The sequence below is a fragment of the Rousettus aegyptiacus genome, unplaced genomic scaffold (genome assembly GCF_014176215.1).
Source record: "Rousettus aegyptiacus isolate mRouAeg1 unplaced genomic scaffold, mRouAeg1.p scaffold_m13_p_6, whole genome shotgun sequence".
NCBI lineage: Eukaryota > Metazoa > Chordata > Mammalia > Chiroptera > Pteropodidae > Rousettus > Rousettus aegyptiacus.
The window spans coordinates 16,260,692-16,371,771 of record NW_023416309.1 but is presented as its reverse complement, the minus strand read 5'-3'; the positions used below and the strand labels follow the sequence as shown (position 1 = coordinate 16,371,771).

The 111,080-nt window shown below is 43.7% G+C and overlaps 4 protein-coding genes and 1 pseudogene across 15 annotated transcripts; 2 read left to right on the top strand and 3 right to left on the bottom strand.

Annotated features, from left to right (window-relative positions):
• The first annotated feature begins 20,180 nt into the window (after positions 1-20,180).
• On the top strand, positions 20,181-65,021 carry LOC107498212 (core histone macro-H2A.2). The gene is made up of 9 exons (XM_016121033.2): positions 20,181-20,471; positions 39,555-39,784; positions 50,232-50,338; positions 51,528-51,725; positions 52,830-52,940; positions 54,390-54,489; positions 58,640-58,729; positions 62,515-62,689; positions 64,308-65,021. Exons 2-9 carry the CDS (start codon positions 39,613-39,615, stop codon positions 64,471-64,473), a joined length of 1,119 nt encoding a protein of 372 aa, XP_015976519.2. The 5' UTR covers positions 20,181-20,471; positions 39,555-39,612; the 3' UTR covers positions 64,474-65,021.
• On the top strand, positions 31,717-31,835 carry LOC118604585 (annotated as a pseudogene).
• A 70-nt stretch (positions 65,022-65,091) lies between the features above and the next one.
• On the bottom strand, positions 65,092-80,593 carry AIFM2 (apoptosis inducing factor mitochondria associated 2). 11 transcript variants are annotated; one of them, XM_036222211.1, is made up of 10 exons: positions 80,276-80,593; positions 73,862-74,055; positions 73,429-73,544; positions 71,955-72,074; positions 71,120-71,212; positions 69,465-69,573; positions 68,359-68,511; positions 67,029-67,229; positions 66,630-66,805; positions 65,092-65,351 (listed from the first exon to the last, which is right to left on the bottom strand). In XM_036222211.1, exons 2-9 carry the CDS (start codon positions 74,037-74,039, stop codon positions 66,654-66,656), a joined length of 1,122 nt encoding a protein of 373 aa, XP_036078104.1. In that variant the 5' UTR covers positions 74,040-74,055; positions 80,276-80,593; the 3' UTR covers positions 65,092-65,351; positions 66,630-66,653. The 11 variants fall into 11 exon arrangements, with proteins under 11 accessions (XP_036078104.1, XP_015976505.1, XP_015976508.1 ...); XM_016121019.2 differs by lacking the exon at positions 65,092-65,351 and adding an exon at positions 76,075-76,161 and having other exon boundaries at positions 65,830-66,805; XM_016121022.2 differs by lacking the exon at positions 65,092-65,351 and adding an exon at positions 76,075-76,161 and having other exon boundaries at positions 65,830-66,805; positions 73,862-74,052.
• Positions 80,594-82,663: 2,070 nt separating this feature from the next.
• On the bottom strand, positions 82,664-92,388 carry TYSND1 (trypsin like peroxisomal matrix peptidase 1). The gene is made up of 4 exons (XM_016121017.2): positions 91,087-92,388; positions 89,268-89,398; positions 88,034-88,216; positions 82,664-85,544 (listed from the first exon to the last, which is right to left on the bottom strand). Exons 1-4 carry the CDS (start codon positions 92,256-92,258, stop codon positions 85,327-85,329), a joined length of 1,704 nt encoding a protein of 567 aa, XP_015976503.2. The 5' UTR covers positions 92,259-92,388; the 3' UTR covers positions 82,664-85,326.
• A 2,167-nt stretch (positions 92,389-94,555) lies between these two features.
• SAR1A (secretion associated Ras related GTPase 1A) lies at positions 94,556-109,397 on the bottom strand. Of its 2 annotated transcripts, XM_016121034.2 has the most exons (8): positions 109,270-109,397; positions 105,665-105,803; positions 105,323-105,396; positions 105,075-105,194; positions 104,587-104,652; positions 101,914-102,017; positions 98,166-98,297; positions 94,556-96,936 (listed from the first exon to the last, which is right to left on the bottom strand). In XM_016121034.2, exons 3-8 carry the CDS (start codon positions 105,378-105,380, stop codon positions 96,820-96,822), a joined length of 597 nt encoding a protein of 198 aa, XP_015976520.1. In that variant the 5' UTR covers positions 105,381-105,396; positions 105,665-105,803; positions 109,270-109,397; the 3' UTR covers positions 94,556-96,819. The 2 variants fall into 2 exon arrangements, with proteins under 2 accessions (XP_015976520.1, XP_015976521.1); XM_016121035.2 differs by lacking the exon at positions 105,665-105,803 and having other exon boundaries at positions 109,270-109,391.
• Positions 109,398-111,080: the final 1,683 nt, after the last annotated feature.

Below are 111,080 nucleotides of genomic sequence, written 5' to 3'. Positions count from 1 at the left end.
AACTGATATTAAGCCATACATTTGTGTCATTTTCTATATGTAAGTATTATGTTCTAACATAAAGTTTTTAAAAACAATAGAAAGTGATTTTTGTGTATGAACTACATAGAAATGCTTTGAATAAAGGCAGGAAAGATATAAAACAAAGTGTTAACAGTGGTTATTTTATGGATGTTGAGATTAAGAGTGATGTCTACTTTTCTATTTTTTCCAAAATACCTACAATGAATATTATTTACTTCTGTAATTAGAAAATAAATAAATAAATAAAACCAATAAATACTTAAAATGGAACTACTTCATCCACAAACTGTGTATATGGTCCTTGGAAGCAAAATCCATACCTAGACTCATTTCACTATCCTTATTTCTTTAATTTGATTGTTACTCTTGCCCATTCCTATATCAATTGATTTGTGGTATGTGCTAACAACTATAAGCTAGTAAAGAGCAGGCATATAAAAATTTGTATGTACAGATCTGAATTAAAGACAGCTAAAATCACATTTTTATTAATCCATTGTTCTAATTAATAATAATATTTGGCTGAGAGTTGGAGGATAAGGAACAGTTATCCCAAAGCCAGGGCTGATAATCAGCTATGCTGGAAGTTTCTCTGGAGACTCTGGCATTGTCCAAAAGATTTCATGATCATTTTGTAAACCGGAAGACTGAGGTATTGCATTTACAAATTCTATAGAAAGACCCGTGTTTTCAGTATTCTCAAAAGAAATATCAAGTGCCTCTAAATTTCATCTGACACAAACCTTATGCCTGAATTAGCAGTACTGAAGAGAAATTTTCATTCATAAGGCTAATCAGCTCTCGGTTCTGTTTCTGTAAATATGCTTGCTTCCTTTTTGTTTGATCTGCCTAAGCTACAAATGTAACTGTTTGTACCCCCTAGCAACTCCCAAGCTTTGCAACACTTTGTAACTGCCGGTAGCCCATAGCAACTCCTCCCCTTGTCACACAATGTAACTACCTGCAACCATAGCAACTCCCGCCTGCTTTGTAGCAGCCTAAGTTCAAATTACCCAATCAAGCGTGCCAAAAAGGATCTATATAAGGAATGTTGCAACTGAACTCCAGGTCCAGATCTTCAGAGCACTAGCTCCTCTAGGACCGCCAGCATAATAAACCTGAGTTCTCCAACTCTCCGGGTGCTGCTTGGTTTCTCACCAGTCTGATTTTGAATCTTTTCTGTAACATTTCTGGAGGCCCCAGCGAGATTCCAACCATGCCGGCTTTTCAAGCCACTGGACCGGTGGCTCACCTGGCTGGGGTGGAGGGGCTCTGAGATGAACGAGGAGTCACGCCATCTGATGAGTATTCTGGGTTCTCTTTTGGACCAGTGCCCTGACTCTCGGGGTGGCTGAGCCCCCAACTGGACTCATAGAAGGGACAAATCAACTCACCAGGAATGGCCACAGGATAAGGTAAGGTCCTAGGATCAGCCCCCAGTCAGGTCCCATCTCTGGATGGAAGAGGAGCTTGATCACCATCTAGTCCTCAGTTAGAAGACATTGGTCAGGGTCTTCCCAGTGGGGGAAGACATCAGGGTCTCCAAAAAGGTGGGAGGAGACATCAGGTTAGGGCCTTTCAAAAGGGAGGAGGCAATGTTTTAGCCTGATGTACAAATGAGTGAATGAATGAGCGGCTTGGCAGGCTTAATCAGTCAGGTACCCTTAAGGTCCACGGCTGGGCACCCTTAAGATCTCCTAAAGGCTACAGAGTTTGTGTGGGCTCATTCTGTAGTTCCGTGGTGTACAGCATATGCTCCAGGGCGGCATTGGACTAGTGTTGGATCATAAGTCACAAAGCTGAGTCCGCTACAGCTAAGCATCACCTAAGTCCCTTCGGTACACAGCCAGATGAGTATCTGAATGGTCTCCTCTTTGGAGAGGGCATGCACTCTTGTTTGTCTTTACGTCACTGTCACAGGGTGGAATGTGTTTGGTTATCACTGAGAAAAAGGAGGCCCAACCACCCTCCAGAGAGTAACCAACCATCCTCCACAGGTTAAGAGGAGTGGCTGCTTACTCTCCACAGAACAGGTTAAGGAATAGTGGGAAGTTGCATGAAAGAGAGTGAGCACTGAATGACTGAGGCGTGGCCTTGCCACAAAGGGAGAGTTGAGCCCCAATCCGCAGTTCCCTGGCAAATCTCATATGGCTAAAGGTGGTGTCACTGGATCTCCTCGAGGAGTCTACTCCAATGATCTGGTTTGGGGGTTTATACTGACCTACCAATTCTAAGAAGCGCCTAGAAAATCCTCACAAGGGGTGCAGCCGGAGATGGCCGAAACTAGTGACGTCTTCTCCAAAGCTTCCCCAACCCTATCCACCAACCCTCTGTGTGGCGTGATTGTTGTCTGTCGTGGGAGGCATGGGGGCGGGAGGGGTTCCTCTAAGTCGACTGTCTTAAATTATAAAAATGTTTAAGAAATGTTTCTCAGAGGATTACGGGGTCAAGCTAACCCCAGGAAAGCTTAGTATTCTTTGTGAGCTTAAATGGACTACCTTTGGGGTAGGATGGCCCCCGAAAGGGACCCTAGACCTCCCCACTGTGAGAGCTGTGTACCGGGTAGGGGCATGGTCCCCTGGACATCCAGACCAGTTTCTGTACATAGATTCATGATTGCAAATCACCACTATGGTGCCCCCTTGGGTCCAGTTCTGTGCAAATAGGCAGGGACAGAGTAAAGTACTTGTGGCCCAACTGACTCAGGGAAGGAACAAGGAGGAGCCAGCAAAAATAATCCACCAAGAGGATCCCGAAGGAGAACCTATCTTCCCACTGCCGTACATCCCAGCAGCTCCACCAGTACCTGCACAGCCACTCTACACACAATTGCCAGACAGCTCTCTGTCATCAGTGCCTTCACAGCCCCAACAACCCAAGTGACCACCAAGCCTGAACCCACGGCACCTTCACTCGGCCATGCAACCAGTTCAGCAATTTGCAGCCCTTCAGATGCCCCTCTGAGAGGCGCAAGGTCCCTTCGAGATTGGAGAGGATGGCACACTCCAGCAAGGCCGCCCTGTCCTCTACTATCAGCCATTCGGCACAACCGGCCTCCTCGACTGGAAGCAGCACACTCCATACTATTCAGAGAAACCCCAGGCAATGACTGACCTGCTCAAGTCCATATTCCTAACTCATCAGCCTACCTAGGATGACTGCCATCAACTCCTCCTAACCCTCTTCGACACCAAAGAATGATGCCTGATTCTGTCAGAAGCATGAGAATGGCTTCAAGGACAAGCACCAGATGGTGTACTGGACCCTGTATCATGGGCCTCAGAGGCTGCACCAGACGCCAAGCCCAATTGGAACTTCAATGTCCCACATGGAAGAGAGTCTCTTGACGAGTACCAGCAGGCCATACTGCAGAGGGTAATAATAGCTGGGGCTTGGAAGCCAACAAACATGTCAAAAATGGCAGAGGAACTCCAGAAGCCAGATGAGTCACCCACAGAGTTCTATGAGAGACCGTGGAGGCGTTCCGGGTATATACCCCTTTTGACCCTGAAGCACAAGAGAACCAGTGCATAGTCAATGCAGCATTTATGGCACAGTCCTTCACTGACATCCACTGCAAGCTTCAAAAATTAAAGGGCTTTGCTGGGACGAACACCACCCAGCTACTGGAGGTCGCAAACAAGGTGTTTGTAAACCACAACCAGGAGGCCCAAAAAGTAGCTGACAAACGGATGAAACAAAAGGTGTCCCTGCTGGCAGCTGCATTAGGGAACCTGGGTCCAATACAATAGACTGCTGCTCCCCCACGGAAGAGAGAAACCAAAAGAAGACCCCCACTTCGCTGCGACCAATGCACCTACTGCAAAGAGACTAACCATTGAAGAAACGAGTGCCCTCATTGTAGAAAAATGCCTGAAAGGCCGAAGAAGTTCAGTCAACTTCGTAAAGGAAAGTACCAGCCTGAGCCAGTCGTCCAAGAAGGCCAGGCTGAAAAACAATCAGACTAGGAATGACCGAGATCCCTGATCCTAGGCCCCCAGGAGCCTACTGTCATAATAGATGCTGGAGGCTGAACAATGACTTTTATGGTGGACACTGGGGCTGAACACTCTGTGGTAACCACATCTGTGGCTCCTCCCTTGGATCGAACAGCAACTATCATTGGGGCCACAGGGGACCAAGTCGCCCGCTCATTCTGTAAAGCCTACTCATGTCAGTTAGGGAGCCACCTAGTGACTCATGAGTTCTTGTACCTACCAGAGTGCCCCATTCCCCTTTTGGGTAGAGATTTATTAACAAAGCTTGGAGCACAAATCACCTTTACCCTAGGGAAGCCCACACGTCTTACACTGAGGAGCCAGCCTACTCTAATGATGCCTGTGACTGTGTCCAGGGAGGATGAATGGCATCTTTATTCTCCAGAAGGAAAACAAATAAATCCAAACAGTCTGCTAGAAGAGTTCCCTGCTGTCTGGGCAGAAAGGGGGCCTCAGGTCTAGCCAAAAAGCATGCACCCATTGTGGGAGACCTGAGACCAGGAGCCTCCCCTGTCACACAAAGGCAATATCCAGTGCTGCGGGAAACACACCTAGGAATTCAGGACCACATACAGTGTTTACGTGATACCAGAATCCTAGTCGAGTGTCAGTCACCTCGGAACACTCTGCTTTTGCTGGTCAAGAAACCTTGAGGGAATGACTATCGTCCCGTCCAGGACCTCTGCATTATCAGCAATGCAGTGGTCACCATCCATCTGGTGGTCCCAAACCTGTACACCCTCCTGAGTCTCTTACCTGCTCAATCAAGCTGGTTCACATGCCTCAACTTTAAAGATGCTTTCTTCAGTCTCCAGTTATTACCAGCTGACCAGCCTTTGTTCACTTTCGAGTGGGAAGACCCACACACCAGGAGAAAAACGCAACTGACCTGGACTCAACTGCCTCAGAGCTTCAAGAACTGAACCACACTATTTGGCAAAGCCCTGGCTGCAGATCTGGCTGCCTTCCCTGGAGAGACTTTGAACTGCACTTTACTCCACTATGTAGATGACCTGCTGCTGGCTAGCCCCACCCAAGGAAACTGTTGGAAAGATACTAGAGCCTTACTGGCCCTACTCTCTACCACGAGATACAAAGCATCATGGAAGAAGGCTCAAATCTGCAAACAGGAAGTCAGATACCCTGGGTTCATCATCTTGGAAAGACGTTGGCACTTGAACACGAAAGGAAACTGGCCATCTGCTCAATACCTCAGCCAAACATCAAGCAAGGGGTTCATGAATTTCTAGGGGTTGCCGGATTCTGTTGGATCTGGATACCAGGTTTCTCTGAGATTGCCAAGCCACCATATGAGGCCACAGTAGGGTCTGGTAAAGACCCTCTAGAATGGGACTCCAACAAGAAAAAGCTTTCAGAGAAATAAAGAGACTCTAAACCAGCACCCCAGCATTAGGACTACTGGATGTGACATGGGACTTTAACCTCTTCATGCATGAGAAGAATCACACTGCACTGGGAGTCCTCACACAAATAGTTGGGCCATGGCGACGCCCGATTGTATATTTGTCCAAAGGGCTAGATCTGGTGGCTGTGGGATGGCCCCTGTATCTCCAGGACTTAGCTGCCATGGTAGTCCTGGTCAGAGAAGCAGACAAGCTTATGCTGGGACTAAATATAAATGTAAAGGTCCCCCATGCTGTAACTGCATTAATGAATAATCAAGGACATAAGTGGCTGACCAATGCCAGAAAAACTCATTATCGGGGACGGCTTTGCAAAAATCCAAGAGTCTATATGTACTGTATGTACACTGAAACTGTACGTACATTGAACCCTGCTACATTTCTGCCCACTGAGGAGGGGCGTCCTGACCACGATTGTGAGGAGATCACGGATGAAGTTTACTCAAGCAGGCTAGATCTGACAGATGTTCCTCTTCAGGACCCAGAACTGTAATTGTTCACAGATGGGAGCAGCTTCATCCATGAAGGACAGCGCAAAGCCAGCTACGCAATAACAACTACCGATGAAGAAATCAGAGCTGAGGCTCTGCCACTGGGCTAGTTGTCACAGTGGGCCGAACCGTAGGTACTGATCCAGGCACTGCGACAAGCTGAAGGGGAATGGGCCAATATCTACACCAACTCAAGGTATGCCTTTGCTACCTTGCACATACATGGGGCCATTTATAAGGAGAGGGGATTACTGACAGCGAGAGGAAAAGAAATCAAGAACAAAAAAGAAACCCTCCAACTGTTAGAGGCAGTTTGGAAGCCTTTTAAAGTGGCAGTCATTCACTGCAAGGGCCATCAGAGAAGAGTCAACTCTGTCAGTAGGGGAAACCAACTAGCAGACCAAGCAGCTAAGGAGGCTGCCCACTAACCCAGGGCCACAACAGGTCCCCAGCCAATCTCTAAGGTTCAACTAGCATCACAATTGCCTCTATCCCCAAAATACACTAAGGGAGAAGAACAATGGGCTTCAAATGAAGGGGGAACCAGGAGGAAGGAGGGCTGGTGGGAGCTTCCAGATCAGAGACTCTTTATTCCCGCTGCATTGGCAGTTCAGCTAGTGAAACAACACCATGAATTAACCCATCTAGGAAAGGCTTCTTTAGAAAGCCTATTAGGCCGCTACTATTTCATACTCAAACTCCTAATCCTGTACACCCAGATCAGTGCTAAATGTGTGATTTGTGCAAGAAACAACGCTGGCCAAAGACCAAGGTACAATCCAAGGGTGCAGACAGTTGGAACTATGCCATTCAAAGACCCAGAAGTTGACTTTACTGAGGTCAAGCCCTGCAGGGGCCACTGATACTTGATTGTATTGGTTTGCACCTACTCCAGATGAGTCGAAGCTTTTCCTACATGCACTAAATAGGCACAAGAAGTAGCTAGAGCATTATTAAGAGAAATCGTTCCAAGATACAGGCTACCCCTCTTTATAGGATCAGACAATGGACCTGCCTTTGTGTCTGAGACAGTTCGGACCTTGTCCAAAGCTATAGGAATCAAATGGAAGCTCCACAGGCAGCAGAGTTCAGGGAAAGTTGAACGCATGAACTGGACCCTCAAAACCATGCTAGCTAAGCTTTGTCAGGAAACCCAATTACCTCGGATTGAATTGCTGCCTTTGGCTCTACTCCGAATGGATGCATCCTGAGGCCTTCAGGCTACTCCTCTTTTGAAATCCTTTACGGGAGACCTCCTCCAGTGATAAGGCAGTTAAAAGGAGACCCTCCATTAAAGGCTGACCTGGAAGTGTCCCAACACCTTCAGGCCTTGGGGAAGATCCTCGCCACATCGCTCAGGAAACTTTAAAAAGGGCCCCTATCCCTTTAGGCAATTGGGCCCACTCCTTTCAGCCAAGAGATGAAGTATGGGTTAAGGGCTGGAAGAAGGAGCCGCTCCAGCCAAGCTGGACAGGCCCTCACACTGTTATATTAGCAACTCCCACTGCTTTATCCGGGTGTGAATTCTACCACACCCGGATAAAGAGAGCAGCAGCATCTCCGAAAAACCGGGAGACTTGGACTGCAGAGCCTCTTTCTGGATCACTCTGAATCATGTTCCAGAGGCAGCAGAAATCCACCTGAGATCTCTGGCCGTGCTCTGGCCACCCCCAGAAGCTGGCCAGTCTATGCATGACAGAAGCTTGAGGATCAACCATCCAGACTGTTCAGATGTTCAACATGGTGGCTCCTGTAGAAACCCCTTTCTTGGATGGCACAGATGAATCCCACCAACCCTTGTAAGTTGACCCTGAGAAAGACAACATGCCCTGTTCCAGCCACCAAACGCAAGCTGGCTGGTTCACCCAGGGCCAATGCCTGAGGAATCTCATCATGGGGCTCCTTATAATAGGGCCCTGGGGATAGAGGGAAATTAGGGCAGAGAACTGTGAACCGTGTACCCATGTCACCAAAGAAGGTCAAAGAATTTCCACTGCCTTACTTTTCTATAGCTATTATGAATGCCAAGGAACTCAGAAAGGGACTCGTACCTATAACCAGACTCAATATTCAGTATGTGACCCAGGAAATAACCATCCTTATGTATGTTATAGCCCAAATGACCCTCCCACTAAAACAGTTTTGAAATAAGAGTAGCTTTAGGGGACTGGGGAAAATGGACAGATGGACCTGCGTTGGCCCAGGCTAGAGTACAAGGAAACCCCAGTCAGATTACCCTAAAGTTTGATGCTTGTGCTGCTGTGAGTGAGGGCCAATTGGAGGAAGGGAGATCCTGAAGATCGTTCAACAGAAAAAAAAGCTACAGGACAGAAGAGAGGTATATATGTCCTCACAGCTTCACGTGTGGAAGAAGCTGTGCCTATTGGTCATGTGTCTTATGGGCTGCTTGGGAAAAAGACAGCACCACCAACAAGAAAGAGATGTATGTAAAAAGGGGGTAGCTCTATCAAACTGTGCCACAATAAGTGCAATCCATTAGAACTAATCATAACCAACCCCCTGAACCCCCGTTGGAAGTCTGGAGAAGTATTAAGACTTGGCATTGACGAGATGGGGCTAAATCCCTATGTTGAAATCCATATCAAAGGTTAAATACTAGATTGTTCAGCTTGGGCCTTTCAGGTTTATGAGTCCTTCTATAAGGAAGTAACTGAACTGCTACCCTCACCACTACAATCAACTAAAAACTTATTTCTCAAAATGGCTGAAGGAATAGCTCACTCCCTAAATGTCACTTCTTGCTATGTATGTGGGGGAACTCTAATGGAGGTATATGGCCGTGGGAAGCTACAGAATTAGGTCCCGCCAAGGCAATACCAAATATAATGGCCCCACACACCTCTGATGATGGTCAATGGATTTTAAAATATACTATTACAAGACAATACTGCCTGGCTAGAGGTGAGAGAAATCTCTCAGAGTCAGTCAGAAACTTAATTTGCCTAGGCCAACGATATCGTAATGCCACCTCCAAACAAAGTGTGTGGTGGGGAAACAGGACAGAAAGAAATCCATACGCCAGATTCCAGAGCTAATTAGAGCCTGGCAGGACCCAGGCAGGGTCCAAGACAGGATAACCCTATGTGGGCTTTACTGGATTTGTGGAAACAAGGCCTACATCTGCCTCCCCAAAAATTGGGAAGGGAGCTGTGTAATTGGCATGATAAAGCCTTCTTTTTTCTCTTACCTCTGAAAACGGGGAACTGCTTGGTTATCCAGTCCCACAATACTTATAATGGGTGAAAAGAGAACTCCAAATAGGGGATTGGGAGGATGATCAATGGCCCCCAGAGCAAATAATCCATTACTATGGGCCTGCCACTTGGGCAGAAGATGGATTTTGGGGATACTGTACCCCCATTTACATGTGAAACCAGATCATCCAACTGTAGGCAGTCTAAGAAATCATTACTCATGAGACTGGGAGAGCCCTGACCCTCCTTGCATATCAACAGACTCAGATGAGAAATGCCACCTACCAATACATGTTAGTACTAGACTATCTATTAGCAGCAGAAGGAGGCATGTGTGGAAAGTTCAATCTCACCAACTGTTGCCTGCAATAGATGACCAGGACCAGGCAGTTGAGAGCCTTGTTGAAAAAATGACGAAGCTGGCACATGTGCCCGTGCAAATATGGCATGGATGGAACCCCAATAGCCTTTTGGGGGGATGGTTCTCTACCTTTGGGGGCTTTAAGACCTTAGGTGGAATAGTACCACCCCCTCCTCGGGGCCTGTCTCCTTCTCCCTTGTCGCCTCTTGTCGTCCAGTCGATTACTTCCATCATAGAGGCTATAGTAGAGAGAAAGACTGCAGCAAAGGTCCTTATGCTGTAGAATTACCAGCCCCTGGCCCAGGGAGATCAAAAGGTTGATGCCCTATGAGAATTTAAATGGGCATCAAAAGGGGGGAATGAAGAGGTATTTTCATTCAAAAGGCTAATCAGCTCTCTGTTCTGTTTCTGTAAATGTGCTTGCTGCTCAGACTGTACTGGAAACTGACTAAAGACTCACCCTCCCTTTTGTTTGATCTGTCTAAACTACAAATGTAACTGTTTGTACCCCCTAGCAACTCCCAAGTTTTGTAACACTTTGTAACTGCTGGTAACCCATAGCAACTCCCGCCAGCAGCCTCAGTTCAAATTACCCAATCAGGCCATGCCAAAAAGGGTCTATATAAAGAATGTTGCAACTGAGTTCCGGGCCCAGATCTTCAGAGCACTAGCTCCTCTGGGACAGCGGGCCTAATAAACCTGAGTTCTCCAATTCTCCAGGTGTTGCTTGGTTTCTTGTTAGTCTGATTTTGGATCTTTTCCGCAACATTTCCCCCCAAACAAGAATAAGCCTAAGTTAAGACTGCCACAAGCCTCTAAGCTCACCAAGAGGCTGTATTCTAAAGGAAGAAAAGTCAACACATGAAAAATACCCGGTTTGACTAGAAATCTGAGGACCTGACAAAGACACGGCGTACTATAAACTTAATTGCTCGCAGAGCAAGCAGGAAAGTGAAAAATATACACAGAACATCTGTTGTTTGTGAATGACTAAGGTCGGGTCAAGTAAGATTAACTACAAAGAATATCAGCATTATAGCATTTCCCAAGAAAACATCTTATGCATTCAAAAGATTAGCAAAGAAACTATAGTGCACTTACAAAGGGGAAAGAAAGCAAATAATGCCTACTTTGATTCTTGATTTTTTTTTTTTAGATTTACAAACGTGAAAAAGAATGTGGAATGACACATTGGATGTCATGTGCTCTAAGTATAATGTGGAGTTTATTTCATGATAACAGAATTCAAAAATTGGGATTTTATCTAACTTTGAGCAATATAAGAAAATTTTAAATAGTTCCAATTGAATTCATTTGAATTGTTAACACACATATCCATTTTAAGGATATGTAAGTACAAGATAAAGGTAATCTGAGCACTCAGATTTCTATTTTCTGCTTTGAAAATAGAAATATATACATGTGAGGGTTAGTCTACAGAGTTTATTCTAGAAAATATGAGAGCCTCTGATGGGTGAACACTTGCTTCTTTGGATTATGTACTATAATGTCCTGAACATAATTTTCATTACAAATGACCATATGGGTTACCAAAGCAAACATATATATCATTGCAACACTCCGTAGTAATACATACAGTCCCTTAAGCCAGCTCAAAGATGGATAATGTAGAGCTAAAATAATTTCCTATAAAGAGGACCACTAGCAACCCTTAATAGCCCAGGGTCCCCAGTGGCACATATAAAGCAGGATTCCTAGAGCCTGAATTTCAGCAGCCACCGTGGAAAGAAAGAAACGTTTTGGAGCAGTGCAGGAAACCATGCTGTTCAGAACTGGCTGTTTCTGAACCAATGGTTTCTCATCTCAATGAGCAGCAGCTGTCATAGCCAATCTGCAGGGACATCTTGTTGAAAGTTCCTAAAGATCTTAATTGTAACCATCCCCTCTGGCTCCAAGTAAGCTTCTTCTTTCTCACTTGTCATATTATTTAGGAACACTCAATTTTATTATCATCAGCACAGAATGAAGTGGAGAATATCCTCATCGAACAAGCTGGATGAAAGGAACAACCAGAAAGAGAGGCAGCATGGTGCACTAGAAAGAGAACTGGGCTTCCTGACAAAACTGGACTCAAGGACAGGCTGCTGCAACCTTGTACAGATATAATCACTTCACCAGTAAATGCGTAATAACACAATCTGTCAGTCATAAATCTATGAGTATAATGTAAGAGTCTAGGTAAATCTGTTTAATATAATTCTTTGAAAAGTATCTTTTTGTGAAAATAATTGCATATAAGTAAAGAGATTGGACCATTTTCATTTCTCTGCATAAAACCCAACTGCAAAATATTTTGTTTGTATTTAGGAGTCTATTCTAGCCTATGATATATGATATATGATATGATACGATACAATACAATATGATATATATACACACTGTACACATACACAAACACACACACACACACACAATGATGGTGACATAAACTGGGGCAGTGAGGTGAAATGGAAGGAACCTTAGGATCTATCAGAAAGCCCCAGTTCTGATGCCTGCTGGGCCATTAACTGGCTGTGTGACTTTGAGCCACAAGACAAGGTTAGAAGACAAGTCTCTCTGAGGCTGTGAAGTAAGTGTGCCTCTTGCCAGAGAAATTCTCAGAGAAGGCTGGAAGAGGAAGGGAAGAAGGTTCTCCAGGTAAATGTCAATGATTTGTTGGGAAAGGCTGTTGTTCATGCTTTCTCATTCAAAAGTCTTGTTTTTATGTACATCCTTGGTTTTAAAAGTCTAACCAGCTGTCCTGTTACACAGTAGGGGAAATAAAAATGCTGCTGTGTAAAGTGGTTGTGTTGATGAGTGGAGCCAAGGGGGTCCTGCTCCAGAAGATCGGGAAGAATGAGTCTTTCTGCTCTAGGGTCTCCCCCAACAAATTATCAATTGTACATGCACAGTTATCAAGGGAATCCTCCAAAAACATGACTCTAAGACCATCCACACTCCCAACCATATAGAAACTCCCAGATCTCACTACTTAACACAGTAAGTACCAAGCCCTTATGCTTATTTCAAGGCTCCACATATCAGGTCCTCAACTTGCCATTCCAAAGACACCTTCCTGTTAAGTTGCTCTCTGAACATGCAATGACACACCTGGCTGGCACATCGGCCACACTCACAACTGGCCCATCTCCAGCCTCTGCCTCTAAACCTCTTCTTCTCATCTCTACCCACTGATACCCCAACATCCTTCCACATTCAGCTCACGTGCTATCTCCTTCATGAAACTCTCTATCAAGATGTTTGGAGGAAAGGGGGTGGGAGCCAGAGAGATCTGTCACCACTTGATAGTTTCAGCACTGCAAAGGCAGTATACATACATATTGCAAAGGCAAGCAAGCATATATAGGGTCTGAAAACCAGCATTATTGAGCTTCTTCAATAGTGGCACAGGCGGTCTAATAAAACAGTGAAACTTCAGCCACTGGGGTGCTAAAACAGAGGTTAGGTGACCATCTGTCCAGGCTATCACAGAGGGAATTCCCACACTGGGCAGGATATTAGACTGGATGACCACATGTCCCCTGTCTTTCTGGTGGTGTCATGGCCATGGGTTGTAAACAATGTTTCAAGATAGAGGTAATTCTTGCTTAAAGTCCAGTTGTGTTTCTCTAATCTCACCTGCCTGTTTTAATTTTTTCATTAAAAAAAAAATCAGATAAAACATTTTATGAAGAAGTAGAGAGAAATAAAGGAAAAAGCAAAGATTTAGGAGTTGGCCTAAACATGGATTTGAATCTTTGCTTTGACAAGTTGTATAACCTTTAGAACAAACATTTTAAGACAATTACAAAAACAGAAGTTGGTACCTGCCCATTCTTAACCACTATTACCATTTTATAGATGAGGAAACTAAGACTCAAAAGAGATTCTATCACTTGTCCAAGGTGTCACACAGTGTCCATGAACCATCTGAATAAAAATAAGTTGGAGATATGGCGGTGTGCCAATAGTTCATCTATTCACCCGAAAAAGAGATGTATTTATTCCTCTACTGCTTACCCTTTATGAACCTTTTATTTCCATTACGTGAAAAAGAGAAGAAACTTTAATTCTACATATAATGAAGGGTCTCCTCCAGTTAAACATGGCAGATAGAACACATGCAATGGAATAGTCAGGATGCAAATGCTAACAATGACTTAACAAGATAGAGGTGTAATTCTCTTTCACACAACAGGGAGCATCAGCCACAGCTGATAAAGTGCCCACTATGTTGGGTACTCATATGCTTTTTTGTTGCTCAGCCTTCCCAGTGTCATTCTCTTCTAGATAGTTCACCACTATGGCCATGTTCCAGGCAACAGGGTGGAACATAAGTAATACTTGACCAGGATATATAAATCAAAAGTCAAAAAAGGTAGATGGTCCAAGGGATCCTTTCCCCCTGTGTTTCAGAGAAAAGGGAGAAAGAAAGAAGGGAGGGAAGGGAGAGAGGGAGAATAGAAAGAAGGGAAGTGGAAACCTATGTGAATAGTAAAGGTATGGCTGAGTTCTTTTTGGTGTGAACTCTCTCCCCTCTCACTCTGAGGACTCTTTCCCAACCCAAATGAAAAGGAAGGAATAAGTAGGTGAGGCAGGGAATGGTATGTTGAAGTCCAGTAGTGGACATAGGAATTCTTCTATAAAGGGCGGGGGCAGAGAACAAGCACAACGGTTGTTGAGAACCAGACCTGAGGAGGCCATAGCTGACAAGTTGCAGGAAGCCATGAGCTGCCCCACCCACACTATTCCCAAAGCCCATGCTCCTCGGCGCCTTGGCTGTATCAACTTCCTGCCCATGCAGTCCTTGCGGCAGTGCCACACTCTATCCCAGCACCCTTAGATCCCTCAAGAGCTGAGCTGAGGCCCAGCTTCCTGATGGAAAGGTTGGTAGCCCAAACCAGAGAGCAGAAGCCCTAGGTGAAGGCAACTTGCCCATGGGCCCTAGGATGCAGAGCTCCCAAGCAGACATGCCCTTAGAGGCAAACAAGATCAGGCTAACCGTGCTGAAACTTGTCTACTAATGGGAGTCTAGGACAGTGGCCACTTCAACACTACCAGGAGGTGTTTGTGGAAAGTGAAGTGGAGTGGCATCTGGGTATCTTCAAGGATTCAACAAGAGGTAAAGATGAATTTTAAAAACTAATTTTAAAGAGGGTTCTCTTCTCTTCAGGGCCAGGATCCTAGACTGTCAGCCTAAGACATACAACATATATTTCAGTGTCAGCCTTGTTCCTGGACCTTGGCTTATCAGGTGAGGACTTTCCTAGACCTGGAGATGGGCCCTTTCACTTTACCACACCAGCAGGAGATCCTGCATGGATACCTTCGCCAACATCTTTCCTCTGAGCCTGTGTGTCCACTCACTGCCTGAGACCTCAGCAGGCAGAAGTACATGTGCTGTCTTACAAACTGTTCCCTTTGGGGTTTGAAAATTAAGACTCCTCCAGAGTACCCTGGAAGCCAAATATGATTTCTGCCCACGAAGAAAAACATAGGAGAAAAGTAATCACTCCTAAGGACACAGAAGAAACTTGATCCTGCCTACCTTGGAGAGGGTAATTGGTAGCCTGAAACACGGGGGAAAGGATCTTTTGGACCATATACCTTTTTTGCCTTTTTATTTGTGTATCCTGGTCAAGTATTACTTATTTTTTTAAATGTTTGAAAAGTAAAAATAAAAGTAAATAAAATAAAAATTGGAAGGGGGTGGGGGGAGGGCAACCTCATTTAGCTAATTTTAAGAATGCTTTGGAAAACCAAAATGTAAGAATTGGTATTAACTTAAGAAATGTGCTCAGTGATAACTCCTAACTCTTGTTTACTATTTTTCATTGATAATTTCAAGGTGATTTCTGTACCTATCACCATGACCTGAGTTACCAGGTAGATCGCAAGCTTCGTAGGGGAAGAGAACATATCCCTTTGTACTTTTCATGTGACCTAACCCAGTTTCTTGAAGAGTACATATTTAAAAATATTAGATTCCATCCTGAGATAAATATCAAAAAATAAATAAACATTCACTCATACATCTCCTTTTTGTGTAGGGAGGATGGGAATGGGAGGCCTTTTCTTCCATTTCTGTTTCTTCAAGCCTAGAGTCCTTTTTTCTTTTAGTATTAACGGTAAGATCTAATTTTCAGTAAGGGTCATCAATGATGCCAAGAAAGCAAGTGGCCATGGTCATTCAATAGTTATCTATCCTCTTGTCCCCTAAAAACAAATCCAGAGCTTGAGTTCAAGCCCACAGTTCTAAGCCCACCCATCAGAGCAGTGAGCTATCATGTGGCCAAAGTTTTCTGAATGCTTTTATTTGGATATTTTTCCAGAAGAAACATGTTTCTCATGCAGCAATCTTAATAAATGCAACTGGGCTCCATTTCTTGGCTTTGAGGTAATGAAAAATTAATTACCATACTTTACAAGTAATAGTTTCCACTCACAGCACTCCCTTAGAAGTAAATATATCATAAATAGTTACTATTATACCAATGGCTGGTGGATTGGGCAGCCTGTCGTCCATAAATCTTTTTTCAACAGACATGTTATTTTTTCTGGGGAACAAACAGATTTGTTTTAGATCAGAGAGTCAACTGACAGATGGCCTTTGTGAAAACACACCATTTGTATAAATAAATTATAGTTTTACTATGGTATTCTGCTTTTGTGGATTTGGAAAAAAATCAATGCCCCCATTCTCTAGAATGGGTCTAAATTGTAAAGAAAAATTTTGTTTAGGTGTGAGACCACAATGCACAAATCTCCCGACACAGATGCTGAGGTCCAAACTCTAGATGCACGCTGCCACTTCCCATCACAATTGTCGTAAAGTGCTCTGCCTGGAGGTAACGGGATAATCTCTCAGAAAGCTCTGGCACCAAACTGAGCAAGATACCAACTGGCACACTCCCCTTAGCTCTGGATTCTGTTTTCATTAAATTTAATGACACCATGTGCCTTATTTTCCTAACCACAACTTTGCATAATTGGGGCTGACAATATATTTCTCTTAAAAACCCAAAACATTTCATTTTCTTTTTCAATATAGTTCATTGGTTAAACATTTGGTAGATTCCTTTAAAATCCAAATCAGCCTTAACTCTCAGCCTGCTGTAATCTCAGTCACTACACATCTTATACACACATAATACACAAGTCAAATATTTATTCATATAGGCATATATGCACAGATATGCATCTATGCACACATTACCCATCCATGTAAAGCCTGTTTTTCCAGAACCAAAGGGTCAGAACTTAGTATCAAAAGGGACATATTTTGTTGTTGTTTTTAAGAATGAGAACTAGTAAAATATTTCTTTTGCTAGGAGAGGAAGATGTTTAGCCAGAGATACTAAGAATGGGCTTTGTTGGTACAATGATTGCCTATGTGTCTTTTCTCTAAAGGCATTCATTATTCTTTTCCACAAATGATTAAGATCCTAAAACCACCAGTTCTGATCAAGGAAATAAATGTTTAACATAAATCATGTTCACTATTCAAAATACACCAACAGGAAAAACTTTGCATATTTTTAGCTAACAAAAAAAATTTAAGTCAGATTGCTTAGTATTTTCCAGGCTATAAGGTACATTTAGAAGCTGTACTTATTTCTTAGCATAGCCAGGTAATGTTTAGCTTGGTGCTTTTATAACCTCTGCATTTATAACCTCAGGCCCCCAACTTGCTATTTAGAGTTATGCCAGTTGGTGTCTTGATGGAATTAATATGGCATCTAGAATTGCCTTATGTACATTCAAAGGATTTAAACCAATGATTTCTACCTGGTTTTATAACATTCCCAAGGAATCTCAGGTTACCTCAAAGATCAGAAATCTCAAATAAAATTAATCTGGATATATAAATCTTATACACATATACTTACGTATGCCAGATATAAATATATACCTACATGATACAGTCCTCTGGAAGAGGCAAGGGTCAGGAAATCAACAGAGTAATTGCACACCAAGATGTTAGAAGGGCAAAATGATCACAAATTAAAATAGGTGTCATAAACTAAATTAGAACTGGTCATGGAAAATAAAAGCCCACTCAATTCATATAACATCATAGATTTGGATCATAAGAAAATAAAAAGGTTTGGGGGGATGAAATTATGGAGCTATTTTTAAAAGATGATTTTGTTGATTTACCATTAGACTTAATAGAATGTGAATCTAGGTGCATAGCTGATTAAATTTTTTCATCTCCTAATCACGCTACATGCCTTTCTCTAAGTGGAGAAGCAGTATCTCAATAAAATGTTCACTAGATATCCTTGTCACTAATGGAATCAACTCACAATCAATACATTTAATCATAATGCCCACTGTACAGTGTTGTTGCAAATATTAAATGTGTTAGTAGTAAAGGGAAAAGCACAATGCACATACTAAGCATTTAATAAGTGTAAACTCTTACTATCACTATTTATTATCCACATTGTCAGAGACTCCGAGCTAGAGGCCACTGCAGAACTTAAGATTACTGATGAATTCAAAGTCATGTTGACTACTTTAGATGTATTTTAAATACACGATATTGCGTTAAATTTTTGTTCATGTGTTAAATGTTCAATATTAAATATATATAACTTAATGACGTCTGCATATTAGGTTGCGTATTTGTCTCCCATGCATCCTGAGAAGTTTAAAATTGGTAGAAACTGCGTTAGGCTGGGTATCTGAAAATGCACTAGAGTCTGCCACGAATTACCTGCGTGGCCTTGGCTGAGTAACATCACCTCCTGTAAATGTAAATACCAGATTTCTTCCTATAACATAAACAGTTTGACCAGGTGAACTCTGATCTCTTCTATTCTAAGAACAAGAGTATTATGAAGCTGACACGCCTACTGATTCTCTGAGTTGAGACTGCATTATCTATTTGAAGAAACCAACCTGTAGAAAATGAGAGAATCCTGACTGTTAAGTTTCTTAGACCCAGCTTTCTCTGGATAGCATGTAACAAAATGCTAGCACATAAATGAAACAAATTACATAAAATGCACATGAAAATGACACCTATCATTTTTATTGGAAAGTTACGGGGGAAATGTGGATTTAATATATATTGATGAATTATTATTAAACTATATCTCAGTCAGCCTGGCTGATTGAGTCACAGGGTAGGAGTATTTTTCAAGCACTCCCAGAAGGCTCCTGAACCCTCCTGAATGTTGGCCTGGAGGTTAATGCTGATCAAAAATGGACACCAGAAATCTCTCTAAGTAGGGAGACAGGCACTTCCTCTAGGAAAAGGAAAATTGAAACCATTATGAGATGCCTCAGGGGTTCATTTGAAACCCTTTAAATATATGTCTTCGGAAAAGAGGACTTTATCCAACCTGGAGAGTACCTTCAAAGACAAAGAACAGCGAGGTCATACAGAGAGAGGGTAAAAAGAATTGGAAGACGAGTGAAGGAAGTCCCAATAAACTAAGACCACTGGGTTCAGAAGAGTTTGAGAAGCCCTATGAGATTTAAACAGAGCAAGTTTTATTTATATCTTAATGATACATGCATGATCTTTTGAGAAGTTGACTGATTTCAGAGCAAAATATTTAAAATGCACATGGTCTAAAGTGCTACCTACCAAATACATCAACAGCCCTGGTTAACTAGTATAATAAATCCAGAAGGCAGTGGACATCTGGGTTCTACCCCCTCAAGCAATTGGAGACTCTCAGTCGCCCCCAAGTTCCCCATTGCTAACATATTTATAAGTTTATAGGGGCAAATATACACAATACTACCAAATGGGGAGGCTTTGAAACACATCCATTTGGCCAATGCTAGGGAAATTGTGAGTTTCTCTTTTGTGAAAAGATCACAATATTGCCTCTCACAATCCTTTGACTCATCAGGGAGAAAGCAGGGGAAGCATGGCTGGCTCATAGCAAGTTAGCATTTCCCACTGAAATTAAACAAATTCCTTTGACTCACCCCCTGAGCCAGCCATGGAGCCCAGGCCAACATCTCGCGTTACAAAGGGCAGCGCCGGCTTTCAGTAGGAACAGAGTAACTACTAATCCCATTATTAACACCTAATATTATCCACCACACCATGGTAAAAATCTGTTTTCTCGAAACTAATAAGAATTAGTTCTTAAGACAGTAGCCTTGTACTAATCTTAATACATGCTGTTATTATAAATTAACACACTGTAAAGCAACCAAATTAAAAATCATGTCCATGCACATGATCTAACCCACCAAAACATACATCTGCTACTCCAAATATTACGCAACGCTGGATTCTAAATTGGTCTTAATTTATAAAAAAAAATCCCACAGGCATGGACATAAATTCTCAGTTCGTGGCTGTGGCCACCCTATGCTATCGTCCCAGTGATGGACACAAATGTTAATGTATTTATTATTATTTAAGAACACGAAAACGTATTAGGTGACATTTTTCTCTTTCACCTTCTAAGGCTTTCTCCAGAACTGCCCGATGAGCGCCCACGCCTTCTTCCACCAAAGGTGGATCCTGCTAACAGGAGATTCTGGATCGCGACCATAGCGCCTCTGTCTCCAGCTCTAGGGTAAGCCTCATCTTAGCAAGTGGCCCTCAGCTCATCCCACAGGTCCGCCAGCGACGCGGTGGCCACACGGTTTCATCATTAATGCTCCTGAAGGACAATAGCTCATCAAGCCCTACCGAAAGCCCCGGACCCGTCGCGGAGCCTGGGCTGGCGGTGGATGAGGCTGAGCGACTCCTCCTAGAGGTGGTTATGTGGAGAAGGAGCAATCCCTTCTCCCTCCTCCTCCTCCCCCCGCTACTATCCGCGGCCCGGAGAACTGCCGCTTGCCGCCATTGACACGCACAGATAGAACCTAAAGAAAGGCAAAGAGTCCTGCCCGGCACCGGCGCCGTGCGGGCCGAACCTGCGCCCGGGGAGCGGCGCGCAGAGTGCACCGGGCGCCGGGAGCAGGCGGCGCAGCACCAGGTGAGCCCGCCATGGCGACTGCATTATTGTTCGGGGGGCTTGAGGGTCTGGAAACAAAACCCACCGGGGGGGCAGTGCAGGGGCCAGGGAACCCCTGCCTCTCCCCGCTAAGTCCTTGCGGGCGCACCCCGGAAAATCGACCCTCCCCGCAAAAAAAAAAAGAAAAAAGAAAAGAAAAGAAAAAAAAAGAAAAATAATAATCAAGCTGCCCAACTTGCTTCCTCGGGAAATAAAGGGAGGGACTGCTAAAGAAGCGGTAAAATTCCTGCGGCCGGCGAGGAGCTGGGGCATCTTGGGCGGAGAGGGAGGGAGGAGGAGGGATGCGGGGTCCAGTGGCGGGCCCCGGACAAGGCTGGACCTGGAGGGAGTCGAGGGCTTCTGGGGATGCGGAGTTTGCGGCGCAGAACAGGGAAGAGGGAAGCGCCCGGTCGCCGGGGGAACCGGTCCGGAGACAGTGGGCTGCGCAGGGGACGAGGGAGTCCGGCAGGGCCGCTCGGGGGCCTCCGAGGGTCCCCAGGCTGGGCGCTGGCTGCCCCGGGCTGACAATGGAAGTGAGGCGGAGGGAAGGGACCCGGGCCCGGGGGCGGGCCGCGCCGGGGAAGGTCAAGCCGGGGACGCGGGGCGGCGGGGGCGAGGACGCGTGGACCCGAGCGCCGCAGGCGGCCGCGAGCCCCGGGCCGGCGCGAAGGAGGCTCGGGCCGGGCACTCCCCTCCGCTTCTCTTTCCGGGGCGCCCGGTGCCGACGCGCGCCGCGCTTTCCCCGGGAAATGGCGGCCCCTGCACGGCTTGCTTGGGGCAGTCCCGGGTTCCCGCTTTGCGCGGGAAAAAAAAATAATAAGGAAAGGGGGAATAAAAGTAAAGTGGTTGCGACGCAAGTTAAGGCTGCGCCGGGCGCCAGTCGTGGTGCTAATCGTGTGTGGGGCGCGGCGGGCGGGGACCGGCCCAGCCTCCCGGGGCTCTCAGCCCGCTCTCGAGGAGCACCCTAGTTACAGCCTCGCCCTCTTCCTAAATCGCGCCCGCGAGTGTCTTTCCCCACCTTTCCTCGTGGGGGCGCCCTCCGATCCTGCCCTCTTTGTTCCACACAACAATGGCTAAAAAGGAATTGAGCCCGCAAAGGGCCAAATGCGCCTCCTCTCCGGGTTTCCAGTCTCTGAAATGGGCTACCGCAGCCTTGGCTTAGGCCCGGTTACTCCTAATAAAAGGGGAGAGAAGAAATGGGTTGAGAAACCAAAGCACGGATCCATGTGTGTTTAAGGGGGTGCAGCGAGAACCACGGCCCTTTCTGTATTTCAGCAGCGCTGGTGAACCGAGATATCAGTCCAGCCTCGGCCAACCCAGGGGAATTCAAAACAGGGCCCAGGTCTACGAGTCCCAGACCTCAGGAGCCCATCCCCCTAAAGTCAGTCAATCTACCATTGCAAATGGTTTCCTCGCTTTTCTCATTTGTGTTTGTGTCGAAATAAAATTGTACCCTCGCTGGGCTGCACAGTTGCTACTGAAACAGTTCAATCCGTTAAAGAAAAAGAAACATTCTTAAGAGCGGAAATGTGCCTTCGTTTATGTTGTTTCTTATCTAGGACCAGGTCCTTTGTGAAACACACTAAGCTACACATAATTCTCAATGCGTTCATTTTTAACTGGGAGTTATCTCTTACCCCTTTGCAAAACTTATTTTCAAGTAAATGTTCAAAGTACCAAGATTTGGAATGCCAAAATTATCATCCAAATAAAAAGTTTCTCTTGAATCGTGTAATTCACACCTTTAAAACCTCTTTCCTGTATCTAAATTTCTTTTAAAAATATGCCCAGTTCTCCACTCGAGTTTTCCCTACCCTGTCACAATTCCTCCTCACCTGGTTCCATTTATTGCCATGCTTCAGACATTATTAATGGTTTCCTCTATTTCAAAACTCTACAAAAGAATTTGCCTCCGTGGATCCAGAATGTTCCAAAGATCCTGACCTTACTCCCTCACCATTCTATCTTCTGTCTAGTTCCCAGGGATTCTGAGGCGCCTATAGTCTGCTCTTTCCCAGTGGGTGGTACACCCTGCTAGCTATTGTCTGAGACAACCAGGTCTGTTTTCACCACCTCCTGCCAGCAAAGCAGGAGGGAATCTTGTCTTAGGCAACTTTAAATGAAAGATATCTAACTTCGTCAGGGGGAGTGATGTGCAAAAATTCAACCAACTTTCTTAAGAATGTTTTTCATTCTTAAGAAATCACCTCAAAGTTAGATGCAATCTTGGTAAATGCTTTTGAAGTGTGTTTTGCAGAGATTAGCAAAGAACTTATGGTTAGAGATCATTCAACAAGCCTTTCTTGGACACCAATTATTAAATATCTCTGAATGAGGGGATATATGCAAATATGAGGTTATCATGAACCTGCTCCCAGAGAGCTTTCATCTCCAAGCCTAGGAGATAAACTATATATACAGGTTAAAACAAGGTAAAAAGTGATTGATATGGCAAGCTGGTGGGAAAATGGGTACTTGCACATACTGCCGACAGGTGTGTAAATTGATAGAGCCAATTTGGAGGGCAGTCTGGCACTATTCAAATTAATAATATGCATCTTCTATGACCCAGCAATTCATTTTTTGGTATGGGTCCTAGAGATGCAGGCACATTTTGCACAGATTGTGTAATTCGCTGATATTACAGAGTTTTGGTAGCTCTGAAATTGAAAACACCTCATGGCCATCAACAGGGAAAGGCTAAGTAAACTCTGGTATAGCTATATTCTGGAAAATGAGGCAGCAATTAAAAAGAATGAAATAAGTCTATCTATACTGAGACAGAAAGGTCACCAAGACATAGTATTAATGAAAAAAGCAAATTGCAAAAGCATACATACTGTATGGTACCATTTATGTGAAAACAAAATAAAATTAAATTTGTAACTAACAAAACTTACATAAATGGACAAGGAGGGTATGGAATAAGAAATCCACTAAAAGAGACAAGAATTGGAGGAACTCTTGAGTTGTCATATTATTTATACCCATTTATAACCATGGTTATAATATTTGAAATTTTAAATATATTGCTTGGATAATTAAATACAATTAACAATTTAAAAATGATTGATAATGTGTAATAAAAGTCAAAATGTCACAACAGTTTTTAAAGGGAGAATAGAATTTAAAGGGAGGGATTGTGCTAGGGGAAAAGAGACAAGACAGGCAGAAGAAGGAAGCCTGATGCAAGCACAGAGCTCCAGCTGGTTCGTCCTCTTTCAACAGAATTATGTAAATTCCCTTGCAAGGCTGAGTCTTGGCCTGCCCTGCCAAGGTTCAGATTGAGGAGTGAACTAAATGAACAACTCACAATTTCTTTCGTCACTATAATTCTATAAATGTCTTAAATTAGATTTAGAAGAAAAAAAAACGAACCAGTAGAGGATGAGAAGCCTAACAACGGTATTAGAAGATGATGTTTTTAAAAGGATGGGGACTTTTTTTTTCTCCTGGATGCACACTGGGATGTATGTTGGGAATTAGATTGGAGGGAGAGAGAAGTATTGAGAAAATAACTCATTTCCTAAAATATATCACAAAAAGAACCCCAAACTGCTTGTGGAAGAAATATTTAAGGCTGATATCATTTATTCATTCACTCACTTAAGGAATATTTATTTAATGTAGATTGTGTATGTAACACTATGCTAGGTGCCATGGGAGATTAAACCTGCAACAGACTGTAGGAAAACAGTCCCAGACTGGGGTTCCAGAAGTGGGTGTAAGGGCGCTGGTTCTAGATCTGGTCTCAAGCAGACTGTGTAGCCATTGACAAGTTGTTTAATGACCACTGCCCCTCCCATGCCACACCTTTTACTGTGGCTGAAATTAGGGGGGACTAAATGATTGATTTGTCAGGTCCCTCTCAATCTTAGATTATGATTTTGTGAAATCCTATGATTCTAACATTGTGATGATTGTAAATTCTCAGGCAATTGGAATTTGGGAAATATAGGATTAGATGAGGAGGACCCCAAAAGTGCCCAGCCTTGGGAAAAACGAAAGTATTCCCTCTCAGGGAGGTTCTTAGTATGTTATGAGTTTTTCCAGGGTTAAAATTTAATTATCACCCTGTTACACCAGTTCCTAAAATCAGTAAGGGAAGTAAAAGATGTTGATGAATTTTAAGCCTCATGTTATCATACACAGAATGTGAAGCACTATAGTTTTCCAGTACAGCTGACCCTTGAACAACATGGGTTTAAATTGCACATGTCTACTTATATGTGGAATTTTTAAAATAAATACTGTAAATGTATTCTCTGTCAACGTAAGAATGTCTGAATATGTAAAGAACTTTTTTTGAGTTTATTTGAGCCAAACAGGGAACACACCTGGAAGCAAGATCTCAACAGACTGAGAAAATGCTCCAGTCACACTTCCTTGATTTTCTTAATAATCTTTTCTCTAACTTACTTTATTGTAAGAATATAGCATATTATACACACACACACACATATCATAAAAGACGTGTTAATCAACTTTGTGTTATAGGTAAGGCTTCTGGTCAACAGCAGACTATTAGTAGTTAAATTTGGGGGAGTAAAAGTCATAGGCAGATTTTTGACTGCCCGGGAGTTTGGAGCCCCTAACGCCAGCATTGCCCAAAGGTCAACTGTAGTGTTTTTTACGTGGAGGGACAATGTTATCCTGTATTCCCTGAAAATAATTCTCTCAAACTTTTGTGGAAATGTCAATATAAATAATAGCCAATGTTTATTAAATGCCTACTACCTGCCAGGTACTGTTCTAAGTACTTTATATGTGTTAACCTATTTAATTCTTATCAAGTGCATTAAATAAGATACTTTCATACACATTTTACAGAAAAGAAAAGAGGTTAAGAACATGTTCAAAGTCACCTACCACACAACTGATGGATGGTGAAGGTAGGACTCCAGCCCAAACAACTTCACTTCTCAGCGCTATATCCTTAAGTCCATGTGATAAGAACAAGGAGCTGCCAGCATTCCACTGACTCTCAGATTATTTTAACATTAGTGTATGCCAACTTTTATTTTAAAACTCCTTATTTGCATCACTGTTTTACCTGACTATGTCCAATGAAAGATAAAAGAGCATCAGATTGAGCCACATACTTAAAAACCATCTTGTCGCAGTGTCTTAAATGAGATAAATTTGGTGGTTTCTCTGAAGCCTTTAATGTTCTCTTATCCATCTCACCATCCATCATACTTTGCCCGATTTATTTGACTGGCATTGGCAATTTGGACTTGGAATGGAGTAAGTAATTCAAGTCAGAATTCTTATGCTTTGACAGAAATGTGTGTGCAAATATGTGTGGGACCACCAGCCTGGGTACAGGGACATTGACTCAAGCTGATTCTGTGATATCAGAAGAATTAGCTACGGCAACCATATTGTTTGGCCCAAAATTGGGGTACATGGTCTGACCAAAGATTTGGGGGTTGTTTCTGGATGAGAGGCAGTCCTGATGATATAGTTTAGATGCCTAAATATGAGGTGTTCCCATGACTACAGGACAAAATGTAACAAAATAAAATCAAACTTACCCTAGAAAACCCAGGCCCTATGTTTACTGTCCTGGCACTGCTAATAGTATAGACACAGAATTACATGCTGCCTTCATTGTTCAATAAAGACATCAAAATTAAATAGTAGTATAGACTACAAAAAAATGAATTCTAAGAGCTTATACAACACACAACATAAACTTTTAGATCAGATGATAATTAACTGGGTTCCCCACCACGGTGCTAAACTTCAAAATTGATTAGTCTTCCAGAAATTCAATGAACTCAGGTGTTGCACTCTGGCTACTAAACTGGATTTTCACCTCAGCTGTTCTGTAGAGAACAATTCGATTACGGTCTTGGGGTGAAGAGGCAGTCCCATAAACAAATAAAGCAGAGTTTCCAGGCCCAGTTTTTCTTTTCTGTGGTTATAATAGGTGATGAAATAGTGACTTCAAAGGAAAGATGTGACTTGATTCTATTCTGGATGTGACTTAATTCTACCCAGTTGTTCCATCTCTATGAATGTAACAGATGGGAGGAGGGATCAGAAAGAGTGACATTTTGAGCATCTTTGTAGAATAGCAACATCTTTCATGTTGGAGGGGACCTCAGAAGTCGGCTGGTGCGCTGGTTCTCAGGTAGAGCTCTCCAGAGTCCAGAGTTCCTCAGAGGTCCAAGGCAGGAAAGGAAGGTACCAAGCTATTGAGGTTCCCAGGCACCTCCCCTCTCCAACCAGCACAGTTCCCCTTCTTTCCATCCATTTTATATATTACAGCTCCTGAAAGGTTTTATTTGAGCAAAAGAGAGGTTCTGAACAACCAGCTGATTTGCCTAAGGGTCACAGCTGGTCAATGCAGAACTGGGCTCCCCCTTCCCCAGATTCACACACCCTCTGGTCCACTGCACCTTCCATTCTACCACCATGATCCCTTCTAGAGGTCTAGCTGGTTCCACCCACAGATGTAATGACACTGTATGGCTGGTGTTTGCCCTTACTTGGTGCAGCTAATACAATGTGCCAGGGCCCAGGGGCTGTAGGAGACCCACAGAGATGACCAGGGAGCAATACAGCATTGAACACTGCAACTAAAGCCACAGCTTCGCACTGCCTGAGGACTGACGGTAAAGAAAACAGGGTAGGGAGGAGCAGGCAGGGGGAGGGATGGAGAAATCATGGTCCTGGGGCAGCTGTCTCTGCTTAGAGCACAGAATATTCTACCTTTGAGAGTTCATAACGTCCCCAGTTTCCCAGCAGTCATGGACGTCTCTGGGGCTGCAGCCCACCTGCTCTCTGGTACTGGTACACTCACTCCCAGTCCCAAAGGGAGCTCCCAGATCCCCTCACTTCCACCTGAAAAGCTCCTCTTGGCTCAGACAGAGCCAGTGCCCAGCTCAGAAAAGCAAGACAGACCACTGTTTATAGCAATAAACCTCACTACTAACTTGAAACTCTTAGATTTTGAGGAAACAGAATAGCTTGCCCACTAATCCTATTTGTCAGTTCCCAAAAAGCAAAATGACAAGAGACCAGGCTGGCTCCAGTGAGGGGTTTTGTTTTTATTTTGTTTTCCATAAATAAATGGATTCAAGAAGGCAAACTGGTTCATTTTCTCCTGGGATGCATTATTGTAATTCCGATTCGAGGAGAACTAAAGTTATTTTTATTCATTCATCTATGTTCATTTCTCATCCACTAGTACCCACAGGTGGCCAAATATATTTAAAATAAAAAATTCTATAAGGCTAATAAAAAAGAAACACAATCTATATCAACAACCTGTACTTTTCTCTTTTTAAAAAGTAGCTCAGATTCAACAAAGATAAAACGTGTTAAAAGTCATTGTATACTCCAGCAGCAGCAGATAGCCTAATCTACTCTATATCTGCTCTCATCTTTAGTTCTGCTCCCTTCTAGAATGCCCAAGATGGGCACACAGTCTCTGCCTCTGAATTATAAAGAATGTACTGGCAGTTCAGCTTCCCGCTAGATCATTTCAAGACATGACTTGAAATACTTTTTTAAAAGGGAATGATTTGTAATCCAATGGTATAATTTAAATAAATCGGGTTAATGCTTGGTTCTAATGTTCATGGATGGTTAATTTGGTTAATTTGATCCACGTGTCATTTTGATGAAATTGCATTTGATAGAGCTCTTTACATTATAAATAGTTAATGTGCTTTAACAGATATGATGATAAAATTATTGACTGTTCTCATTCACTTAAAGGTGGCCTTGGAAGAAAATGGTTTGGAAAGTATTACTTGTATAATAATGATTTGCCCTTGGAGTTCATAAATGGAAGTGTAATAGAGCAAGTGATTTAGCTAGTATTACTGAAAATGGTTTTTTACAGCTACAAAATAATACTAACAAACTATTACTATTTTAATACAGTACTTAGGGTAACACATCAAAATATATTAGAATTCTACCAGTTGTAAGCCTAAGAGATTTTTTCATACCCTTTAAAAATATATTTCTATACATAGTTAATATATTTATATTGAATTCTCATGTCCTACCTAGTTTTATTTAATTTCATTTTATTCTCTCAAAGGATAATTTTCATCTGACAGAGTAAAGATGCTTCATTGCAGTGTCTGCTCTGTTTTTTCATAAATATTTACAATATAAAGTATTCTGAAGCACAATACTACAGATTAGGGAAATAGCATAGGGACTAAAAATGAATAAGTTGAATACATTTTGACAAATTTAAAATGGTAAACGAATCCATTAGAGGATGACACTGAATTTTATGTTCATGTACACTTCAAAGTTCTTTTTAAATTCATTCCATCATTAAAAAGCTATAAGACCTCTTGTTTCTAGATTTAAAATAATATACATATGAAAGCATTTTGATTTGTATACTTCTACAGAAAATAATCTCAAAGAGAACTTTATTTTTTTATTAAAAATGATTGGAGTGACATAGATTAATAAAATTAAATAAGTTTCAAGTGTACAACACTATGTCATAATATATATTGCATTTTGTGTTCGCCACCCAAAGTTAGATTTCCTTCCATCACCAAATATTTGACCCCTTTATCTTCCCTCTTACCCTTTCTCTCTGGTAACCACTAACCCACTGTTTGTGTCCATGAGTCTCAAAGAGAACTTTAAAATAAGCTGTCTTATAATTCCAAATCTTTTGTCAAGGTGGATCATCAGGCCAACCAAACCTCACCTGTGATAGGCTGGCCTATAATCATTGCTCTCTGTCTCGACTGACTGACTGACTACTCTCTCTTTTTTAAAAGCCACTTTGCAGAAGCTTGACAACAGAAAAAAAAAAATGGTTAGACAACAGGAAAAAAAAATAGCTATTTAAATCAGGATTGCTGGCAGCTTCTAATGGACCACCTTGTTCATTGTCTAGAGTTTGTTAAGCTCCTCATCAGTTTACATACAATAAAAATTTCAGGGAGTGGCGTGATGCCTGAAAAAGATGGTGTACTCTTCATCAGCTCTTTATGCTTGGGAAAGAACTGATTTAAATTAAAAGAAAATATTGGTCTAAAGAAACCAGACTATTTTGTCTTTGTGAAAGCAGTCAATGTATTAAGTAAAGTTTGCTGCTCCCACTAACAGTAGTTCATTCAATCAGGACAAATACTTAAGATTTTTTCTTTCTTTTCTCTCCTCCTGGAATTGCAGTATAATTTTAAATATTGTTTATAGGAACTCCATGTGCTACAATCATACAAATACACGCCGAATTTGAGTCTATTATATTAATGAGTCTTATACAATCTCTTGATACAAAATTTTATATACCTCAGTTATCTCAAGACCAATTAGTTTCCAGTGATGAAATTCGTGATCTAAATTTTTCAATATGACATTATTATTCAATTATAAAACAGTTGAGCTTTTTCCATTTGTCAGGATATACATTTCTAAGCTAATTCCCAAATGATGTTTGTTAAGATGTTAAATTACAATGACACTGAGTTTCCAGTTCAAAATGAGGGACTGAACATATGTGTTTTTTAGCTCTGGAGCCCCCCAAAAATAATGGTAAAGAAATACAAAGAAAATAAACACTTAATAACAAAGGGGCAGGGGCTGGTATTGGTCATCAACAGATAGGAGATTTCAGCAAATTTCTGGAAGACTAAAAGTGCATGAAACTATGTGGACAACATCACAGGGAAAGCCACAACTAAGAATTAAAGCACAAGGGAGCTGTGCTGAAGGTGGGCAGGATGGGAAGTGGGGAGTCAGTGACGGTCTGTCTCCAAAACAGCTAGATGAGTCCACCTCTCTCCCTACCCTATTCCTAGTAGAGTTTCTGGAAATCTGGCATTTATCCCTCAAACTAACAATCCAGGTGTTTTTTCTAATGAAATTGAACAACTACATATCAGGTTTAGAACTTCTAGGATAAATATGGCTCCAAAAAGTAAAGCTCCTTCATTCTGGCATTCAGCGGTTCTCAGTTGCCAATGGCGCCCTCTACAGTGATGCCTGCTAATTGGCATGCCCTGCACAAGCATGCAGAGCTCTCAAACAGGAACTATGCCTGCCAAACAATAGTTGAGGAAAGCTGCTCTATTTGTGTATAATAATCAACTTTGTCTTTCATTCTTAAATATCAGTGCATAACCAAAGATCACCAGACATTTAAGGAAAGCCAACATGAAAGAGAAAGATGAAAACATATACATAGGACAACTGATTGGGTAAAATAATAGAATAGAAGGTAACATAAACACATCCTAACTAGTTTCAGAGAGATTTGAATATACAGTACATTCATAAAAGAACAGGATGCTATGAAAAAGGAACAAAGAACAAGAAAGAACTCTTGGAAATTAATAATATAATTGCCAAGATTACAAATTAAAAGTACTGAAAAAAAAAGAAGGAAAGATGTGAGACTTGGAGGAGCAATCCAGAAGATCAAATATTTAGTTTACAGGCATCCCAGTAAGCGACAAGTAAAGAGAAAAGTGAGAGAAATAGAGGTGAGGAAAAACATATAAAGCAGAAAATTTCAAGAATTATGAAAGACACAAATCTTGTGATTGAACAAGTTTATGGCCAAGTGCTGAGCAGGACGAATGCAATGGGAGAAGACCCACACCTGGACACATCCTTGTTACATTTTAGAATATAAAGAGAAAATCTGAAAGCTTGTGAGATGGAGCACCAAACTTATCTGTAACACTGGATGCTAAAAACAATGGCTCAGTGGCTTCAACATGTTGAAGCAAAATGATTTTGATGCTAAAAATTATGTATCCCACTAAATGATCATCCAAAGATCATTCAGTGAAGACAGTTCTATTTCCGTAAGAAAACAAAGTTCACTTCTTTGTAGAGTTACATGAGATGGATCACCAGTAAAACAAGGGAGAAAGCCAAGAAAGAGGAAGCCATGGGATCAGGGATGAACCGAGAAGACAGTCCAGGATGACCACAGGGTAAAACAACCATTCCACACTGGAGCTCAAGGTCAGAGGGCTTCAGGATAAATGTCTCTGGGAAGGAAGTGGCCCCTACAAAGAACTACATTATTGAGAAGCTGAGTGATATTTAGGATATAATAAAGACACATTTTTCTTGTAAACAGAACAAGAAAAAATATGGTTGATTCTCATTATTCGTGGATTCTGTATATAAATTTTCCTACTTGCTAAAATTTATTTGTAACCCCCAAGTCAATACATTACTTATGGTGCTTTTGCTGTCATTCAAGGATATGCAGAGAGTCTACAATCACGCCACCCTGAACAAGCCTGACCCTGTCTGATCTCGGAAGCTAAGCAGGGTTGGGCCTGGTTAGTACTTGGATGGAAGACCACCTAGGAAGACCAGGTGCTGTAGGCATAAAAAATAAGGGATTATAAACTGACATGGTCCTTGCAATTTGTGAGGTCAACCAAAGGTTGCCTCGCCTAAAAAAAAAAAAAAAAATGATGCACAGAGCAGCAAAAATTTGAGCCACCCTTTGCACACCTTTCCAGCTAAGGTCAAACAAGGCCACACTCTGCCTTCTTGTTTCATCTCTCACACAGTAAACCAGAGTCCTTTTCATGGTCTACTTAGTGCAGCGTTTTTCACATTTTTGTACTTTCTCTTGGCGTCTTCACTTTTTAAAATGCACCCCCACCTCTACCCCAAGCATAGTCCTGAAGTGCTATCTAGTGTTGTTCCTAAGCACAAAAAGGCTGTGATGCACCTTATAGAGAAAATACATGTGTTAGATAAGACTTGTTCGGTTATAAGTTGTAGTGCTATTTGCCATGAGTGCAATATAAATGAATCAACAATACGTATTAAATAAGACGTCTTTGAACATACATAATCCTGTGTTCCTGGCTACTTAATAAGACCCCCCCCACACACACACACACACTTATCCCCAGTGGGTGCCTGAGACCATGGATAGAACCAAATCCTATATAAACAGTAAGTTGTCACTTAACATCTTTGACAGATTCTTGGAAACTGTGACTTTAAGTGAAATGATGTATAATTTCACCACACACTAAATGATACAAATTAGAATTTACTTCCTCGGGCATCATTCTGTTCACAAATATATCACCAAACTTCTAAGTAAAGACCCAAAACACTTCTAATATTAAACATTGAAATAAATGTGACCTATACATACATTTAAGAAAAATTCATATAACAGGTAAGATAATGATTTTCCAACCTGCTTATTCTAGTTCAAAGTTGCGGGTGCCTGGGAGCCTCTTTCCTGGCAGCTCACGGTCGCAAGACAGGCACCCACCCTGGACAGGATGCCCTTCCATCACAAAGGGACATCACATCCACAGCTCACTCTGACTGGGACAACTTAGACACACCAGCTCACCCTGCGTGCACAGCTTTGAGATGCGGGAGGGAACTGAAACCCCGGAGAAAACCCACACAAGTGGGGGAGAACATGCAAACTCTACAGGAATGGTGGTCCCAGACAGGAATTGATTTTTTTCCTCATCAACATTATAATAAAATGATTATCTGAGGACCTGCCGTACTGTGTTTTTTCCTGTATATACAATACCTTTTCTTCGTATAGGCTCAATGCTTTCTGGTGTAACATGTTGCTGTCAGTCATAACATGTTTTCTGATCACGTCTTCCACCCACAAATTTAATGCCTTTTCCATCTTCACTAAGCACTTACACACTGTGGCTGTAACTTTTGCAGTTTGAGATGTGACAGCAAAACTGGCATAAATTTATTTTTTCCTTCTTCACAATTTCACTAATAGAAGATTCATTCTACCATAGATCTTAGCAAGCTTTGCATACAATTTTTTTTCTTTCCCTAAGTCAAGAACTTTCATCTTTTCACTTGAAAGAAGCAGTTTATGGCTTCTCTTTGGCATATGTGAATTACCAGCGTCTCTACTTTTGCACTTTGGAGCGATTATCAACTAAAATTATAGCTACTTAGCCACAAGCACCGTGATACTGCGACAGTCGATCTGATAACCAAGATGGCAGCTACTGCATGACTAGTGATGCAGGGATCATATTCAGTGTGGAGACACTGGACAAAGGGAAGAAAACCTGTTTGAGCAGGAAAGCGAGAAATGGTGTGAGACATCATCACGCTACTGAGATCGGCACACAGTTTAAAACCTATGAATTGTTTATTTCTGGAATATTTTATTGAATATGTTTGGATCCAGGTTGTCCATGGGTAACTGGAACCACAGAAAGAGAAACCTCAGATAAGGGGGTATAACGACTGTACTGTACATAATGTGAATCAACTGTAATTAGTAACTTGGAGCGGGGCAGTTATACAAGAGGGACATGAAGCCAAGTAAAATGTGGATGGTTTTGAACATGTTTTCAGAACAAAGAATCAAATCCACTTCCTGATACTAAGACACGAGGGTCCTAGTGTTGGACCACAGAAGGAACCGTGATGCTAGCACCCCTCTCAATTCTGAAGGGAACAGTATTTACAAAGTCTTAATCACATAAATGCTGCATTTAATTTCCAAAATAAACCTAGAGACAAAATGAAGATCCCATTGTAATTACAGAACAAAATATAAATGTTATGAATTGGGACAATGGACAGTATAGAAGACAGAGGTAGAAATCCAGAGGTAAAGCAGGGAGGAGAAGACCAGGGAGAGATTAGGGCATGAAAAAAATCCTTGTGTTATGTAACAGTAAATCAAGAGCTGATACCTAAAGTTGGTGGAGTCAGAGAGAGAGATTGAAGTGTATTGTCTAACATTTCCAAGATAATCAGTGAAGGAAATAAAAATGAAAATATACTGTTAACAACTAGAAAAAGGAGGAGGAAAAAAGTGATTAAGTTTTCATCATTCTTCGATAGAGACTGTCTAAAAGTGAAAATCGTGATGTAGAGGTATAAACAGAGTTTTAGAAGTGACCAGTAGAACTCGAATTAAAAGTTATTATGTGGAATGACCTCTGGAAGTGAGATTAGTGGTAAAAAGAGTGGAATTGGAGTCTGTTGCTTTTCATTTTATGCATTTCTTTACCTTTCTGATTCATTTTACTATATGCAAATATTAGATATTAGTTAGAAAATAGTCAAAATTTTAAATAACTCATTTAACTTCCGTGTTTTTCTTGCTTCAGGGTGACCTTGAGCAAGTCATAATTACACATTTTAGCTTGTTGGTGGGCCCTAGAGTGGGCCGTAGCACTGAAGTTCCCAAATTTTCTCCGATCGCAGAGAACTTAGTGTCTCAGTCATTTTTTCTCGGAGCCCCTTGGCCAGAAGAAATGGCTGTCCACTCCATTAATAAGTAGTTAAATTCACACAACTTAATAAATGCTTATGTCGTAACAATTTAACAGATGTTTGAAAAATAATTAGCACAGGACTTAGAAAAAAAATTTATCCCATTGTTAAATAACCACAATGAATTACATTGCGTGTGTACCTGTTGGGGCACTGTACAATTTATCAAACCTTAGGTTCAGATTAGACATTGGCACTCTCATTTTCTGTTCCACATTGATTTTCACCCAGCACTTGCTTTGAATTGAAGCAACAGCCAAAACCTCAGCTTTGCAAAGATATGGAATCATCAAAATTAAGATAGTGCAAACTACTATGAACCACTGGTAGAACTACTATGAGATGGTAGTTGGGGGGTCCAACAGAGTTTGAGTATCGTATTTTTTTGAAAGCGTAAACATTCACTGATGTGTCCCAGGGTGCCTTGAATCACTGGAAGCCCATGTCTCTAACGTCTATTTGAAATTTTATTATGGTTTGTCATGAAACTTTATTGAGGACAATGGCCATACTATCTAATGTAGTTTCTTGTTCAATAATAAATGCTCCATTAATACTGTCTTTCATTGAATCTATGATGTCAAAGATTGCAAGATGCATACTGATTTCTAAAGTTAATAAAATGTTCTTTAAAAAGTATCATAAAATCAATGAATCCGCAGTTACTTGAATAGGCTGGTGTGAATTTATTGTCTATGTCTGAGTCAGTGCTGCAATTTAATATTTACCCTTGTGATATCTGTAAAATCAAACTTTATGGGCTTAAAACCCAGCCATAGAATAAATACTAAAACAGTGGGGTTCGGATACACCCTTTTCCCCAGCACACACAAAGCCAGTTTTGTTCTTCCGTTTGCTGTGCTCCTGGAGGTAAAAGGGAGTCAGCGGGCAACACCTCCTTCCCCCTCCCCTGAGTTTTGAGTTTTATTTTCCTGTCCCTTACTGTTAACATGATTAAAACTCGCATTCACTTTGCAAGTAATTACAAGACTTTATACCTTGGTCTTTATACCTTTATACCTATAGTATATACCTTGGTTATTTTTGGTCCTTCAGATATGAAAGGACAGGTATGTTGCAGATCTAGGTTGTATCTGATCTGGTTTCCAATTCCTCTTAAGAACCCTAGAGACTCCTGAAGGATGGGGGCACATGAGCATGGCCATGTGACCTCCACAGAGTGCCTATAACCACTGGAAGCCCATATTATTTCTTCAAACGTTTAAACAGACATAATGCACTAGAATCCTTAAGCTTTGCTTAATTAGAGCAAAATTTGTTTTATAACAGAAGGTAAATAAATGTAAACATTTAAATGTTAATCTGATGGAAACACATTTCACATTGCAGTATTTCTTTTCTCTTTATATGAGTAGCCCTACACAGATTCATATTCACAGGAAGCAGATAAAAACTTCAAGTTTTTATCTCCTGACTTCCCAAGAATGGATAGTCAGGGGAAAAGGTGGCCTGGAAAAGAGGGAAACCAGGAGTTATAATTCTTATAACTCTGCAGGCAGAGCTTGGCACAGGCTCAGGGGCAGGGGCGGCCTTTAGAAAGCAGGATCTTCTCTCATGTGGTTCCAGGAGGTGAGGAGGCACAGCTCTTCCCGCCATCTATGAGTTACAGTAGGTGGGATATGTGAGGGCCATCAGCCTTCTCTCTGCTTCCCTAGGACTGGTTCTTACAATATACAGGGGTGTCCCAACCCTCGAGGCCAAGAGTTAGGTACCTAGATGCTTAAATGCAGCACGGTGTTTGAAAAGATGAGCTCCCCAGATACAAAGAGCTGTCCAGCCCTGTTAAAGTACATACAATAGTCAGTGTCACACTCAGACGTCAAATGGAGCTCCATCTTCAGTTCTGTATAAAGCCCTAACCTAGAGGGAAGTCTGGAAGCCAAAGAAAGTCTTGTTACAGAATGCTATTTGGGGCGATTTTACATTTTATAATATTTAGCTGGCATGTTTCTCTATTTGATCTAACCCCGGTTTTCCTTACTTGACTATTTTATCTTCATGAGTGTTTTAGGCATTGATCTCCTGAAGCCACCAGCTTTTCTTCTACTGCTGGTCCTAATTTCCAATTTTTAGAGAAATTTGTGACTTCCTTTGGCTGACTTTGGGAAAGTCTCTAGGTAGCTTTGTCTTGCACACCTACTCATTCTCTGGCTATTTTCGTTTGAGAAAAATGGGGGAGAGGGATGAGCTGTGTGCATGGTTCTCTCTGTTGGTAAGAGAGATTGTGACCATCCAGCATGCATCGTATCCACCGGGCATGTCCACCCTGCGATGGGCTTTTTAGGTGGTTTCCTTGGCAACCAGATCTACTAATCCTCCCTCCTCCCTCCACTTACCAGTAACTGAAAAAAGCACATAATTGGCTTAGTGGAGTCACTAATACTAACACATCTTTATGAACCTGCATAGGCTGTTAATGCTTTAAACTCATTTCTTAAAGGGACTAAACTTCTTTTCCAGAACCACTTGAAAGTTCAAAAAATTGGAATGTTTATGACCAGAAAGGTCTTCAAGATCAATTAGTCGCTTCCCTGTTTTACAAATGAGCCCCACACCAGTGATACCCAGAGCTCACATAGCTAGTTATGTAGAAGTGAGGCCACACCCAGGGCTTCCTATTCTCTGTCCTGGACTCTTTCTGCTAAACCAGGGGCCACTTGCATTTTGAACGCTACCACCAGCTAGCAAACATGTGCCATGTAGCTCTCACTGAGGATAAGGACCATTTCGCATTGTGTTATGTATCCCCTGTTCCTGGGACAGTGATGACCAACAACAGGTACTGAGGACATTGACTGATGATTAGCCTAAATTTCTTTACTATAATGATGGTTATAATCCTAATATGAAGTTGCGTGTGTCCCCCAAGAGAGGACCTCTGTAAGTGGATTTATGAGAGTTAGCAGCCTCAGACAGCGGAAACACAGAAAATACAAAGGTCTAAAAATGGTGATATTGTTTTATCCTCATGCCTCACTGCGAAATGGGTAATAGTCTAAGGCTATTTGCTCGTCTTTACTTGTACTTAACTTTGATGAATACCTACATCTGTTGGTGGCAAAATGATACATAAAATGGAAGCATAGTAGATATGTGTAAGCATTTAAAATTATGTTATAAAATGCTTCAAACCCACATCCTTCACCTAGGGGATAGAAGGGCCTTGAGAATGGAGTTTGTTGCTAATTCCATAGGTTCATATTAAACTCAGTCACTACAGAGTAATCAGATACTTTAGAAAATTGAACTCTATGTTCATTTTCCCCTCCAAATTAAATTAATCCCAGTTTCGTGTCTTTCATATTAGCCAAGCATTTATTTCTCACTTTCTTTCATCATATTTTTAGCCACTTTCTTAGGCCTTTTCATTGCCATCTTAACTGTTGGTAAGTTGACCTAGCCAAAATTTGAGATGACTACCTCAACAGAGAGAACCAATTTCAGTTTATTTTCCATCTCCAAAATGGCCACTGAGAATCATGCTGCTTGTGGGGCAGAGAGCCTTCATTCACTAACACATTTCCTAGAAATTTTCTGGTTCCTATATTTGTTCCTACTGCTTGTTTGTCCTTTGTACTTTGCTTTTATTTATTCTGAATTGTATTCCATTTTTTGGTCACAATACTCCCTCAACCAGTAGGTTAAGCTCCATTACAATTCTCTGAGAAGCCTTGCAGAGCCTTTACAGAGACTTTTTCAGAAGTATATAATTATGTGATCTTCATGCAGAATATAGCTTCCCGAAATAACAATGACATATACATGTGTCTCGGTGCATTGTGTTGAAATCACCTCCTTGGGCTGATTCTGAAGTTTTCCCCCCACATCAACCTGAATTCCTTATTCCAAGGAGCAGAAGCTTGGGTCATATCCTAGCTTTTGATTGGATATGTTTGGTTACTCTGCATGTTAGTGTGTGTTCAATAAAATTGTCTCTTCTGGCATGTTTCTGTTTTTAAGAATGCCGCATTATTGGAAATTTAGAAAAGTGTCCCTACATAAGACGTGCACATCAGTTGTGAGCTGTTGGGCAAAGCTAACGTTATAATAAGTGTGGCCATAGTAACTGAGCACTATGTATTAAAATAAGCAGAAGCAAATCAGAGAAAAGAGGAATCGTGTTAGTTTTCTTATTGCTGCTGTAACAAATTATCCCCCAATTTATTCTGTTTTACAGTCTGGAGGTCAGAAGTCCAAAATCAGCTTCACTGGGCTAAAATGAAGGTGTCAGCAGGACTAGTTCCTTCTGGAGGCTCTGAGGGAAGAATTCACTTCCTTCAGTCATATCACTTACTCACTCTCATCTCCTGCCTCCCTCTCAAAAGGACCTTTTGCAATTACATTAGGCCCACTCTGATAATCCTGGATAATCTCCCCATCTTAGGATCCCAAACTTAATCACATCTGCAGAGTCCCCTTTGCCATATAAGGCAACACATTCACAAATGGCTCTGGGGATAATAAAGTGGACATCTTTGGAAGCCGTTATTCAGCTGACCACAAACATGACTTCTCCCTCTAGTCACAATTTATTTGGCTTCTGCTGTTGAGGTTGGGCTGGCTTGATGGGGTAAGGACATATTTGTGGGTGGGCCTGACGGTTGGTCTGCAAAGATCCATGCCCAGCTCCCTGCCTGCTGTTCCCTGCGGTGGCAACCAGGTCTCAGCTGCTTCCATGGGGCTATCAGGCATGTCGCATGGTGCTCTGGGGCCACACCACTCTTCCTAAAATGTGTGCCAGCCACTGTTTCTCAACCTGCCTTCTTTCCTTTTCAGCACTGTGTAGTGTTGGGAGGTCACCGTGTAAGCAAGCTGAGAGGGAAACTGAGGCAAGATGTCGGGCCGGAGTGGGAAGAAGAAAATGTCCAAGCTGTCCCGTTCAGCCAGGGCTGGGGTCATCTTCCCAGTGGGGAGACTGATGCGTTACCTGAAGAAAGGGACATTCAAGTACCGGATCAGCGTGGGTGCTCCCGTGTACATGGCAGCGGTGATCGAGTACCTAGCAGGTAATGTGAACACAGAGCAGGTAACCCACCCCATATCCCACCCTCCCCTCAGCTTCTCTCACACCGGCCGGGAGGGGTGCTGTCTCAAGGCTGCTGTCAGTGGTAACGGGATTTCGGCTTGCCCGCTTGGCTAAAATCAATTTCTGTGGGCTTTGGGGAGAGAAGAGGGCATAAGTACAGATGAGCAACACAGGAGGAAGAGAACCTTCAGTAAAGAGGCTTTTCCAGACCAGCCCTGAAAAAGGTGTGTCTTACTTTAGGCAAATGCAATATGTAAAAATCTAGGTACCCGAAGAAGAGAAACTACAGGGAGGATGGGGGTTTACTATTTTGTAAAAAGGTGTCTGCACTTCACATCAAAGTCCTCTTTAAATGTCGATTCTCCTGGTGTATAAAACCAGGACTCTGTCCATAAGTAAAATTGACCTGAGCATCAAAAGCATCTTCAGTTGGTTCCATGAAGCCGATAATGTTCCAATTCTGCTCTCCTTTACAGAAGTGGTTCTCTGTCTGTAGTGGGTATGTAGGAAATAGTTTCTCATATTGATTGTTAAAATTATTTTTTACCAAGAGATGAGATTTTTGCTCTGTGTGTACTTTATATATTTGAGTAAATTTCTATTTAGTTTTGTTGTTGTTCTTGTTCTTTTATGTCAGATAAATAGAAACCATACTTCACAACTTCAAGAATGCTTTTCTATAAAAAAAATATAAAAGTAAAAATTTATGTAAATAAGTGTGATTGGTTCATTAAAGGAGTCATTTTAGCCATGAGCATTAATGTCTCTGACTTTGCCCAGCGTTAACAAAACCCCAGGCACCAGAGTTAAATCCTTTGGGAAGTCCACTGGGAAAAAAGCAAACCTCCCCAAACTGTCTACCCAGAAGCTGAGTACCCTGCAGCCACATAGCATGAAAAGCCCCAGGTGTGGCAGGGCTGGACCCAGTTTCTGTCCCAGGTCCCTACTCCCTTCCTGCTTCTCCCTCAAGAGCAATCTCTTCTTTAAATGCTCCATCCTGTTGTGCCTCTTGGCCCCTGTTGCTCACCAAGCAATGTTACTGGTGAAAGGTTTGCCTTGATTCACCCATGGAAACCTTCTCACCCGCCCCCCGACCTTCTGTCAGACAGACCTCGATACCTTGAGCCTGTCCCTTACTGTGAAATGAAAAGCTTGTTCCTAGACCAAAAGTTTTTTAGGAGGATCGTTTAGGAGCTTGGAGAGGTCTGAAAGTCCCTGAAAGTTGATTGCGACTGAATCAAGTGTGATAGAGCAGTGCTTTACAAAGTAGGGGTCACTCTGGGGTCTTGTTGACAAGCTTTGAGGTGGGGCCTGAGACTCTGCATTTCTAATGAGTTCCCAGGTGAAGCTGATGATGCTGGTCCAGGGACCACTCAGAGGAGCAAGATGGTAGCCAGTCTTTTAGCAGCAAGCCTAAAAGTTTGGGGAATGCATGTTTGAAATTCAGGCTCCTGGCTATATCCCTCCCCAGATAGTCTGACTCACTGGGTCTAGGGTAGAACCAAAGAATCTGATGGAAAAATCTGCTGGTTCTAGTATGGAGAGGAGGCACTTTGAGAAAGATGAATGAAGCTTTAAAACAACCTCTTAGGTTCCTTTCTTTCTTTCTTTCTTTCTTTCTTTCTTTCTTTCTTTCTTCCTTTCTTTCCTTCTTTCTTTGAGATAACCCTTGGTTGACCTCATAGATTGCAAGGACCTTGTCAGTTTACAATCCCTAATTTGTTGTGCCTACAGCATCTGGTCTTCCTAGGTGGTCTCCCATCCAAGAACTAACCAGGCCTGACCCTGCTTAGCTTCTGAGACCTCTAAGATTTCTATCACCCACTGAGACTGGAAAACACTAGGTAGTTCCGACATCCCACAGCCTCCAAGTGGGGATCTGAGGTTCCCTAAGGTCCTTTGACCCCACACTGTGCACTTTCTGCTACACTACACTGCCCCATTGTAATGTTTATATAATCAAGTAATTAAGTACCTCTTGTGCCTCTACTTGGCAAAAGTCTAAACTTCATGCACTATAGAACAAAATATGGCCTTTTTAATCACTGGCATCTCTGTTTGTCTTTAGTTCAGATAAAAGCCTGACATTTTCTTATTCATTCATTCAGCAAATATTTGTTAAGCATCTATATGTCAGTGCACAAACTAAGTCCTCAGATACTCCCCAGTAATAGGATTGCACTGTTGGTATGATCCGTAATTTGTCCTGGATTAGAGCTCCCAGCTCCCATAGCAATGTCTACTATAGCCTGAATACACACTCTGACTTTGAGCCAGCAGGTCTTTAAAGAATTACAGTGTCTCCCAAAGAAGAGCATCACCCTATTTCCCAAACCGATTTCTCATAATTCTCCATTCATTCAACAAACAATTATTGAACACCTACCATATGCCAGGTATTGTTCTAGATGCTGGGGTACAGCAGAGCCCGAGATAGACATGAGTCCCTGCCCTCAAGCAGAAAACATTCTGGAGAGGAGGAACGGCAAGCAAATAAGTGGAGTGTATGTGATGCATCAGGTGGAGCTAAGTGCTAAGGGACAATAAAGCAGGAGGAGACAGATAGGGTACTCCAGGAAGCGAGGAGGGGAGTTGTACATAGAGCCAGTCCAGGAAGGCCCTGCTAAGGGGGTGGCATCTGCAGAAGGCCAGGCAGTTGGCCCACAGATGTATGGGGGCTGGATCTCCAGGTCAAGAGAAGGGAGTTGCTGGGAGTTTGTGGGGAACAGCAGTGGAGCCAGAAGGCTGGGACTGAGGAGGGGGCATGGGCTATACATAGCCCAAGGGACAACAGGCTGGTGGGAGGACAAGAGTTAGCGATAGGAGCTCTGGAGGGTTTTGAGCAGAGGCAGAAGCGATCTGACCCTGGGGAGGAGAGTACAAGGGCAGAAGCAGAGAAAGCAGCTGGAAGGCTATTGCAGAGATCCAGCGAGAGACATGGTTGGGGAGTGGGCAGTGAAGGCACCACGAAGTACTGATAGATTTGGTAGGCCAACAGGATTTGCTAATGAGTCGGACGTGAAATGGAAAAGAAGATGAGCACCTAGAAGGATGCCATCGCTAATAATATGCCCTCCCAACACCCCGATTCCAGCATCCGCGCTGGGTCAGATGGAGAAGGTGAAGTTCGGTGTTCTGAGGCCCAAGCCTGTCTTCTCTGTGTCCCTTCCCTTCCTGTTGTGCTTTTCCTCCCCTCCAAACTCAGGCAGGAGTTGAGTGAGTACAGGCTTGATCAGATGTCAGTTAAAATCTGGTTTATCAATTCACCAGCTCTGCTACCTTGGGCTAATGCCTGAATCTCTCTGAGCTTCCGGTGTTTCTCAAGCTTCAGGTATGTCAAATGCCTGAGGCATAGGATGCATTCCGTAAATGCTAATTCTTCTCTCCCTTCTATTAAGAGCCGATGAAATCATTCAGGGCAAAGTGTAATGACTAATGCTGTTAAGGTGTTATATTTTGGGGCTGTATTTCCATTTTAATGAGATGGGACGTTTTAAGCCAAAGGACTGAATCATTATTAGTGGAACTGCAGGCCATTGTTGAACAAGTAAAGGGTGATTTTTTTAGTTTTTAATTTTTGTCTTTAGGTGGAGGCATCAATTGATATTATTTAGGAAAGGGTGTTCGAAGTGTGAAAGGTGTGAAAGCCTCCTGTCACCCTTGAAATGACCTCTAGCATTCATGACACAAATCTTGACTGAATTTCTTCTTGGGTTCAGGCCTGAAGATACAATGGAAAACAGGCAGACGTGGTCCTGCCTTCGCTGGGCTTACCTTCTAGCAGGGAGACAAGCATTAAGCACATCACAATAAGAGAACTTGTATGTTGGTCAGGGAAGCTAAAGAAGCTTTGGGAAGTTGGGGGTGGTGGGGCACAGGGGAGTCTTCCTAATATAAAGCAAGGGTTTTTAAGTTCTAAACCAGGGTATCAACCCTGGTTTTTCTCAAATTTATTGATTTAAAATCCTGATGCCTGGGACTGCATTCTGGGGTATGTTCAGGGTTTTTAAAAGCTCCCCTAAATGATTCTGATGGGCAGCCAGAGTAGGGAATTAGTAGGAATTAACTAGATGAAGATGGAAGGATTGAGCTGAGGGAGATTGTCATGTTGGGGAGGAACAAAGGTGAAGACTTGAAGTTTAGAAGAAGTGTGTAGCCCCTTCCAGAAACTAGAGGAAGTTCTGTGTACCCAGAACAAGCTGAGAAATGATGGGACAGGAGGGTGGGAGTGTGAGTGACATGGGGAGGGGGGCGGGTCCTTGAGGGCCCATTTTGCACATTTTGCATCACAGCAGGGGAGAGGGGATGGCATTCTAGGGGCATCACTGGGGCTTTTTAGGTGGAGAAGGGTAGCAGGAAGCAAGATAAGATCGGTGTCCAGGAAACCAGTGGTCTGCTTTAGTGTCACTTTTGAGAAATGACAGTAGCCAGGACTAGGGGTGTGCAGTGAGAAGAAGTGGACAGTGTGGGAGATATCTGGAGGGCAGAATCAGCTCTGCTCGATAATGGATTGGCTAACGGGGAGGGACATCAAGGACAGCATGACTCTTTCGGCTTTGAGCTGGCTGCTTTCTTTCAAGCCAAGCAGCATGGGTTGAGGAGTAGAGATGTGGACTTGGAGACAGGAAGATGGAGAATTTGTATAAGGAGTCTGGCCAAGAGGAAGGGAAGAGGAAAGTAGCTGTCGTGTGGCAAATGGTACCTGTAGCTGAAGTAGGAAATGGTGGGGGAGAAACGGGATACAGGGTGAGGGGGTCGGTTTCAGACCTATAGGATTTTGGTGTCTACAAGATACCCAGGAGGGCAGAGTGGTTAGGGACGCTGGATTCTGCCTCTGACACTTATCAGCTTGAAACATTAGATATGTCACTTTACTCTCATAGTGTCGTTGTGAGGATTACTTAAGATAATGCCTGAAAAGTGCTTAGCACTACTCCAGGCACATGGTAGCAATTCAGTCCACGTGACTGTTGCTGTAATTGAGTGAAGACCTGCTGGGCATGTGTAGAATCCAGGATGGAGCTGTAAGCTAGAGCTACAGATGTACATATCTTAAGTGGACTGCAGTAAAGGCTATGGCAGTAAGTAGCATCACCCAGAGAGAGAACAGCAACAGGACTAGGGAGCCCAGGCCCAGCCTGAGCACTCCTGGGTTTATGAGCCAGGTAGGAGGGTCTGGGTGTCGAAGGAGGCTGAGGAGTGCAGCCAGAAGAAAGGTGGAAGAGTCTGTGCCCTAGAGACCAAGGGAAAGAGAGAGAGTCAGTAACCTTCAGGGATCGCATCATTGAACCAGACAAGGACAGCAGATCTAGCCACTTCTAGGTCATGGCAGCCTTATTGAGGATGGTGCGAGTGGTCAAAGCTAAACTGCAGTGAGCTGAGAAGTGGGAAGTGTGGACGGGAAACAAAGTGAGTAGAGACCCTTCTAGGGAGTTTGGCCCAGAAGAGGGAAATGAGGGGGGACGGCAGCTGGTGGCATGGGAGGCGGGTGAGTGTGTGACACAGGAGAGGCTCAAGCCTGTGGTCTTCAGATTCTATCTTTGATTTCACTAACCATGCCTGAAATTTAGCATTTCCTTCCTTTATGAATGTGGGCAAAAAACCACAGTAGTGCCAGCAACACCTGAGACTTTTTCAGCAATTGAAACCACTGACATTTTCTTACTATATTTGCATTGTTATAGCTATCTAGAATATCATTTACACTTATCATTACTTCAGAATCACAGTAGTTTAATAGACCTGCCACTAAATCTTACTATTTGATGTGTTAATAAAGAAGCACATAGCCTCCTATAGCCCAGATATTTTAACACTTTGAAAACTATATTTCGGTGTCATCGGTTTTGTCATACTATGTATTTTTTGCGTTTAAAACCTTATCCTGACACTCATTAGAATGACTGTCATTTAAAAACAAAAAACAAATAACAGAATAACAAGCTTTGGTAAGGATGTAGAGAAATTAGAACCGTTATGCATTGCTCACAGGAATGTGAAATGGTATACTTGCTGTAGAAAATTGTTTGGTGGTTCCTCAAAAAGTTAAAAGAATTATCATGTGATCCAGTAATTCCACTCCTCGGTATATACCCAAAAAGATTGAAATTAGAGACTGAAACAGATAACTTATACAGAGTTATTCGTACAACATTATACGCAATGGTCAGAAAGTGGAAACACCCCAAGTATGTAGCCTAGTGCACATTGCCGATGTAAATAAGGAAACATGGACTGAAAAAGCAAGCCACAAATTCTGGAAGAGAATTTTGTGTATATCAGCAATAGATATGCTGTAAATGTCAGATACTGAGAATGAATAGTTTACCATTTTATGGTGAGAAAATATTTTGTAATATATTATTAACTGACAGGACAAATAGGGTTGAATTTCAGGGCATCTTATGAAATTATTGTGTAATGTAGAAACCCATCATTTCTAGACAATTGAGCCTATCCATTTAACACCAAGCATTTTTTAATCTAATGATATTTATTACACTTGTATTTTGAAAAGCTCACTTTTGCAGCTTGGGCCACACGTATGGTTGTGCAGGTTGTACAATGCACAAGGACGCACATTTAAGGGAGTATCATTCACACCATGGACCTAAAGAACTGTATATTTATTATGAGCATTTCCAGCAGATGGCGGTAAAGGGTCTTCTTTTAACGAAATTAGGGAAGTAAAGTATCTTGAGGAAAGTGCATCTTTTTCTAATCTGCGCAAAGGTGCCTATGGGCTAGCAGTGGCCTTGTTGGCATGGATCTGGAGGAGGACAAAGCTGGGAGCAAGGAAACCATTTAGACAGCCATTACAGTTATCTGGGCTGGAAGAGAAGAAAGTCTTAATTGAGGTCATGGCAACGAGCTTGGAGAAAAGGGGCAAAGGTATGTGAGATTGATGAAGCTGGGGGGAGGGGTAGGGAATGACTCCTGGGATTGCATGTAGATGGAGCTGCCAGTCCTAAGGTTGAAGGTCGGAGCAGGTTTGGGGTGGGGGTGAATTGGATTTGGTGGTGTGGTGAGTTTGATTTACCTGGGGAACACCCAGGTGAGGCATTCCAGGTGACATCACAGCAGAGCAGAAGGCGAAGACCTGACCACATGGGCAGGTGGATGGAAACGAGGCATAAATAGTCCAGGTTCCCACAGAATGCATAACCTAAGCAGAGCAGAGAGCCCAGACAGAGCCCCATGGGCACTGTTACCCAGTGGGCAAGTGGGCAAGCAAGAAGGGGTTGGAGAAGGAGACAGTCTTGAAGGAGTGGCCACTCACTCCATGCCCTCTGTTCCACTCCTCCCTTTAATGTGGTATTTCTCATCTGCTGGGGGCTGGGACTTCCGGTGTTGATTTGGAGTGTGTACGAAATGAGAGGACACTGGCTCTTCCAAAATAATTTGCATGGTGAGCCTTCCGACATCCTTTTTGGTTACAGTAATCACTCTTTTTACTACCAGGTACTCAGCTGCATTCCAAATGGTTACTATTGCAGGAAGTGAGACTTCCAAGAATTGAGGTGTTTGCTATGGAAGTTTATAAAGTTCCGTAGATGTCTCCACCACTTAATAGAATACAGATCCTCCCACAAAATTTTCAGTGAAATAAGTGTGTGTTATAAAAATCCAGTTTTTCTGTTGATTGCCAGTGGAAGAATACTTATGTTCTCAAGATCAATAAAATCACTCAAGAATGTAGCAACTATAACCTGGAAAAGTTGGTGTGAGAATTAATTTGCAGTGATTTAACACTTTTCATTATGGAAATGCCATATAAATATTTAACCCTAATGCTTATTTTATAGTTCATGTGCATATATTTGTCAGAACAGCATTTGAAAATATTAATGACTAATGTTATTTCAAACATTTGAATGGTGACATCTCTGTCCCAAGGACTGTTCAGACTAAATATCCAACAGAGAAAAGAACTCCTTGGTCTAGATTTTCTGCTGTGTATTAAGAAGTTTCTTTTATTTGTTTTGTTTTGTTAAGAAAATAAAGCTCTACCTCTGCTTTTACACTAGAGCACATGATCGTGGTTTTTTTTCTTATAACTGATTTTGGAAGGGCTCGTCCGGGAGCCCAGCTGCACCCGAGCCTCACCTTGTGCCCAACTTCGTGCCACTTGCTGAATCGCTGCCTTTAGTCTCCTGTGCTGTGTTTGATTCTGGCAGATATTCTGTCTCTGAATCTCATGTCTGTGCATCTGTCTGTCAAGCTGAAAATATCCTGACCTTCAGGGACTTCCTGGAGGTTCCAAGGATGATGGGCTTCCCATTAGCCCTGTCTCTCATGCGGACGGCTAATTTAATGAACTTGGGACATGCAGGTGAGAGAGGCTGGAGAGTGGTGGTCCAAGATGCTAAATTAAATTCGATTGCTCAGAAGCTTAAAATTTGAAGGCTCCTTGGTCCCCCCACCTTCCTCTCAAGTGTGGGTCCCCTGAGATGAGCGAGTGCAGGAAACTCCTTTTTATTTCGAACAATGGGGAAATGCAAATTTTAACCTAGAGTCATAAAGCGACCCTGTTATTGAAAGCTTTATAACTGCATTTCTTTCGATGGGTACACTTTTTAAGAGAAAGAATGGGTTGAGCAGCAGTCTGAATGCAGCAAACCAGTTTATCTAATATGGCATTGATTTCAAATATTCTATCCCATTGTCCTGACAAGTATGTTAACACTTTTCACAATGCAGTGTCCCAATCTTTGATTCAGATAACACAACCACTCTATAAATAAATTGTTGGTAAACACAATATTCATCACTTAATAACCTGAAAAGGATGTGTGAGGTGAATTAGCAGTGATTTAGCACGTTTAATTATGGAAATGCCATATAAATATTTAACTGTAATGCTTATTTTATTCTAATTTTTTGTTAATTATATTTGCTTAGTTAATGTGGTATACTTCTGCCAAGTTTTTATTTTATGAATGATGGCAATTTCATGTACTATTTTGTTTGAAATTAGGTTGATTGTAAAGACTCATACAGAATTACCTGTTAATTTTAGGGTTTAGTGTTTGTGCTATTGAACCAGCAAATCCCCCAAGACGCACACATGCATGCCTGTCCACATACATCACACACAACAAATTTATGCACACATGCATATACACACACTTCCTCCCATATATTAGTGAGACAGCTCATTGTCACAGTGTCGCCAGCTTTCTAAAGGAAAGAATTTTTCTTTATAGACTCATTTATACTTTTGAAGGAAGACAAAATCGATTTAGCAGAGCATCTTTCCTAAATTGAAGAAGAAAGAAAAATAAAGACAGAGAATGAAAGAGAAAGCATACAGATAAAATAAACCAATTCTATAGATTTAAAATTTTTTCGACTCAAAAATTTTGATAGCTCACAAAGTAGTTTTAGGAAAATTCCTTTCTATCAATTTTTTCACATTTACAAAATGACATATTTGTTAAACTCAGAGCCATGAATAGGTCCTGAGGGATATGTGGAAAACCCCAGAGCCCCAACATACCTTTCTTCTTAGGTCTCATAGGTATCCCCACTAGGAATTCACTTCTCAGGTTAAGCATTTCTTTGTCCCATAGTATCAGTCAGTTCTTTCCTTGAGGACAAGAGAGTCCTGGGACATCAAGTGAAGAGGAAAAGGAGATTCTGAAAGAGGTCCCAGTGGGTATGAAAGACGGACTACCTACATGACTGTTCCCTTCCAGGATGGCCTTTCTGTCTGTACACCGAAAGAAGCTCAGGTCCTATTTAGGGTTCTGTTTTGGTCAGGATTAACTTCTCCCGACAGTGGCTTAAACAAGAGAGTTTATTTTTCTTTCATACAAAAGAAGTCTATAGTTGACAGTCCAGGTGGTAAGGAGGCTCCACTGTCATAAGAGACTCTAATTCCTTCTAACTTGTTGCTCTATTATTCACAACTTCTTCCTCTTGGTCAAAGATGGCTGCTCAGATTTCAGCTATCATGTCCTTAGTTGGCTAGTAGAAAGAAAAGAAGGTCACAGTCCCTTCCTTCATGGGCGGGCACTTCCCAGAAATACCATACAACACAACTGCTTGCCTTCCATTGGCCAGAACTTGGTCACATGACCACAGTTATAAACAATGGAGATTGGGAAATACTGTCTCCATTACTTCCTGTGGTTATGGGCTCAGTAAAAAAATCAGAAGTCCACAAACTAAGGAAGATGGAGGACAATTAATGTCAAGAGACAACTAGAAGACTTTGTCACAGGATCACATATCAGGTCTTGCTAAATATCTTACTTGTCTGTAACCTGAGTTCTTTTCAGCTTTCTGGATGTCTTTCCAGACTCAAACATAAAAATCACAAAGAATATTTTTGATCAAACTCAAGGACCATTTCCAAAGAAAAGTTTTAGACAATTCAGACCCTGTTCTGTGATTGCCTATTAACTCTCCGCCTATAATTTCAGCGGAAATTCTAGAATTGGCTGGGAATGCCGCAAGGGACAACAAGAAGGCTCGCATAGCCCCAAGACACATCCTGCTGGCAGTTGCCAATGATGAGGAGCTCAATCAGGTATGTCTGAAGCACATATGCCACCACGTGGATTTGCCGAACACTACTGCATGTGGACCTGGTTGGCTACAAATCATTCCTGCTATCGTTCCCCGTCATATTTATACCAAAAAGTTCAGATCATATAAAAGAAGAACCAAGTCTGCAGTCATATCATTCAGAGTCAAATTAAAATGCCTCTGGAATAGATCTTGTTATATATTCTGGGTCTGGCCAGACCACCTTTTTCTCTTTAAATCAGCAAGCTCATGTGATGCCAGGGAAGGTGAAGTGCACACATGTTATTCTTCAGTTTCTTCACCCAAATTTTGTTGATGATTTATTTCAATGAGGACCATAGTTCTTCTTTATGTGTTAAAACTGAGCCTATATATTTTAGAACTGACTGCAAAGTGAAGTGAATGTCCCCCGACCCCCAAGGATGCACAAGGTGGCAGGTCAATAGTATAAAAATTTTTATTTGTACTTATTTTCTAATCTCGTTTTCTCAAACTGTGGTGAAGTGATTCTTATTTCCAATCTATCATGGACTGATAATTTCCAAAAATACAATTAAAAAATTACTAGAAAAATAAAAAGCAAAATGCAAACTACAAGCCACAATTTTTTTTATTAGATCCAATAGATATACAATACCTCTGTCAATTTTCCATGTAAATCTCTATTCCATGTGGACCAGCCCTGGTTGCAACCACACTTGGAGTGATGCTGCTTTAGGATGTGCAGAATGCTTTAGTAGAGTAGTCCATGTCGATTAGCTAAAGTAAACAGACATCAGTTGGGAGGTGCCTGGTCAAACATATTTTACTGATGGAATGAGTGATCAAAAGAGTGTGGAGACCTGGTTTGTCGTTAACTGGGTTTAGCCCTAGCATTGACCTTTGAACCTCATTTTGTCAAGCTGTGCTCCCCACATGTGAAGCTCTTCATCCTCTGTTATGTCTGGAATTCCAGAGCCTGGGGCAACATCACTGGTTTCAACTTCTATACCCTTTCATTTTGCTTTGCTTGTTTTGCTTTCTGTGCAAGGTCATGGGAGGCCTTGATACTTGCAGGGACAGCTCTGCAAGTGAAAGGGAAAATCAGTTAAACCCTGTATTATGCAAGTTCTTTGGGAAAGCAAAGACCAGATTTAACCCTTGTTTTGGCCACAGTTAGAACTGTTAAGTCCATGCATTTCTCTCTTCAGCTGCTAAAAGGAGTGACCATCGCCAGTGGAGGTGTCCTGCCCAGAATTCACCCTGAACTGCTGGCCAAAAAGCGAGGGACCAAAGGCAAGTCGGAAACCATCCTCTCGCCGCCCCCAGAGAAAAGGGGAAGAAAGGCCACGTCAGGAAAGAAGGGGGGCAAGAAATCCAAGGCTGCCAAACCACGGACGTCCAAAAAGGTGAGCCAGATTATATCTGTGAGCCAAGGACTCTGAGAAGGAGGAAAGTTGAATGATCAAAAGATGAGGGTGTAGCCAGCATCTCTGAAGGACTGGGGACTCTCCGCAGCTTGGCGCTGGGGGAAAATGACAAGAATGTCTGTGGAGAAGAATATGGGGCCCTTGAGACTAGAGCTCTAATCATCAGGCAGCATCTACTAGAAATCTCCAAACCAAAGCGCAGTGGTTTTCAGGTCTCCAGATCCCTTCCACTGCCCCTGCTAAAATCTTAAATGAGAGGCGATAACTTAGAACTCTGCTCTTCAGAGCTCCATGTTGCACACTAAAATATTTCTAGTCTCCCCTAGATAGTCGCCCAAGTCCAGTCAATGGGATTTCAGGTGTTTTGGGTAACCTGGTATGCTAAGTAGTTAGAGCTCAGAGATGCCCTTTGTGGAATAATACTTTCATATGCTGCCCAGCATGGTAACCACTGGCTATTTCAATTTGAATTTAAATCAATTTATTTAATTTATTAAATCAATTTACTTAATTATTAAATTAATTAAAACCAAATCAAATTTAAAATGTGTTCCTTGGTCGCACCAGCCAAGTGCTCAGTCACACTAAGCAGCACAGTTGGACATTTCCATGATCGCGGGACATCCCATTGGACAGCACTGCTTCAGGTGTTGTCAAAGTTTCATTCCACAGACCTCTGCGACAACATGAAAGATTATATAAGGGCTCTGTGCACTGCCACGGTGCCCCAGGAAAATCCTAGGGAGAAGAGGGGCTGAGCAGTGTGCTCGGATGACCCCATTTGGTTCTGGTGCTTGTCATCAGAAGCCGTAGGTGTTGCAAAGAGCAAGAATAACACCTGTGTCCAGGTTTGAGTGAGGACTACAGGTACATTATTCTTTAGCACACTTTATTTTTGGCAGGACTCTTTTCTGTCCCTCATATTGCTGCCCTTGGCTTCCTTCCATTGAGAACAACAGAACATCACACCAAACCACTTCCTTTCATATGCAAGTTTGTGGTAGCCATGTGAAAAGCTTAATCAAGCCACTCTGGGCTTTTTCCGGATGATTTCCCATCTGTCCTTCTGATTTCTCCCCACAGTCCAAAGCAAAGGACAGCGATAAAGAAGGAACTTCAAATTCCACCTCTGAAGATGGGCCAGGGGATGGGTTCACCATCCTGTCTTCCAAGAGCCTTGTTCTAGGGCAGAAGGTAATAAAAAGAATTGTACCATGCTGTAGTAAAGCACAATTGCATTTTTATAACCTACTATTTACAAGCAATGCTGCCTCCTTCATTTCTGGCTCCCATAATCCGACTTTCACTCTGGTCTTGAATTATGCATTTTTAAACTAAAGAGCTATGGTATTGTCTGTATTGTGAGAGAGAACAAGCTCTTTAGTGCTGAGACTTGTTCATGCTGATGTTGGTCAGCCAAAGGTGAGCATAGAGTCTTTCTGGTCAATAGATAGGATGGCATTACTGGTTTTACTCAAAATTTTCCATGCCCAAGTTATTTCTGTGCCCACCAAAATACTCATAGCTGACTTTGTCAAACAGCTCGGGGAGGTCCACCTTACATGGCTCAATTTAATTTGTCAAAGAAAGGAAATAGAAATATGTTTCTTGAATATCCCTGGGGTTAGAAATGAATTATTTGCCAGTAATTTAGTCTGCTTGCCTTTCTCAGCTGCAGAAAGAAAACGAACAGGGCTATACATTTGAATGGTCTTCAGCGGCACAGCAGCAAGCCAGCCAGAAGCGCAGACAATTCATTCCCACAGCATAAAGTTTACAGAACAGACTATTTATCTATTAAGTCAACTGGGGCTGAAATAAGATACACGAGGAAACAGTTAATCATATTTCTGGTAGCTGAATGTTTGCAGCCTGACAGTGGAACAGTGGTAACCTCTGTTGAAGCAATTGGGAAGAGTGTGTTTTAAGAAGAACGTATATGTGGCAGGGTCTTAATTCATTACAAGCAGGGAAGCAAAGAGGTAGAATTTATGTCCCCTCTAGGAGCCATCCATAGTTACCTGGGCTTTCTCTCACTTATCTAGGTGAACATTAAGTTCTTGTTCACATAAGGTGACAATGGAGAATGCTTCCGGTCCATTTAGCTATGAGCACACAGGGCATCATTTCACAAGTGTAACCCTAGGAATGTAGTCTACAAAAGGCGAAGTGGCCAATGATAGGCAGGTCAGGATCCTGGAGACCATCACTTCTTTCAAGCAAGGTCATCTGTTCTGTATCCCTCCACCAAAAGTCTGTACTGTTCTGGGAGGAGAGGTCAAGCCCTGGGCTTCCCTTGCAGGAGCTACTCGAAGAATATGTCACCACACTCAAGGGCCACGCAGAATGAGAAACTAAGGCATAGGCTATGGGGAAAGGAAGAGAAGGGGAGATTCCATTTCTGCTCCTGGAAAAGATCTGTCGTATGCTGCCAACCTCAGAGTGAAAATAAATCCACTGAGCTTAAAAAAGCCTACTGTAAACCAAACACCTAGAACTTTAAAATGGTTGCTCCACATACAGTCCTTTGTGTTGACATTCAGTATAAATAATTGAGAGAATTATCAGATATGATGTAAAATATGAAGATTTTTAATAGGAGTTAATCTTTCCCACACTCTTTGTCCTTCCCTCCTAATGCAGCTGTCCCTGACCCAGAGTGACATCAGCCATATTGGCTCTATGAGAGTGGAGGGCATTGTCCACCCAACCACAGCCGAAATTGACCTCAAAGAAGATATAGGTAAGGTCTTGAGACTTCGGTAGGGGTGCCATAGTAGAGCCCACTTTTTGTGCAAGTTCTTGTGAAGTTTGTCATTGTCAACTGGATATCCCATGCTTGGGGTCCCATGTCAAATCCTGCCTTTTCTATGTAGTTCAACAGCATTATGTGAGAGTAACTAATTTTGTTTTAAATCTGCAAATGTTTTGGAAATTTTTATTGAAGTGTTATATACAAACAGATCATTAGTATACAGCTTGGTGAATTTTTCTCAAAGTGAACAAACGCATCTTTGTAACCACCAGCACCTTGATCATGAAGCAGAACCTTACCAACACCCTAAAAGTCTCCCTTCTCCCCATTTCTAGTCACCGTTCTGTCCATGAGTAACCACTATCCTGCCTTCTGTTTGGGATTTTATGTAAATGAAATCATGCAATATGTCTTCTTTTGTGTCTGGCTCTTTTTGCTAAACTTTATATTTGTGAAAACTATCAATATTGTTGAGTGTGACTACATTTGTTCATTTTCTTTACTGTATTGTATTCCACCGTAGGAACATACCACAATTTGTTAATCCATCCTACCGCTGGTGGCATTTGGCTAGTTTCCAGTTCAGACTATATAATGCTTTAAACATTGTTGTACATGTTTTGGGTAAAACTCTACACTTATTTTAAGCTTAAATATTAAGAACGCCATTGGTGAAAGGGAAATAGGCCTCTGGGAAAAGTAAGGTCGTCTTTAAGGCAGGAGCTATTACCAGGCTAGGTGGAGGGGCTTGGGAAGGTAAGCTATCAAGGGTACTAGAAATAATATCATACTAAATGGTCACCATCTTATCCATTTTCACAACACGGAAGTGGCATGACCTCTTCATTTAAAGAGTGAAGTGAGCAAAGAAGGGCTTTGTCCCTGGGATGCAGGGTTTGCTTCAGACAGGTGGTTTGAAGCAATTGCTAGTAGTTCAGCCCTAGATGGCAGCACCAATGCCAGGTTCGCTTATGTTTCCCACTTGGCATCAGAAGCTACTTGCTTTGCTGGAAAGAAGATAGGACAGCACTGGGGAGAGGGGGGGATTCATTACAGAGATACAGAACTTCTCTTGCACAGAAACAGTGGTGGTGAAAATTCCTTCTTTACTCTTCAAATCCAGCTCAGGTCCTACCAGCTCCACACCTCTGTGGAAAGACTCCCTTGGTGGCCTTAATCTTGAGCTCTGTTTTTTCCTAGCTTCTCACAAGGAAAACAAGCGGTACTGTCCTACTTTATCATTTCTGTAGTTTGCATTTTTATATAGGAAAACAATAATGATTTTTCTTTTCCTTTTTTTTAGGTAGCAAGGTGGTGGTAGAATAGAAAGAATTCTGGTATTAGAGGAAAAACTCAAGCTCAGATCCCAGCAGGGAGGTTCGGGAGTCAGCCTGGGTCTGTGCCCTGGATTTTATAAATCACTTCTTAGCTGTGTGATTTGGGGCAGCTTTCTTAGCTCTCTGGACCTCAGTTTCCTCACCTGTCAGTGCTGGGCTCATTAGCATTTGATAAATGATAATCTTGATTGTTGCTGTATTGTTAGAAAGGGTCCCTCCCGTGATGATTCCACTATCATCTCCACTACCATTGCCTAAACCAATAACCCCATGCAAATAAGGCCCTGACTTATTCTTTTTAGAACATTGTATGTTATTACCGGAAAGTTCAAGCCTATACAAAAATAGCAGAGGAGTATAATGAAACCCAAGGCACCCAGTTGCAATAATCATCAACCCATGACCAAGTCTTTTTCAGCTCTGCCCCCACACACATCTCCCCAGATGTCCTATCATTTTATCTGTGAATATTTCAGAATAATGAGGGTTATTTTTTTTTCCTTTTTTTTGGCGAGGCAACCCTTGGTTGACCTCACAGATTGCAAGGACCTTGTCACCTTACAATCCCTTATTTTTTATTTTTTACGCCTGGTCTTACTAGGTGGTCTCCCATCCAAGTACTAACCAGGCCTGATGCTGCTTGAGGGCTATTTTTTTTTAACAATGTAACCATAATACCATTATCACAACTAAAAAATTTAATATCATTAAATATCGGTCACTATTCAAATTCTAGTCATGTCATAAATGTCCATTAATTTTTTTTAATTCGCTTATTTGATTCAGGATCCAAATAAGTCCACATATTGCAATTGGTTGATAAGCCTCTAAAGTTTTTTATAACCCATACCTTCCAATCTCTCTCTCTCTCTCTCTCTCTCTCTCTCTCTCTCTCTCTCTCTTTTTGGTGATTTATTTGTTGAGGAAGCTGGGCCATTCATTTTTCACGTAGGGTTTCCCACAGTCTGGATTTTATTGATTGCATCCTTCTGATGTCGTTAAAATATGTTTTCTCTTTGTCTTATAAGTTGATAGTTGATCTAGAGGCTTAATAAGATTCAGGCTCAAAAATTTTTGGCAAGTCAACCTGATCAAATGGGATGTTCTTTCATCAGGAGGCACATAAGGCTTGGTTGGTTGTCTCCTATGGATGCTTCTTCTCTAGGTTTCTACGTTCAATAAAGCCTGCAAAGTGGGGATGTTCTCATTCTAGCATTCCTTCTTCATTTCTTCACTGGAATGCTTCCATAAGGAATAAATCTCCTCATCAACTCTCTGGGCTGCTTTATTCTTAGAAGTCCTCAAGGAAGAGGGTGTACTCACCTTGCCTTTTACATGTTCCCATCTGACCCCTGACCTGAGTGAAACAGCTTAAACCTATTTCCCCTACTCTTCAGCATGGATTTGGCTACCAGCTTTGATTACCTGGCCTTCTCCAGGCTTCTGTGATCACACAGATCGACACTGGCCAGGAGTCTGAGAGCCAGAAAGGAGACTTCAAGGCACTCGACATAGACCACGATCATCGTTTCCAAATTCTGTCATTGAAACCCAAGCACATTGATGAAGAAGCCCCCTCCCCAACTCCATTCCAGGGGAGAGTGACTGCTGGAATTGACATTTTTTCTAATTGGTCTGCACAATGCACTGTGGCTCTCCAAATAAACTTGAGTGTCTGAGTGTGGCGTGAGGAGGCTCTATCACCTGGCCTCTAAGAAAGCCTCTCAACTGAATAATAACACTAATAACTATAAAGAGAGAAAGCTGAAACTTGCCCCAGACATCAGATCACCAAATTCAACAGAAGATGGAAATATATGAGAGGAAATACCTCACCTTCCACCTGACATCAGCAGTCATCCTGGTCTGGACAAAATACCATTTTGTCATCTCAGAGGCATGTGGATCCCCTGGGGCACTTAGATGTGGTTCATGCTGGGCCAGAGGTAGAGTCCTGCCATCTCCTGGGGGTTCCTTGAAATATTGAGTGGGGAATTACCTTAACATCAAATACTCAAGGACTCTCCCAGCAGGAAGGTCCTCAGTGATTAGCGTCTCAAATCTCTGCATTTTTCCATTGAAAATTGAGGCCCAGGTTGGGGGACAACATTCCAGGCTGCTGTGGACCTGTGTCTGTCCTTCGATCTCAAGGATTTACAACACATTGGTGGTGGTGAGATGGGAACAGGACCCCAGAGCTCTCCACCAAGGGATTCCTGCCAAGCCACTGGTCATCTCGAGTTTGGGCTCCCCATTGAGACTGCACTGGATCCTCAATTAAAAAAAAAAAAATTAATCTTCAGGATTCATGTTATGAGACCACTTTATGGCCAAATCATCCCTTCGAAGGTCCTTTAAAAGAGTTTGCTAGAATCTGAGTCCTACTACAGCAGTTCCCAATCTTTTTGGCACCAGGGACCAGTGCGCCTATGAGAGTCTAATGTCTGATGATCTGAGGTGGAGCTGAGGCGATGATGCTAGCGCTGGAGAGCGACTCTAAACACGAGTGAAGCTTCGCTTGCTCTTCTGCTGCTCACCTCTTGCTATGTGGCCCAGTTCCTAATAGGTCACGGACTAGGACTGGTACCAGTCTGTGGCCCAGGTGTTGAGGACCCCTGGCAGAGGCCAGAGACCCCTGCCACCAGTGACCACTGGCAAACCAAGATTTCAGTTGCAAAGTTTGATTCCTACTTTCCAAATGTGATTTATTTGTTTCTGGCTTAGTAAAAGTATGTCAAACGGTGTAATTAATGATATTGAAAAGAGCAACCACAGTGGCTTCCCCTTATTCTCCTTCACAGGTAAGGCCTTGGAAAAGGCTGGGGGAAAAGAGTTCTTGGAAACAGTAAAAGAGCTCCGCAAATCCCAGGGCCCTTTGGAAGTTGCTGAAGGTAAGTGCGAACTGGGCCTATATTCCCTGCACAGCCTCACCACCTCCCTCTCTAGCTTCACACACAATCAGTTTGTAAAGCAAAATATGCCAGAACTAGTCAGAAAGCTATCTTTTTAAATTTCAGTAAGTCTTTGTAGATCGTTTCATACACTTTGGAGACTATAAAGTGTATGGATAGTTCAAGTCAGTTTGCATCAGGTCTCCCCAAAATAGTCTGTTGCTATTGGGTAACCTCACATTAAGCAGTCATTCTGCCTCCCCAGCCCTGGCAGCCACCACTCTGTCTCTGTCGCATGGATTCACCTGTTCTGGACATGTCACATAAATCGAGTCATACAACATGTGACCTTTTGTGTCTGACTTCTTTCACATAACAATTTTTTCAATGTTCATGCATATTGTAGCACATATCAGAACTTCATTCCTCGTTAGGGCTAAATAATATTCCATTTTGTTTATCCATTCACCACTTGGGTTGTTTCCTCCTTTAGCTATTGTAAATAGAGCCACTATGAATATTTGCGTACAAGTTTTTATCTGAACACCTGTTTTCAAGCCTATAAGGTAACTTTTTGACAAGCGGGTCCAACTTCAATCTGTGTCCCCACCCATGCCACCCCCAGTGACCAGGTAGTCAGTGCCAGCTACTGCCCTCATGCTGGGGCTCCAAAGATAATAAATCCCACTCCTGCTCTCAAGCACTGAGCAGTCTAAGAGGAAAGACAGACACACCAGTGGCACACAGAGGGATGGGAACAGGACTGCGGTGCTCGCCCTCTACTTGGAGGAGTTGGGGAGGCTCCATGAGGGTGTAAGACCCACTTGGGGGCAGAGATATCATGGCCATGGGGGTGTTGTGTGTGAAAAGGCTCAGGTCATGATCCAAGAGGGCGCAGCAGCTGGAAGAAGACCCTATATAGATGAAAGGAACACCTTTGAAAGCTTACACTGGGGACTGTCGTGATCAGATTTGATGGCTGGAAAAGTAATGGAGGTTCTAGTCAGGAAAGACCATGAGTCTGTGCTCTACAATCTGCACACATCACTCTCCATACATATAGCAATGAGAGTTTCTTTTTTACAATTTTAAGACAGAGCCACATTGAAATGTGATAAATGTACATGCGGGCAGGGACAGGAATGCTACATGTGGCAGCAATGAGGGAGGTCTAAACTGCGGGCACTGGGCTCCAAGTCTGGTAATATGTAGAACCATCAGGAGGTCAGCTCTTACATAGTGATGGGACTGGAGTCACCTCACCCTTGGAGGGGACCGGAGCCAGGCTCAGTGTTGAAAGCAAATGCAGGATAAAACTCCCATGGCCTAAAGCTATGACCACCATCCAGGGCTGGCTTGTGTGAAATCTGTTTTCTAGGGTAGCCGAAGGGAGCAGGGGGCCCCTCATCCAGGCCTGGGGCCATGTTGCCTCCCGGCTCAATGTCTGGATCTGCCACACCCCTACATGACCATGAGACAGAGCCCTGAACTGGCCATATAAGATTGGATCTGGGGCTTCTGGGAGAAACACCCAGAAAACTGCCTGACAGAGTGGGAAGGAAAGAAAAAAGAGCTGCTCTACATAGAACGAGGGGCTCCAGCATCCTTCCAAACAGAGTTCCAGAGGCAGAGAATACAAGGTAGAAAAGCAGTATTGAGGCTAAAAATTTTCCAGAATGAAATGCACGAGTCCTCAGGTTGAAAATATTGAGTGTAATAAATGAAAATCAATCCAAAACCTGGTCCATTGTGGTAACACTTTAGAAATTTAGAAATAAAGAGAAACTTGGAAAGCAACCCAAAAGGAAAGACAGATAGTTTGTAAAGACCGTTATCCTGACAGTGGTCTTCTCGTAAGCAACACAGGGTGCTTGGAGACAGGAAAGAAAAATCTTCAAAGTACAGAAGGGAAAACCTGTCAGCTAAGAATCCCACGTGGTGCTTTGTTGTTATTCAAGACGAAAGGTGGGAAGTGCACAATTCGGACATGGAAAAGTTGAGGGTTAGAAATCCACAGATGCTCACTGAAAGGACTACAGAAGGCCTCTCTGGGAGAAACAAGTGAATCCAGAAGGAAGGAAAGGGCTGCAGGGAACAATCACGAGCTAAGAAACCAGTATGAATCTGTTAGATCTAAATCTCTGTGGCCTGGCGCTGGTAGCCACTTGGGAAGAAGGGATTGGTGAGGGTTAATCTGGAAAAGGATATAATTCATCACGTTCTAGCATCATATTTCATTTAGTTTCAAATCACCATCACTTGTAAAATATGCCCTATTGTACATACCATTTAAAAAGAATAGATTTCCACATGGGGTTTCGAGTAGGAGACCCCACATAAAGCCAGGACACGTTCAGTTTAACAGCAAGCAAGACATGAACTCACCATGCAGAAAGGGCAATAGTATATATCTTGACCTTGGTATCGGGTGGACCGAGCAGGGGAAAGGCCTCACTGGAGAATCTGAACCATAAGCCAGTACTCTTCCAGATTTGGAGCAGAATCCAGGGTGGCCCAAAAACCTCAGGCAGGGAAATCAGTGGGACGTGACCTTGGTTTGGTAGTGTCCCCAGGTGACGTAGAAGGAAACACAACTTTCCTCTGGAAGAACACAGCTCAGTCCAGGCTGACTAGCCAGAAAGCTGGATGGGACAGGGTAAGAGGTTGTGGTGGAAATGAAGTGGATGGTCCTGGAATAAGACAAGTCTGAGGAAACCAACTGCTGTTCCAGTGACAGAATGGGAGAAAGAGGAATTGGGTTTCAGGAGTGAGTGATGAATTTGTTGGCACATGGTGGACCTGGGGCACAAGTCGCAACCTGTGTGAATGCCTGCTCCCTGTAGGTTTCTCAGGTATGTAGAAGTAATCAAAAGACAATCCCTGTCTGAGGGCATGTGTGGCCTAGAGCTGTGGCTCCTAACTTACGGAGGGTCCTAAGTCACTAGCACAAGACCTTCACCAGACCTGCTATGTCAGGATCTTGGGGTAGGGAGTGGGGAGTGTACATGTCTATTTGTTAAATGTCTAAAAGCCATTAGTTTCCTATCACTGTAACAAATCACCATAAATTTAGTGGCTTCGAACAATACACATGTATTCTCATAAAAGTTCTAGAGGTCAGAAGTCTGAAGTCTACAAGCAGTGTTCGAAAACTAGAATCAAGGTCCTGGCAGGGCTGTTTCCTTCTCAGAGAAGCTGTTCCTTGCTTTTTTTAGCTTCTAGGTTGCTACTTTTCCATGGCTCTTGGTAGCATCTCTGATCTCTGCTCCATAATCACATCACCTTCTCCTACCCTGACCTTCCTGCCTCTTTCTTATAAGGATAATATCCCCATCTCAGAATCCCTCACAGAATCACATCTGCAAAGTCCCTTTTGCCATGAAGGTAACATTCACAGGTGCCAGGGATTAGGGTGTGGACTTTTTGGAGAGGCCACTCTTCCGCCTACCACAGCCACCAGAGATGATTCTGATGTGTACCTTCGATTAGAAACCATCATGAGTAGGTAGCCTAAACTAGATGGCAGACCACTTGAAAGTCATGTGCTGTCACATCATCTATAAATGCACCTATGTGAAGCTTGTGCCGACTGTCCGTAACAATTCCGACATAGCTCCTGCTCTCTGTATGTAGTTGGAGGCATGGGACCTTCGCTGTCCTGTCAACCTCCCTATCACCTCTGTGTGCCCCCCACACCTATCAGGTGCATGTGAGGTTCATCCTATCCCCCTGACTTAAGGCAAAGACTAGGAAATAACCTGCAGCATTTCTTTCTTATGTCCCAGCCGCCATCAGCCAGTCCAGCGGACTTGCAGCTAAATTTGTCATCCACTGTCACATCCCTCAGTGGGGCTCTGACAAATGTGAAGAGCAGCTTGAAGAGACCATCAAAAACTGCCTGTCGGCGGCAGAAGACAAGAAGCTAAAGTCTGTTGCCTTCCCACCCTTCCCCAGTGGCAGGTAAGAGGCACTTCTCCAAGCAGGCAGCAGAGGTTCTGAGTTTATCCTTCCAGTCTTCTCCCTGGGAACCAGCAGCTCTCCCACTTATTCACATCCATTCTGGCCATTCCAGATGACATGACCAACGGCTGCAGGCTCAGCCAAGCATGCTAACCGGGTGATAGGGCAAGACACCCAGACTCCATCCTTCAAACAACATGAAGAGAAGCAGCTTTGGGGAGGAGCGGGAAGCAGAATACTTTTTTGATAGTTGAAAACCCACATTCCCACCAGCTGTTTCTGTTTAGAACACATGATCAGAAAACATCAGGCTTGAAGGCCGTGGTATTCAAAACTTTGGTCCATGGCCCAGCAGCAGCGACCCCACCAGGGTAAAATGCAGAATCTGACTCACCCCGGACCTACTGCCTCAGAATCCGCAGGGGATTCCTGTGCTGCTCTGGAGCAGGACGGCAGGAGGCTGAGGCTCTGACATGCATGCCGAGAGAGATGAAAGGCTCTCACCTAGGGTTTGCTTTGGAGTTTAGGAGAAATGACTGTTCTAACTGGGCACAAGAGCAGTATTTCTGGTAAATAACAAGGATATCTGTCTTCACGTGCAGCATATCCTCTCATTACCTCTCACATCTGCTCATAGCCAAAGCAAGTTATTGCTTGAATTTTGAATGCCCTCTCGACAGAGATTGATGCCCCTGTAACATAGATATGATTTATAAGCTGAAGACATGTTATAGTCGAGTCTTGGGAAGGCCAAGAGGGATATAAGAGACCTACCCTCCTGCTATAATCCTATCCCAACCTAAGCAAGTAGCACTGGGTCTCCGCAGCCCAGCCCAGAGGCTGTGGGCTGAATTCTTTGCATAGCTGGGATCATGCGCCATGATGTTCTGGACTGGGACACTACAAACAAGTGAGAATTCATATTATGCAGGCCCATCCTGTATTCTCTCAAGCAGGCTTGATGGCTGACCCCAAATGACCATGATAGATATGTCCACCCTGACTGGTGCCATGTCCCACCCTGGAAGACAGCTTTATCATGGCTTCCTGATGCTTGGGGCCTTGTCCGGAGTCACTGCTGCTGAAATGACATTTGTGCATCTCTTTGGGTTGGTGAGAAGATTAAGAGCATAAGAGAATTAGGAAATTACACTTTTGAGCATACGTTTTTGCCTTTTAATACAGTCCATTTATGACATAAACCAGTTTTGAGGGAGCTAATAAAAAACTTAAGGTGCTTTTTTCAAAGACCAAGTATTTGAAATGCTGAATTGGTAGTATTGTTAAAGCTGAGCCCGACCTGAGTCAGGCTATGTAGATTCAAGCACAGGGTACTGCCAACGAGCCAGCCCTATGCCTCGGCTAAAACCACTGCATCTCTGAGTCAGTGTGTCACCTGTATAGTATAGACACATCCTCTGCTTGTCCCCCAAATCTGTCCTTTGACTAGCGTCAAAGATCATGAGTGGAGCAGCCTACACACAGTGAGACCCCATGCAATAGAAACCATGGTCCAGTGCCAAGATAAAAGGACCCACATTCCACCCACCCAAGGCTGAGTTACTCCATGCATCCAGGGGACCAAAGTGATGTGGGCCCTTATTTTATTTCGACACAGAAATTGCTTCCCCAAACAGACGGCCGCCCAGGTAACCCTCAAAGCCATCTCAGCCCATTTCGACGACTCAAGCGCCTCCTCGCTGAAGAACGTCTACTTCCTGCTCTTCGACAGCGAGAGCATCGGCATCTACGTGCAGGAGATGGCCAAGCTCGACACCAAGTAGCCGCCTCAGCCCGGGCTGCACTTTGCAGCAGGAGTTGGAGGAAAATCAAAGTCAGAGGAGTTGGTTTTGTTTTTTAAAAGGAAAGAGGAAGGGTGCTGCAGAAGAGTGGAGGGCAGCTGAAGGGAAGCGGTGGCAAAGGCTGCAGGAGCACGTCCTGCCCACAGAAGGAGCCCTTTGCATTTTATATTGTTAAAAAGATCCTCAATCCTAAAAACCAGGTCTCCACGAGGGGTCTTTCCATGTGTTTTCCCCCTGTTGTTTTAGAACTTTTTAAAAAAACAGACTTCGTTTTAGATTTATAGCACTGACTTTTACACACACACACACACGCACGCACGCACACACAGAGTCTTTCAAAATTCTTGTCTTCTGTTTCTCCTTTTACAGGGGAGGAGGGCATAAACGTGACTCGGGCTTTGTCGGCTGTCTGTATTGAGTGATGGGGAGAAGAAAATCAGAGAGGCATCTCACTGGTGCTTTTCTTTTGTTTTAGTGCCCCCGCCCCACCCCTTTAATACCTATAACTACTCTTTAAACGTTTTACTTCAGGCTTTTTTCTGTTTTGTTTTTTTTTTAAGAAAAAGAAAATGCAAGGAAAAAAATAAAAGATCCAGTGTCTTTCTTACAACATATTCTTTTATTGCGACATTTTCCTCAGTTTGGAAAACTGTGTCCTCATGAGTGGACACGTCTAGGATGTTATAAATAGAACAAGGCCTGTCTCCAATGGCTGGGACTCCTGCCATGCTAGGTCCCAGGACAGAGAGCACAACATGGCCTGTTTCTCAGGTGGCAGGTCCTGCTTCCAGAAGCGAAGCCTGGTTGGCCGTGGTCCACAGGAACGCAGCCTTGGGCGGAGCTCCGACGGGACAGTCATCCTTGAAGGCACACATCTCACTCAGGCCTGGGCCATGGCCCAGATGGGATGGACTGAGAACCCCAGTTCTTGCCCAAGGACTCTGGCCAAGTACTCAGAGGCCACCATCAAAAATGGGCAGAGAGGAGGAGGGTTGGCAGGGTCAGGGCCTGACTTTATTCAGATGAATTCATCAACCACTTCTGCTGTAGAGAGTTAACTTAACATGGTCCAAAATGGACTCTTCCAGATTAAAAGTTCCCCCATGAATAGAGGAGTCATTTATATACCTTAACACTGCTGGTGGCAGGCATTACTGCCACATGGCTGGGCCTCCAGATAGTGACATTAGGGTTGGCCAGGAAACCAGAGGCACAAACTGCAAAGGTTCCCACGGGGTCCCCCAACATCAGCTGGAGCTTTGTCACATAAATTTGCCCCATGACAACAGCCTGGAAGCATAGAGGGGTTCACCTGCTGACCCCCCACCCCCACCCCTCAGCTAACCCCCCACCTCAGCTGCTCCATGAATATCAATCAGATGGCAACCCACCTAAAGGTGACATTAGCTCAGCTGCCTTTTCTTAAACACTTCTAGAGGCTGGCAGGCCAAGCTCCAGTCTTAACTTCTGATAGCTTTGTAAAAACTCACTCTGTTAGGACGCACTAACCAGAAGGGAAATTTTTCTCTCTTCATAAATATAACATATGATATAATCAGAATCTAAAAATAGAAATATAGAAAGTTTCATGAAGATTAAAGACTAGGGATTAACAGTTTAAAATCAGGCTCCTATTAACAACCTGGTGTTACAGGATGTATTGGCTTCCCTAGCCACCTGCACAAAGGGAGAGTTTGGGGTGCGGGCCACCTCTACCCCAGCTTCCCTTCCTTAGCTGGTCTCACTTTGTAGGCCCTCCTTCCTGCCCTTACAGACAGGATTCCATGCCAGAGGACCCCATTCTCCACTCTACTCTGAAAGTTCTGAATGCCGCACCCCATGTGCACAGGCATACGCACATCCTGGGGTAGAGGAGGCCCACTGTGCCCTCCCCAGGACCAAGTGAAGCATTCAGCCAGGATGCAGCAAGCAGACCTTTCGAAATCCAGAAAGAATCCTCTAGGGGGCGTCTTTTGAAAAATTTCTATCTCTGGCTCTCCATTTTTGGTTTTCTATAAGTTGTGTTTCTAGTCAGGACATCACTGGCATCTTACCCCAGAAAAAGAGCTTTTGCCCTTTGGCACATGTCAGAGGAGTACCGTTTGTCAAGCAATCCATTAACCTGGCAGTGGCAGTACCTCATCTCCTGCCCAGCCTCTCCATCAGGGCGGAGACTGCCGCATGGTTTTCCAGCTTGTGGAGACAAACAGGTCCCGGCTCTTGGCCAGCCGGACCATTAACCGCCCCACATAGAAGCCAGCAATCTGGCCCACACCATCATTTCTCCCCATGGCCAGGAGGAAGGTCAGTGCACCTGTGGAGCAGAAGCACAAACTATAATCCTGCTTACCATTCGTGGGCCTGCAATTCCAAGATTTATTTATTCATTCTGAAAATATTGTTAAAGTGCTCTACGGGGGTGTTTTGTCACCAGCTTTGAAAGTTTGTCCTGGCAGTCAGTTACCTCAAAGCCCACAAAGGCTTCGCCATGTCTAACCCCAACTCTCTAAACGATGAAGCATGTGGGGCTCCCTTACCTGGCTTGTAGGCCTTGAGGGGCCTCTGTTTGATGGAGTTGACGATGTTGGCCACAGCGACGTTGGCATGGAGACCAGCATGATAGGCCATCTTGGGCTCCTTCACATCGGCACAATCGCCGATAGCGTAGATGTGGTTGCAGCCCTCCACCTGGAGGTACTCATTCACCCTCAGGGAGCCATTGCTGGCCAGCTGGCTATCTGCCAGGAAAAACCAACATGAAACCAAGATCCTGAGTTGCTGTGCCAAGTGGCCCCAGAACGCAGTGAAAAGAAACTCCAGTGCTGCTCAAAGCACCTTCCAAAGGCTGCCCTCCACAAGCGAGTCTCCCATCTACCTCCTCTCTGCCCAAAGTCCCTACCTCAGAACTCTTCCTGCAAAGGCAGGGTTACTGTTCCAGGGCGGAAACTGGTCAGAAACACAGCAAGTGTCATTTTACATAATATGCGTAACTCTATAAGTTTAACCTATGGTGATTAAGTTTACAATTTAGCCAAGTCTTGAATTGTCTTTTGAACGTGGATCAGATTTTTTAAATGAATGCGGGGCTTTGATAAATAATGAACTTTTCATTTTAAGGTACTTTAAAAATATGACATTAGGACAATTAGGTGTCAAATTCTGAGATCTCTCCATTTTAAGCCCCCAGTCCCACCCCCACGCCTGGCCTGGACTAACTTCCTTCCTCTGGGATTAGAGAAGTCTTTCCTGCAGGGCACAAAGCATAAGCAACTTGTGAAGGAAGGGAACTCGGGAAAAAACCAAGGAGCCTGACAAGGAGCCACTGAGTCTCAGCTCACACATGGAGGCCATCAGTCCACCTGCTCTCCAGTTAGCTAGATAGTTCAATATCGAGCTTTAAGAGCATGAGGCCGCACTGCTGCCCCCATTCCCCAGTGGTTGTTCCAAGCTCAAGTGTCCAAACGCCTGGATCAGGGGTTGAGGAGAGCAGCACACCTGTGAACGGAAAAATGTCTGACCCTGAATTTCCTCTGAATGAAACAGAAAATGGATCTTTTTCATCTCTCTGAAACCTGTTCTCACCTCTCACCACTAGGGAGCGGGCCCCAATTTTGGAAAATTCTGGTCACTTTGGGCATTTTGGGCTAAGTCATCATCGTCACAGCTGAGAAGAGCACGACAAGAGTGGGCCAGAATCTGAATTTAAAATTTGGATGTCACCATTCAGAAGAGACATGAGCTGCTGGGATAGAAGTGGAAGGTAGGGTGGTACCAATTCCTTGGGGAGAGGCCTGTGGGGCCTTCTTGGGAGGCTGGAGAATGAGGTGACAGTCTGGGGAGTGGGCAACGGCTCAGCCTCCTGCTTACCAAACGTACTGTGGTAGGCAAAGCTGTTGATCCTGATACCGTTGCAGATAATCACCAGGTTGGTGGCCATCTCTGTGCCTTTGTCCGTCCGCACTTTGATGCACTCTCGATACTCATTGAGAGGCAGCTCCTCCAGGTTGTTCACCCGCTCACCTGTTGAGGGAGGTCTGTGACCAGGAGGATGGCAGAGGATAGCCTCTTATGCAAGGCTGGGGTACAAGCCAAGGCTGACCTGGGGAAGGCTAGAGACCCACAGGAAAGGCCTGGACATTGTGGCCCAACTAGGCAATGACTCTCATTCCCTCCTTCCCTCCCTGCCCCTCTTCCAGTCCACTCTGATGCCCCAAGAAGCATAATCTGGACAACTGGCTCCAAGGGATCCAATGGGAAGATAGTTCCAAGAAGCAATTTGAGGCTGAGTTTCCCAAGTTCTAGGGAAAGCTATTTGAGGAAGACTTCCGACACTCCCCCTTGACTGTCAGATATCCCATCCTGACCAGGCAGGATGAGCCAGGCACACCAACAAAGGCAAAGCAAGGAAAGTCAAGAAGCCAGTCTCATCTCCTCCCTGCCTGGTCACAGTACTACAGAGCGAGGTGTAAGGAGACCAAGAGCCAGGATGGGCTTCCTGCAAAAATCAAGGAGGCTGAGCCCCGAGAGTGTGGCGGTCACACCACTGGGGTTAGAGCCCTACTCTCTAACAGGCTGGGTGGTTCTCTTCCCTTCTGCCCTGGACAAAAGCCACATTCCTCATCACCCACAAAATTAACCAAAAAAAACCTATTCTCCCCACTGCAGAGGCATCATAATTCAGGTCAAATCCTTTAGATGATTTTTAAATCATTCAACATATAGGTACCTCCTGCATAGTGTCTAAAGCAATTTCCTCTGCAGACAGCGCCACCTCCGCAGCATGGAAATCCTATAAGTATCAGAGCCTCTACCCTGCCCAAGGACAGACACAACCTCTAGCTGGACAACAGGGCTCAAATGGGCTTTGATGCTCAACCTCAGGACACAGAGCGAGCCGGGGACAGCGACCAAGCCTGTGAGCCCAGTCTCACCAGACCAAGGAGAGGGGCGGCACAGGGAGGACTTGCACGTACTCAGCAGCAACTGCACGCCTTTCCGGAGCAGGATCTCCTTCACTTCCTGCCGGACACAGGGCAGAAGCTCCTTGTCAGCGAGGGCCACTTGGGAGTGAATGAGAATAACCTGGGGACAAACAACCACAGGACAGAGAAGGAGCCACTGGGTCTCCTGCTCACATGAAAAGGCTTAAAAACACATCGGTCCATCTTCCCCACCTCCTCCTCTACCTCTAGTTTATAGGATAGGGGACAGAGGCCCAAGTGAAGTAATCTGCCCCACACCAGAGACAGGACACTGACAGGAAGCTGGGCTGGAGCCTCATCTCCTGGTCTAGGACGCTCAGAATGCACCAGTGCTCCACAACCCACCCCAAGTGCCACGCGCAAAGCTATCTTCAAGCATCCTTGGGCACTTACAACTATACAGTCTATATATAAGCCATTGGCATTCTAACTGTATATCAGACTGACATTTACATTAAAGCTGGTTCTAAAATTGGCATTTTCAGGCACATCTACTTGCTTTTGGGTCAGCACAGGGAAGTAGGAGGCAGCCTAGAATGGTATTCAAAACTCGGACTTTGAAATCAGACTGCCTGAGTTGATATCCCATCAAGGATACTTATTCAGAAACTGCCTGACAACTCAGTAAGACGAGATCACAGTCCCGCTCATGGGAATTTTTTAATGATGAAAGGAGAAAATATATATAAAGCACATAACAACACATACTGAGTCCTTATGAAAGGGTGACTACCACTGCCCTTTTTTGTCTAATTATGAACACATGGAAGTTATACTGAGTTACTTCCCTCTTCAGACTGGTCTTTACCCCATAAATCAAAATTAATAAAGTTTCACATCAATCAGTCATAATTTCCAACAATTCATCAGAAAACAACTGTATAATTAAATTAGCCGTATAGGTCTTACTCTTCAACACCAACCTGCCTTTCCCTAGGGAAAAAGATCCAGTCACAGGCTCCATGTTACACTCTGAAGCTCATCTGGCATCAGCTGCCAGCAGGCTCTTGTCCCCAGGACCCATAACTATTAATCATCACTAGCCCTCAGCTGAGCCTTTACAGCCTGCCAGGATGTTCTCTTTCTCTCCAGGGTACCAGGCAGGTGCTTCACCCCTCCATTATTAAAAGGAAACAGGGACACTCTTCCATGGGCAGGAGGCAGTGCTGGCCAGTCCTTCCCCAGTACGCACAGTGAGGGGCTATCCTGCAGGCTTTCCCCATGTGGCTGTCGAGGTCAAAGGCTACCGTCTCTTAAGGACCAAAGAAGCTGCTGCTTGCCCCAGACAAAAAAACAACTAAAGGTGCCTTTGACCAAGCTAGTTGTCAGCAAAAGAGGTAATCAAAGTCTACATCTAGACCACAAAGGCCAGAGCACTGCAGGGGACACAGGAGTTAACCTTTTATAAGGTGTCTTTCCTGAGCTTTGTCCTCCTGGCTGGACCAGAAGGCAGGACCCCTGCATCTCCAGGAAAAATTCCCAGGAGAAGGGACTTTAGGGGATTCCCCAATACAGAAAGTGGGAGATGAGAAACATGCACTCCCACTTTATATCAAGGGAGTTCTGCCTCCCAGGACCTGATTTTCCTTAGACAACACGGAAAGAAGCTGACTACTAAGAGGTCAAAGTCAAGGCCGCTTGCCCACCTCTTTCTCAGGATACTCTGTTTTAATCTCTGCTGCCATCTCCACTCCTGCAGAGCCTCCTCCCACCACCACGATGGACTGTGAGCACTGGACCTAGAGCAGAAGGAAATGTAAGGCACCCTCAAACCCAGCCTGCCTCATGGGTCAGCCTAGGGTGAGGGTTCCTTGGCCAAAGAAGAGAGTGGAGAACCCATTTCAAATTCAGGGTCTAAATGTACTTTTTCAGGGCCAGGCATTTGCTGAGTGTCTCCCATATTTTCTTACTCAATTCTCACAACTGCCCCAAGAGGCTCTCCTTCCCCAGGACCATGGATGGCCCAGGTCTGAGTTCAAAGCCTGTTTCCTACCCTCCATCCTGTCTGCTCTCCCCAGGCTTCTCGGATGTTTTGCAGAGAGGAAAAGACCTGGCCTTACTCATGTGGCAGCACTCGCCTTCGGATCCCTCTCAGGGTCTCAACTCCGCATTGTTCAATATAGATAGACTCATCCTGCCCACTTCTCAGGATCACTGGGAAAGCTGACTCAGGGCATAGATCCAAGCCTGCTCTATAAGTCACAAGGCCTATGCAACTGGAAGCTCCAAGAGAGGAGTCAGGGACACGCCGAGAGATATGTGAGCAGGTCTCAGTGCTCACGTACAGGCTTTGATCACAGATCCAAAGGTCTCCTCCTAGGACTCTCTTTCTATTAACTCTCCATCTTTACAACCACTGTCACAGCCCCGAATACCTCCTGGGGTCTCCCTGCTGCAGCCCTAAACCCCCACGGCTGTTCTGCTCTTCCAGAGGCCACCCTCTTCCCTCACTGCTCTGCCCCTGGTCAGAGGGCAGCTTACCTGCCTCACCATGTCCTCGTAGGCCTGAATGGCTTCCTGCTGGCTGCAAACTTTATTCAACTTGCCAGGGAAGAGTCCAGTGCTGCCTGTGGCCAGGATAAGATGTGAGAAGGGCAGGGCCTGTGAGAGGCAAGGAAAAGGAAGGTGAGGGTAGGCCTGGGCTTCTGCATTCAATCCCAGGCCCACAGGGCAAGGAGCACTGAGTGGTGAGGCCCCTCTGGGCACTCAGAGGCAGCCCTCCATGGAGGGGAGAAAAACTATCACTCTAGGCCACGGAATGGCACTAGAACCTGGAAATACCTAAGAAAGCAGATTTTACCTCCTGCCAGAGCCACCAACATGGAAATGGGAGGAGTGACCTCACCACTGCAGGGGGCAGGTGAGTAGGAGACAGAAAACTATTTATAGGGAATAAGCAGGTTTCGAGCTTCCAATATGGAATTAGTTTAGAATCTCCTAGGTATTTTAGAAGAAACTACTCTCTGTCCCTGACCCTGCCCCCCAAAATAAAAAGGAAGAAAAGAAGGGAGTGAGGAATAAAAGTCCTGTTTGGAGCCTAAATATATAAAGTTGACAAAACTGCATGCTCTGATGGGTAAGAGATCAGAGGGCCTGTATCCCTCTCAGCCTCCACTTTCCCCATGGAGGCCTGAGATGCCCACACAGCTTTGAAAAGCTTGGCCCAAAACCACAGGACAAAGAGACTCTCAGTAATCTTTCCAACTGGGGATTCTCCAGCCTTAAAATTAATTTAAGGAAGACTGATTCACACTAAATTGTATAACTCACTGAGAAAAGGAATTGTGCCCACTTTTTAAATCCACCCCCCAAAACCTTTAGCTTTGAGCTGGTGGCAGCTCGCTGATGGAGCTCACCTCGCTGTAGTTATAAACCAGGCACCGTGCTACACATTGGGGCTGAGGAATCCAGGAGTAAAGAAAACCTCTGCCCCCCATGACTTCCCATTCCAGGGATATAGATCACGTTTGTGCCTGCCCTTTGATTCTAGCCAGCAAGGAGGGCTCCCTGTACTGGCCAGGCCTGGGGCTGGTCCAAAACACTGGCTTTCAGAATGTGGGCTCAGTGAAACTGCCTGGGTTGAAATCCTAGCTGAGTCTCTTCCCAGCTATGGGACCCTACACAAGCCACTTACCCCCTTGGTAAAGTAAGGCCATACCGCCTCCCTCACAGTCATAGTGGGCATTAAATGAAATTATGTCAGGTTTAAGACAGTGCCTATAGCATACAGGAAAAGCTCAAGAAATATCTGCCACCACACTTGTGGCTGCTGTGGTCAGGCCTTTGCTTAAGAGGAAGCTGCTCTTTGACCAGCATCGGGTAGGGGGGATACTTGGGGACCACGGAGGACTTTCTAAATCCTTGAAGAGACCCACCCAGGTCTCCTCCCACCAGTAGCCATGTGCTCCAGGGGCCTCCTGAAGCAGCTGATGGACAGGTCAGCCCCTGTGCTCACCTCACCATTCTCCAGCAGCACCACCTGTTTCTTCAGGTCAATCTCAACCACCAGGCCCTGTCGGAAGCTTTCCTTGAAGCTCACAGAGTAGGAAATGAAAGTCTTTTTGGCAAACCCTGGGGAGTGGGTGGACACAACAGAGGTCACAGTGTAAAACTGGGCTGTCCACAGGAGGCCGGATGACTCAGAACCTTTCCTGAGCTACATACCAACAGGGGGGCCCTTGGCCAAAGAGCTGAGCCAGCGCCATACCCGAGGTATCCACCACCCCTCAAGATGCCAGTCTGGGCCTCAGGTCCTCAAGGAAGCTCAAGCTCTTGTTTCTGGGGCCTTGAGATAGTAGCTGTTTAAGGCCAGTGACCTTAACCACCCCCAGACCCACAGCATGACAAGATCACCCTCGCCAAGAAAGCCCTAGAAATAACTCCATTACCATTCTCCACGGAGGCCCGGAGGGCTGCCACGTTGTGGTGAAAGGAGTCCTTCATGTCCACCAGCATGAAGGAGATGTCCAGTGCCTGCAGCCGGCTGGCAGCAGCAATCCCACCAAAGCCCCCGCCCACGATCACCACGTGCACGCCTTTCGTGTCCATCGAGACCTGGGACCCCATCTCAAACCAGGCACTGCTGGGATAGGAGAGACCACACTGGAGTCAAAGGGGACTTGAGGCTGAGAGGGCAGGGGCGAGCACACAGCAAGAAAGGCCTCAAATGCCAAGACTTGATCTTTTTAATTATGTAATCATTCATTAACAAAATTCCAATTTTGTAAAATTTTAATTAAATTCCAAAGTAATGACGGGTATCATAATTCCATCCCACCCCCTAACCACCCAGTTCCCTCCTCCAAGGTATCCCCTGTTACCAAGTTTATATGAATCCTTCCAGACATATTCTGTGCACCTACAATCAATTATATTTAGCACACATTAAACTATTCTGCACCATTTTTTCACTCAATATATTTGCTCACTCAACAACATACATTAATTGAGCTCCTGTTCTTTGACATGCGATCCTATGGTCAGAGAGATAGACAGTTAGGGTCCCTGACCCTGTAAAGGTGGGGCTTACAAACTCAAAGAGCCAGGTGATGTGGGAAGCTGGTCAGGTGCATAGTAATAGAAATAGTAGGCACACCTGTGGGGAACTGCAAGCAAGGCCACGTCAAAGAACTAAGCAAAATTGATTAAGTCCTGCACTAAACAAACACTGTGACCAGATTCTGTTGACTCGCAGGTCACCAGCTTGAGCCCAGGACTAAAGAGATCAACTAGCAGGTTATGACAATCAACTTGCAAACTAGGATGTGGTGTGACCAAGGTCATGACAGTGGGGTGGGGAAGAGTGGCCTGCGATGGGCAGATCATTCCCCTGAGTATTTCTGAGACAGCGGACGTACACCAGGACTGCTGGGCAACATCCCCCAAGGACGGGGTGGAGGGCAAAAAGAAATATTTGCTGGGGAAGAAATAGTGCTGATTAATGACCAAGAAGGAATGTCTGCTGGCAGGAAAGAGGGTGGGGGAGAAGTTCTGATCATACAGGCTCCAATGAGAGGGGGAAAACATGGTCCTGCCTGATGCCCAGACAGGGGAGCTGCCATCAGTGATAGTGCCTGCAGAGGGTGGGGGGCCTGGTCTGTAGGCCGAGTGCACCTCAGGCTCACCCTCGCACATGGACTGCAGCAGCCTGATCAGCTCCCAGCAAATTAAGAACAAACCTTGGTTGAGTCCCTAAGGAGCTAAATTTCAAGAAACTCTTGGCCAAGAGCTAGACAATGGAGGACATCTGAGGCAGAGGACAGAGCTGGGCTAGGTCACTAGATGCTGAACTGCTGAGCACAGACCAAAAGAAGGAGAAGGTGGCAAATCCTGCCCGGGCTCCCCCAGCCAGCCTGAGAGGGGTTGTTGGGAGATGCTGGCTAGATACAACAGGCAATCGAACCTTCCCCTGGTCTGTGCTGGGCTCTAAAATGAGGCAGAAATAAACCAAGCTGCGAAGGAGAGGCACTAAGGAAAAAAGCAAAGCTCACGCTGCACAGAAAGCAGCAAGAGGCCCAACAGCTGCTATGAGCTTCAGTGAGGGGAGGTTCATAGTGGGGGATGACAGGTTGGGTGGCAAGGAAGGAGGAAGCGGACTCAGGCCAACCTTGAAGGACAGACAGTAAGCTGCCCAAAGGCTTGATGGGGAAGCATGTTCCAGCCCATCTGGAACTCTCTCAGGCAACACTGCAGGTAGCTGGAAGGCCACCACTCTGTCCTGCATCGTCTGTGTGGCCTGAGGCACAACCCCTCCCTTCTCTGGGTCTCCATTTAGCCCCTGTAATGGGTAAAAGACATCCTGAGATGTCCTTGCACACACAGGTTTCCAAAGCATGGTGGCCCCAAATCTTCCCACATTTATGGGGACAGCTTATGGTTGGGCCTCCAGGCACCATTCTCATTGGTATTTAAACATCAATTGCCTAACTTGTCCCTGGGGGAGGGAGAACCTACAGAAGGAGGGTAGATCTGGCACAGAAGATTGGCAGGAATTTAACTTCGTTTCTCACTGGCTGAGGAGTCCCCAGCGCACTGAGTTTCTTCCATTTACAGAGGAAGAAACTGAGCCCTCAGCAAGACTGGGACCAGGACAAGTACCCACCAGGCAGTGCCACCTTTGCTGCTACAGGTCCTCAGAAAGGTTGTCCAGAGCTGATCCACTGAATGTTCATCAGGCGGAATCTGCCAACTGGGCCAAAAGGAGAAAATCTCCTGGGAACCAAAACCCAAGAAAACCCAGGGCCCAGCTAGAATTCAGGAGTGAACACTAGGAGCTGAGCAGAGCCTGCGAATGTGGCAGGTGATAAGGCAGGCAGGCTGTGGAAGGAGTATGTCTTACCTGCTCCCTTCAGCATGGCTCCCTCTGTGCTAGCCTGACCTTGGGGCCAGCAGCCAGCAAGGAAGTCTGGGAAACAGCCAGAGGGCTCTGCTTCCAAGCTGGCAGGGCACACGCCGGAGCGGGGCTACACAGTTTGTTAGAGAAAGGGGGTCCACCATGGGTCAGGTCACACTGGACCACCCAGGGAAGCTCAAAGAAGAGCCTTTGTAAATAGCTGGGGGAAGGGCCTTCTCCACAGAGGGAATAGCTTGGGCCAAGAAGTCCAGTGGCAGAAAGGAAGACTTAGGACAAATTCAGGGAACAAGATGGGAAGGTCAGGAGGGCGAGAGACAGGGGCCAGCATACACAACACCAGGACAACGTTTGGGCCTACGTGTTCGCCAGTTCTAATCGCCAGGCCTGCCCAGTGTCCCTCACAGGGTCTCCTTCTCAGGGAGGAGAAAAAGCCCAGCAACCCCAGTGCAAGCCTGATGGGCAGTGGATTAACCAAAGGAGTTGAACCCCTGCCTCCTTAGCACCCCCAGGATCATCACCTGGCTTCCCTAAAGGGCAAACCCTGGCCTGTCCAACTAGGCACACCCTCGACGAAGGCAAATTGCTTCTCTGAAGGTCCAGTGGGGTGTCTGGAGCCCAAAGGTACAACAGGTCTATAAGGGGCCAGGTGAGGGCATGGGAGAGGCTTTTATACTCCAAGCCACCTGATCCTCTCCTGGAATCTGCTCTTCTCTCTCCTCTACTGACCTCTGACACTCCCACTACAGGATGGGGGGCTGACAGTTCTCCAGCCGATTGCACCCTTTTTCCTCAGCAGTCTCCCTTGCCCAACACTCTTGGACACAGACTCTCCCTTGGCTCTTCCAGTGCCAATTCTTGCCTGACCCCTGAGCACAGCTGGACTCCTCTCTGCTGGCCATACTTTGCCAGACACCTAAATCTTGGGCTTAAGCTATGAACCTGCATTTCCAGACACACACCCTGTAAGTGCCCCAAAAGCATGTGTGCAAATGATGATGTTGAATTATATGTTCTAATGTAGCAGGGGTGTTGGGCCAACAGCCTCAATCAATCGGAGACTCCATTAATGGAAGACTATAGGATACACTGTTATACACCCACACAGTGGAATATTCGGAAGCCATTTATTTTTAGAGTGGATGATTTTTACATGAAAAATTTGTTCATGATGTGTCCACACGCATAGAATGTACAAGACCAAGTGTGACTCATAATGTAAACTGTGGTCTTTGTGTGATTATGTCAATACATGTTCATTAACTAAATAAGTGTACCCCTCTGGTAAGGGATGTTGATAGCGGGAGAGGCTATGCACATGCAAGGACAAGAAGCATATGGGAAATCTCCGTACCTTCCTCTTAATTAGCTGTAAATCTGAAACTACTCTAAAAAAATTAAGTCTTTAAAAAAAAGTTTGTCCATGAAAAGGTCAGATAAAAGAACAGCATGTACAGCCTAATCCCACTTATGGGCAACCAGATAATGTACTTAGCTACATATACACACCTCATGTAATGATTGTAGGAGCTAGCATTCATTACACTTATACCCATACCTTTGCATTGAATAGGTGTGTTTTTCTCCCCAATTAGGAAAGTCAATAACTTGCCTAAGTTCAATCCTCAACAGTCTGACAGACCTGAGCCCTAAACCAATATCGTCATAGATGTCACCAGATGATGTTTTTACTTTCTTCTCTGAGCTTTTTTTGGTATTGTTTGAATATTTTTAAATGAGTGTATCATTTTTACAAAAAAAATAAAGCTTTAAAAACAAGGCAGGCCTCCTACCATCTAATTTTTGTAAACTGAGATAGTATTCATGTAAAACTAGCTATTGTAAAGTATACAATTCAGTGGTTTCTAGTACATTCACAAAGTTGTGTGACCATCATCATGATCTAATACCAGAACATTTTCATCACCCTAAAAAAAAAAACAAACCCACATTTATTAGCAGTCACTCCCCATTTCCCCCTCCCTCTAGGCCCTGGCAGCCACTAATCTTTCTGTATCTACTGATTTGCCTATCCATACCTTCTCTATCTGGTTTATTTCACTTAGCATGTTTTCAGGATTCATCCAAGCATGTATCAGTATTTCATTCCTTTTTATGACTGAATTGTATTCCATTGTACGGAGATACCACATTTTGTTTATCCATTTGTCAGCTGATGTATACTTGGGTTGTTTCCACCTTTTGGCTATTGTAACTAATGCTACTATAAACAGTCGTGTACATTTTTTGTGTGAAAATATATTTTTAATTCTCTTGAGTACACCTAGGAGTGGAATTGCTAGGTCCTATGGTAACTCTAGAGTTAACTTTTTGAGAAACTGCAAAAGCCATTATCTGATTTTTAACTCAACATCAAGCCAAGGGAGAGAGCTGAATCTCTCAGGAAGGTTAGCATAAAAGACATCCAAGAGAACAAAAAACTAATTGTCCAGCAACTCCTAAAGAATTTTACTCCTCCCCGAACACACACACGCAATCTTGTTTACACTGGAATTTTCTCAGTATATCCTGTTTTCTCTATCAAGGACACCCAGTCTCACTCTAGGGGGAGTCTTCTTTAATACAGATTCTAGGAATCTACTGAAAAGCGAGGAAGTTACATTTATGCCAAAGTAGTTGAGAGGTCACACCTCTGAAGACATACAGCAGGAACCATATGGGCTTTGATCAAAGCAAGGACACCAGCGAGATTTGCTTTATAGAGATTACAGATAAAACACACAGCTGCACCCAGTGTAGATTTCTACAGCCATGTTTCCAGAGTGGCCACCCTGAATGAGAGGCCTGCTAGAGTGATTCCAAGCACCATGAATGCCTCCTCTCCACATGGGGGAGGGAGCAGGGCCCACAGCCTCCCTCACTGGACACCAGAGGACAGGTTAGAAGTGTGTATTCCATGGCCAGACCCCCAGGGAACACATGCTGAATATAACCCAAAAAAGACCAATTTCTAAAAGGGACTCAAAGTCGGAAGAAGCTGTCCTTTCATGCCCAGGAGAGGGCAGCTCTGGGCAGACAGACTCCGATGTCATACAGACTACTGTACAAAAAACTTAGACCATGAAATTTGTACATTTTCCTGGGATCCAGTCACTTTGTGGTTCCTGGAACACCCCCATTATCTGTCTACTGTGTCTGGACCCTGGCTTCTTCATTTCACCACCAGCTAAAGACCAAGCTGGCCCCGGAATACACTTGCTCTGCACAGCTCCACCAGTTAATCACTGGGTAGTCCTGAGTAAGGCAAGCCCAAGGAAGGGAGGCAGTCTCCTCCCCTGAAATGGAGGTCCTCCAGATGTGGGGTTACACACGGTGTCTTCAGAGGGCTTCTCTCTAGGTGCTGGGGTGAGGGGAGGTGGGGTCTGAGAGCTTAGGGCTTGCATACCTGCACACATTAGAAACTAAGCAGGCCTTCTTGATATTTTACACATTTACTTATTCTACCAGTTGGCCTTTGAACACAAGATACGTACCTGGGATGCCTGGAAGCCTCTCTAAACTGTCTGACCCTCTACTCTGTGTCTGTCCTCCTCTGGGATCATCAGCTTCCAAGAGCCTCTTCTGGCCTCACCCTCAAGGTATATCCAAGGGTCAAAGGGACCGCCGAAGGAGACAGGCAGGGTGTCTTTAGTGGGTGGCGTGGGAAGGAAAGCGCCCACCATCATCTCCAATAAGCAGTTCCCGATGATTTCAGGAGTCCTAGGCTTCCTGGAACATCCCCACCCGAGTTAATTCAGCACCCAGTAGCTTTTGTCCCCAGGGGACCTGGGACTTCATGGAGGTGTGAAGCAGACCTCTTAGTGCACCCAGAGCCAGTGAGCACTGGGTAACCCAGGTATTACCTTCCTGGAAACGGAGGCTTTCCTCCTGCCCTGTGACACCAGCTTGACCCTAGGAGCAGGAGAGGAGGGAATAGGGTAATCCGTCTTACCTGGGAAGACTTAGCCGGACTTTCAGGGAGCGGACGGGAAGGGGCGAGTTTGCCCTGACTTCTCCGGGAGTAAACCTCCCTGTTGTGTTTTAGGGGAACGAGGTGGTGCGGGCCCGAGCCCCGTATCCCAAACACGACAGCCCCTTTTTCCCACACTCGGGCCCACCGACCTCCGACTCTGTCCGTTGCTTTTTCCAGGCTCTGATGCGCCCTTATTCCAGGCGTCCGTGGACCCCTGCAGGTGCGAGGGACCTCGAGAGCCCGTCGAGCGCGTCACTTCACACGCCAGCTGCCTCTCACTGCCACGTCACTCCGCCAGGCGCCTCCCGGCCAGCGTGATTCAACACGTCCGCCCCGGCCACGCCCCCCGTACGCCACGCCCCCGGCGGACCCGCCCCCCCCCCTCCTTCCGGAAACTGCGGCGGCCTGAGTGTTCCCTGTCGGCCCGTGAGTGGGTGGGAACGGCCCTAACCTTGAAACAGATGACCCCTAAGGTCGATGTCAGCTGCGCCGCGCAGGACCCTCGGACAGGAGAGTTCAAAATTCTGCCCAACTTTCTGCCAGACACCTTTAACGCCGCCGGAACTTCAGAGCAAGGGTTTTCAGGCACCGCCTGTGCCACCTCGGGCAGGAGGATTTACCAACCTTCTGTCGCGCATATAAATAATTCTGCAAATCCTGTTGAGCACGACTGTATGCCTGGCCCCGTGATAGGCGCTAGGAGATAAAACAGAGACCAAAACAGGCATGGTTTCTGCTTTCTGTTTAATGAGGTGATAGAAACATGGCAGAGGCGGAAGACAGGGTGGCCAGCGTGGGCAGGTTGGTACAGACCTCCAGGCCCTAATGAAGACTGTCCCTGTCATCCCAAGGGCAGCGGGATGCCACTGCAGAAGAGTGACAGGTCTGAGTTATGTTCTGTGGTGAAAGGATGAGGGAGCAGAAGGGCTGCCTGAAATTGGGCAAACTAGGTAGGAGGGCAGTCTGGGACAAAATAAATAAAATAAAATAATAATACAAAGAAAATAAGATAATAAAAATAAAATAAATAAAATAATTAAAATGAAATAAAAATAAAATATGTAAAATAAAATAATAAAATGAAATAAAATAATAAAATAAAATAAAAAGCTTGGACTAGGATCTATAGAGAAATGTACTGATGCAAGCTACAACCTCATGGTAGGATCAAGCTAATTCGATTATAGATAAGCCATCTTCATCTATTTACTGCAAATATTAGCAACTATCCTCAGAGTTGTGGAAAAGAGTCACTGAATCATTTATGTAAAGTGTTTTAGTTTGATCCCTTGCACAGAGAAGCAACAAATACATAGCAGCATTTATTATAGGTATTTTATATGGGCTGATCAGCTTGCCTGAGGCCAGCTAGTAGTGCATTGGCAGCTTCCTAGCTCCCAACTCAACACTCTTTTCAATATTTCCTGGTTTTCATGAACCTTTATACCAGAAGTGGCCATTTCTGTATCTCTTCCAAAAGCTATAATCAAAGACCTGATATCTAATACCAATGGGAATTCTATCAGGAAGACGCTGGTGCCCCAAATGATCTTGACCTGGGAGAAATCTGGTGTGCTCCCATAAGCACCCCACTCTCGTTCTTAGCCAACAAAGCCCAGGCTGCATCTTCCAGCTCTCTGGAATCCTTGCCTCAACTCCTATCTTGGCTCGTACCCTGCCTGGTCAATGTGGGCTGAAGGAAAGAATACAGTCAGAGATGCAGGAGTCTCTATATCCTTTTGTCAGCCCCTAGGGACCCAGAAGAGCAATGATACCAGACTGTGGGTTCAGAGAGCCCATGGGCCCTGCCTATCCTAATCCTGTCTCACAGAGAACCATCATAGAGCCATGAGTTGGGTTTGATGATCTAGGCACCGCAAGCCTTGCATTTGCCTGAGACTTTGCAAACTTCCAAATAGCTTTTATCTCGTTTTTTAACTCATGAAACTCCTATGGGAAAGAAGGATGGGATTAAACTCTAACACCAAGGACAGCAACAACCACCTTTGATCAGCTCTTTGGGGCAGAGACCTCATTCTGTTGGACTTTGCTTGGGTCCTCAGTATTTGGCACTGACGGAGCACCTGGTTCTTCAGGAGTTCACTATATTTGCTTAAATGAATGAATGATGTTTTACAATTAACACAGGCCTAGGCACATTCTGAGCACTCTGTAAACACTCACTGCCAGGCCAAGGTCACCACTTTTCAGGATCTACGAGCACCATCCAGTGCTGACTGGCACCATGAGCAGCTACCAGGACCAGTCTGGCACAAGAGTGTCCCATGAGATCAAACCCCTCTCCCTCCTTCCACCCATCCCTGGCAACCGGAATGATGCATTTCGAATGAAACAATATTACCAGCATTCAGAAAAATAATAGCTAATATTTATTGAACAAACAATTTTGGATAGCTTCTCCAATTTACTATTCACTTGGGTCCTCCAATGTAGGTTTTATAATCTCCATTTCACAGATGAGGAAAACTGAGGCTCACAGGCTAAGAATTTAGGCAAAATCACACAGTAAAGCAGAGGTGGGCCTTGACCGTAAAGCCGGGAAACCCCTCAGAAGGAGTTTCCTAAGGAAGGCAGAGGTCACTGAGCAGGCAAGGAAGAGCCTCAACTGTGAGTAAACTAGCAGCGGAAATTTACTGGGCACATGCCCAGGCCCTGTGGGAGACAGAGAGGTAAACAGAGAGCACTACAGCCTGCCCTGAGGCTTGGGAAGGTCGAAGAAGTTTTCTTGGAAGTGCTGGGCCTAGATAAATGAAGGGGATTCCAATAAGCAGGGTGCAAGGGGAAGGACCCTAAAATTAGCAGCACAAACCTCAAGCCAGGAAGGAGAAGAGTTGTGTGGTGGTCCCACACGAGGCTTGGGCACGGCATGTCATAGCTGGTGTGGCCCATCTTCAAGCACCTACCCCAAACCATGAAAATCAGGGAAGATGTCTGATATTCAACACATCCTTGGCAACCAGAGAACACTTTGATCCAAAAGAAGGGAATCTCAGTGCAACCTCTTTCATGCCCCTTCCCAGGCAGTTCACTCCACGTCACTCCTCTCTTCCTGCTCCCATGCCCATAGCTTTGCAACAGAACTTTAGGGCTCCTTGCCTAACAAAGGACTTTTGTCTTTGAATTTCCAGGGGGCCAGAGGTAGTTGAAGGTACAGTTTGGATGCTGAAACACTGGCAGTTCTACGGAACTTTAATGATTAGTAGGAATAGCAGGCAAAACTGTCTAATACTACAGAATCTAAGAGGAGGAAGCATTGCTGACTCTCAGCCATGAGCTCAGCCAATCCTGCCTTAGTTGTCTTCTCTCTCACCTGGGCCATTGCGACTGGTTCTCCAGCCTCCAGTCTTGCTCCTTTCCAATTTTCTCTCCATTTAACACTGCTAGAACATGAACATATTTTCACACTTCCTTGTACCAGCTTCCACTGCTCTCAGTCTGGGACACAGGTTGTCCCTGTTTCCAGTCCATTTGATAAACACCTACTCTCCTGTCAGGGTTCAGCTCTAGTCATCTTGATGAAGCATTGCCTAATCCTCCCTCTCTGGGTCCCTGAACAGTCTTTCATCTGAATAGGACAGAGCTGCCTTGTCTTTGCACTCATGGGCTGACACACCAGTTTCTCCCTAATAGCCTGAGCTCCTTGGTATCCACAAATGCTGATGTAAGCCCTCCCCGGGCCCCTCCCAGCAAAGTCAGACCTGAGCCTTTGCCTCTGCTACCATTAATTTACTGTGGCACTTCTCTCAGGCTTTGTCTTCTGGACCCACTGCTAATCTATAAAGAGGAGACCAACCATCCCAGGAGTGTTCTCTGGTTGCCCAGAGTTGGCACTCAACAAATAGATGTTAGATACAAAGTACTCTCAGGGATTCTTCATAATTAGAATTAGTGCCCCTGGCCAGGCCCAAAATGGCATTCAACCTGTCAATGATTTAATCATCATTTCTTGAGGGCCCACATACATAGGGCCGTGGGCACACAGTGCATGTTTGTGACTTGCAGGGTTGTCTTCTCATAGGAGCTGATTTGGTCTCATTAACCTTTGAACTCCCCAACATCTTAGGGCCTACACGTCCCAGGACCTAGCACAGGCCTGAGCACATCCCGAGCACTCTGTAAACACGCGCTGCCAGGCCAAGGCCACCACCTTTCAGGATCTACGAGCACCATCCAGTGCAGACTGGCACCATGACCAGCTACCAGGACTAGTCTGGCACGAGAGTATACCGTGAGCTCAAACCCCACTGAAAAAATGGGACAGAAAAGGTATGTTTCTGGGCCTGGTGCTTGTCCCATTCCCGATTCAACTCTCAAAAGTGTAGAGGTTCTTCTAGGTAGGTCCTGTTTATTCTTAAACCTCAACCAGACACATTCTATCCCCCAAGATCCCTGAGACCCTTTGTATGGGCTGGAAAATTAAGGCATTGCATCACAGTGCCTCTGTATGTCAGTGACACGTGACATATGAATATACTGGAGTCCTGACTTTTGGGAACTCTGCCTCCCCATAGGTCTGGCAGAAGAGGGAAATGCTCCTTTCCTTTGCCTCTGGTCATCAGAGCAGGGCCTCTCTGCTAAAGTTTTCTGAGGAAGTCCCAGTGCTCTGTCACCCCAACTCTGATAAAGAGCAAAGAGGAGCCTAGCTCCAGTGGAGCAGTGTTCCAGGCAGCCAGTGGGCATTAGGAGATAGGGAGCAGACACAATGGCTGCCTTCCAGGCAGTGTCTGTCTATCAGGACCAGGGCTGTTGTGCAGTTGTGCTGGGTTCCCCAGAAGGGGAATAACACAACTGAATCTAATGCCGGGGGGCCAGAGAGAGATGGGGACTGAAGAAAACATCCTCAAATGGGCTGCCATGGGGCTGAGAAGTTTGAATCAGACTCCAGAGCCGAACAACATGGGTGGTGATGGGGAGGCCTTCCAGTTGGGGTGTTCTACGTCAGGATCCTGAGGCTGCCATCATCCCATGGCATAAACTGGTTGCTCTTCTCTCCAAAGGGTGACACAGCCTTAGAGCTTGCTCTGTGGGGTCTCTGCCTGGGGCCGCTGCAGCCGCCACACCACCCTTACTGGCTCGGTGGTGTGGTCCAGCTCTTGGAGGCCCCTCAGGTCACCAGCCTGACTATATTGCTGCAGGGCTGGCTGGAGCACCGTGATGGGAATGCTGAAGTTCAGGTGAGGGTAGATGGCCCCTGTGTTATTGTCCCGGGTGTTGCTGGCTACGATGCCTGTTGAGGAGAGAGGAAAAGAAGGTGAGAGTCACAAGGAAAACAGATGGATACGAAGGGAAGCCCATTTCCATCCTGGTGGCCCTAGGCCTCCTGGGGGCTTGAAGTACTCTCATAGTGACAGAATCTGGGCTTCCCTTCATGAACACCAGCTCCCCAAACCCTGGTCCCCATTCTGGGCTTTACTTTGTCCTTAACGCGATCAGTTTCTAACATACTATCTTTTTTTTCACTTATTTTGTCATTTTTCTCTCCAACCAGCATTAGGTCCATGAGGGCAGGATTTTTGTGTTTTGCTCACGCAGTCTCCCTGGACCTGGAACAGTGCCCAACACAGAGGAGGCACACTTGTTGAGTGGATGACAAAATGAATAGGATCCACAGACACATTTTATTTGGCCTGCTTAGTGTATATGTGTGTGCAGGAACATGCACGTACTTTTTAAAGACAATGTTAGACTTACAGAAGCCTTGCCAAAATAGTAGAGTTCCTGTACATCCTTCATCTAGCTTTCCTTTCTGTTAATAACATGATCAAAACATTGATCAAAACAAAGAAATTAACCTTGGTACAATGCTATTAACTAAAGCGTAGATCTCATGTGGATTTTACCAGTGTTTCCATTAATGCTCTTTTTCTCCTCCAGGATGCAATCCAAAATCCCACACAGCATTTAGTTGTCATGTCTCCTAAGTTTCTTCCCCTTTGGGTCACTTCCAGTCTTTCATTTTTTTCATGACTCTGACACTTTGAAGAGAACGGGTCAATTATTTTGTAGACTCTCCCCCTCGATTTGAGTCTACCTAAATGTTTTCTCAAGATATGACTGAGAATTATTGAGAATACTGTAGAATCAATGTGTCCTTCTCAGTGCTTCCTATTATGAGGTGTATCACTAGGCTAAGGTGGTATCTGCCAGGTTTCTCCACTGTAGACTTACTCTTTTCCCCTTTGTAAAGTACTAAATATTTTAGGGTTAGGCAAATATCTTGTTTCTACTTAAAATTTGTCCACCGATTTTAGCATACATCAGTGGATCCTGTCTGCAGCAATTCCTACAGCAATGAACCAACAATGACTTGCTATTTCCCCCATTTCTTCTACATTTATTAATTGGAAATCTGTAAGGAAGAGCGTTGGTTGTCTCCAGTTTAAAATTTATTCAGATATTTATTCATAGCTGTATGGACTCATGAATACTCATTCTTTTCTTTGAGTTACAATCTAATACTATTGCTATTTGGTTTGTTGTACAAATTGTTCCAATGGGGGCTCCTTCAAGTCAGCTCTTTTTTCTTTCAACATCTGATATGCTCCGTCATATTGCTGTTGTTAGCATTTCCTTCCTTTCCAGCACCATAAGGTGCTCCAGACTCATTCTGGATTTTCCCCATTCCCGCTCCTAGAATCAACCAGTTCCCAGTTCTTTTCATTAGAGAATGGCCCTCAGAAACCAAGATCTAGACTCTGGGTGTGCTCACCACAACTGGGGTGTCACAGCAGACAGAGCTGAGACATACATACATACATACATACATACATACATACATACATATATACACACACATATATATACATATATATACACGCATACATATAAATGCATGCATTCATACACATACTTATTTCTATATCGACTTATCTGTGTGTATGTGAGTGTGCGTGTAAATACATATATATTTTAAGTTATAGTTGACTTAAATTGTTATACTATGGTTGAAAAAATAAGTAAATCTATTGTAGCAAATAAAAGCAAGTTCTCTCACTAGGGGAGAAAGCACTCAGAAATAAAAGAAAAGGAAGTGCACATGAACCCTGTGTGCTGGACAGCAGCTGGAGGTATCTAATAGACTCATGCTGACTTTTTTTTTTTTAATAGGTAAAGAGACTTTTTTAAAAAACTCAAATTAGTTACCCAAATTTAAAACGCAAAAGACTTTACAAATACACACACACACACACGTGTGCATGCACACACACATACACACACACACACACAAAAGGTTCACAGCATCTTGTAAAAGACTGGAGATCAGTCAGTGTTAGGTTCACATTAATTCATAATATGGCAAAAATATGCTGAATGATGTTCACCCCAGTTCATCCCTTCACCCTCCGCTCCCTGTTGTCTTCACTCATTCATTCATTCACTTTACCTGCCCAGTCTCTGTACATTTTGGAGTCTGCAACCCTTGGACGAATTAAACTCTTAAGGTTCACAGATTGAATGAGATTAAGTGATTTACCAAAGGTCACAGAGTGGCTTAGTAGCAGAAAAGGGACCAGAACTCAGATTTTTTCCCTCATAGCTCAGCATCTACCCTCAAGAGCAGAACAGCCCGAAAATTTTGATTAGCTAGTTCCCAGGCATTAAGGACACCATCTTCCTAGACAGAGGGTCGCTTCTGGGGCTGGACACTGAGCACTCACTAGAAAGGACTGAGACTTCTGAACGGGGAAGCTTGGGAGAAGGCCAAGGAACTCTTACCCAGGAGGTCCCCTGAGCAGGAGAAGAGGGGTCCCCCACTGGAGCCGCCATGCACAGCACACGTGGTCTGCAGCATCACTGGTGTGTCATCCACCTGCACCACAGCTGACAGGATGCCTGAGGTCACCGAGGGCCCACAAGCCTGGCCAAAAACACCGAAGCCCACCACACTGACAGCCTCACCTGCCAGAAAGAGAAGGAGGGTGAAGCTGCGAAGCCTCCTCTGTCTAGCAGGACTCATCCTCCCCAACCCTACCCCTGCCCTCTCCAAAGTTGCAAACACTCTGCCCTTTAAGTTTCTGCTCAGATACTCCTGCCTTCAGAGAGCCTTCCCCAGGTCCCGAGGTAGAAGCTGGAACCTCCACTGAGCTCCCAGCACCATGCTCAGTCAACCACCTAGCATCAAGCTGTTCCCCTACCCTCTATCCCTGCTAGACTGGGTAGTCACTTTTTGGAGTTCCTAGCACCTAGCTAGATGCTCAGTAAATGTTTGTAAGAATTAACATTCATCATCCTTCCTGGGACTAAGAAGTCCATTTGTGAAAAAAAAAATGGTGATGATCACTACAAAACCTTCCTTTAACCAAGTGCTTTGAATGCGCCAAGCACAGGGCTGAGTGCTCCATCTATGCCTCATAACACCCAGGAGTAGGGAGCTAGCCCTATGATACAGATGTGAAAACTGAGGCAGAGAACATTAAGTTGTCTGTCCAAGGACAAAGGGCTAGTACATGGCAGAAGAGATGCCAGCTCAGAGAGCTTGTACTCTTTTTAATTATATTACACTGCAGGCACAAAGTGAGACCCCTGGTACTTCTGAGGCAGCATCACAAAGCCTTTTGCTCAAATCATGCCACTGGAGCCATAAAAGAGCAACACCTCTCTGACCAGCCTGTAGTGTTATAAGGAGCCCTCAAAACCCAGTATTTCCACTCTGTGTTGCCACAGGACCTAAGGAATAGGCATGCTTATCCTTTGCTGGAGATCCCACCTGCAGCCCAGCACTTATACGCATGTTGGGCACAAGAGGCAAGCCTCCAAGAGCATCCCCGGCCAAAGCATTATAACCAGAATTTCTTGCCAGTTTGATGCCACCCAGACTCACTGGTCCAGCAGGGATGGGGAAGGGAGCTGGTCTGGGAGACTGGCCCCCTGATCTGCAGAGTTTGAGTGTCTAACACTAACTTTCCTTTCCAAGGTCTACCCAAGAACAGAGGGCCCCTCTGTCTTTTACCTTCGTGGAAATGCTCAGTGGGCACAGGCATGGGAACACCCTCTAGGTCCTCCTCCAGGCTCACCACCGATATGTCATAGGGAGATGTCTCCTGAGTGGCAAATACTACATGTCCCCAGATCTTGGCATTCCTGGAAGCAAGGGAAACAAAATGACAGGCTAGCTTTCTGAGCCTTTAGTGCTGGGAGGAAGCAAGGGGATGGATAACAGTAAAAGTTATGGACTTGAGAATGAAAAGATCTGGTGCTAACCCTGAAACCTACCAGGCCAGTAACTCTGGGCTGTCATTTAACCATTCTGGGTTATTTCCAAACATGCTTCACCAATTGTAGAGTACTGCTCTGCAAAGCTTCTGGCATGTCACCATGATCATAAATACCTGACACCTAGTGAGCACTGTAGGCCAAGCCTGATGGTAACACTCTGCAGGCAGCATTCATTTAATCCTCACAACAGCCCTATGAACTAAGCACTGGTATTATCTTCATTTTAGATGGTGCATTTGAGACCCAGAGAGGTTGACTAACTTTCCCAAGATCACATAGTAAGTGGCAGGAACCAGAGTAAACATATTCTTTCACTGTTTCATTTTGATACAGATAATCCTGTCAGTTGGTGAGGCAGGCATGATATGACTTCATCACTCTGGGTTCTTGTTTGCATAAATGCTAGAACTTCTATAGTACTTATGATGTGCCAAGCTCTGTTCCAAGACATTTACATGTCAACTCAAGGCAAGGTATCTTAGACAGATTAAGTACTTGCCCAAGATCACACAGGTGCTCCCTGCTATAGAAAGTAGTAGGGGTAGCTAGCTTCCAGCAGATCTGGTGGTTTTCTCAGAAGAACAGGGTGGGAGGCGAGGAATCTGGGACTACGCGCATAGTAAAATGTTCATAATCAGTCTTCCCTATAATGTTATGGCTGTCCTGCTGGCTACCATGGGGACCTCTATGGCAAAGCCAAACTGGATTAATCTCAAGAATTCAGTATTAGGATTTGGAAAGGCCTGGATTGCAAGGCTGGACTGAGCCAGGTACAGGAGAACATCCAGCATTAACATCAAGGTACTATCCTGCTTTGCTTTGGCTTAAGTTAAGTACCTGGAACTACAGAGGAAATAGAACATGAAGTAGAAAACCAGGCCAGGAAGCCAAGGCCACTGTGCCTACTATCAGAACAAACGGAAGTAAAGGAAGGCAGGAGTGCTTTTCCTGCAGAAAGGGAATAACTGTATAAAATCCCAACCTGACTGCCCACCAGGATCACTCAAAAAGTGTTTAAAATCTATCTGCCTCAGCCCCACTACCACATTCTAATTAGGTATAACACCACATCTATAATTTTGATTCCAAAGAGAAGCTCTGTTTAAGACCTAAGAGATAAATAAGATGTACAGGCCCAACTCATTATCCCAGGAGGAAAGCATCCTGAGACTTTGGAACTTCACTACCACCATGGGTGGGTGGGGAGTGGGAGGAAGTCAGGGTTAGGAAGTATCCATTTAAAGAGGAGAGAGGGAGCTCAAAGATGCTCAGTCAGGTATGCAGGGACGCCCCACAGTTACTAAATACAGAGTTGCTTGGCATATTGCCCAAACCCCATTCGACCCCTGCCAGGAGGCCCATAATCCCCTATACTGGAGTTCTAGGTGCCAGGGATGAGAGGAGGGTCCCAGGTCTCTATTCACACTACACCACCAAAGCATCAGCGTGGAGCCAGAAGGCTTCCATAATTCCGAGGATTAAGACCTGAAACCTAAGATCCAGACCTCAGACCTGGTGACGGGGTAGATTGGGAGCAGTCTTTCTGGCCTTACTTGGGGGTTGTGGGGCGCACCAGGACTCTGGACGCCTCGCGGGGGGCCACATGTCGGCAAGTCACTACGAGGCGGGGTGCCACGACCACTCCGGAGCCCCAGATGGTGCCACACTCCACCAGCACGGCCGCGGCTGCCCATGTAGGCCCAGGGTCTCGGAGGGGCAGGCCCCACCGAGTGCCCACTTCGGGCGGCAGGAGGGAGGCCAGGGAAGCTGCAGAGGTGCGCAGGAGGCCGAGTGCGTTATGGGCGATGCGAAGGAGAGGGGCGGCGGCGCAGAGCACCGTGAGGCCCACCCACTCGCCGGACTTCCAGCAGAGGGGCGCCGCCACAAGTGCCACCAGCGCCCCGGGGGGCCGCACCGCAAACACGCCGCCGCCTTCCGTGCCGGGCAGGCAGCGCGCATCGGTGAGCAGCAGCGGGCCAGTCGCGTTGCTGAGCACGCCACGGCTGACCGTGTTAAGAAAGATGTCCGGACAGAAGGCCCCAAACGGAGAACCGCAGGCCAGCAGCGGCGCGCCCTTGGGCACGGTTCCCAGAGGCGCCACGGCCAATGCCGTCTCGTGCTTGTCCTCCTCCTCCTCTGGGTCGGGCTGCACTCGCAGCAGAGCGAACCAGCTCAATGCTCTCAGCTGATCCTCCTCCTCCTCCTCGTCCTCCGACACCTCGGAGTACCGCGCCGCGCTCGCGAAGCGCCACTGCTCCGCCGCCTCCCTCCCGAAGAGGCGCCCGAAGTGTGCCCGGAAGGCTGGACAGCTCAGCAGCAGCAGGAGCTCGGCAGGGTGCTGGGGCTTCAGGGGCCGCCCGTGGTGTCGGGCCGGTTGGACTGGCTCTAGGCCGGCGCACTGGGGCGTGGACAGCCCGGGGCGGCCCCACTTCACGCGGCCTTCTGGACTCGAGGCCGTTGGGCCCCACTGCACGTGCACGCGCAGGTCGTCGCTGCAACTGTCGCCGGGCAGGAAGGCGGTGGCCGCCGCGGTCAGCACCCCGCTGCCGGCCCGCATAAAAGGGAAAAAGATGCCCCCATGGCACAGCACCAGGCCCGGGCTGCGGCTCAGGATCACTCCACTGCAGCTCCAGGAGCCTGCCTCGGTCTGCCCGGCCCGGGAAGCTCTCACCACACAGCCCGCCTGTTCTGCCACCCTCATGTCGGGTCCACACTGCCGTCCCATGCTTCCCGGACGAGAAAAGACGCCGACGGAGACGAGACAGGAGCGGGAGCGGACTCGGATGTCGGACACCACGCAGCGCCTAGCAGAGTTGGAAGCCGGAGACGCAAGCACCGAGTCAGGTCTTCCTCGAGTTCTATTGGCTAAGTAAGCCCAGCTGACACGGCCCGATTGGCTGAGCCTTAGGTTGAGCCCTGATTGGCTGCTGAGGTTGACTCCTTTCCCATCGCCCCTGTGGGTTCCGGCTGCCTGTGCAGCGCAGAGCGCGAAGCTGCCCCAGGGGACGAGCCCGGGGAGTGACAAGTTTGCTGCTTTACCTGGGGATAGAAGGGAGGGGCAGGGCAGGGTCCCGCTGAGCCTAATCCTTTCGGTTAGTTGGGCTGCAGGAAAGGGAATAAATGAGAGCTAATGTGGCTAGACTTGCTCAGACTATGACAGCACCTGTCAGGATCTGCCCAGGTATAGGTGACATTCGACCTCTGACAGAATAAATACTGCAAGGAAATCCTTTCATAATACTGAACTGAAGGTCAGTTCAGTATTATGAAATTTTGTAAGTAAACCACACAGCAATCCACTAAGGGACATGGAGCTCACAAGAGTAAACCTCGGACCTTTTGATGCCAAAGCCCACCACGACAAATCCCATGGAAACTAGATTTGCTCCAAATAAAACTGTCCTTTAAAATTGACTATATACAGTGGTTAAAGTCAAAATTTTTATTATACAAGCCTATATTTTACAGTGTGCACATTTCACATAATGTGCAGGATTTATCTAGGTCAGAGACCAAAACCCTTTTGTAAAGAGCTAGAGTGTATTATGGTTTTGCAGGCCATACATTGTCTTAAATACTCAACTCTGCAGTTGTAGCATGCAAAAGCTAAAGGAATGGGGTGGCTTTCTGTTCCAATGAAACTTTATTTATGGGCACTAAAACTTGGACATCATAAAATTTTCCTGTTACAAAATCGCATTTTTCCCCCTCGCAGTCCATAAAAAACTGGCAGCAGGCCATCTCTTGCCCATGACCTATAGTTTGCTATCCCTATCTAACATAAAACATCCCTATTTTTCCAAAGAAGTATCCTTGAGGATAGAAGAGGATGAGTATGTTCTGGGGGCTCCAGGTCATCCCCAAAGCAGTCACTACAAAGTAGACATTCATATCACTAAAGTACACATTTTAATAAGATTATTTAATACATATTTATGTCAGCATTAATGAAAAATATATTCAATTACTTAAATTATACTTTTGTGTCTCAAACTTTTTAGTAACTAATGCTGCTTGGTATACCCCAGCACAACACAGTAGGTAACGCTTGCACTGCTCCCAGCAACAAACCAGGCTGAGAATGGGAAATGATGATCCATTTTAGTATGAGGCAGGACTGAAATTAGCAGTCTTTGCATAGCAAGCATTGTCTTTTTTTTGTTCTGTGACAAAGATGGCTTGAGCTCAGTAAAATCTCTCAAGTATCTCGACTTCTTAGCAATTAAGGGCCTCTCTAGAGCCTCGTGAATCTCCCTTAATGACGCTCAAGCCTCCTGAATGAATTGTTACATACGTCAGATTTTTCTGTTTATGGTACAGTAGAGTCCCAAATCACATCCAAGAGCTAAGGTGAGACCCCTTGAGTGTTGGGCTCACTGACTCAAGCTTTTAATTCACATGCACTACTCCAACACAAACACAAATGAACACAGAACTCATGGCTTTTCACAGTAACGACATTAGTTTCAATCACAGGATGCCTCCAATAATTTTAATACTCAGTCAAAAAACCTTGTTATCTTGCTTCCCATTCTATTTGTTCCAGTACTTTTAGGATCTCAATTGGGGTTTTCTAAAAGCACGTCTTTCTACAAGCCTAGTAAATGCACAAGCACAGGTTTATCACCAATTTTGCTAAATGTAGGATTCAACTGGGTATTTCCAATTCCGTATAAAATGAAATACAGCTAAACTGGATCCAGGCCTTACTAGCTAGCATATTAATATGACTGTTCAAAAGTTTGCCATGTCTGTCCTGTCACAGAGATGACCACCAATCCTGGGACCACTGCATGTTCCAAGGCTCTCAAACAATACTAAATTCATTATTTCTAGTGGAATGTGTGAATTGGCTTAGCCTTTTCTTTTTCCTGGTAGCAAATTTTATGTCTCTTACATCCATTGTACGTATTTCTCCCCATAAGTAGGGAGAAACTTTTGCTTTCCCCCACGCAACAAACGTCATATGTTCAAACTGAGAACCGAGGCAAAAAAAAAAAAAAAGGCAGCAAGACAGAAAAGTTTGTTTTAACTTTTTATTAAAATGCTTAGGATACAGATTGACTTTCTTTTGTAAATGACTGTTTCACTTTTCCTGAAATAGGACATATATGTACTCTGATAAAACAGAATGAAAAGTCTCAATTCATGGGAGTTCCTGTACGAAGCTCTGATTCTCGCTGTTAGGAGCCAAGCTCAACAGCAGCTTCTTTCTACTATTTTATTATGGGAAATGTTTTCTGTGGTCCAAGAAATAGACAAGTGCTACTTGACTTTTCAATCCCCTCTTTCTCCAGTGGCCAAAATAGACCACTTTCACAAAGAGCTGCCCTGCATAGAATCCATAGTTTTCTAGCTTGCTACCAAGTGATTAGGGGTCAAACAAAAACAGGAAAAACACTGTTGGAACAATCATATTTTTCATGTCTCTGGATAAAGAAGTATGGATTACCTTTAGCCAATGGAAATTAAAAGTATGAAGGTTAACTACCTAATTATTTCACCGTTAGCTAGACTTATTCACTTAAGGCTTTAACCCCTTTCCAAACCAACAATTTTGTCTTAATCCAGCCAAACTTGCTCGTTAATGAAAGTCATGCTCTTCCCAGACTTATACTTCACTGAGTCTCTCTCTACATTTGGACCTGGCAGTGAAAAGTATGTTTTCCCAACAGGTCAGTATTGAAGACTAACAACAAGAAATCCAACTAAAGAATGATACTCCCAGGAATGTTATCCACTCTTTCCCTACCCTCACATTAGAAGCAAGAATCCACTGAATTCAATCCTCTGCAAATAAGCATCATCATAACAATTTTCAATTTTGAAGAAACTACCTCTAATCGTTCATTAAAGGATAAAGGAATGAAGATATCCTCCCTTAAAACCACCTCCCTTCCTTTCATCTTTTACTGCAAGGGTAGAAAATTGGTTGAGATCATGAAAATCCAATTCCACACATGGCATTAAGAAATAGGGATATAAAAATAATCCTCATCACACTACTGGAGATTCGGAGACTTCTGTACTGGGTGCTTACTGACAATAAGTGATATGGGCTCAAAAGAAATAGCTCTACATAAGATTCTTGGATTATAGTTTCTCCAGCTTATTTCTGGAACAGAGAAAGGCAATTTCATATTAAAAAAAAAAAAAAAAAAGGAAAAGCTACAGATAGTAACCTTTAAATACCAAAGAAAATTGATATAAGTTCATGAACAGTCCAATAAAGAGACCAAATTCTGCAAGTGGAAAATTTAAAGCCCACTGCATAAATCTTTCTTAGAATCAACCAAACGCTACACCAGCAGATGTTTAAGTTCTCAAGTGACAGAATTAAGAGCCCTTAGGCTGTTAATTTTGTCCTGTGTGATTCTCCTAGTCAGAAAAACTCCCCCTGGAATATGTGCAAAAGTAAATGACACACACCTGTAGTATATAACAACTCTGTATAACTGAAAATGAAAAAGGTGCTATAGAGAAATGAAACTTTGTAACAGTTAAAAGCAAAGGTGGGCTGAAATTCTTAACTTTATAAGTAATAACAATAATAATAATAACCACCTACTCCTATAATTAACTCCTCTGCAGTGAATAATCTGCTATAAACTCCATGATGAGGAATAACCCTAGCTTGCCACAGTGGAAACCTGCTGAAGTGCGAGGGCAGGATTCTGCCCTTTCCTAGTTCTCTGTGGACGAGGTGATGCCACCTATTACAAGGCAGTTCAACAGACAGGGGAGCTTCTCTCAGCAACCTGCTAACTCAACAAGAGTAAGTTTACTTGATGAGCCTCCAACATCTATCTGTGCATAATTTTATGAAGTATCTAAATGCCATTCACTAGATTAAAAAAAAAAAGGGAATAGAAAACTCTGGACCAAGTAAATTGTAAACTCAAAAAGTTAGGAGGGAAACCAATTACATTAACAACACTTTCTTTAAAAAATAGAATCACTTTCTTTTGAAATAAACCACAGTGGTGAGACGTGTTTTTCTTTTCCGGTGCCCCATGATGGCACACAGCGTTACCCAGCAAATCCTGCCAGTTTCCAAGTCCCAGGATGCTGACCTGCACCAGCATGTGGGGCAGCGTTACCTCCCGGCAGTGTAGAGAAGAGCACATATCACCACTGGGCGATGGGAGAGCTGACAGAGACTCTTGGCTTCTCAATGCCAGACATGGTTGGAGAGCTTTCCTTGTTCTATTAGAAAAGTTCATGAGGAAGTTGTGAATAGGATCAGTCCAGAGGAGTAAAACTCTTTTATTTTCACTGTCCAAACATCAGTCAATATACTGGGAGAGCCAACGGAAGCCCTCTCCATAGCCTTGCCTCTTGAGCACGCTGCACATGAACACTTCCATGGGGCGGGCATTCAGCTCCTTAAGGGTCACATTCCCCTAAGGGAGACAAAACCAAGAAAGGCCTGTTAGCTGCATCTCTGTGATGGAAAAGCTTGAAAGGGTAATCACAAAATCACTGTCTCCTTTTTCAAAAGCAAATCTAAGGAGGGATTAATTACAGAAATGAGGTCAAGGCAACACAGATGATTTCCCAAGAATTTCATGCTTTCAGGATAGAATAAGCAGCGAAGTCCTATTCCTAGCCTCTCTCTGTGAAGGGCATTTGATTTGAACACACCAACATTCATCTGGCCAGCTATAGCGGCAAATCAAGAAGAAGGCTACCGGGACAGAGAACCAGCATGCTCTCTGATGGACAAGCTCCCAAAGAAATCTAGGAGTTTTTAGAAATAAGGACATTTTTGTTAATGCATTCAGAAATATATATTAATAACAGGTTACCTTGAAGAAATTAAGAATTCACATGTGTGTAAAATTTGTGTGGAAGGGAAACTGAATGAATTAAAGAAAGCATTTCTGAAAGAAATAGATAACCAAGAGGCAAGACTGAGGAACCAAGTAAAGTTAAAAAGTTATCATAAATTCCTCAAAAGAAAAAAATTTTAAATTAAATATGTCAAAACCCTGACCTGAAAAGACCAGGTTACTGCTTAATTAGAGCTGATCTAGGTTTTCTCTCACAAGCACACTTTTCTGCAATAGTCCTTGCAACTGGAGATAACATAACCTATTGATCTGGAAGACTCAGGTTCTATTTCTGGTCTTATCACTGACTTGCTGTATAAACCTGAATAACCCTGTTCCCTTGTCTTCAAAATTGGGTAATAGTCCATTCTCCCTCAGCAAGGAGAACTGAGGATAATCCACTGCTTTGATTTCAATGCTTGGAAAGTGATATATATAAATGATCACTCTTCATAACTGGAAATCTTCAATCAAAAAAAATTTTGATTTCTAGCTAAAAAGGGCTCTTTAAAAAGAGATTTTTCAGATCCAAATTTGACAGTCAGAAAATTTTTAAATGGTAAGTTTGCCTGTTGTCCATTTCCTTCATCCTCATATACCTGTGGAATGTATTGCATTAAAGAACAGTTAAAGAAAAAACATGCTGACTTCAGAGAATCTATAAATTACCTATTAACAAAACAAATCCTAAACCCAGTTAACCTTTAGAATGGTAAATAAAATCTAGATAGCAAAACATGAATGTTTTAAAAGCTATGAATTTCCTTTAATAATATGTCCCCTGAAGATTTTTTTCTTACCTTTCCTGTGGTCTGTCCATAAAGCCCAAATATCTCACGGAGTTTTTCTTCACTAATTGCATCTGTTCTGTCGATTTTGTTACCCAAGATAAGGATTGGCACATTGGATATTGTTTCATCAGTCATTAAAGCCTAAAGACAAGACAAAAAGTGAGTAATCTATTTATAAAAGCCCACCAGATAATGAAAACCACTTCGACTTTTACTTGTCTATAAGGTATCAAATATAAAGTGAAAATCTGATCTTTATACCTGATTAACTTAACCTTAAAAGTTAATCCTGACATTATATATGTAACATCCTTAATATTAGGTAAAAAGCCCCTAAAAATACCTTGACATTAGGTAAAAATCCTCTAATGGCCTCAAAGCAATTGCAACTTAAGGCTGTACCTACTTACAAAGGAGCAGAACTACCCCAATCTTAAAGCTAAGTCACTCAGCCACAGGCTATCTTCAGGTTATCTACTGAACACAGTCCTAGATACATGAACGCTCTGGCTACAGAGCCTCAAAAATGACGACAGGAATTCCCTAAGTATTCACTGTGTGCCCAATGTGTGCAAAGTGCTATCTCAGGTACTGAGAGGGATACAAAAGGAAGGGTAAAACACATCCCTGGCCTCAAGAAATCCTCACTCTATGTTCACACATCTATCAACAAAGCAAGGCAAATGGACAATTAACTGTCACAATGAATGGGGAAAGACTATAAATACTAAAAGGTATTCAAGGAAATAAAATGGTAATGTGGGCTTGAGGAAAGTCTTAGCAAAGCTGTGGAACCTAAACTGGATTCTAAATAGGGGGCAGAATTTAGATAGGTGGAAAAGAGAAAGAATACAAGCAATGGCTTTACAGCAGGCAAAGACCTCAGGAAGCTGCAGAGTATCACCTGGCTGGATTAAAGCATTTATGTTGACGTATAGTGACGAAGTAAGCAAGATGGGAAGGGATGACCAACATTATGGTGCCAGTCTGAGAGGTTAGCTGCAATAGATCCTAAAGATTCCACAGAGAGAGAATCTATACTTTAAGTACAATGAATTCACAAACAGTATCTATGTGTGGTGCTTAGGTAAGAGATGATCTAGCCTACGAAGGCAGCATATAATGAATAGTGCACCAGGCATATTGAAGTAAGAAGAGACTAAAGTTTAAATGATAGGACAGACGAAGGAGGAGTCAAAGCTGGCAGTGACTTCATGCCTGGGTAAACTGGTTCTGGTACCAAATACAATGTAAGGAGAGGTCCCCCAGCCAACCAACAATTCTTGGGACACCAGCTGGGTTTTCTACATTCAACTCAATTATGATACTAGCTACCCAGAGATAGTATCAATTTCCACAAGTTAAGGGTTCAGTTCAACAAGACTGCCCCCAACACCTTCATATACCAGTCACAAGTCCAAGCTGTTATCTGTATATCTGACTATAAATCAGAGGTTCCCACAACCCCCTCCTTGGGTTTGTTAAATTTGCTAGAATGACTCATAGAACTCAGAGAAATATTTTACTTACTAGATTACTGGTTATTTATAAAAGGATATAACTTAGGCGACAGCCAAATGATGAGATGCATGAAGTAAAGTATAGGGAAAGGGCACAGAGCATCTATGCCCTCTCTCCAGGAGAGTTACTCTCTCCAAATCTCCATGTGTTCACCAACCCGGAGGGTTTTATGGAGGCTTTATTTTGGGTTTTACAGAGGCTTTATCACAATCATAATTAATTAAATCATTGGCAACTCCAGCCCTTTCCTTCCTTCCCAGAGGTTCTGGGATGGGGCTCGAAGTTCCAACTTCTAATGGTTGGGTCTCCTGGCAACCAGCCCTCATCCTTTGGTAGGTTTCCAAAAGCCACCTCATCAGCATAACAAAAGATACCTATGTGGCACTCCCCACTTAGGTTTGGGGAGCTGTGTGCCAGTAACTATGGCTAAAGACCAAATATGTATGAGAAATACATTCTGATCATCTGAATGACCAAATATATATTTCTTATAAATCACAATATTGCACTGGGAATCTAGTTCTGACAGGAAAAGTTTGAAAAGGAGACTGTAGAGTTAAACAAATAAAGGAGAATATGCTTTGACTATCTCAAGTTCTAGGAAATGTTAGACAAAATCAGAGTAAGGAAGTCATTCATTCATTCTATCAATATACCTACTACGTAACCAATGCTTTGCTAAATGCAAAGGTCCCTACTAAGTTCACAGTCCGGTGGGAGAGATCTATAAGAAAACCAGTAAAGACAACAGATGATAAGGTGGAGAGTCTAACAGTCTGAGAGTCTGAGAGTTAAGGAAAGACTTTCTAGTGGTTATACTTGAACTCTGAGATCTCTTAAAGGACATTTTGAAATTTACCAGCAAAACAGGGTAGAGGAGCAGGTGGGAAAACTGTGCAGGGATAGCCACTTCTGCATATGCAAGGAAGGGCAAGTTGTTCTGTATGCTGAAATGTAGTTCAAGATAGGCAACAGAGAGAAAAGCAGCTGGAGAAATAAAAAGAGGAAAGCTCATGAAAGATTTTATGTGCTATATAAAAGATTTGTGGATTTTAGCCTAAAGGTGATAAAGATTTATTAAAAGATATTAAGTAGGGCAATGACAAGTCTGAAAAGGTTCCTTCTAGCGTTATTACAGTATATGGCAGGGTGGCAGTAGTGGAATCTACAGTAATTCACAGGGTCTGGACTGCATGTCCAGGTAGATGGTGGGAAAGATGAATAGTTCCATTCTGGGAGGACAGAATTGGTAGGTAGAGTTGTCTAGCAGGCAGCACTATGTATGAGGCTGGAACTCAAAAGGTTTGGACGAGAAAATCCATTTGGGAGTCACTGTCACATGGATGGGTGATGAAGGAATGGGAGTAGCTTGGGGAAAAGGCCCTGGGGAACACCAAGGTTTAAAGGCTAAGCAGAGGAACAGGTATTTATGAAAGAGTCTAAGAAATTTCAGCGAAGGAGAAAGCAGCAAAATCAAGAATGTAAAAGGGAGTTTAAAGAGAATGGCCAGTGCCAAAAGGTCAAGTAAGGGAAAGACTGCCCTACAGGCAATTCTCCATGAGACTTTAGTACAAATTCTAGAAACATACAAATAAACTTGAGACAGGTTCAAATTGTTAAGAATGCAGAGAGACAGTTATAAATCAAAGAGAAAAAAAGAAGTGTAGGGCAAAGCAGTAGGGATAACAAAAGAAACATTATAGAACCTGTCAAGCCAAGATGCAATATTGAGAAATGAGAACACTTGGAGTCCTTGATAGTATCAAATGCTGCATGTGACCAAAACTGAAGACTGAGAACAGACTCTTAAGGTCTGGCAAGTCGTTCAGTGCAAGGGTGGGCAGGCACCATCTGAGAGCGCAGATTCAAAATGTAAAGTACTCTAATCTCTTTTAAGGTTTCACTATACCAGCACTTTGTTAAGAATGGCCATAGGAGATATGTAAAAAGGGAAAGATGTTAATTATGCTGGGATAACAGGTATAAACTGAGGAGTATCTTGAGCAAACTGGACACAGAGCCACCTCATGATAGATATAAACAAAGTTAATTTATTCAAGTTCAAGCTGAGTTAGTTTCCTTAGGACCCTGAAAAGCAATGTTGTAGATTAAAACACTTTCTCCCCATAACTAGGACTTTCATCAAATGTTAACTGGAATGATTAAGTATTGGCACCACTGAGCTATATTTCTTAAAAAGAAACAGGTCAAGAAAGGAAAAAAAATATAAACATACATTAAGCTCAACTTTGGATTCCATGAGGCGAGAATGATCTGCACAGTCCACCAGAAAGACAATCCCATTAATTGCTGGGAGATAATTTTTCCAAACCCGACGTGCTAAAAAAGACAAAGTTTACAGTTGCATCAATAAAAATATACGTCTTTTGAAAATAAATAACCTGATGGTCTATGAAGTGGGCAAATCTTCACTAGGTTTCAACAACATTAGACTCCATATAATTTGCTGACTCTTAGCCATTACTAAATCAGAACGGAAGGTATAAACTAATGGTCCATGGACTGAATCTGATTTTTCAAAGTTCAAAAACCAGGGTTTCTGCCTGATTTTCTGATGTACTGCACTGTCTCTGGTAATCCCATGCCTTCTTACCCACATGCCAATTGCCAACAGTAACTGTGCAGTGGCTGCTCCTTTAGATGAGGGCTGGGCTCTTCAGTTTGCCTGTTTCCACCACTCCCTACTGTCTTACACCCAGACAATTTCACTCACTTAAATCACCCATCTTGCCTCTGAAGCCATTTGTTTGCAACCTCTGAGTTCAAATATCATGATGTAAATTACTTGTCTAAGTAACTTTAGACCTAAGTTAGTTCCCAACTAACCAATGTATAATTGTACTGAAACACTCATCTGTTTAGCTCTCAGGAAGACTGGGCCTGACACATGGTTAAAACTCCCAGGCCAATAACCTCAGTCTCTTGTATTTAACACAGTGTGCCCTAAGTTTTATTTTTTTGTTTATGACATAAAATGATAATGGTTTAGGAGGCAACACTTCAATTTTATTATAATTTCTAACCCATTCATTTCTAGTCTTTTCAACGGGATGAATAAGAAAGCACCTCTATATCAAACAAATGGTAATGGTTACTTCTGAAGAGCAGGACTGGAAAGAAGAGGTTGCGGGAACTTTCATTTCTACCTTTCATAGGTGTATACTCATTTGTTATATTTAACCTACATTACTTTTATCGGGTAAATTTTTAAAGTTATATATTAAAAAAAAAAAAGAAACTTGCAAATATACTGCATTTTAATAACTCCTATATACTGGCAACTAGGTTATTTTGAAAAAGTGTTTCTGTTAAGTAAATTTTCCTCAAACAAAAGTACGTACACATTTCTCTTCTTACTCTATCAAAACCTGAAAGCTAAATTAGCAAACCAAACAATACACAATTTCAGTTCCATTGTCTAAAAACATCTACTGCTCTGCATTCTCCAAATGGTCTTGATTCAGCTTATAACTGTACTACTTCTGAATTTAAATTTGTAAGCATTTACAACTCTTTCTGAAAAAATAAAAAGCCAAAAAAAAGAGAGAGAGAGAAGTGGAAAAAACATCATACATCCATTGCTGCCCAAATGAAAATACAAGCTCATTATAAAAAAGGAAACAAGATGTGTAATCCTCCATCAAAACACATCCACCAATGTTTCTGTATATTTTTTTCTTATTTTTTCTGTACAAGTATGTGATTGTGATCATACCATACATATGATTTTGTAGCATATAAATATTCAATAAAACACATGTAATTATATGTTGATGTAATCACTGACTATAATATTATTTCAACTGCTTCTTGGCCTTTTGACTAAATTTTTTGGCTGAATAATTTAAATTACCAATATTCTATTTTTAAATTACCAATATTCTATTTTTTAACTAAACTTTTTAAAAACTGTAATTAGATTCAACCTAATATAATGCTCCAAATGAAACTTCTCAACTCAATTTAAAAACAAATGAGTACATTTGAAAGCATCTCAGGGGTTCTTTCTTCTATATTCCAGAATATTTATTCCCACATCGTAAATGTTTTACTCCTAAGCCTAGAGTCTTGCCAAATGTAAAGTGAGTGTCCATCAGATAAAGATGCCCTATTCTGTATATCTTTAAAAGACATATAAGACACCTGATAGGGATTTGGGAACCAGACAGACATAGCCTAAGTAAGGCAAAATGCGCTGAGGAGAACAAGAAGGTAGAAGAAAATGTTCTACCAACTGACCCAAATAGGCAGAGAATACAAAATATCAATTTAGATCATAGTGGTCACATAGGAGTCACTGTATCATTTTTGCAACTTTTGACAAGCTTGAATAATAACTTAATTTCCTATATACTTATACTCCATTAAGTAAAGGATACAAAAGAGACAAGATTAAATTCAGTGTGGTATTACACTAGATCATGTTCAAAAGACAAAATGCTATAAAGGAGATTATTAGGACAACTGACAAAAGGAATATACACTACAGAATAGATAAAAATAACATTTCCTGCATTTGATACCTATGTTTGATACTCATATATAATGGAATATTCTTGTTCCTAGGAACTATGTGTTAAGGCATTAAGGATTAAAAGAGCAAGATGAACTCACAAATGGTTCAAGAAAAAAATTTTAACATGTATTACATAAAGAGGAAGACTAGTCTGGGCAAAAGGTATAAAGTGAGTTCTCTATTATTTACTCAACTTTTGACAAGTTGGAAATTACTTAAAAGTAACAAGTGAATAAACCAACTTCGTTACAGTAATAAGAACTCAATCTTAAGTGCAAGCAATTTAAAAGACAAAAATGACACTGATTTTAAAAAATGAGGAACACAAAATGAACCATAAGTCATACATCCTTTCACTGAATGGTCTCTTACCTTGCTCATGCCCACCAAGGTCAAAAGTTGTAAAAGTCATTCCAGCAATTGTCAGCTCTTCTGATGCTGAAAAATGATCAAAAGAGAGAAAATAAATTTCTCCATCCAACAAGGCCCAGCTACCAAGACTGTAAGCTAATACAAATACAAAACTTAATAAAGCTTTCACCTTGTAAAAAATACAAGTGTGAAAACATTAAATTATTTTAAAAGGCCAGGTTTTTTTCTCTAAGGTGTACGCTGCTTCTTAGAAGCAGGTATGAGAGATGTGTCCCATTTCAGGACTAGTGAGAAAAGATAGTGACAAAGTTCCAGAGGTTTAGATTTATGAGTATGTGACCTGAGTATGTCTTATAGAAAAATTTTTTTCAGTTGAGCTGTCTTTTGGGACCTCAGTTAATAAAAGAATTGCATCAATTGGGGATTCATCCCCAACTCTGACATTGACCTTTAAATATCAAAAGGTCACCTGTTGTTTTCAAACCTACTCGGATGTAATGTTGGAACATGTTGGCCCAATCTGTCATCTTTGAGCATGTGCAGAAGAGTGGTTTTGCCTGCATTGTCCAAACCCAAGAACACAAGTTTTCCAGATTTCTTGTAGAGTCCTAAAAGAGGGGGAAAAAGTTTCAACATAATTTTGCTTTCTATATTTTAAGGCTGCTTCTATTAAAATTGTTGGAGGAAATGCAGAAAGTTTGAAACCTATGATAAATTGCAAGGAAAACGGCTTTACCTAGGAACTGGAGCACACTGCTGAAGCCATTGTAGATCCACTCAAAGATGAAAGACATTATTAACGCTTACTACCTGTATAAAATACAAAAGCAGCAAACATTAGCTTTCTGAATGCTAGTACATTTCTGGAGAAGTTAACTCTCATTCCCTGGCCTTGATGCATGTTTACAGTCCCATGATTTTGGGGATAAGAAAACAAAGGATTTTGCACCCTGGAGGGAAGTCTCTGAGGTCCTCAGATCTGGACAAACTCCTGGTTTTCTAATAGTTTAAACTTTTGGTTTTCTAACAGTTTTTAATCTATGATACTCAGAGGATCAGGAGTTAAAGATATACTTTCCTCTTTTTCTGTGTGACTCACTCCTCCAGGCAGCTGCTCATTCACATTCCCTAGATACACCACTGCTGTCTACCAGTTAGCAAAACCTCTAGGAAATCAGTCCCATCAATAATCTGGATCAAAATGTCACATCGATGCACTAAGTAGAAAATAAGAATGGAAAAAAAAAAAAAAAAAAAGGCATATTAACCAGAATGAAAAACATATTAACCCATCTCCTTTAAACCAGTCTAAAAAACAGTCACCAAAAGTCTTTTGGCTGGCACACAATTTGCCCTGTTGCATTTATCAATACTCTCTCTTCTTAAACAATATTTGTTTAAGTCCTCTGGCAGATATATCTCTCGACTTATTAAAAAGATAGTATCACTATTCTGGAGAACTATGAAGCAGTAAGAAGATAATCCTTTCATAATGTGAATAATCAAGACCTAACCATTTTACAAATAAGAATTTTCTTACAATAAGAATACCTCTTCAGGACATTGAGGTAGGTTCCTAGGCAAGTACACACACCTTAATTAGTACTAATATTATCACCACTTTTTCTACTGTTTCTCATAGGCCTAGACAAAACAAAAGATGACTTAGAGCAACAAAAGATCTACATACACTGGTAATAAGCAAGAGGACCTCTGCATAAAGTTAAGAGAGGAGGATCTAGAGCCAATGGTGGATGTTAAGGTTTCTCAGAATCAGCACTGAACTTCTGCCTCTTTGGTGAAAAGGTGAAAAAGTTAAAAAAAGGAAAACCACCCCCCCCACACACACACTTTCACTCTTGTCCATCAAAAGCATCTGAACACAAGCCTTTATACCACATAGGAGCAACTGCTTTCAAACAAAACTTTTGTAAAGTTTTGTTTTTTCAAAAAAGTAAACAAAAGTTTAGTTTCATTACTTTTAACAGTGACCTGTAAATGGTTTATACATAAAAATCTACCTGTATTCTTCAAAGAATGCTAGATGAAGAAGAAACTAGAAAATTAAGATAGTGTTCATTTTCTTTTTCATCCAATTACTGTGCTTTTGTTTTTGGAAATCAGGCCTGTGGCCTGACCTATAAATTTTAGGGACTACTTAATATTATTTTCTATGACTGTTACCATAGAGGGCCAAATGAAACTTGGGAGTTTGAGTGAGGGCAAAAGCTTTTATAAAAAGATACTAAATATGTTTGTTTGTTTTTTTGCCCTTCAGTAACAGCTGAATATGCTGTGGCAAAAAGAACAAATTTAGCATGTTTTCAGTTTTGTCTGGAAACCTGGCCTGCACTTTAAGAAATCAATGACTTAAGTCACTTACAAAGTACCTGTACTTAAGTTTCCACTGTTGGTAAATAAAAGAACCATGTGGCACTCCTCTGCAATCCCACAAATAAGCCATCCTTTCCTTCCCTACTTTTCTCAGTCTATCACCTGGAAAAGTGCAGCTCGCCTTTAGAAAGCATCTCTTGTTTAGGTCACTTCTATTCTGATCACTCCTTTAAAACTCAACACTCATGAATTTATTTGCACTACACTGGTTTGTAGTCAGTACTTTACAGACTCTTGTAAAGTTTTATTATATCATTTTAGAAGTATTCCCAACTAGATGAATTCTTGGAAGGTGAGAAAGGGAAAACCCCACTTTAAAAGAATTTTTCATGATAACTGAACTACTTTGATTTTCCACTTATTTTCCTTTGACATACCTGCTTTACAGGTCCTATAATTCTTCCCGCCAAAATGATCGACAGAGAGTGCTTGAAGAAACTCTTCAGGTGAAGTTAAAAAATAATAAAAATCCTTATTGGACACAAAGACTTGAGCTGCATTGCTACCCAAAATTAAGGAAATGGCTTTGATAGCACCTCCATCCTTGACATCTTAGGATCTGTACCTCTCATCAGTAGTTTTACAGTTTATGCAGTATCTGCATATATATTGCATTTCAATCTCACATCAACCCCACCAGGCAGGAATCCTTGGCCTCATTTATTTTTATTTATTTATTTATTTATTTATTTTTTTAGGCGAGACAATCCTTGGTTGACCTCATAGATTACAAGGACCTTGTCAGCTTACAATCCCTTATTTTTTAATTTTTTATGCCTACAGCACCTGGTCTTCCTAGGTGGTCTCCCATCCAAGTACTAACTAGGCTTGGCCTTGCTTAGCTTCCGAGATCAGGCAGGATTGGGCTTGTTCAGGGTGGCATGGCCACAGACTCTCGGCCTCATTTAACAAGATGAGGATGATGATGCTCCTATGTTAGCTGGCTTAATCAAGACTGATCAGCTGGAAAAGTAACAGTGCCAAAATAAGCCTTTCTCTTTTAATACCAAAGTCACAACTCTTCCTGTTAATGTCACATAAAACTCGTATCAAAATTCCACAACTGCTTTAAAAATATATATATAAAACTTCCTTAACCTACTAACTACACAGATAATCTTCTAAAGTTTTCTTCCTTACAACACATTGCACCTTTTGAATGGTCTGTTAATAACTAGCATTCTACTTATTTTCTATCCTTGATCCCCTCTACTTTCTGGCACTTTAAGGCAAATCAGAGTACTCTAAAATTTAAGGGCCCTAAACTACCAACAAAAGCACTACCAATGTACCCAAAACTAAAATTTGCAAAATTCAGGAATGATTGATCAAATAAATAAAAAGGAAAAGTACTAGGCTGACTGTTAGCCAATAAAGAATCTATGCATCACTTCTTATACATACTCATTACTTCTATACACACTCAGAACTCCTTTGCAACACTATTTCAGACAGATCTGGGGTAGCTGGCAGCTGCCTTTTACCCAAGAAACCTACTTAGCTGCAGGATATATGTCAAAGACCAGCCCATTGTAAAGCTCCATAAGACCCCTGTCACAACTTAAGCAGATGGATCGAGGTAAAGAAGGAAAGAGCTAGGGAAAATACTGTTTTGGTGCTGACGCTCACAAGTGTGTTGACCTCTCAGCTAGAATCGTAAAGATATTATTAATCTATACCAAAGGAACATGAAGAGACTTTTCCATGCACTGAGAGGAGAGCGGGAGGGCAAAGATGAAGGTGGAAGGAGAAAATAAGAGGTTCTACCGAGGACATCAGATGATAACACAGGGGTGAAGTGGGAGCGAAGGGGAGCCTTGGACTAGGAGCCAAGAGAACTGGTTCCAGCGTTCACACTTGCTATCTGTGGGGCCTTGGACAATTTACTGTGCCTCAACGAGCATCAGTTCCCTAGTCTGTAAAACAATGATAATCAAAGTCTCCCACCCGCCTCCCTGAGGCTCATCCCAGACAGGGGGTGTGAAACCATTTCGTAAACCAGAGCGCACAGTACAGACAAGAAAACTGTTAATCTGCACAGCAGGGGCAAGACCCCTTAGCGGAATGCAGGGTCGACCTGATATCCAGAGACCGGCAGGGGACCGAGCAGATCCGGCCGAGTAAGCCCATTCCCGCCCAGAACCAGCCCCGCGGCTCCACAGAACCGCCTGCGTGTCACTTCCCCACCCCCCCAACCCCGCCTGCGCAGGCCTCCGCCCCGACCCTCCCGCCGTCCGCTCCAGCCCCTCCGACCCAGACTCCTTCCCTCGCTCCCGCCGCCCGACTCACGGCCCGGGGGGCGGGGGGTTCCTCCGGAGGCGGCGGGCAGCTTCGACCCTCCCTCACAGCACACAACCCAGCAGCAACAGGGACCGCCAGCTACTCGCCGGATATACGTAACACTCCCTCCCCCCCGGGACTTCCGGGAGCGTGCTTGCCCCCGCCCCTTCGTAGCGTCACCGCGCTGTGCTACCGAGGCGTGTGCGGTCGGGTGGGGTGGGGAGCGCCCTACCTGCGACTCCGGCCGCGGCAGGGCGGACCTCAGGCATGACGAAGCGCGCTCAGGGGCGGGCCCGACGTGGGCACGCCTCCTCCCGTACCGAGAGCTGGACGCGCGAGACGTGGCAGGGCCGCGTTCCAGAGGGTGGAGGCAGCGTCCTGGAGTCTCGCCGTGGATCTAGACGCTCGGCATCGTGACTTAAAATCGGCGCATGAGGGAAGTCGGAAATGGTGACCGACGGTTAAGTAGATTCTCGGAAATTTTGATCTGAGAGCCCTCGACCTAGGATGGATCTCTGCAGACTTTTGCTTTTAAGTCACATTGCCCTGTGATAGCCTATTTTTTAGGACTGCTATTATTCTTTGAGAATTTGTTCCAAGCAGTGCACTGAGTACTTGACATGCCTCATCTCATCTGACCCTCATTACAGTCCTATGAAACAGATACTGTTATTATCCCCAGTTTACAAATAGAGAACCTAAGTTCAGAATAGTCTGGTAACCAAGCCCAAGTTCATATGCTAGGGAGTGGCAAAGTAACAAGTTGGTTCCTACTTTTGTCCGTCACATAGATTTTCTCATTTAATGCTATGAGATTGGTATGATGCTCCCATTTTACAAATAAGAAAACTGAGTCAGATCGAAAGGTGAATGATATTTTGGGGTAGGAAGACTCAATATCACAAAGATTTCAATTCTCTTTATGTAAAATTATAAATTTAACAATTCCTATGAAAGAACTAATAGGATTAATAAGTTATGTGTTTTTCTTAAACTACCATATTTGTTCCTAAAATTCAAATGGAAAAGTAAAAATACTACACAGGAAACAAGCTCTGAAAAAGAACAAGGAGGGAGAAACTAGCACTATCAGATATTAAAACATGTTATAGATTTTTAGTAATTAAAATAGTTGGTACTAGTGCACAAAAAGCCAAACTAGTGAAATAAAGTACAGAAATAGAACCAAATACATGCAGAAATAAAATTAAAGTGGCACCTGGCAACTCCAACAATACTTTCCCCCACCTTTTATCCTCTGGGTCTTCTGCATTGAGTTTGAATTCTGCCCAGACACAGTATGGGATTAATCCATGTTTGGAGGCTTCTCACCAACTTTGGCTAAACCAGGGTTACTGTGTTCATGGGGCTTGGTACCCTAATGTGTACATCCTAAAGGCACGGGGCTGCCCTAGTGAACTGGATTACTGCCAATGCATTGGATTACTGGCCTCCATAGAAGTCCAGTTGCAAGAGGTGTGGGGGGTCCCAGACCATAAGAACAGTTGGAGGGGAAGCTTGGGAGGAAGGAGGGAGCACACATGCAGATTCTTAGAAGATCTGCAAACTCTACTTACCAGCTGGCCAGCCTTGGGCAAGTTGACAAATGCCCCAGGCCACAGTGTACCCACCTCTAAGATGGGTGAAAGAGGCATTGTTGTGCATGTTAGCAATTTTTCCCAAGTAGGTTTTCAATAAATGTTTCAGTTACGTGCCTAAAAATATATAATAACAGGTTGGGACAATTGGATAGTCAAAAAAACCCTAAAAGTTGAATTTATGAGCCACATACTACACCAAATAAGTTCCAAATGATTCAG

Coding starts and splice junctions, on each gene's coding strand:
- TYSND1 (XM_016121017.2), bottom strand. CDS start 92,258: ATGGGACGGCAGTGTGGACCCGACATGAGGGTGGCAGAACAGGCGGGC. Junction 89,399..91,086: donor GTGCGCCCCACAACCCCCAA/GTAAGGCCAGAA, acceptor CCTTGCTTCCAG/GAATGCCAAGATCTGGGGAC. Junction 85,545..88,033: donor CTGCTCAGGGGACCTCCTGG/GTAAGAGTTCCT, acceptor TCTCCTCAACAG/GCATCGTAGCCAGCAACACC.
- AIFM2 (XM_036222211.1), bottom strand. CDS start 74,039: ATGGGGTCCCAGGTCTCGATGGACACGAAAGGCGTGCACGTGGTGATC. Junction 73,545..73,861: donor CCGGGCCTCCGTGGAGAATG/GTAATGGAGTTA, acceptor CCCACTCCCCAG/GGTTTGCCAAAAAGACTTTC. Junction 72,075..73,428: donor TGCTGCTGGAGAATGGTGAG/GTGAGCACAGGG, acceptor TGCCTCTCACAG/GCCCTGCCCTTCTCACATCT.
- SAR1A (XM_016121034.2), bottom strand. CDS start 105,380: ATGTCTTTCATCTTTGAGTGGATCTACAATGGCTTCAGCAGTGTGCTC. Junction 105,195..105,322: donor CAGTGTGCTCCAGTTCCTAG/GTAAAGCCGTTT, acceptor CCCCTCTTTTAG/GACTCTACAAGAAATCTGGA. Junction 104,653..105,074: donor TGTTCCAACATTACATCCGA/GTAGGTTTGAAA, acceptor ATCATTTTTCAG/CATCAGAAGAGCTGACAATT.
- LOC107498212 (XM_016121033.2), top strand. CDS start 39,613: ATGTCGGGCCGGAGTGGGAAGAAGAAAATGTCCAAGCTGTCCCGTTCA. Junction 52,941..54,389: donor GCCTTGTTCTAGGGCAGAAG/GTAATAAAAAGA, acceptor CTCCTAATGCAG/CTGTCCCTGACCCAGAGTGA. Junction 58,730..62,514: donor CCCTTTGGAAGTTGCTGAAG/GTAAGTGCGAAC, acceptor CTTATGTCCCAG/CCGCCATCAGCCAGTCCAGC.